This window comes from Corapipo altera, unplaced genomic scaffold (assembly GCF_003945725.1).
Source record: "Corapipo altera isolate COAL_440 unplaced genomic scaffold, ASM394572v1 343, whole genome shotgun sequence".
NCBI classification, from domain to species: Eukaryota; Metazoa; Chordata; class Aves; order Passeriformes; family Pipridae; genus Corapipo; species Corapipo altera.
In genome coordinates this window covers 5,921,204-6,060,364 of record NW_020884913.1, presented here as the reverse complement: position 1 = coordinate 6,060,364, position 139,161 = coordinate 5,921,204, and the positions used below count along the sequence as shown (strand labels likewise).

Here is a 139,161-nt window from a genome sequence, read left to right as displayed (position 1 = left end):
GAGAAGCTGCACAAGAGAGGGCTGCGAGTTGCTCTTACCTTTTCCCAGAATTGGGCTGTAACCTGGGGGAATAAAAAACCCAAATCAGAGTGACTAACATCTGGAGAGACAAAGTGCTGGGTGAATCACTGCCCTGTGCAGGTTTGAGCTGCAGCACTGCCCTGCGGGTGCCAACCCATCCCACAGAGCCCGTGGCCCCAGCACGTTCTCTCCTGCCTGGCTGCTCTCTCCCACCCTGGGTTTCCCAATGCAATGAGAAACATGCCTGCAGGGGAGATCACATCTTTATCAGGCCGTGGGGAGGGGATACCACTCCCTGCTCAGCAGTGGCATCCCCAGACTTCTCCCGACCTGCACTCCTAGCTTTGCACCAGGCTGAAACTTTCGAAGCCAATGGGAATTTTCCCATTAAGCACCATACAACCAGGATTTGTTCCTGCTGGTCCAAAGCCAGAGGTAGCTGACATCTCCTGCACGGCTGGGTGGGTTCTGCTCTGCAGCCCTGGGTGGGTGAAGCAGCACTCCAGGCTTGTGCCAGTGATGTCTCACAGACCACACTCCTTCCCAACATCCCAGATTTCACACCCCATCATCAGCAGGGCCCTGGAGGAACCCTGCCCTGAAGGAGGTCTCTCTCCCACTGACTCACCTGAACTTGGTCTGCTGGAGCTTGTGGCAGCCAGGGATGTGCTTGAAAACATCATTCAGCTGCAAGGAGCAACAGGGACTTTCACAACATATCCCTTGCTGAACAGGGATGTGCTCAGCGAGCAGACACTGCTGCCAGCAGATATGAGAACCCTTTGGCCACCCCAGGACCTCCCCCCTCACCCTCCCACACCAGGCAGAGACCATCACATGGTTTCTCCCCAGGACGTGGCAAGAGGCAGCAAACTGAATCCAAACAGGAGCTTCAGACCACACAGCCCAAAGCAAACCTCAAATCTTGTCACTACGACGAGATTTGAAATTTGCGCTTTCTATCAGAAAGAGGAAAAATTTCTCCTTCCCTTCAAGGGCTGTCTGGGTTCTCAGGGAAGGGGCACTCCCCCTTCCCAGTGTCACAGACATCCCCTCAGTGTGGCTGTCCCCCTGTGCCACCCCAAGCCCCCCTCGTGCCCAGGCTCGTACGTTCTCCTCCACTTCCTTGCGCAGCTGCTCGCACTCCCGGGTGTCTGGCTTCGTCAGGTTCTGCGTGAAAAGCCTTGCTAACCTCAGAGACAGCCCATAGGGAACTGGGAAGACAAATTCCCAAATCAGAAATTCCCACTCCTTCCTTCTTGCTCAGAGAAATAACCCACCCAAAAGCTGGAAGCACAGGGACACACAGGATGCTCGGTGTCCAGATGCGTCACCAGCATCCAAACCCTGTTGCCCCCAGCAGAGAAAACCCTCTGAGAACTGGAGGGATAACTGGGAAGCTCTCTGCCAGATCCAGCAAAGGAAACAGTGCCCAGTGGTGGCTTTGGACTGATGAGGTAGTGAAATCAAGGCTGGGTCACTGAGCTCATGAGACCAAGACACGTGCATTGTTCACCAGACTGTCAGAAGGTCTCCAGGGGTCCAGGGGTCCTGCTACAGGGCTGGACACTGGGCTGTGCTGCTCAGCTTCCCCCAGGATGGAAGCAGGTAAAGAAACAACCCCCCCTTGAAACTGGGCTTGGAGGTAACACTCTGGCTGCTGGAGCTGGGGGCCACCAACAAGGGTTTGGGTCCTTTAAGGCACCTGTGGCATCTCCTCTATGCCCTGTCCCTCAGACGTGGCACTCACTGAGGTCTTTGGGATTGGTGGCAGCAGGGGAGGCAAAGCCCTGCTTGTGGACATTGTTGTGGATCTTCCAGCGGACAGTATCCCGACCCTTGAGGGATCCACTGCGCACCATGGGCGTGTCCAGGTGGTCGGAGGACATGAGACTGTGCCGAAGCATGTAGTGGTCCTCCTTGAAGCCAACGGTGCGACCTGCAGAGCCAGGGGCAGGGTCAGAGCCTGGGCACACTGGGACAAGGCCAGCCATCAACATCCCAACACCAGAGACTTTGTTCTGGGGAATCTTCAGGGTTTCCACCACGCCAAAAGTGTTGGGATGTCAGGAGGGGAGTGGGGTGGAGAGGGCAAGGGGTGTCCATGAGTGGGGAGGACACACTTCACCAGCTGGGCATTACAAGGGACACTGGTCAGGGAGAGCCAGAAGTGGGATTCCCAGCAGGGCACCCCAGGGTGTGGGGAAGGGAGGGAAAGCAGAGCAGAAGCTCCAGGGCTTCTTGGCTCAGGCTCCCTGCTAGGAGCTTTCTCCCTGATCCACCTCCCCAGCTCAGAGAGGAGGAGGAGGGATGCTTATCCCACTCCCCTCCAACCCAGGAAGGCAGTGAACCCCACAGATCCCTCTCTCCCCCTGGTCACAGGGCAGGTACCTCGTGCACAGCAGGGAAGCAGGGCCAGGCAAGCCTAGAAAACAAATGGACAAATACACAATCACTTTGTGGCCAAGGGTAACCCCCCCCCCCCTCCATTTCCAGATGAGAGGATTCACATCAGCAGGGTTGGGTAGGCAGTGGGTGGATGGGGCTCTGGAAGCCAAAAATCCCAGAGCAACTCTCATGTCAGCAACACCAGAGGTGCTGGACACTACTGGGACTCAGCTCCTACCAGTCTGGCCATGCTGGAGGCTGGATGTCCAGGCTGGAGGTTGGGTAGATTCTAGGAATTTGTCATGTTTTTGGCTTTTATCTGGTCCTCTCCCCAGGCTGGGGCAGCCAGTTGAGGCACTCACCTTGCAGCAGGCACAGAACTTCCAGCAGAGCAGCAGCAGCAGCCCCAGGAGCAGGATGAGGAAGATGAGCAGTGGGATGAGCCAGAAGAAGCTCCTTGGTGGGCACTCTGCAAGTGACAGCAACGTCACTCCCGGGCATCAGCCCCTCTGTGGGGTGTGCAGGGAGGGAGTGGGGAGGCAGGGACAAAGGGGAAAGGCTGGACCACAGCTCTCTGGGGCATGGAACAGTCCAGTCAAGCTTGGGAACCCCTCTCTTGGCGTTCACAATAAGAATTGCTGCTCAGGGAGAACTATCACAGCCCTGCTCACATCCAGCCATCCCAAGGGGCTGTGCAGCACCTCGCATCAATCCCTGCCCACACTGGCAGTGGAAAGGCTCTGAGCTCTAAAGGTGCCACATTCCACTCCTTGCAGTTCACACTGGTGACAGCCAGTGTCACCCACCCCTGTCACACAGCAAGGTGGGCAGGAAAGTGCTGCCCGTAGCTGCCCCTGCCCAGGGGCACAGCAAAGGGACCAAGCAGGGACTGGAGGTGCTGTGGAGCTGGTCACTCTGCTCCAGAGCCCAGGCTGGACATCCCCCCTTTCGTCCTCCTGCTCACCTTTATTCTTCTGCACACGGACGGTGGTGTTGGGGAGGACACTGGGGTCTCCCTCCAGGGAGTAGTGGTAGGTGCAGTCATCATCCTCATCCTGGAAGGAGCAGTACTCACCAGCCTCCTCTGAGGAGAGAGGAGACAGGGTTGCAGAGTCACCAGGGTCAGGAAAGACTTGGGGAGCAGCCCTACATGTGCGCACACACACACACACGGGGCAGGGGGCACAGGAGACTCCACACATCTGCACCCAGATCTGCTTCTCACAGTACCTTTCTTCAGCTCTTCCACCATTTGGATCTGGAGGTGGCACGTGCTGCAGTTCCCTTTCAAGCTGCCCGTTCCCCAGGTCTGGCAGCGGACGCAGTCCCGGATGCTCTCGCACACAGCCTGGAAGCCCTGGGCACATGGGGGTGGGACAGTCAGGAGACAGCCCATGGGAAAGGGAGGGCATTGCCTACGAAATCCAGAGCTGGAGAGGCAGCGCTGTGTCCTCACCCCAGTGCCAGGGCAAGGTCAAAGAGAGGAATCACTTAGAACAAGCAGCTTAAAAAAAAGTATTTATAAGCCCAGGAGCCCAGCCCTTATGCCAACAGCCTGCATTTGGGCAGCAATTAGATCTCTTCCCACGGTTTTAGAGGCTTTTCCAAAACATGACAAAGCCAGCTTTCTCCACCCCCACTGTGGGATTAGCCTGTGTTTGTCAATGGGGAAACTGAGGCATGAGACTGTCATATGTGTTCAACGCCAAGTTGGATGTGGGCCTGAGCAACCTGGTCTAGTGCAAGGCATTCCTGCCCATGGGAACTTTATTGTCCCTTCCAGCCCAATCTTTCCTATGATTCTATGAAATGATTTTTTTCCCATGCTTGGGGCAAATCAGAACAAGCCAAGAACCAAGCTTAAACCTCTGCCCTTCACCAGGGTGCAGATAAACACATACAGACACTCAGCAGTTGCTGCTGGTGAACTGGAGGTTGAAGACAGCCCTTGGCTACAAAGCAGGATTTTGCTCCTGACTGAGATGTGCCTTCATCTCCACCTTGCCTTCCTTCCCTGAGGCTCCGTGTGGGAAGGAGAGCTGATAAACCCGCAGGGACTCACCAGGGAGTAGCTGATTTCGCAGGTGGAGCTGGTGTACAGTGAGGCCATGTCACAGATGCATCTGCCACATTCGCACCTCCCATGGTTGTTGCAAATGCCCTGGGAGGGAAGAGGTGTCAGTTGGCATCCGAGAGCAATCCCAGGGTGCTGGGAGTCAGCAAGGTGCCAGCCCCAGTGGCCCAGACCTTCCAGCATCGGGGCAACTCAACACAGCCCTGCCTGGACCTGTGGTGGGCCTGGCAGGGCAGGACCTACCCCTCTGCTGTCGATGCAGGTGTCGTTGCTGGTGGGACACTCACAGCCCGGGCCCTCCCAGCCGCTCTCACACGCACACGCGCCCCTGGAGCAGCGACCACGATCTGGGGGCAAGAGGATGAGTAACCCAGTGCCCAGCACTGTGCTGTTCCCACGCCCCTGCCTGCAGCTCCCCCACTTCCCTCGGGGTGCAAGCAGGCTCCACAGCATCCTCCCTCATGTTTGCAAGCGCAGAGTCCCCGCAGCCCATCACTGGTCACTCAGGCCCCTGTGCCAGTGCCACCAGTGCGGGAACATCCTGCTGTGGCACCAGGCCCAGCACGTGCCCCAGCTGGGGGACACTGGGGCCGGGGGGGGCTGCTCTCACCGTTGCAGAGGAAGCCGGAGGTGCGGGGGCACTGCAGGACGTCGTACTCGCAGAAGGCCCCGTCGAATCGCTGCACCAGGTCCTCGGAGTAGCACTGGCACTTCCCACACAGGCACTCGCCCCTTCCCGAGCACAGCTCCACGTCCCCGGGGCGGATGCAGGCCTCGTTGTTGGGGGATGATGCCGGGGAGCAGTCGCACGTGTCCCCTCGCCTGGCAGGGAGGAGATGATGCTGAGAGAGGCGGGAGCAGAGCAGAGGACAGCAGAGTCCTGGGCAGGATGCCCAGGGCATGAGCTTGTGTCACTGTGGGTCCCCAGACCCAGCAGGACCCCTGGGATGGGCATGGAGCTGGACATGGTCCTTACCAGCCTGGGTGGCAGATGCACTGCCCACAAACAAAGTTCCCATGGAAGCTGCACTTGGGCGAGTTCAGCTCTTGTTGCTGGAAGAGAAGAGAGAAGAGGCATTGGTGAATGGGCCCAGCTGTCCCCAGGACCATTTCAGGAATCAGAAGGGCAGATCCGGGGGCAAACTCTTTCCCTGAAGACCAAGCTCTGCTGTGAGACAGCACACCCAGCTTGGTACAGGCAGCGATGGAGATCCTTGGCCTGGCTGAGCCTCTGCTGGGCACTGCTGAGGGACCCCACATGTGCCAGCCAATGCACTCCCACCCCAGGGTGGCCAGGAGGAGGACTTCTCTCTGCAACACTCCCCCTGTACCTGTTCACAAGGACACACGTCGCAGACGACTGAGGCTGAGACTGTGAGGCTGTCGCTCAGGGATGTGGGTTTCACTTGGATAACTCCCTGCCGGTCCCTCTCAGAGAGGCTGCACACGTGCTGCCCACCCACGTACTCGAGTGCCTTCACATGCATCTTGAACTTGCCCTGAAGGAAGGGACACGTGGCAGGGATGAGCCAGCTCTGCTGGACCAGCCCTGCCAGACGTGGAGGGCTCAGCCCCTCACACACACCTTTCCCCCTCCACGGCCATCCAAGGACTTACCACTTGCCCACGGGTGATGTGGAAGGAGCCAGATTCTGTCTTTTCATACATCGTGGAGGTGAACTCTGTCTTCATGGCCCTGGGAGTGAAGTCAGCCCTGATGTCCATCTTGGAGCGAATGCGCTGGGCGGCAGAAGATAAACACAGTGTTGATTTTCAGCAGTACCCTGTGACCACCCCATGGCCTGCTCCAGAGGGGTCACGTCCTGCCTCCTGCTGCTCTCCTGGGTAGGAGGTGCCCACCCTCTGCCCTCCCTGGAGCCAGAGCAAAGCCCCAGAGAGCACCGTTACCTCAAAGGCTGTACGGATCAGCTCCACAATGTTGGAAGAGTCCTCCTGGAGCACCCCAATCTCAGAGATGGGAAAATACTTGTGCAGCTTCTGCAGAGAGACAGGACCTCCCTGAGCCAAGGCCTTGAGAACCCTTCTCTAGCACTGGAGTGGGCTCTACTTTGAACAGGACTTGGGCCAGAGACCTCCAAAAGTTCCTTCCAACCTAAATTACTCTCCAGCTCTGTGCTCTTTACAAGAAACAGAAACCAATACAGGGAGACCTCTAGAAGCCCCGATTCCTGCACCCAATAATACACCCTGAGACATCCCACAACCCAGAGCAGCCCCATAACACACCCTCCAAAACAAGGTGTTGGTTTAGCACTTGGGAACTAAGTGCTAAGAGATGGGAGAACACTTTTCTCCTCACAGCCAAGCTGAGGCAGAGGAGCAATGGCCCTGGAGGAAATGTAAGCCCACGTGGTATCACTGCCGTGGTCTCCTCACCTCATAGTAGCTGTAGGAGTGGTTGGTGACAGCAAAGATGGGGATGATGTTGTGTTGGCCCAACAGGCGCACCAAGGTGGGCACTGAAGGATAGTCCTGCTTGGTGTCATACACGTAGGTGCCACGGCTGTCTAGGTGACACTGCTCATCGTTTCTTGCCAGGATCCCTGCCAGGACGTTGGTACCATCAGCTTCGTAGTGAAAGGCAGATTCGGTGGAGAACACGAGCAGGTGAGTGCTGTCCTTTCTCCAGCCAATCTTATCCTACAGCCAGGGAGGGGGAGAAGCAACCTTTATCTTTGTGCCCCCCAAGCTCCTGCACAGCACTTACAGTCAGCACTGGCAGGAGCTGGAATACCCACGGGGCAAGGCACCACCTCCACCTGGCAGCAAACACAGCCAGCTACATGGTCCCAGGAATCCAGGCACCCCCAGTGCATAGGGTGTCTCCCACCCAGCAGCTCAATGCCAGGCACATGTATGTACAGGGGGCAAGCCCACACTTTTCTGGACATGTTTGGAGCTGTGCTCATCCCTCAGCCAAGAAGCCAAGCCCAAGTGGGCTGTTTTCCAGGGAGCAGAGTTTCACCACCGCAGGCACAGAGCGAGATGGAGCAAAGAGCACACGCAGAGTGCCCAGTAAGCAGCTCCTGTGCTGGGGATCAAACACCAGAACACACATGTTCTAAGGCTTAGGAAAAACTGGAAATGCAAAACAGCTTGGCATTTGGAGCATGTGGCTGGGAGGGCAAGAGCTGACTGTAGCTGAACATATAAGCTGGGGTCCAGTGTGTGGCCCTTCTGCTCATCACCCGGTATCAGCAAGCTCCACTCGTTAGAAACAGAGCCCACACGGCTCCTGCAAGCCTGGCCACCCTCACCTTGCAAACAGCTGTCTGCAGGATGGCATCAAAGCCGCCCTCAGGGGCATCCAGGTTGCCGGAGATGCGCTCCTTGCGGAGCTCCTGGCTGAAGTGGTTGATGTTGCTGGTCAGGCGGATGACGTTCTTGAAGGAGAAGGGGGAGTCGGCGTTGTTCCAGGGCTCACGCAGCCTAGGAGAGGAGGGGGACCGGGGTTTTTGCAAGGACAGGAGCAAAGGGATGGCTGGGTGCAAGGAGAAGAAGGGTGGAGAAAGCACCTAGGGGCCAGGGAGTCCCTCAGGAGAAGTCATGGAGTTGAGCTTGCAAGCCACAAGCACTGGGAGGTAGAAGGAATGAGGGAAAAGATGGAGGAGAAGACAAGGCATGCAGGGAAGGTCTGAAAGCAGAAGAGGACACTGCACAGGCATTGGCATGGTGCTACAGCAATCCTGAGGGATGGGGAGGCCATGAAGGGAGACAGGTGGACAAGGACCTTGCACTGCAGACCATGAATATTAGGAAAGCCACAGAGAAACAGAAGGCACCTGCCCTCCCCTTCTGCTCCCACCCCACGGACCCATTGGGCTCACTCACTTCTCAGGTCTCATGTCTGTCTGAGGGGAAGAGACTTTGTCCACAAACTTGCCGAATCCGATGGTGTAATTGGAGGTCAGTTCTTGCAGGAACTCAGCTGGGAGGAGGGGAAAGGAGGGAGGAGGAGAAACATAAATAAAGAGATGCCTATGAGCTTGCTGCTCCAGGGAATGAAGTCCTGTCCTGGGCATCTTCTCTGCTGGTCAGGCCTTAGGTAAGACTCAAACTGTCAGATTTTAAGATCTTTGGGCTTAGGGCTTGTCTTTTATGGGGTAGAAACCTACACCCTGTTTGGCAGCCCCCTTTGCAAAACTGGAGCTTCTGCAGCAGCAGAAGGGATTCAAGATGCCAACGCCCCTGCACAGACCAGCTTTGTGGGGCACCAGCCCCTGCTCTGGGCTGGGAGGAGAGAGCACACGTGATGATCCCTGCAGGGCCAGGAGCAGCATTCCCCCACAGGGCTGCACAGAGCAGTGGTAATAAGAAACTGTAATTAAAACAGACACCTCTCAGCCCACTGCCAGCTGCATCCCTCTCTCTGGTGCTGGCAGAGGACTCACAGCCGCAGGTAGGAGAGAGCTGCCTGCCTTCATCAAGCTGGCTCCCCTCCTCTCCCAGCTCTGGTCTCACCTAGGTTTTGGCCCATGCTTTTGAGGTTGTCCAGATCATCAGACATAGAGTAGGAGAAGTCCATGAGGATGTAGAGATCCACAGGGCTCTCCAAGGGCTGGAAGACATCCATGTCGAAGCTCATCTCCTCCCCAGCTCGCAGCCGCAGGTACATGCCTTGGGGGGACACCTGGGTCCTCTTCAGGGATATGTTGATACTGGAGTTCTGTGAAGAAGAGTGATGTGAAGGGGGTGGACTCCATCTCCTGAGCAGATGCAATGAGGAGGAGGCAAGGAACAGGGAGGTGCGTGGGAAGTGCAAAGGCAGGGATGATCCTGCTCCCCTCCCTTGTGTACTGTACAACAGCCTCCCATGTCCACACGTGTCCAGCCGGGCACCTCCTCCATATCTTGGCATTTTGCTTACATCTGTTTTGCCTGAAAAGCCACTCCAGCCCAGAGGAATCAGGGCCAGTGCCCAATGGGTCCGTCAGCCAGCAAAAGCAGAGCACTGGTTTTGAGTCAAGAGAGATCTAGACTTTTTTCCTGATGAAGGCCCTGGAGGGGGATGAAGGATGTGAAGGACCCCTCAGGAGAAGCTGAGCAGGGGCTGTGTCCCCAGCACCCACCTTCTGTGTCTGCATCTCGCCGCGGGTGCTCACGATGCTGCCCTCCCCGCAGCCGTAACGCTGCAGGTTCTCCCGCAAGTCACAGCGCGGCTCCTCAAAGCTCTGCCAAGGGAGCAAAACCAACGTCAGAGCCCCAGAAAGCACCAGGTCCACCAGGTTAAGGGGGAAATACACAGGTCAGGAAGCAGGGTCCTCTGCTGAGACCATTGTGAGCTTTTGGGAGCAGGAACAGGGCAGAGAGTTGGGGACATTCCCCAGCAGCAGCAGTATGTGACCACCAGGGAGTTATTGGGTTGTCTGGGATAAAAGTCTTCCTCCATCCCTTGCACACACTGTTTATGGCACACTGGCATTTTCCAATAAACCTCTGCACCCCTGCAAGTTTGCCCTGGACTCCCCTCCCTCCCTATTTGTCCTTACCAAAGGAAACACACATTTCAACACTTCCCACAGAAGAGGAGGGGGAGCTGACTCTGCTCACGTCCCTCTCCCATTGAAGGTGGTGGGATCCCTCCATCAGCAGGGTGGGAAGTGGAGCCCCAGGCTGCCCTGCTATGTCTCACCTCGTCGGTGCAGAAGGAGCAGTCCTTATCCACTCGGATGCACTCGGTGCAGCTCTTTGCCCGGGACAGCACACAGCGGTTATCTACCAGGAAAAACCAGGGCATCAGGAATGGGGAAAACAAAGTGAGCTGTGGGAGGGCATGAGAAAGGCAGATCCCACAGAGGGATGGAAGTTTTTCCTGGTTGGTTGGTGGAAACTGTCTACAAAGCAGCAGTGGGGTAGCAAAAGAGGGGCCCAAAACGCTGGGAAGTTGGAAACCGTGAGGAAAACCACACAACGGGTCTTCTCTGCATGAGGACTGGCATTTCTGGAGCCCAGGAAGGGTGCACACAGTCCTCATGGGGCAGCTCCAAGGGGAGATGGCAGACAGGGCTCCACTCACTTTTGTTCCATTGGCAGAGGCCGGTGGCACAGAGCAGGGACAGGAGGAGCAGCCTGGCACACACCAGCATCAGCACATCCATCCTCTTCCTCCTGAAACACATGGATTGCTATGTTGCAGAGAGCCAAGAGATGGAAAACAGAGTGACTGTCCACAACTCTCCCCAGAAACAAAACTGACCCCTCCCTTCAGCTATTTCCTATCACACTAAGAGTTTCCAGGATGGTCAAACCAACAATAAATAGAGAGTGAGGCCTTGGGAAATGCCAGACTTGGAGTTTTGAAGTTGCTGAAAGAATCCATGGTCTTGAGAGCCTTGCAGCTCCCCTTTGTGCTGTCCAGGGCAGCAGGACCCCTGGATGTGGATCCAGAGGTCAAATCCTGAACAGAGAGAACCATTCTCCCTGCACCCACATGTGACTTCAGTGCCATCCAGAAGTCAGTGTTTGGACATGGTAAACAAAAAGGACAAAGCTGGAACTCAAGCTCTGCTGCTGCTGTGCCAGAGGGTGGCTTTGGCACCTGGCAGGGTAAGTAAGAGCAGCCAAGAAGAAAAAAAAACAAAACAAATCAGTGTAAAGACATCTTTAAAGCATCTCCCTTCTGGAAGGTGCAAGTGTGAAATATAATGCAAATTAATTGTCTTATAGCTTCTTGCTGTGTCAGCCCTGACTGTGAAATAAATGAAAAGGATGTAAAACCCACTTAAAACAGGGGAAGAAAATGCATGCAGCAAAGATGTCCAAGTGCCCTGAGGAAGAAGCAGCACACAGAGCAGTCACTTGATGACTCACTTACTAACAGCCTGGAGTGCAGGGGAACCCCTGGAAAGACCCACTCTGGTCTCAACAGCACCAGGTCATACTTGGCTTCTGCACCCTGCATTGCCCACTGAAGCCAGTGGAAATGAATTGAATGCAGAAATTGTTGTGGCACAGGGCTCCAACCAACACAGCAGCGACGCCTGGGGACACCTCCCTTGGTGTTCTCACTTGGTTCTCTGTGGCAGTCACTGGATACATGGATAACAAATGACAGGACATTGGTATCTCATTCACCCTTGTCAGCTGTGCCCAGGGGGATTTATCACAGCAATTAATGCCCCATGTCTGAAACATGAGAAATGCAGAAGCCTCAGGGCAACATCTCTGGGGGGAAACCCAGGGAAGCTTTGCCGTTAGTCAGGACCTGTGGTCAATGTGCTGTTTTTCCAATGTGCTCCGTAGCCAATGTGCTTTTTTTCTTATGGGTAAGAAGGTATTATTTGACCAAGGCAATCCCTCTGCTTCCCTCCCTGCCACACTGACCATCCCCAGCTCAGGCCCTTTGCAGTGTTGGCTTTGGGTGGTCCCTGTCCCCCCTGGCCAAGCCCCAGCGCTGGCTCTGAAGCCAAGAGTTATGCTCATCCCTGGACATACCTGTGACCTCCTTCAGGGACAGTCCTCACACCAGCACTTGCTGGCAAACATCCTGTCCCCTGCTACCAAGACAGATGGGTTTTAAAGCCAGGAAAATCCCTTTTTCCCTTGCTCAACCCCATCGAGCCATGCCAGCCCTGGAGCTACGGAGACACGGGGAGGTGCCAATTAGAGGTGAGATGAAAGGGTAGGGAAGTCCTTTGAGCCCTTGAAGGGAAAACACGGTGAAAACATCCCCTGAGCACCCACCAAATCCTGTCTCTCAGCATGACAAGGGCCACGAGGAAAGGATTGAGTGTGGGACTGGATTGCTCAGCTCACAAGGACTTCATCCGTCTTCCTCTAATCACTAGTTAGGAAAATGTCACCGAGGAATGGACGGACACACCCTGGGCCTTGGACACACAAACTGCCGTCACCACTTTTCAAGTGCTGAGATAAAAGGCCATAAAACTCTGCTCAGTATTAACAGTCCTGTTGCCCTGTGAGCCACCAGCCTCCAGGGATTTTGCTGGGGAGGTGCCAGCGGGCAGGGCACTGGTGGCACAGAGCATCTGCTGCCACTTGGCCCTGCAGGAATGCAGCCTGCAATGTTTGTGCAAAAACATGGGAACAGCCATTCCTCGATATCAGAAGTGCCCTCTGGAAGGGAAAACATCGCTTTCACTTTGGGAAAGCTGCAGGATTTGGTTGGATTTGCGTGATGACAACAATGGGGGGAAAAAAAATCTGTTCATTTGTGCAAAACCAAGGAACAAGGTGGAGCAGCTCCTGGATGCACACAAACATCCTCCTCCATCCCAGACCACTGCTCCAGCATTTCTTCTGGTCTCCTCCCTCACCCCCAGCCTTTGCCTGCACCTTGGCACAGCCAACAGACCTGTCCCAGAAAGATGCCAGGAGCTTGGAAATGCTGGGGCTGGGTACCTCATCCCAAAAAAACAGGCAAGGCAAAACCACTGGTGCAAAGGGACAGAGGACAGGGTTGGAGTGTCAGATGGGGGAGAGGGACCAAGGAGCAGGTTATGATGAGTCAGGAGCCCACGGCAGGAGTCTGGTCCCAGTTTCCATGCAGGGGACACCAGATGGGTCAGGGACACAGAAGCAGGAAAGAGAGGGAGATGCCAGAGTTCCTGGTGCAGCCTTTCCTCCCTCTGGTGGGAATTGTCCTTTCCATGGCTACAACCCCCCTGTCCTGCTGAGGGGTGTGTGGGGGTTGTGCAGGGGTCTGACCCTGGTAGATGGGAGGAGGCATCTGGAGGAACATCTGTGTGTGCTGAGGATGGGCAGCACAGTGACAGCGGCTCATGCAGGCTCAGTTCTTATCCCAGGGCAGGGCTGTGGGTTCAGGGCTACAACTCATGCTCTCTCCCTCCCTGGCACATGTGGCGGCACAGAGCTGCCAGGGCTGTGCTCCAGAACTTGGAAATTATCAAGCCAGACCCTCAGAAAACTGTCAAAAACTTGACCTGCAAATCAAATAATCTCTTAAACACGAGATCATATTGATCTTTGGGTTTGTTTGCCTTCCCCATCCATTTCCCCTCCTTCCCCATGAGAGCTCCCGCAGCTGGAAGGCTCCATGTGGGTGTCTCCATTTGCTGTTTCCAGCAAGAAGGGAGATCTCAGCTCTCAGATTGAGCTCCAGACCCCAGACCTGGTCCCTGGCATCCTCCAGCGAGGGACAAAACACAGCAGGACGCAGCCTGGGACCCACCTGGAGCTGCTGGGAGCTGGTTTGTGGCCAACACCACCCTGTGCTGGCAAAGGGCTGGTGGCTGCAGTACCCTCTCCTCCTTCTGCCCCCCTGGGTTTGTGTAGGGGAAAACCCCGAGGGTCAGGCAGGAAGGTCAGGACCTTCCTTGGGGGGCTGCCTAAATGCCAGCACAGCCCCGGGACCATCCCGTTCCCTCCACGTGCTGCTCCTGGCACATTCTCTGCTCCTTTGGCCCCTCAAGACACTTTTCCTTTCCCTCCCCTCTATGGATGCTCCTCATCCCTCTTTTCCCCCACCTAACCCATGCCTGTCAACTCTCTCACACCAATCCTTCTGCCCATTTCCCTATTTCCTGGCCCTTTCAGATCCACCTGGACACCTGCGGTTCAGCAAAGCCGACCCTGAATCCCCACTCTCTCTTGGCTTTTCCCTCCAGGGACTTCCCTCTCCTTTCTCCCGCCTCGCAGGGGGTTTCAGGCAGCCACTCATCCTGGGAAACAACCTCCGAGGCTCCGCGGGTCGGAGGCACCCGCAGCCCGGCTGACCTTGCACATTGTCACCCGTGAGAGGCTCCCCTGGGTGCCGGCTCCGAGGCACAACCGCCTTTCTCCCTGGCAGTGGGCTGACAGAGGCAGGAGAAAGTGGGCAACCTTTGAAACCCGCAGCAACCTGTCCCCAAAGGGTTCTGCTCTGCCTTCTCACCTGGTACCCCCACTGCCACCCCCAGCCCCGCTCCCAAATACCTTCAGAGACTAAAGCTGCCCCGTGCAGCCCTCAAAGCCCTGCTGGGACACGAGCGTTGCCCTTCGCAGCCAGACAAGAGGCACGAGACGGCGTCCGACAGCCAAAACCAGAGGAAAACACAGGGAACGAGCAGGCAGGGGCTGACTGACCCCCGGGCTCCCTGTCCTGCCTACCTGCCCGTGCAAGGAGCCCCGCGCCTTATTCCACCCCCCAGTTAATCAACGCAGCAAAGTTCAAGCGAACTGGACACCACAGAGCACAGATGAATTAATTCCACAAACCTCATTAGCGCTGGGTCTGACTCAGTGTCCAAATCCTCTGCCGCAGCCCGAATAACAGGCACCCACACACCAAGCCAAGAAATTCTTCCAAAGGCAGAGGGGGAACGTGCTGGTTCACTGCTGCAACTTGATTTCCAGCTTTGGCCTTTTCTTTCTTTCTTTTTTCTTTTTTTTTTTTTCCCCCTCTCTCCTCTCTATTTTCTGTCCCTTTTCTCTTTCCGGTTAAACGTCAACTCCCGGTCCGGCGGGGAGGGCAGCGAGCCCGCGATCCCACATAACTCCCCGCCGATTTCTGTACCCTCCAGTCAAATATCGACTTTGTTCTCGCTTTCCTCGCTGTCCCAGGGCTGCCGCCTCTTCCTCCCGAGGGGCTGGCAGGGAGGAAAGGTGGGAGCTGCGATAAATGAGATTGGATCCCAGGTGAGGACGAGCTTTATGCCAGTTGGGAGGGAGGAGGGGGTGCCCGTGACGCAGGGTTGGCATTCATTCCTCCCTCGCACACCTGGACGGGCCGGCACAGCCCTCGCAGCCGCCCTGGACCCTCCCTCCGCACAAGCACCATCCCACAGGAAAAGGGCTGAGCAGGCAGTGGGAAGGTGCTGCCATGGGAAGGGTGTGTGGAAGGGGCTGCTTGGCCTCACCTGCCTGCTCAGGGCAGAGCTGAGGGAGCTCCCCAGCCCCTCCTTGCCAGGGGTTTCTCCTCCAAATTTCCCACTGGCACGAGTGGCAGTGTCACACCCAGTGCCCAGGTAACTCCTTGCTGAAACACCAGGTAAATTCCTGCAGTGACAACCACGCAACTGCCGACCCAGCCTTGCTTACAAAGAGGACAGAACTGCATCCCACTTTATCCAGGGCATGAGCACGGCAGCCCACTCCCCACCTGCAATAAATCTGGCTCGAGGGTCAATGCAGCCCCCTGTAGCCCGGTACATGAGACCCATCCATACCTGCTCCTAATACATCCGCCACCACCCACGGCTGCAACAAGCAGCGATCCCACCACTGCATCCAGTCCTTCTTGCTGGGCTGAATCCAAACCCCCTTTCCCAAGGAACAGCAGAGGAGGGTTTGGAGTTCGGGAGAGGTTATTTTTCTGCCCCACAGCACCCTTTTGCTTTAGAGTCGGGGGTTTGTCACAGGTCAGACCCGCTCACCCTTCCCACGGAGCAGATGCAAGGGCAGAGGCTGCATTTCAGCTCCTTGATAAATCCTCACAAGGAAAATTGCATCCCCTCAGCTTCAACACAAACAATAGCAACAGCCAGATGAAAAAATGGCAATATTTCCTGCCTGCCTTGGAGATTAAAAATACAAGCAGGGCACTTTTGTGCTCTTCATTGTCAATGTAGCATCACAGAGGCTGCTGATACACAGCACTGATCGAAACGCATGTGAGGAGCAGGATTTCTTTCACTACAAGAAACAGGGAGCTCAAGTAAATATGTGTAAACTGTCTTAGCCCCAGGAAAAAGGAGGATGTGCTTGTGCCATTAAAAGCTGCAGCACATGGGAAACCGGCAGGGGTGCAGCGGAAGATGGACCGGGCAGTTCAGGTCTGGTATTTCCTCGTTTCCCAACATTGGACTTGGCAACCTCAGCATCAGCCCAGCCCCTTTGGAGATGCTATTTCCTAGATTTGAACAAAAGTTCTGAAAATGAAGGAGGTTTGTTGCTGGGTTTTTAAAACCACAACAGACATTGGCTACAAGCTGAGAGCAGGGACAGGAGGTGCTGATGCTTGAGGTGCAGCAGTGGCTGCTGGTGAAGGGCAGGTTGTTACCGTGGAGGGGCTGAAGGCACAGGGTTCAGCTCTGCCTCAAGGGGTCACAGCTGCAGCAGATGTTGTTGAGCACTGAAGACAAAGAAAAACTGGGCTTCAGATTCCCAAGACAGGAGGGGAGCTTGTGCTGGTGCTTGCAGAGATGTCTGCTCACCTCCCCTGGTCCTCCCTCTGGTCCTGTCCAGCAGCAACGCCCACCTCCCCCTGCTGCAATTTTCCTCTTATCCCACTGAGGTAAGCAATGCTGCCAGGCACTGTAGTTGAAAAAGACAGTTCAGGCTACAAGCGAGAAGCATTTTACTAAAAAAAAAAACCCAGTTATTTTAGTGATGGTTCCCTAACAAGAATCCTGAAGCCAACCAGAAAATCTTGTGGTGGAAGCTGGCTGCTCCCAGTGTTTCGTGTCCTTGGTTTCTGGATGTCCTCCTTTCTCAACCTGAGATGGAGGATGTTTATCTTGGCTCCTGTAAAGGATCTCTGGTCTCACCTGACAGCCCCAAGGCTTCCTGACACCATCTCCCTCCCCTTCATCCTGGAGCAGCAAGGCAGGACCAGCTCCTTTTGAACATCTCTGGCTGTGAGGAGGAGCACAGTTAAACACCCCGGGTGCTGCCAGAAGAGCCTGAGATACTAATTTTGCACCTTTCTTTGAGACTTGTTCCCCCAGCCCCTAAGAGATCTCTGAGCCCACATAACATGAGTTTTCCCAAAGAGCTATAACTGGGCTGCATTTAAATAGATATTTGCAGGGTTTTCCAATATCAAGGTAATTCCACTACCAAAAAATAATAAAAACAGCCTTAATAATAAAAGAAGGTTGTTTTATGGGTTGCCTTTCAGGCAACTTCTCCAAGGTACTTCCACCAGGAAAGAACACCTGGTGAGCTCCAGTTCTTGCCTTGGTTCCATACCTTGCACTCCCTGCTTACTGGATCAGGTTTTTGCCACACAAACTTGCTGTTTTTAAGAACAGGGGCTGCAGAGGCAGGAGGAGCAGATTTTGCCTCAGATGGCTCTACCACAGCTCACAGCCGTGTACGTGGTGAACCTCACATTTATAAATCAGTGATTTTCTGCTGTGGCAACGTGGCCTATAAATTTTTGCCCAAGGAGGGAAAACAAGTAATTTTATAGCTCACACTAAATTATTGCTCCCTCTGCTGAGACTAGCAGTCCGAGTGCCAATTACTGATAATTACCAGTGATACCAGGGTTAATTATTTTCTTCTTGTTTTTTTTAATGCCTTGCCAATTCTCATAGAACCTTTCTTTTTTCTGTCCTGCCACCACAGTGTGCCTGGGGACAGCTTTGGGGCTTTTTCTAGGTCTTTGTTGATTAGTTACAGCCAAAATCCTGCTGCTGGAGCACATTCATCCCCTTTTTTAATTCTGTAACAACACACACTGCTAAAAGAAAAATAAATACTTGATCCCATTGCTGCCCCATACACCATAGTGGCAATATCCTGCTATATGGCATAAATTAAAGGAATGTGCAGTAATGTATTATTAATGTACATTAATGTGCACATAATTTATTGCACTAAATGATGCTTAATGGAATTAAAAGTGCAAGATGAAATCCTGTCACATTCTCTTCCTCAGCCTTTCCCCTGAGATAGTGTTAACTAAACACACCCACTGTTTTCCAATGGATATTCCTCGTCATGGCCATGTACCTAAAGGAAAATCTCCTTGCTGAACATCCCTGATGCAGGGAAAGACCTGCAGCAAGAGGTAAGCGGGACATTGAAACAACATGAGGGGAAAATGTTAGCAAAGGATCCAGGATAAAACTTCAGCCTGTGACAATCCTAACATCCATCCATCCATCCAGGGAAAGCAGGACCTTCCAGGGATACATCAGCTGCCAAAGGCTGAACCTTCTGTCATGCTCTCCAAGCACTTCAAGAGGCTACTCAAAGAGGAGAGAGGTTAAAAACACCAGTAGCTTCACCTTCTATGGCTGCAGCAAAAGTCAGCCTTGTTCTCTTCTAATGCTGGTTCCTACAGACAGACAGACAGACAGACAGACGCCTTCTATGTGAAAAGGCAAAACCTTTCCTTGTGAAATCCCAGTGCTTTGCTGTTTACTGGCAACAGAAAGCACGAGCCTGGCCCCAGCCAAAGACAAGTTCCAAATAAACAAGGACTAAATACTGGAAGTCATTGGTGTCCATGGTTCTCGCTCAGAACAAAAGGAAGGAAGTGGAATATAAACAGTCAGAGGAACAGCAGCGCACGGCGAGGCTCAGAGATGGAAAACTGCTCTGCAGAAATGTGCTGGTGCAAACGTTCTCCAAAAGCAAGAGGAGACTTTGGTGCAATCCCACTGCCCTTCCAGGGGGTCTTGAACTTCAACAGCAATTTAGTTATTTAAACATTTAACATTAGGCAGTCCTGGAGAACCCTGCTGAGAGGCATCTCACTCCCTTTCTGGAGATACTCAAGTATTATCAGGACACAATCCTGTGCACTGTGCTCTAGGAAGACCCCACCAGTGAACCCTTCCAACCATAAACAGTCTGTAACAACTCTGGGCTTCCCCAGGCTCACACCTCTCAACAGGAGTGAGCAGCCCCTACCCCCTGATAACTTTTCTGGGCACATTGCAAAGCCCATCTGGTTGAGGGGCTCCACAGGAGCTACAACTTCTCCCCTGCAGTGCTGCAGAGCTGGAAAGGAGCTCGTGCAGGTGTTGGCTGAAACAATCACCTCTGTGCCGCTGGAGCCGACCGTGTCATCGCCAAATCCCTGGCACAGCCCAAAGCCTTGGGAAGGAAGACTTCTTTTTTTTTTGTTAGTCTCAGTACATAACTCCCATAAACCAGACAGTACAGCAGCAGTCCAACTAAAACATAGCTTCAGGTGCTCTAATTCCACGGTTTGAGGTGGGGCTGGCAAGGGCTGCCCTCCCCACCTGCTCTCTGGGTTCGGCAGCACCCGGCCAGACACAAAATAAAAGCGATTCCTGAGCGCACAAAATCCCTTCCCACAGCACCATCAAAGGAGGGCAGACCTCTAAATCACAACAAGCAAATAGGAAAGAAAATCAACACCTCGGGGCATGGAGGTGGGAGAGAAGACTTCAGAAGGGTGAGTGAGAGCAGAACCAGCTCTGCCAAGGATGACTTCATTACAGCAGCTCTCCTTTCTCCTCCGAGGCAGAGACACTTGAGTGTGGAGTCTCAGCTAAGACAAACCTACTCAAGCTGGGAGACAGCCGTGCTCAGGAAGGTGATAAGCAGAGAGAAGCCCTGTGGTTTTCAAGGACCATGAGCTTGTAGTTCTCAGACTAAGGAATGATGAAAATGGGACTGGTTTTACTCTCGAGTATGGTTAGTCTTCCCTTGAGAGGGGAGGTAAGAATGAGTATCCACAGCTTTTAGGAGTCAGAAGAGCAGCCTGAAGAACAATCACTACTGCAGCAGCACAAAGAACCTTTAAACTGTTCTTCGGGGCTGTTTAACACACAGGCACTGACACCCTCAGTGGGTCCCCCCAGCCCTCAGCAGCTCCACAGAGCCCTGCAACGAGCACAGCCATAGAGTTCTAAAGCAAACTGGTCAAAATTTCCTCCTGAGGGCTTCAGGCCCTGGTTCACAGGCCAAGAAGGGATCCTTTTCCCTCAGGACAACACTCCTGTGCACCTGAAGCTCCCTCCACCTTCCTTGGGGCACTGACTGACCACACCCCAGCACAAGCCACCAACCTGTAAGATCATGTTTCTCAAGAAAAGAGGCTTTTTCCTTAGAACTGCAGTTTCCAACCTTCGTATCCACCTACTACTTCTGATAGCAACACTCAAGACAAACAAGAGCAGCGAGCTACTGGCTGCAAGTTTGTTACACAAGGGTTGCCATCTCCACTCCAACTTTTTGAAGAGAGAGAGAAAAAAACAAAAACCAAACTGTGCCCATTTCAAGTTGCAGACAGCAAACACCGAGTCCTGGGAGCTCAGGAGCTGCCAGACCCAGCGCAGTCCTGCAGGACTCTTGCATAAACCAGTTTGGAAACTGCTGCTCCAGGTGCCCCATGGCAACTCTGCTCAGCACACCTCAGCAAGAGCTCAGGAAGTTTTCTCTTCATCCAAGCTTGCAGGAGTCAAGTCAGCAGCCCAATGCAAATAAAAAATAAAATTAAACAGAGATGTTTCAATCTTACTATTTTCATGCCTTTGAATATTTTATTGCTTTAAAAGAGTGACTCCACCACCTCCCCAGCTCCCCACGCTATAGTTCCATCAGTCCCCTGGTTTATCTCCCATGAGCATTTCTGGATACACAGATGCTTTTTTTAAAGGTAAAATGATTGCCAGGACAAAGTGTTTAACATGTTTTAAAATTATATAAAAGCAGAATATCGACCTCTTATTTCTGCCTTAAGTCTCCATATATGCAAAGTCTTGATCAAGAGTGATATTAAGTTACATAAAAAAACTGCAAAAAAACCCCACTGAATTATCAGAAATTTACACTTCTACTGATCTGGCAAACATCTCTCCTATCACTGCTTGAGCACTAGAAAAAACAGGCTCTGGGCAGGAATTTACCTTAACAGAAATGCAGACACATGAATGACACCAGGGTTTTTTTATAGACTTTTAAATTTTTATACAATAACATTTTCAACTGAAAATACTTTATCACAACAGTGGAGCAAGCAGTAACTGCCATGTGTGCATTCACAGAACATCACGAGCTAGTACAAAGACTGACAACATCACAATTAGGATCAGACACTCTCCCCTGCTTATCTGCTGTCCCATCTCATTCCGTGGCAATGGAAATATTTTTTGCACAGGTCTTTGCAAATGAGTTCACAAATCAAACCTCTACAGCTTAAGGGTTCTGCATAGAAATCTTCATCCTTGAGAGACGATAACAGGACTGTTCCAGCACAGTTCCCTCAACAGTTCAACAACTTCACATGTGGTCACTAAGATCTACACAGAGGGCACACAGGTACAGATGGCAGTGCTGGGACAAAGGGTGAGCCTACATTCACAGATGTAGATTGCTTCAGGTCTCTGCTACACATCTGAACGTGGACACTGAGCAGTTGTCTCTGCTTTAACTCCCTCAGAATTGAGCTGGAGTACAGAGGGCAGCACCTATCACAGGCTGCAAGCCTGGAGCACGACCTGGAATACACAAGGATAACACGGATAGTCCTGTACTACTTGCCCTTTTTTTTATTTTCTTTTGTTTTGCCCCCTAAACCAAACTTGCAAGTAGGTAAGACCCTAATGCAGTAATTAATAAGCGAACTTTTACAAGCTGACTCCAGATACCACCTTCCTCCAGCACAACACACAGGCTGGTTCTTCCCACAGCAAGCAAAGGCAGAGGCATTGTGGGCAGAGGTCCATTCCTGTGGGCACACAGCTGGCATGCCTGCTCCTGCCCCCAGTCTTCCAAAGGGGAACTGTGGTCTGCTCCAAAGAATCTTGCCATCCTTTACCAAAGGCGAAAGCTACCCCTCCCTTCTGAGAACAATGGCTTCAATGATAAACAAGTCCAAAAATCCAGGCCCAGCACACCAGTCACTGCTTGGCCTTTTTCACAATGGTGCCCACAGCTGATATCACCGTGGTTTTGGATCCACTCGCGCTGGTTGTCACTGTGACAACCCCTGGCAGTGTGGCAGTGGTGGTGAGGATGGTGGGCTGAGCTATCGTTGTTACGGGGATGGCAGAGTCCCACTTGCTCTTCCTCTTCTGGGCATCTGTGAATTTGATTAAATCAAGCAAATGAGGATTAGCATTATGTTAAAGGTCAGCAGTCCCTTCCTAACACCCTGACTGGCCAACCCTTAATATCCTAGACAACTTTCCCTCACATTAATTTCAGGATACACTGGCAGTAAGTGGTGAGGAGGAAAGGCAACTTTGTACCTCGAGAGTCAAAGTGGAACTGTACACCTGAGCTCCAGCCAAATGGGAGCCAGGATCATCCCTGCCCCAGAGCATAGTTAATTTTAACAGAGCACACATATCCCAATTGCTCAGCTACAGGCACAGGACACACTCATCATCCTCCAGTGGTTTTTCTCCCTTCCCCTCAGTTTAAAATGCAGGCTGTAGGCAGGAGAGTGATTTTCAGTCTTTCCAAACCTCTTGAGGTATATCAGCCCCAAGAATACTCTACAACCACAGACAGTAGCAGGTTTCTTGACACACTAATAAATATCTTCACTATCCCACCTGGCCCTGGTCTTTCATTCCAGAAGGGAAGACCTGGAATACAGGGACTAGAGGAAAGCTAGTCCAACAACCCCTAGAAAAAACACACTCTTGCATTATATACACAATCAATAAGGAGCCTTCAGGTTTCCAGGAAGCACTAATCCCAGCATTACTGCAGCTTAACTGGTACAATCCCAACTGTTCTTTACCTCCCACAGTGGTACTGGCTGTTGTGGTGGTTGTAGAAGTGGCGCTTGTTGTTGTACCCTTTTTAGTGCCAGTCACAAATTCAATCTGGGAAGGGAGAGACACATAGGAAAAAGAGGAGAAGATAAAAAAAAAAAAAAAAGAAGTGTTAAGATACACAGCCTTTCTTTAACCCACAGTACCTATGTTTTTTAAAAACAGCTTTAATGTGATGTAAGACATTGGCCTCTGAGCTGCCCATCATGCAGAAAGACAGATACAGACCTCAGGCCAAAGGGTACTGAAGCCATGAGAATTAAGGATTTCTACAACCCAGCTCCTAAATCTGATGCAATAAAAATGTGTGTGTCAACTGGGATTTGGTACAGCTCAGAGAGGATACATCCTGGCCATTAAACACTGTATTTATACAGTCAGAAGTTCCTATCCTTTTTCCTTTAAGAAACATGCAAGACAAGCCCCTACTTGCACAATTTACTGCGACTGCATCATGGCAGGAAACCTGGCAACAAGAGCCACAACAGCACTGCAGCCTCAAAACTGCAGACATGGGCAAGGATGTAATGAGATGCCTGGGTTACTGTGCAAAAAACCAAAACAAGCAGCAAGACAGAGCATGCACTGCACAAAAAAACCCTCCACTGAATATGGAAGGAGCCTTCTGCAAGGTTAGATGGCAATCTCTAACATCAGACAGTTTTCTCATGCCAGCCACTGGCTTAAAGGCAATACAGGACAGGAATAAAATCTTTCAAAGCCTGTCTGTGTTCTTTTTGGGGCGTCTGTAAGATTAGCTGGGCTTGTCACAAAATGCACAAAGTTAAAATAGGTCCAATATTTCTGGAAATCAGATACAAGAAGGCAATATCAAGAACAGAAAGCAGATATTGTCTCACACTGAGATATGGTGAGAAAATTAAGCTGTAACTGGGCTATGCCACCAGGCAAAATGTCAGAGATTAAGAAAAAAGTTGTTCTTTATGCATTATCTTGCCTTTATCTGGCCTACTGAATACCATTTTTAGAGCTCTGGTTTAAAAATACTGACAAAACAGCAGGAAATCCAGTGGAATAAACAACCCAGAGGAATGGACCTATAAGGAAGGGCAAACAACTCGATCTGTGCAGCTCGGGAAAGGACATGCAAGGAGAAAGGAGAGAACCAGGGAAAAACAAGCAGTATTAGCACAGAGAGGGCAGAGCAACAAAATGAGCTTCAGCAGGCAAAGAAACAAAACCCCTGCACCTCCACCTCTTTTGGTTTTGAGGAGCTACCTTTGTGCGTTCCTTCTTGGCCTTCTCCAGTTTGTCCATTTCAATCTTCTGGGCTTTGGCTGAGAAAGATCAGAAGATGTGAAGCACTAAGAACAGTAAAAACCCACAGCTCTCTCTCACTCACTTCCCATCATAAACAATCCAAACCTTCAAATTCTGTATAGAAAATTAAACTGCCATGAAAGTAACTACTGCTCTTTAATCAAAATGTTGCAGCACTAAATTAATGATTTAAGAGATGAAAACACTGAAGAACCAATTTAAATGAAAAGGCTTTCTTTCCAAACTGATGAAGCATCAATAACATTCAGGCACATCCAACCAGAATGAAGTTGTTAAAGAGCAGCATGTGATGACTTCTCATTTATAAAGGAAGTGGGGACTCCAGTGCAGTTAATTAAGTACAAAACACAAAGACTTAAGCTAGGACAAAAAAGGACAGACTTCCTGGAATTACCTAGTGCCTCGTAATACGAATCCTCTGACCAGCCATGAGGGTCAAACATGTCCTAAAGAAAAAAAAATAAGTCAGATTAGGGCTATTTCCACAGAGACACAAAACCCAGTTAAAAAATGTTTAAGGCATTTCTGTTCTCTGATGATAATCATGACTGATTTCTTCTTGTATCCCAAAGATCACATCAGACCTTCTTTTATGGGACCACATTCTGTTGTGAATGAAGGAACAGCTTTGAAGCCACAAGTATGCTGGGATAAGTCATGCATTTTTCTGCTGCTCAGCTTCAGTCCCCCTTGAGGAGTTTCCTTTATACCTACACACTTCAGCAGTTTTTGTTCAGAACCATTATAGCAAAGTTGGAGGCACTGAGGCTCAGTGTCACAAAAACGTTCACTTCAATGCAGGGTCTCAAACTGAAGTTCCCTTAAAGGACCTCTAAGCAAGCAGGCTCAAGAAAGCCTCAGGTAAGACTTTACACCTCTCTATTATCTCTTACCCACTCCCTTTCCAGCCAAAAGCACTGCACCTCACCTTTGGATAATTTGTACCAAGTTCATCAATGGAACAAAACTGGATCAGCTTTTCATAGATGCTGCAAAGGAAAAACAGGAGTTCAAAACAGAAACAGAGAGGCAGAAGTAAACAGAAGCATTTCAGATGTGTCAGTAGAAAGAGAATTTGTCACCTCCTCACACTGCAAGAGTGAAATCAGAACCAGGGAAGGTATGCCTGCTATGATGGATGTGGCATCCCATTAACCACAGTATTTACCACTTCCCCCAAACATCTCCCAGCTCCCAGAACAGACGCATCTTCTAAAATCCTTCACTCATTCAAAGTGTTCACATTTAAAATCTAATCATCACACCAACACTTGCTGTTGTCTCCCAGAAGAGTTTTACTGTTTCAGTTACAAAAATGAGAGAGACATAATCTGTTTGTAAGCAGTAGTCCTTCTTGCTCAGGATCCTTTTTCTGCTACAACTCCAACAAAGAGGATATTCTTGGCATTTGCTCTGTGGTGCTTTGGTCACACAGGAAAAGATGGTGGCTCACCTGGGGTTGCGAAACTCCTTTTTCCTCTGGATGATGTAGTTCATATCCATGCCCTCTTTCATTTTCCTCTCATATAGCTTTTGAATTTTATCCTACAGGAGAAAGATTACAGGGTGAGCCAGTAAGAAAAGGAGCAGCCCAACAGCTGACTAACCAAAGTGTACATGTGGAAACAAGCCAACTGAACCAGTGACCTCCCTTGAGTGGAGCAAGGGTTCCACCTCTTCCCAAGGCTGGTTAACAGACACTTTCCCCTTTAAGGTCTGAAGGAGCTTCATGAACTGTCTGGATTGGTAAAGAAATTGATATTTGCACTTACTGAAGGCTTCAGTGATTAAAGATTTGCCTATAAGGCAGAAGCACAGGTTCCTCCTTCCCAGTCTGTTATTTCCCTTTATAGACATGACTGTAGAGCAGAAGCCAGTTCTGAAATCCACTGAGGTTCTCCCACAGATTGCAGAAACCACCACACCCACCTTCAGACTCAGGTGTGCTGGGCTACACTGCCCAGAAGGCAAAGCTCATGGCTCTGCCTGGGTAACAGATGAGCAGAGCCAAGTTCTGCTGGAGAACTAAACCCAGTGTGATCATCAGGGATTGCTGGTGGTGCCCACTGGCAGCCAAACACTCTTGGGAACAATGCACTTGTAAATCCCTGCTTTGGTACAAGTGACCAGCCAGATGGAATCAGCTCCTCTTTGCAGATCACTCACATAGTTACAAAGCCTGTGGATAACTTACTGAAGTCCCAAGCCCCTGCAAAAGGCAACTTTAAATTAAATTGGAAATGTCAAGCAGTCCACTCTCCAAAGAGACTAAAAGCTTTCAAATCAAACATGATTTTTTTCTTCCTCAGCAAGGTGGATAAAAGTACTTAAAAGTATTCCTACTTTATGTGATGCTGACAGCAAAGGCAGGAATTTTCAGATGGAACATGGAGTTAAGTGGTACTAGCAGGAGAATATCCTCAGTAATTTCTGTCATCTTTTCTTTAGAACAGAAATTTCTCATATTAAACAAGACCAGAGGCTGGGCCTTCACTCTTCAGGATGGGAGAGCTGAGTCAATTTGCCTTTGTTGCTTCTGGATAAGTCAGTTCATGTCTCCCTCCCTGGACAGTCAACTCAAACACAGAACTGACTATTGTCTGAGGGCTTGCTGAAGCCTGAATAAAGGAGGATTGTTAAGAGCTGATATGAAACTCCTATTTCAAGAACCTTAAAAAAAAAAACTTTGTAAGATAAATTTTCATCAGGTTGTCACAAAATCAGCAAGAGGAAATCACACAATCTCCACATCCAGCACACACATTGTGAGGCTTGAAGGAACAACCGCAAAGAGGTGAATCTGGGGAGTAGAAGTGAATGAATAGGTGTTCCTTTTTGGCCTCTCCCCATGGAGTAACAATATGGTTCACAAAGTCCACAGATGGGGAACTACTCAGTCAACTTTATAATAAGAAATACTCCCTTTGGCAGAGTTCAAGTTTATTAGAGGAAGAATTTGACAAAAGAGTAAGTCACCACTGAAAAGCCCAGAACATTTTGCATCTCTGAGGAACAATCCCATCTCCTTGCTCAAAGTGCTCTAAGATGTGGTTTGACCTGCTAACAGAGGACAAGTTCCCCTTTGATTTAACACAGTAAACTGCTGTGCAAGGGGGGAAATTCTGCTTTATTCTGTCTACTCTCTCAAGCTCTGTGCATTCTTCAGATCTAACGCACCCCAGTTCATTGATGTCAGAACAGTGAAATCCTCCTACAGCACCAGAGGAGGGATGGGTGTGCCCAGGTACACTGTGTGGAGAAGAAGAAAGCATCATCTGGATGGTGAGTCACTCTGAATCACCACTGCACATTAGGAGCTACTTTAAAGAGCATTCCAGAAGTGATTCTTTACTTGTATTTCTACTGGGTGGAAAACTGGACATAAAACTCAAATGGGTGGTAGGAAACAGCAGTCCCTGCTCTTTTCATTTACACTCCATGAGGAGGAGAACACAGCAGGTTACTGCAAAGTTGGCCACTGCAATTATCTGGGTGTGCACTGGAGAAGACATACATCTGTCTTGTTTTGTTGCCTCTAAGTTACCAGCCTTCCCTCTAAATGTTTATCATCTAGAGAGATGTAGGTGGAAAAGGAATCCAGTCACTGCTAACTCATCTATTCCAGTTTAGGGGATTCTTGGGCTTGTATGGAAAACAATGATTTGTTCTTTTCTACAGAGCTGGATTTGCTGAGGTAAGAGGAAAGCAGCCTTCACAGTAAACATTGCTTCTGTGGGACCAAGAGCTGTTTTAAAGAATAAATAACCCACAGAGACTGGAAAACAGCTCTAAGCTACTCTGGTATTCCTAAACTAGAACTGCTGTAAAGCCTAAAGCATTAACACAGTGCATTCATAAACTCAGTGTGGTAAAACCCAGCTTTAATACTGGAGTTTTGCCTTGTGCAAGAATACTGAGCAGAGATCCTAAACATCCCCTCTCCCTACTGAACTACAAGCCTTTAAAAAGAATGAAGTGGACTTATACCAACCTGCAACTGGTTAGAACATCTGCCAGGAGGCTCAGGAGGGATTTTGATCTCATCTGGAGACATGTTCCGCACTCTCTCTGAAAAAGAAGCTGGAGAGAGCAATGTGGGCATGAGTTCTGGCAGTACTGAAGGGAGTTTCAGCCATGCAAGTCATTAAATTGTTTTATGTCCCTGCTGGCACCACTCTGTCATTGGGAATCAACAGGCAAAGGTAATGGGAATGCTGCCAACTGGTAATCGTGGTGCTTTCAAGATGCTGAGCAAGAAGCAACTAATCTAAAGGTTACATCATTATAAGAGGGATGAGATGCTTGTTTTATTGATAACTACCTCCAACTGTGGCTCTGTGTCATACCCGTGCTTAAAGCTTCATTTTCAAGGTTCTCTTCATCCCCAAATGGAAATGTAAAAGCCAAGCTACTTCCACTCCAGCTGCAACTGTTGATAAGATCCTCAAAAGCAAAGAATCTTCAGAGGAATAAAGTTTGGGTCATGGCATGGATCCCTAAACCCCTGCACTGTGCACCACATACCCAACCCTGCACTACTCCAGGTCTCCCATACACACCTTCAGGTCCTGCTCTAAACAGTGCAGGTAACCTGGAGTCTCTGCCAAAGCCTGTGCCAGGGCACTCTTGGAGAGAAGATCAGACCATGCATGTGGAGGATCACAGGATCAACTCTGTGCAGCCTGGCTCTTTGCCATTTTGGGGGAGGTAATCACTTTGGGTCCTATTTAGATCAAGACATACCTAGATGAACCTAAATGGTTCAAGAAGGGAACAACCATCCCCAGGGCTGTCAGGAATTAACCACAAGAAATTACATTTCATCCCTAAGTTAACATTTCCTTAACAGGCACTTTGATCTCTGCTTACAGACTACTGGGAGAAGGAACAACTCGTTCTGCAGGACTGGGAACAGACCAGCACAGTCTGCCAGATTTCTATAGCTGTTTGTGTTGGGATATACTATTAAAGTACCTGATTGCCCTCTAAAGATTAGTTTACAGAGTTATCAGCAAAAGAAACTGCTGTGCTTCCCACTATTGCTTGCTACTTTCCCACTATTATGGGAAACCCAGGTAGTTTTCTGGCCAAGTCTTGGAGCAGAGATTTCTGCCACCTTTAAGCAGCTGGGACTGTTTTCAAGCATAGTTTGTACAGGGAACACATTCCAGAGTCGGTCTGCAGTGGATAAGAGACCTGACAGCAGCACAGAGGTCATATCAACCAAGTCAGTTCCTCAGCTATACACTGCTCAGTAGAAGCTGCCTGAACTGCAGCTCCAGCTCACTGAGCTCAGCAACTCTGAATAAAGGCCAGAAGGGCCCAAAGGACAGACACCGGTGTTGGAACTCAGGAGAGCTGAGGCTACAGATAAGCAACACTACACATGATCAGTGCTACTACAGTTTCCATGTCTTTTGTAAAAATGTGAAGCACTAAGGACAACATCCTTTGGAGATGCAAAGCTGGCAGGCGACCACTCATTCTGTTTGATCAAGATGTTGCTGAGGGTTAAATTCTTCAGCAGCTGCCAGTAACGAACAAAAAGTGTCCTTTGGCATTTACTAAGAGGGTGCCTCTAAGGAAGAAGGAAAGCTTGCCAGAGCCCCAACAGAAAGGCAGGCAAAGGGAGCTCCCTGACAACAAGGCAGACATTTGTTATAGGTTACAGATGCTGGTGGGATGGGGAAGCCTCTGGTTTAATTAGAGCTTCAGGAACTCAAAGACAGGAGCGTAATACACGGCACACTAGGCTTGCTGGGAAAGGTGAAAGCTGATTAATGGCTTAAGAGATTCACAGCATCAGCAGAAACATTAAAAAATAAAAACAACCACTAAATACAGACTTCTTAAGGCAAAGAAAGGACCTAAAAAAAAAAGAATTCAAAAAAATCAAGCCTAGCTCCAGACTAGACATCCCATAGGCTCCCTTGTCTTTGCAGATGACCAGAAGAGCCATGGAGAAACAAAACATTTGTGAGAACTGTGGGGTCATAAACTCAGGAACTCTGGGCAAGACCTCTGTCTAACCAGCAAAAAAGTTAAAGTCATAACTGAATGTTCAGTAACCCATTCAAAGCTCTCTTGAAACAGAAACAATACTGGAGGCAGAACAAGAGCTCCCAATGAGACAATATATTTTGATGAAGTTTCCTCCTTTGTTTGAGCCATCATTTATCATCATTTATCAGCATCATACTGATGGGGGAAAGCATCTCTTAACAGCTTACAAGGAACTAGAACTAATGCATCTTTGTCTCCTGCAATCCCACCATAGCTGTACGTAGCTGAACACTGAGTCAGCACAGAGGCTACGTGCACCTCACAAACCGAGCACAAATATTCAGCATTACTCAATTCTTTCATCACATTGCAGCCAGACTGAGATGCCACATCACTAAGAAAAGGATGAGTTTAAGGATGAGTTTAATGCCTTTGGGCTCATTTACAGTAAGGAAGTACAAATAATGCATGCCCTCCAGCAGCCCTCAAACTCCCTCCCCTAACAGCCAGCAGAATGGCTGATTCCCCAGCACCTTTCCACCAGTTCTTTCCATAGAGGAAAGGGCAACTGGGATGATCATTCAAAATAATCCTGGAACTTGCATATATGGCCACAGGCTCCTGTATAAAACATGTTGGTGTAAAGCTGCCCTTGGGACTTTGAAAACATATCTATACAGCAGTAACTGCAGATGAACAGCCAGCAAAAAGGTGTGTCCTCACCGGATACATCCAACTGCTTTGTGCATCCTGTTATTCCTGCCAAGATCAAAGTTTTAAATTTACATGAGTCACAGGTGACACTGGTTGCAGCCTCTAATTGGTCTGTGATTTGCAGGCTCCCAGCCTAGAGGATCTCCAAGTGGAGACGTCAGGAAGTTGGCTGTTGGCACAATTAATCAGCCCGGGCACACCCAGATTCTGGCTCACAGTAAGTAAATATCTTCCCCGAATCAGATTTATAGTCCAGACAAAGAACTAAGGTCATGAAGCAGATCCCAAAATTCAGATGAGGGTTCAAGAAAGTAGGAGCCAATGCCTCTCAAAGCATCCTGCTGCTGGACACCACCACTTAGGGTGCACCTAGCAAAGATTCAGCCTCTCAGTTGTCAACGAAGGATAATTGCGTGACAGATTTTGGTGAGGCAGATAATTAAATGGAAATGCTACATTAAATCTGCTTCAGTTTGAGATAGATGGGTTATCTGACCTATGTCCAACAGTACAGAGACAATCTGCATAGCAGGAGAGAAAGTGTCACAGCACAAACCATGCCCTTCCTTCCAGAAGGAAATGACTGCTCTCAGTCCAAGGGCTGTGCTGGAGACAGGGATGGAGGGCACACAGGAGCTTTGTTTCCTACAGATGGATAAGAATGTTTTCCTGGTGCAGAGAAAACCAGAAGAATAGAGAGTATAATGGGTGTACAGGACAGACTGAGGTGTGGATCATCTGAGGTCTGGTAAAGCATCTTGCTTCAGTGCTCTTTGAATAACGCTGCTCCCCAGGTAGGATAAAGAACTCCCATCCCTTTCAAGGTTCACTTATATGCTGTGTTTTATGCAGTCACAAGGGATTAGAGGCAGTTCAGGTGCCAGTTTGTTTCTAAAGGTCACACTAGGCAAAAAAAAAACCAAGGAAAGACCTGGAAAGGGTGATCAGAGGGACGTGGGTTTCCCCTGGAGACATGCAAACCGGTGGTGCCTGGTCTCTAAAACTGCATTCTCTGGCACTCTGTCTGCTTGGCATAAACCAGGGTGTGTGGGTTTCTGATTTCCTGGCACCAGAACAGCCAAATCAGAGGGAAAAACTGGAGGCAACAACATGCCAGTGAGTCACCCATCCATGGAAGGACACTAGTTCCCTTTCTGCTCCGTGGGCTGAGAAATGTAGAAAGAGACCTGCAACTCAGCCATCCTTTCTGCTCTCATGAACACTGAGCTTGTGCTTAGACATCCTGAGGGCTGCAGAGAACTTTTCTTACAGTCCAAAAGGTAAATAACCATGCTGCAAAGAACTTCAGGGCAAAAATACCTGCATCCTAAAAGTATTATTTTGCAAGGCTGCAGGAAACAGCACTTGCAATGTCCTGCCAGCACCATGAACTGTTCAGAGCAGTACAAAAACCCCAAAAGGACAATGCTGAGGTAGAAATCTATCAAAATAAGCTTCATATGTACTTCCCTTCTCAAACATGGGGCAGTTAAGGCTAAAACTTTCCCTCCCATTCTTTTCAGGCATTGATTATGTGATCATTACTTCAGCATAAGGCAGGACAACCATGCCCTTCCCAGCTGCTCATCCCTACTGTTTTCTTTGTGCCAGCTCCAGTGCTCACCTAGCATGCACTAAGCAGATCAGGGAGGGGATCCAGCTGGAAGCCTCACAGGGGAAAAAAAAACAAAAAGAAGAAAAAAGAAAGAAACAACAACAAAAAAAAAGAGCAGTGAAGATGGATCTCAGCTGGCTCCCACTCTCAGAGCAGCTCAGAGCACACAGACTTTAAAATGCATCTGGGGGAGGCAAAACAGAAACAGGATTTTTGGCAGGAGCCTACATTTCTTCTGTACTTAAGCAACTGCACAACCATGACTTTAATAAAGGTGACACTGAAAAATGCAAGGTTACCTTCTGAGAAGGGCAGGCCCATAAGTTTTTAATGCAAAAAAAATCAGTCGTGGAAAACTGTCTGAGGATGATTTTGACTTCCATATACTGATAGACAAAACTTTAGATGTCCTCCAGATGGGGGAAGTTACTTGCTTTGTGTCAGAAAATTCTGCACTTTTTCCATTAAAGAAGTCTAATTCTGAAAGGCCAAGTTTTCAGAAAGGGAGTGGTTGTCAGCTTACACCAACCATGAGGCTCTTGCAACAGTTCCTTTTCAGCCAGATAAGATATGGTCTAATGCAACAGACCTCCAGAATCCAGCATGGCAAGTATCTGACCTCTCATAACCTGGTTCTGCACAAAGCCAGCCTACCCACTGCTCTGTGTGTGCTGCTGTTGGGAAAGGATATTAAAGGTAAGAGTGCAAAGAGACCTCAGTCCAGGTCTCAGACTCACCAACACTGTTCACTCATGAGTTGTGACACTAATCAGTGCCCTCTGTGCAGATTTTAAGCCTGTGTGCAAACCTGGGCTGTCATGAGACAAACTGAGATTCTCTTCTGATCTCCTGTGGATGGGACACTCATTGGGGGAAGAGACTAAGGAAATTATAACCTGAGCCTAACACCTTCACTAAGAAAGGACTTCCCACTGCATTGCTTTACAACTGCAGATCTTCACCCATATGTGAAGCAGAGACTAAAAGGGCAGTGGGCTTTCAGACATTCCTATTTACTTTTTACCCCAAATTCTGTTGCCTCACCCATGTTTCTAGTGTGCATTTTGAGGCAGATCAGCAGATTGGAGAAACATTTCTGTTGCATTTTATGATGAGACTGATTAAAGCAGTTTTGCCCTCTAAAGGTTGAAAATCCAGTATAACAGTTGGGCTGGTGCAAAGTCTGGGCAGGCCAACTGAAAAGGACTTAACTCCAAAGCTTCAGAGTGATGGCTGCTGTAGGAGCCACAGCTTAGCATGTGAGTATTTGCTGTTTTAATTTACATTTATCACACTTCATAGGTGAAATACCATGCTTGAGCCTTGACAAGCTGATTTGAGAGATGAAGCAACTTCCAAACTCATTAATTTTTAATTATATTATTACATGATACCACACAACTGTACTAGTAACCTCAGGAACAGAGGGTTAGTTCAAGATAGTCACAGATGAAACATAAAATACAGTTTCTGTACAGCTCCACGGAGACCAAGAGAGGATTCTGTATTTCAAGCTGACAATCCTGGGCTTTCCAAATCTAATAATGGTGCAACAAATAAGTGAAATGCCACAAAAATCAAGTAAGTTTTAGTAACCATTAGAACACATGCAGTACACTGTCAGCACAGCAGCTATAAATCATTAAGTGGACCATATCTAAATATGGATACTTTTGATAAGTTTTTGAAGCCACAGAACAAATGTCATCATTGCTGGTTCCACTGGCTCTCACAGAGGTGTCTAGACAAAGCTATTCTATTGTGTTTAAGCTCATTTCAAAAAAACACCAACGCTGCCCTTTACATAGATGTTTTAAACATATAATACATGAAACTATTTTCATATTTTAAAGCATGGTGCCTTTCTCCTGAAACAAGAATTGACTGAAAGCATCCAGTGAGATAAAACATTGCAGGCAATAATTTGAAACTACAGCATTGCCAGGACAGAGGGAAGGTGCTTTTTACAAACCAGGGTTTAGAAAGTCTAGTTTGAAAAGACTATGTGAATATTCACTTCTGAGTGAACTTACCAACTAGCTCCTGAGGATCTCTTTTCTCCACTTCTGAGAATTCCTGGGAGAAAGGAGGAAGAAACATATTTCAGTCAAGGTATTCATCCAACCTAAAAAGTTACGTTGTTCATTTCTTTAGAAATTTACACATTAAATCTGAGACAAAAGAACAACAATTAAGAATGAAACATAATTTATTAGATAAGAAGGCAATGTCTGTACCATGGAGAGTCAAAGCCTAATAGGATGCTCCATGTCCTTTCCAAGCTAGAGTCTAAATTTAATGAAGGAATTAAGGCTTTGTTTCACTGAATCCTGGACACTCAGCTCCTTTTGAATTTTGCAGAAACTGTTGTACTTGAAGCCTTTCCTCAAAACAGATTCTTCATTTTGGGTGACAGGTCCTTGGCACTGGGCAAGAGCCAATGTTTTAGAGCACAGTTAAGTAAATACAGTTAAGCAAGCTGGTCCCAACACACAGAAAACTACTCTAGTCCTGGGAATGCCAACCACAGGCCGGTGCAGGGTCAGCCCGATGTATTCCCTAGAGGAACATGGAAATAGCTGAGATTCTTCCAGAGCCAGAGCACCACGACTTCAGAGCAGCACCTGATCAGCCTCTCCAGGGTCCTGGGGTGCAGAGGTTTGCCAGATGTGTGTGTGTGGTGCCAGAATTCGTTTCTGCAATTGCTCCACTCAGGGCTTTGGCCGACAAACCCCCCCCAAACCAAAATGCCAGGGAGTGTGTGGTGGTGATGCAGATCCTGTATTCCCATTTCCCACTGTCAGTTCTCTTGGCTGCTACCTTCCAGGAGGGATATAACCAACCTGCTCTACCAGAAACTCAAGGACAACCTCCACTGACTTGTAGTGCTCTGCTTGGAGATCTTCCCAACACAGCTAATCCCCACTTCAGTTGCAGATGTTTGCACCAGACTGTGCTGAGCAGGAGGCTTTATGTAGGATGAGACACTCTTCAATATGTTTTCCCCATACTGAGACCAGTGTCCAAATATTTTGGTGTTTCTGGGAGACCCCAGGAGAGTCACAAGCAATATCAAGTTCAGCACAAACAAAGTTTCTGAAACAGTACCAGCTGTATCCCAACATTGCCCTCTCCCCCCTGCCTCCCTCCCAAAGACCTTTTGTGACTCACTGGACTGTGTGTCCAAAATTCCTCAGTGCCTCCAAACACTGAAGCTATTCATTCAACCTGACACACACATAATGCTGCCTCCTTGCTGCTTAGTAACCGCTCTCTCACCCCCTCCTTTACTCCATTTCCAGTCAGGTGAGAGATGCATCAGGTGAGGGGAGAGCAGCAAGGTCACCAAGCCAGATGTGGGAACAGCCTGTGCCAAATTCACTGTGAAAATCCACCTATTTTCAGAGAAGCCAAAGCCCTCTGGAAGCAGAAAAACAAATTCTTTGTGTGGCACTAACTGCTACAAGGCACTTTTTATAGCCATTCATGGTAGAAAAAAAAAAAAAAAAGGCACTATTTCTCCATTAGTACACTTGGATCACAGAAATACAAGGCTAAAGCTATTTTAGAAAAAGAAAGAAGTACACAAAGGAACATGCATCTTCTCCCTGGCCAGCTGGCGAGGCCCCAGGCCCCTCTGAGATGGACTGTAGTGTTACAGCTCCAACCCTTTGATAGTGCACTTGGTGTGTGCATCAACATCTCTTCCGCAGCACAGGTAGAGAAAAATCTAAACAGAAGCATGACATTTCAAAGCAGAAAATTTATGCCAAAAGAAGTAGCTCTCTTTGGGGAGAGCACTGGACAGGAATCCAGGGAATGTAGGCTGTGTTCTCCACAAACCTACACGGACATGGTGTAGGATATAACGTGGGCAGCCTCAATCACATCGAGGTGGCATTAGCACAGTGAGCTGCAGGTCACCACTGGAAAAGTGGGGACAATTCTGTGGTAACTAATGGGCTGTGAGGACAAACTCAGATGAACATGCAGGCTGGAGAAGTTCACAGAACCACAGATGCAAGGTAACATATGTCCAGGCACATACAATGACTCAGGAGCAGTAAACACACGTGGTCAGAAGGCTGCTTTATTGCCTTTAGGGGAAGAATTTGCTGGATGGGTAATTACAAGTATTTCTCGCCTTGGTTTGAGATGACAAGCAAATGTTTATTGAGGGAAAGGAGGGAACTGCTTGTGTTCCAACCTTGACTAAATTACATCCTGTGCTCTTATCTCTTGAAAGTTTTAAGTGGACTGAGAGGGAAGAGGAAGAGACAGGCTATATCCCTGAGCACCTCCTGATCCTTTCTCGTACCCAGCACTGTATTTATTATTCCATTATCCTTCCCATCTCCTTCTACCCACTTGTTCTCTTACCATCCAAGAACACAAAGGCAAGAGAAAAAATCCCCCAAATCACCAATATTTCTGCCAAGCAGGAACTTAAGCAACCCAGTGGCAAGCCAAATTCAGCTGCATTAGATATGTGCCAAGCACCCCCAAGAATGCTGTGCTCTTATCTGGGACACTGACAGGTTTGCAAGGGTCTGTGCTGCCTTTCTGACATTTTCAGAAGCCCATTTTCAAGTCTCCTGTAGATGTCTGGACTTAGTACCAAGCATAAGCACACAACCCTCAGGAAACATGAATGAGTATGCTGAGAGATTCTTTGATGGCCCAAACCTCTCCTGTTATGTACATCAGACAAAAATGCCCAAAAATGTCAGAAGTGTTAAATAGTACGTTTTAAGAATTTGCAGAATCATCAGTGAGTTTGCTTTCACCAGAAGCAAGTTTGTTCTTTAATTTGCATCCTTTAAGCCTGCCCCACTTGCAAGAGGCTAAATCAAGCCAGTCCTATCAGGCCCCACTGTGTTTTCCCCTGGCTCCCATCGCCCACACTCGTTCCACCACAGCCGCTCCAGCAAGTCTGGTCCCCACATCCCCAGGCCACAGCCAAGACATCAGAAAGCCCAGAGCTACACCAAGCAAAAGCAAACACGTTCACCAACACATCAGAGCCACACCTCACTGCCCAGGGGATATGAATTCTGCTTACTGATGAGTTACTGTGCACCTACACCCCCTGCTCCATCATTAACAAGCTGAAGACATCAACACAGCTTTTCATTAACTCAAACTCCTTTCAACCCTTCAGAAAACAAAGGGATGACCGACTCCTCCTACAGTGCTTGTTCATATTTGCTCAGTTTGCTGTTGAAAACCGAGGCAAGCAGCAACAACTTGACCAAAGTTTGGCAGGTGTGAGATTTAAGAAGTCCTGTTCAAACCTCTGAGTATCTACTGAAGATCCAGAATGCAGGACAGCCTAAAAAACCCAATCACCCAAAAAGAACTGCTCTGCACTCCCTTAGGCTAAATTAAGCCTGAGACACACGTTGAATACAATGAACCAATTAAAAAGACAGCATCTAAAAAAAAAATAAAATCTAGAGATCTAATCTTATACACTATGTTGAATGAAATGGAGAATCACCAAGTGGAAAAATAAGGTACAATAAATACTGCACAGTTTGGTTATAAAAGCGAAGAAATATTTACGTGTGGATGAAAGATTTGCAAAGGAATTCCAAAGCATTTAAACAATGGAAAATTTGGAAGGTAACTGAATTTCAAATAGGGAAGTTGCCTAAATTTGCCATATTTAGGCAAAGGTGATCTTTTTAGATTTTTGATCTTTTATAGATTATATCACCAATACCCATCACATCATGTATCAGTATCTCACACGAAGAGCACAAAATCAAGCAGGTAAATGGTTCCAAGCAGGGGGAAATCTCTCTATCAGAGTAAATATACAAAATTAGTAGAGATTTCAAGTATCCCAGAGCTAAAGGCAAAATTTAATGGGTTCATTTCCATATGAATTCTGAAAACCTTGTTATTTTTTTCAATAAATTAAGACTTCACTAGCAGCACCTATACTGTAAAATTTTCACAAGCACAACCTCTGAAAATCTGTGTGGAAGCACCTCTGAATTTACTTTTGCAGCCAGCCCCTTGCTACTTGCACAAAGTCAGCTTGGACACATTATTTATGCTGGAAATTCTCTCTACCATCATGGAAATACAACACTCAGGGCAAATCCCACAATGTTCTGTGTTATTTTTTTTTCTCCAGTCATTTTACCCCATCTAGCATTACATGATGATCTCTAAGAATAGCTTGACTGAGTTTAAAAAAAAAAAAAAAAGGCAGCACTGTACTTTATCATGCACTCAGCAAGTTGATTTTCTGGCTGCCATCTCTTTTGCAGCCTTGATCTCACAAGATCAACTGTTTAAGGGCCTAAAGCCAGAGGGCCTTGCTCCAGCAGACCCACTGAGAGGAGTCAAGGGATGCCGTGGTGGTTCAGAGCCAAGCTGGAAGAAGACTGAAAGACAAAGACAAGCAGGAGGCAGACTCCTTTCCCCTGATCTGGAGACTAATAAAGAGCACACTCTGAAGAGTGTGCTATGGGCAAAGTCAAATTAATTAAAAAAAAAATAAAATATCAAAAACCAACGAGAACCCCACCACCACCTTTTTAAGCTTCTAACTGACCACTAACATAAATCACAATTTCTGTGCCTCTAAGAACAATTGTGCACATCAGCTCACTGATAGCCAATAACAGTTATGATATTACTATTCCTGTGTGAGTTCAGGAAAAGGTTTTTCATTGTTTCCACTTTCCCAAGACAAATGCATTTTTCAAGCCCTGGACAAGGTGACGCTGCCTGCAAGAGCCTGACTGATAAGCACCCAGACTGCTGGTTTTCATGTATCATAATCAGTTAAAGAAGAACAAGCTGAAGGGGAGTGTGTGTGTACATGAATAAGGAAGATGCTGCATTCTGGCCTAAGCTTTCACCTCACTGAGGTGAAATTCAGACCATCTTTCCAGTCCTAGAGTGTTTCCATACAGTTCATAAAAACCAGTGCCTGCTCAGGTTCCATGGAAAATAAAAACAACCAAACACAATCCTCACAGCATGGAACAGAGACTAAAGGAAGGAAGCAAAACAATATGAATCTGAGACTGATGAATTCCAGTTTGGAAAGGCTTGCCCAGAACAGCTTTATTTAATGGAAAGAATGGACTGACTTATAACAATGCTCGCTAAGTCCTTCCTGAAACGAGATCCATAAATCCAGTGCAACGCTCACATCCAATGTAACTGTTGGCATTAACTGTCACCACAAGGCACAAATTCAACCATCAAATTCTGGTTGCATATGTCAGTGCAGGTGCACTTCAAACTGCAACAGGAAGGCAGAAAAGATACGAAACCAGCCCCTGATGCTTTAACTAAGATGCAAATTGTAGGAAGTGGGGAAGTTGATGCCAGATTTGCCATTGCTTAATTGCCTTCCCAGACTTGCAGCCAACTGAGACCTCCAAAATGAAAAACTTCATTTTTCACTGACTTCCAGTTAATATTAAAAAAAAAAAAAACACCCTAGCCCAGAAGCTTCCACAGTACCAACCCCTCAACATTTTCTCTTTTTTTCAGAGAACTCTCTCGTGTTGCAGAAATTCTTCTCTCTCCCAACTACTTCACCTGATTGCTTGCACATAAAGTAATTTAACATCAATTTAAACTGCCACCCACAAAATTTATAGATCAGTCACACTGTTGTCAAGCAGTGGATTAGTTTGAAGATATTATTGCAGGGAAATTTCCAGTACAGTCCTTCCACCAGTAGCCAGTGGACCTGCTGCTGCAACAGCTGTTACAGTGGATTTCTCTCATCTGAGCAAGCACCAGCAATAAGCTTTTGTAATTTCCCCCCCTCTCTACAATTCAGAATATCTCTTGTAGTCCCAACACATCAACAGCCTCATTTGGCTGAGCATGATGGAAAAAAACTATAACTTAGCATAAAGTGTTAGAAGCTGACAGAGAAGATGGTCTTGCCAGAGCAAGCAGGTGGAATGTCTACACACAGGCAGCAAGAGAAAGACAACTCCAAACCCTGGATCATGTGGTTTTTTATTATCCTTTCTTTTCCTTTTTAAAGGAACATGATATCAATTATGTTCTTGCTTTTTCTACAAAGATCAGAAGTGCTAATGGGAAGAGAACACCAAGAACTTCTCATTTAATATTAAAAGTGCATGACAACCACAGTTTCATTTCTTGCTCACCAGATCTGCCTGATGTTGGTGTGCAACCAGGCTGAAGGCAAACAGGGTGCATGTCAAGTGCATTTAGAGTCTGGGGAAGAGAAGGCAAGGGAACAGGAGTACAGTGCTTTTATTTCTCCTCCCCTCATTTTTTTCTTGTATTGTGAGAGAGAAGAATCCCAAGAGAAAGCTTGAAACAAGCACATTTCCTACAGCCATATCCTGTTTGCCAGCTCTGATACATAGCTCCAGGCAAAGTGCCCAGTACAGGGTAAGAAATTTAACTCAGAAAAACCTGTAGAGACCATGATCTAGATACCAATAAAAGCACAGGACCTCAGAAATAAGCCACCATCAGAAAAAAATTATACATCCGACCCCTAGTGACACTTTGTACAGGCTTTACAAATCTACCTACTTTGAGATTCCATTGCCACAGACAAATAGGGAAGGAAGAACAAGTCATGAAAGAGTCAACTCCTGAGACATTCCTCAAGCATCTTATCAAAATAAAGAACTTGTGTAGCTGGCACTGCCTTTTACTTTTCCAGCTAAATGAAGTCAAAAAATCCACATTCATTAATGAAATGAAAAAACCACTGAAAAATCCCAACCTGGCAAAACATTTCAGTGAGAAAATGCTTTAGAAGGGAAGCATTCATAGAATAAAGCCTTTAAATAGCTTCTTTGAAACTTGACTCCATTCACCTGACATATGCTATCTCAATATTTGACAAAGATTATTTGTTAGGAGTAATTTCCAGTCAAGGAACTGCGTGCCAGAGCTTTTGCTTTCCATGTGGAGGTGGAGTCAATAACATCTGCCTTATGATGGACCCTGCTCCCAAATCCACCTGCACAGCCCACGGGAGCACAAGAGCTGCAGCCCAGAGCACAGCTCTCAGCAGGCTCCCCTGAAGCCACCATGGTAGAGGTGCCTCGCCCTGCAGAGCCTACAAATTCTGCTTCCAAGTCACTTTTGCTTCCTACAGGGAAACAGGAATTCAGGGGTGAAGTATCAGCACCACCACCATGTGACAGGGCGGAGGTGTCAAGCTACTTGGATGATTTTATTTTTTTACAGCTTGCTGCAGTGCAGGATCGAGCAGAAGGGAAAGCTGGGCTGGGAAAAATCTGAAGCCTCACAGCAGCAAAGGAAGGGCTCAGGAGAGCTGACAAAATTAACTTCTTGCACAAGCTTTCTTCCCTAGTACATAGTACTAAAAATTCTTCACGCTTTGGAAGCAAGGAGTAAGAGCAAGTAACCTCACTGGGACATGCTCTCGTCTGTGAATGGATCCCACAGAGTTTTTACAGATTTTGCTCCTTCTGTACCCAGAACAGGGCAGCTGGAAGAAGCTATTTTCAGATATTCGTTGGTATTTGAGGCAATCCTCCATCTGTGCTGACTGCTCAGACTCTCACTGTGACATGCACCGACAGGCACACTCAGAACAGCCCCTTTCAGCACAGCAGACAGAAATCATTGCAACCACACAACTGCACTTGGAGAACTCAGACCTTTATCAGGTGAAATGTGTGAGGGGAAGCAGCTCCAGAAAGGACTTTTCTTCAAGTCTAAAGACAAACAGAAAAAGCCTGGCTCTTCCTCTGGAGAGAGGCAAGCCACACCTGTGTCAGTAATCCCTGGTATTTAGCACTGCAGGGAGTGAAGACTCTGCCACAACATGTATGCCCGGCGGGGAGGAAGGAACAAGCATGTCCACGGACATGTCTCATCTTCCAAACAGCTCCAGAGCTGGATGGAAGCCAGGAGCTCTACATTAGGTATTCCAGCTTCAGAGACCAACAATGCTGGGATCTGTCTCCCTCTCAGACAGAGCTGGAGACAGCAGTACATGTGGCAAGGGGGCAAAATCATTCAAGATGCCAAATGCTATTTTTTTTATCATGCATGCAAAACAACCTTAACTGCCCCTGATATTCTCTGGCAATAACTGAAGTTTACCTAGTTAAAAATGGTAACCAGGTATCAGCTGGTTTCATGCCTGGGCACTCACTGTAGCACTGCAGAGAACAGCACTTACAGCTGAGTTACCTCTACTACACTGCCAAACTCCCTGGTTCTCTCCACAGAGCTCTGAAAATCCATGTGTGAAGCCTAAAACGAGGGGAAAATACAAAGAGTTGGAAGCACAGTTGGCATTTTACACAATTATATTAAAAGGAATTTAAAACACAGCAAAAGATGAATCTGAGACTGCAGTGCTTATCATTGGCACCTTCAGGCTGTGCTCCCAGGCAAAGGAATGAGTGAGGAAACAAACCACTGGAGATCTAACCTTGGCCCCAGCCCTGGAACCTGCACAGTTCATGCTTTCAAAGTGTTTACAAAAAGGTATGCTCACAGCTATGCATAATAAAGGCCATTTTAATGATACAACCTTTCCCAAGCATACTTTTCCCCTTCTTTGGAGCAAAATAATTATACCTGAGATGAAAGTTAATGAGTAGGCTCAAGCATTTTTTGAGAACCTGGCTTGACAAATGTATGTTGAATTCAGAAAAAATTAATATGCCTTATCAAAATAGGACTTAATTTCATGGATTACATTACTGCACACACACCCATTTACGGGTTCTTAGCACTTACCACTTTTATTTAAAATCAAGATAATTTTGGTATTTAAACAAACGGGCTAATGGGCAGGCAAGATAAAATAAAACCACTGCAGTCAGAAGCCTCTAAGTATTAGCACACACCTACGCATCATAACACAGTAAAATTACCTTACAGGTATGCTGGATCAATAAAAGCCAAGCATAATAAAGAGTTGATGCTTATCAAGAGGTGGTACTCAGACATGCTTAGAAAATTTGACAGCCTTCTGCTAGATCCCAGTTTGGTTGCCTCAAGGATGCAGAGGGGACCCTTAAAACAAAACCAGAAATGGAAAACATTGAAGTAGCCACCTGCTTTGAAAAACTGCTGCCATGTGTCAGGCATTCACTTGCCAAGGGAGTGGCAAATTTCTTAGCCTTCCTGCACTGGCTGGTCCTGATACCACAATCAAGGCTCAAGAGTTAATGATTTCCCTCTGTGGAAGCTCCAGGAGCCAAAGCTGCAGGGCTGGGCTCTGGCCTTGATCAACACTTGCAACCTGCTATTCATCCAGCCCTACAATGTGAAGCACAGAACCCCTCAGGTGACGCTTGGAGCACAAGGTCAGTGTTTTGTTTAAGGTTGATTTTCCTTCTTCCTGCAGGGCTGGTCCACTTAGGGAGCTCTGAAGGCTTGTATCTTGTTACTGCATCAGGGCTGTAACCAGAGCCAGCTGCTGGCCACAGCCCAAACAACCTGCACTGGCTGCACACTCTGTTAACCCTCCTCATTCCAAACCAGCACTGCCAGCAGAACACCAAACTTCAGATCCACTTCCACAACATCCTTCATTCTGTACCCACAGCTCCATCATCTGGGGAAAGGACACAAAACTCATCCAGGCTGTGGGATTCCATCTTTTGAACACCATGCCTTTGCCAACAGCTTCCGTTGACAGGTTTTTATCTCTTCTAAGCAGAAGGCTTTGTTTCTAAAGTGCTTTTAAGGCACATGCTTATTTACAATTGGTGACTGCTCAGGTAAAAGCAGGGAACCCTAAAGGGATCCTGGTCATTAACAAACACATCCTGTCCCAGAGCCTGAGCACATCCATCCAGAGTGAATTTTGGAAGAGCAATTAAGTTCTACCTAGATTTGAATCTCTAGTCTTCCATGAGTGCCTGCAGCACTTCAAAATGCAGGTACAGGATGCAATATATCTGAATTTGCTGCTTAAAGGGGAGAATTCTGCTTTTTGCTGCAAGCACACAGTGTTTGGGAATAATTCACAGATGCTCAGTAACAGTGAATTGTGAATTCCAGAAGTCTGCTCTGGAAGAATGCTTTCAGATGGCTGATGAAGCTCAAATATTCTCCTATTCCTGGCACACACCTTCCCCCAAACAGGTGCATAGAAAGTTCTCCACCATCTCACCGAGAGCAGACAGAAAACAGCAGTCTGACATCACAACGCTGGAACTTAAAAGGCTTATAGTGACTTGCTCCTTGGCAAAAAAATAACCCACAGGAAAGCTGCAGCCCCAAGAAGCCCTTTTTATTGGCTTTCCCTCTGGTGAGGAACAAGGGCTGTACAGACAGACAGGTGCACCTTCACCGAGGCCAATAAGGGCAAACACCCTGGAATCAAGATAAAAAACTGAGATAAACTCCACAGGAGGGGTAAAAGTATCTTCCCAGTGGGGTTTTTTGAGACAGGCTACAAATTCCACTCTTCCCATCATCACTTTACCAAACAGTTTTTATATCATTCCCCACTTTCTGTGTCCTCAGTCTATACCCACAACTGACACCAACTGGACCTTCTGGAGGTTTTGTGTCTGGTACCATCCAAGTGCAGGATGAGGCCAAATCAGAGGATGCACCAGCAACAAGGGAACTCCTCCACACAACCTGGATCAGGTGTCCTGGTCAATTATTCCACATATAATCTCAAAGTTGCTCATTCACAATATGTACAGTACGTTCAAAGAAGCAAAACACCAGCAAAAAAAAAAAAAGCTGAATGTGTATTCAGGGCTTGAAATGACTACAATTAACTGATGAATTGCAAAATTTTTTTCTCATTCATGCATTTTAAAGGATTCAGACCCTGGAAAAGCCCTAACCACATATTAAGGGCCTGGGATATCTATTTGAACATGTTTCCAGATCTCTGGTGTCTCCACGAAACTGATAAGAGCAACCACAACTACAGCACTCTGCTGGGACAAAATAAAGTTACCCAAAAGTGTCAGCAAGTTATAACCAAGGGCCTCACTTTTTGCTGCACTTTGGATTTACAGTAACTACAACACTTGCAAGTTGTCATAGATATTGCAAGCTCAAAGACACAAGGAAGACCGAGGAGAACACTGCCACTTGGTGGAAAAAGGGGATAGGAAACATTTGCAACTGCTCCAAGTAAAACTGATTTTACAAAGATGTTCCATCTCCCCCCCCATCCCAAGTGAATTTCTTAACAGCATGGCTGGTACAACTCCACCAGTGTCCCTGGAATGCCTCACACACCCACACCTGCTCTGCTACAGCCACCTCTCCCCAAGTGCCAGCTGCCTGTTTAGCTAGAATTCAAAAAAAAATACCCCAAAAGGGTACCCCAGAGGAGACAATTCCCTTTTTTACTTATGTATAAAGACATCTATTAAGGATGATATGGAAGTCTGAAACTGCTGAGTTTCAAACTCAGTTCAGATTTGCCTCCCTGCTACTCTTCTCAAATCCTCACCTTTCACACCACGCTGGGATGGCAGAAATGACATTATACCTTTCTTTTTATTTATTTTTACTTATTTATTAAATTAAATATACATTTTCAGTTCTTGCAGAGTCTACCCAACACATCAAATGCCTTTTTTTTTCCCCCAGTGTTTCTTTGCTTGCCCACTGAAGCTGAAATGCTGCTCTGTGGCCACGTGGAGCTCTTCTCCAGAAGCACAAAATGCACCTGGACAGCAGCACATACAACTCACTGAAACCAAGAGGCTTTTTTAAAAAGCCAACATGAAATGACAGCAAGATATTAAAGCAGCAGCCACCCAATTCAGTGGTAAGATTTCTGAAATGCATCATCACTCAGACAAGAGCTACTACAGTCCCAATTTCATTATTTCTCCCTCTGCCAGATCTATTCTCCATTGCCCTGAAGTCCTACAGCACTTCTCTAAAAGTGAAATGAGACTCTTTCTACAGGGCCCTACAATAGAGGTTGTGGTGATGTACAGCAAATTTATCTTTTAAGGAAAACCTGTATTTTTCTTTCACAGCACACATCTGAATCCAGCAGTTTTTACAGAAACATCTTGCTAGCATGTTTACAAGGGCCAAAAATGTTGAAGCAGAAAAAGGATAAAAGTGGGAGATTACCTTTTCCTGTTTTCCAAAAAAAAAAAAAAAATATTTTTCTTGCCACAGAAAGGGAAACAGTGTATTCCATTTCCAATGGATGCCAAAGGCACTGGTGATATTTCACACACTGAGACTTTACCAGCTGCAGTGCAGCTGCCAAGATTTTCAACTGCAGAAACCTGGAAGAAGGTGCTGCTATAAAACTAACTCAAGTAGAACAGCTAAACATATTCATTTGCCTTGATTTTATCCTATCAAAGCTCTGTGGTAAATCAAATGCTCTACAGAATTTCACTTTACAGCACAGTCCTCTGGCTTTTGTAGCAGAGTTTAGAGACTGTCTGCATCCTTGAGGAAGCTGCTGGATAAAATAAATGCCCTTGCAATTGTTAATCACTCAGTATCCCACAAGACTGCTTGTATTGAGCTCACATAAAAATTTAAGCACTCTATAAAGTTTCATATGGATTTGGTCTTTTGTCTTCCAGCTTTTAGCCTGACCTATGTTCCTGTGTGCTGTTAAACACCTGCTGCTCAGCAGAAATAAGGTGTAAACCCAAGGCAAAGATGATTTCAACTATTTTTGATAGCTATCACCTGGGGATCTTATTTCATTTCTTAAAATTTTAAATACAACCTTTACAAAACTGCTTCATTGAGAAGAACAGAGTTAAGGACAGAGACAACTGAATTGATTTTGATATATTTTATGACTTTTAAGAGCATAAGATTAATTATTCATTAAGTTGTTCTAAATGAAACATTCCAACTAAAACTGCTCATAACAGAATTCTGTAAGCTCTGTACTGAATGCTACATCTCCCAGATCACTGCAAGACAGCTGAGCTGCTGTGAGACAACCTACCTCAGATCTAGAGCACGAGAGGACTAAATTCGTGAATGCAGAACTCGCTTATGATCAGTCTGTTAACTACCTTTGGCAGAAGCCAGAACTAAAATTAAAAAATCATGTTAAAGCTACAAAAGCAAAGTGTGGAACTATCTGCAGGACACAAACAAACACCAAGCCATGCTGTTAAGACTTATTCCTCTTGTACTGAACTTCCCCCCCCACCACACCACCACACTTTCAAATACCTTTAGGTCACCAGCCTCAGGTTTTTCAGTCTCTGAATCGTCATCTTCCTACAAGACAAGAATTTACAGGATTAAGCTTAAAGAGCAGGCCTGGCAAGTAACTGCACTTACAGCAAAGGGCTCATGTTCAGCAGCCCAGCAGAAGTCCAAGCCCCTTTCCAGGGAAGGTAGTTTTACCCCACCCACTCGTGACCAGCGAACAAGTCCTACAGTCAAAGGAAGAAGTGTTTGTTTGGTTTGAGGGGAGTTTGTAGGAAAAAACATCACTGAGAAGCAGATGTCCCCTGCAAAACTCATGCAGCTCCAGAATGCTCAGAACCAGACAATAGGAAGCAACAGAACTGGGGAAAAAAAAGCATTTGTCATTTGGTAACTCTGGTCCCTTCCAGTGGCAGACTCAGGTGGTGTTCCAGTTCAGCAGTACCCACAGAAAAAGCAGCATTTGCAAGACCTGTGATACTCTCAAGCATCAGCAACACACACAGGACACACGGCTGGCCTGCCACCAAACCACACGTGCAGGCTTGGAGAGCACCAAGTTCCAAGGATCTGGTGATCCAGCAGACACCACATCTTCCCTGTGAGCGTGGAGCTCCCGTGGCCTCGCTTGCTGATGACATGAACCTCCACAGAAGGGAACTACTGACAAACTGCAGTGTTTTAGGGAACAGACTCCATTTTTTTTTTTTCTAGCCAGAAATAAAACAAAGAACTGGGCAAATTTCTGCCCTGTGAGAGCTTAAAACACTGAACACAGCCTCGTGTGAAAATCTACACCATGTGAGAAATAAGCTCCAGGTTTGGTCCCCTTGCTGTCCCACTGCTCTGGGAGCTCCCTCACTGGGGATCCTACAGGCACCTGCCTTTCCAGACAAATACATAGTCTGGGTTCAAAAGAAGTTTGAGGAGCAGAAATTGTTTCTCACGTTCAAACAACTCAGCAGAATGTTTTTTTCCTTGAAACTTTGCCACAAATTTCAACCTTGGCCCTAAAACAAGAACTTGGTGTTTCAGCTTCAAAAGGAAAACAAAGAAATGCAAGTGAAAGGAAGAGTTTACAAGAAACCACCTTAGAGTGTTAGTACACAAGAAAGTTCTCCCAAGGCAGGCTAGAGACTGACCACACAATAATGTCAATAAGTTTTAATTGCCTGAGTTAAGATGCCTCTGCCACAAAAGTGAGACATCAAACTCCTTCACTTCAGTTACTCTTCAGCTTCTTTCTGAAAGATGCACATTGGACAATAATTCAGTCTTAACTGTCAAAGTTTAATTACAGTGAGTCTGTAACTAGAAAAGAACTGTAGTACTAAGTAACTTGGTGTTTATCACAAGTGAGGTTTCACTTCCCTCCACAGTCCCACCTATATTACACTGATAAAAGTAATTTTCATCAAAGTAATACTGAGTTGAATGATTCGTGTTGTGGACAGGTAACTGAAACAGCTCTCCTAACCTAGCAGGGGGTATCACTAAAACAACATTAACAAACAAAGCAGAAGCACTGAGAACTGCTTTTGGAAAAAAAAAAGGCTTTTCAGTCACTATTAAGGTTGATAAAATAAGCACTGAGTTTAGATCAAAGCCCAACCTGAGTCCAACTCATCCTGCTTTCTAAAGACAACTCATAACCAATATGAGCCACTGGCACAGCAATGGCAAGGAAGTTTTCAACTCTGCTCAGAGAATATTTAATGCAAAAAAACCCAGGCATTGCTCTTCTGCAACAAAGCTGGACAGAAAGCACCCCGTGTAACCTGCAGTGTAACCACAATTCCATGGCTGACACCAGAGTAACTAATGGATTGTCATCACTTGAACAGCAACCTACACCTCCCAGATGATGGCACAGCTGCAACCTGCACTAAAAACTGTGTGTGCAACAAAGCTGCTCCACGTACAAGCCATTTACAGTGCTCACTAAACACAGCTCATCACACCCAGGGCTTTCTCTGAACTAAAGAGACCTCAGTGAAGGAGGCTCTATGAGCGCTGGATATAAAAAGAAGAATCCCTAAAGCAGTAAAGAAGCTTCACTGCTTTGCTAAGCCAGATGCCAGGGGCAACAGAACAAAACTAAAAGCAAGAACGAGACACTGACAAATTTCTTGGCTGCTCCTTGGGCAAACAGATGGCAGGAACAGTGAGTGTCTCCTCAGAGTCTGATCTAACACACACAGAGTAGAGCTCGGTGAGGAAAGGTTGTAGAAACACCCCTGAGCTTTTTTGCTATGGGTAGAAGAAAGAACTAGAACAGGAACAAGATAACACTTGTAGCGGTAAGAAAAAGTCTGGTGAGAAAGAAAGCAGACAAATTCCCCCTTTTCCCCCCAAACTTCTTGTTTCTCTCCCATAGACAGAGGACAGAACTACAGATCCTTTCGTGTGTTACAGCTGCACCCCCAGGCTGTGAGTCCACGCCCTGTCTCACCACACATCAGTTATCCCAGTGTTCAGGTGAGGCCAGACACGTGCCATGCACCTGAGACAGACAAAAGCCACTCACATGGACACAGGACACTCACACCAAGGTAACCTGATGCAGTGAATGGACTGAGTTATGCACAAAATAATAACTTAAGACATCGCAGAACTTTATTCTTTTTAATCCACCAGCTGACAGTGTGGTCCTCTTGAAAGGTTTTCATACATGCCAACTATGCTTAAGGAATAATTTCGATTTGGTGTGGCTGTAACAGCCTTTTTCCCACAAAAGAGTCAAATGACACCAACACAGTCACGAGCAACACGAGCTGTGCCAAGCTGCAGAGGGGCTCCAAGGCAAATGCTTTGCACTTGAAAACAACGTGAACAGGAGCATTTGGAAAGCGCTGAAACCCACACCAGGAGTCACATATTCTGGGTTCCATCACAGGTCACTACTCGGGGGCTTTTTTTTTTTTTTTTTTTTGGAGAGAGAGTAAAGCCTCTGCAACGTGTGCGAGGGGTCACGGGAGGTACTTACTGACTGCCTGCTGTTCTCATCGTCCTCCTCTTCGTACCCTTCCTCGTCCCCATCCACGCGGGTGAAGTCATCTTCTCCGTACCCAACTGAGACCAGGCCTCCTTTCTCACCTGAAGAAGAAAAAAGGTAAATCACGAGGCAAAAGAGGAGGTGGCAGCGAACGGCGGCGAGTGGCGCCTTCCCCCCACAATGGGGAGGGCGCCGGGCCGGGGTGGGCCGCGCGCGGGGGGAACCCTGGCGCCCTGGCCCGCCAGCTGCCCTGGGCCCCCTGCCCGCCCTCACCCGCAGGCGCTCCCCCGTCGCTCCCCGCCGTGCCGGCCTCACTGTCCGACTCCGGGTCCGAGTCCTCGGCGTAAACCGCCAGCGAGGACAGGACGCTGCGCTTCGCCGCCGCCATCTTCCGCCCCACCCGCGGGGGCGCTTCCGGCGCGCCGCGATGACGCGAGGGGCGGTCGCCATGGCAACACCGCCCTTCTTCCGCCCGCACCCGTCTCCGGGGGCACCGGGCAGGCTCCGCGCTCACGGGCAGGGGGAGAAACCGCTCATCCAGGCGGAGTGGGGGCTTTAGGGGAGGGGGGAGGGGGGGTGGAATAAAAGGGGCACGGGCTGGTTGTTGTGGGTGCGGGCCTTTTAAGAGAAGCTCGTGACGTCATCTCGTGGCGCCGCGACAGCACCTGCCGGGTTGTGAGCGAGTGTGAGCGTGCGGAGCGGGGCTGGGACGGGGCGGGGGCGGGACACGGGGGAAGGGCACAGCCCCTGTGAAGGGGGTGGGTGGGAAAGACCCGCCTTGCCCCCCGTGTCAGGTGCAGGCGGGTTTGAGGGGCAGCGAATCACCCCCGCTCTGCTGTGCCCGACCCGTGCCCCGTGGGGACCCAGAGCAAACCATATTGGGGTACCCTTCAGTGAGGGGCCTGGGTGAGCACCCCGGGAGGCCCCAGAGAAGGGGGGAGCGTGGCGGGGCAGCCCCGGGGGAGGCGGTGCAGGCGGCGGTGGGACGGGGCAGGGAAAGGTGGCAGCGCTCGGACGAGCTCTGGTTCCTCTCGCAGCGTCCCCAGGATGAGCAGGGAGGCTCCCCCGGGCCTGGAGGGCAGGGTGAGGAAAACACTGCGGAAGGTCTTCGGGTTCGAGTCCTTCAAGACTCCCCTGCAGGAAAGCGCGACCATGACTGTGGCGAGAGGTGAGGCCCGGCATCGGAGAGGTGTGGAGCACGGCTGCTTGTCCTTCTTCCCGTGGAGGTGACAGTGCAGGAGCTGGGATTGTGCCTGTTGTGAGGAGACTAATCTAAGCAGGATCACCTGGCTCTCCAAGCTCTCCTCTGCTCTGATGTGGTTTTGGTGGCACAGGAACACGAGCATGTGCTGTGCACAAGCTCTGCCTCTTCTCCTTTCACTGGTTTCTTAACACCACTGTTGCATCAACCAGGAAATAGGAAACTTAAGGTGCACCTGCCAGCACGTTCACGGTCAGATGAGGTCAAAACTCTTCACATTTATACCTTTTCAGAGTAAAAGTACCCTCATGTTAGAGACAATACCAGTAGAAGACTTGATGTCCTGACATGGTTGATCTCTGTTCTCTGAACCACGAGGCCGTTGTCAGAAATGTGGGTTTGCTGGTGTTAATGTACCTCCCGACACCCTGCTGGGGGTGGGACAGGCAGCTCACACAGACAAACTGCCAGCTCCCCCAGCAGCTCTTACAGTGTGAGTCACAACAGTGCCCAATTCAGGGTATAATCACAGTTTTCACTGATCACCATTCGCTGTTGACAACAGAGCAGCCAACAGCAGAGTTCTGTGTGCAGGGTGTCCCTGCCTGTTAACATGGTGTCACTAGCACCTCCCTGCCTTCAGGTGGATGCTGGTCAGTGCAGTGACAGTCACTCAGTGTGTGAGATTATCTGTGTGGTTGAGATTTCCAAACCCTTTGTATGAGGGACCTTTCTGGGAAGAGGATTTATAAAGGTCTGTCACGGGGCTGGTAATCTGGTAATTGAAAGTCTGTAAAAATGAATTGAAGCAGCTCCTCTGGAAGAGATTCAGCACGAATAACTTGTTTAACTTCTCTTTATCTTGGTTTCTGTGTAACTTCTGGCACTTTTGTACAGCTGTTTCTAAATGTTTGCAAAGCAATCAGAGATTCTTTGAAGGAAAGCGCTGCAGGTGTGCAAAGTATTGCTGTGCTTTTAGAACCTAAAATGGAGTGTCTTTTGTTGATTATGCCACACACTACATGCACACACATTCTGTTCTCACACACTACAAGCCCTTCTGTCCAAGCCCTCCACTCTGAGCCCTGGGAACTCCCCACCACTCAGTGGCCTTGAGCTTTCTCCTGTTGTTTTTGCAGGTGAGAAGGATGTCTTTGTGTGCATGCCCACAGGGGCAGGGAAATCCCTGTGCTACCAGCTTCCTGCAGTTCTGGCAGTGGGCATCACCATTGTCATTTCACCTCTGATTGCACTGATTCAGGTAACTGTCTCCTGTTAGCTGTGGAAAAGCAGCCAGGGAAGGGGGTCGGGAAACTGGAAGCACGGCTGCCTCTTGTCTTCCTGCTCATGAGTCTGCAATTCACCTACCTCTGGATGCTCTTGATGTCTCAGTGTTTTCCTTACCCTGGTGATAGATGAGGAGAGCAGAGTATCTCTGGTATGATGCTTTACAGTTCTCTAAAAGGATGGGTTTTTCCTTTAATAATAACATGATGGCTTTTATAACTCAGCCTTCCTCCCTTTTCTCCACTTGTCTGTCACCTCCTGGGTGTTAGAGAGGAGCAGCATAGCAGAGTAACGCAAATGGACCAAAAGATGGATCTTTCTTGGTGCTGGTGTCTTTCTTTATTTCCACTTGCTTTTCATTTAGTTTTAGTTTTGTATTTGCTCTAGGATCAAGTGGATCACCTGCTGGCTCTGAAGATCAAAGCCTGCTCTCTGAACTCCAAGCTGTCTGCCCAGGAGAAGAAGACCATCCTAGCTGACTTAGCAAGTGAGAAGCCCCAAGTAAAGCTCCTGTACATCACCCCAGAGATGGCAGCTGCCTCTTCCTTCCAGCCAACACTGAACTCTCTGGTGTCCAGGAACCTCCTGTCCTACCTGATCATAGATGAGGCTCATTGTGTGTCCCAGTGGGGACACGATTTCCGACCCGACTACCTGCGCCTGGGCGCTCTGCGCACCCGCATCCCCGGCACACCGTGTGTTGCCCTGACTGCCACTGCCACCAGGCAGGTCCAGGAGGACATCGTGGCAGCTCTCAAGCTAAAGCAGCCACTTTCCACGTTTAAGACTCCTTGCTTCAGATCCAACTTGTTCTATGATGTGCAGTTCAAAGAGCTCTTGGCTGATCCTTACGCCAACTTGAAGGATTTCTGTCTGAAGGCGCTCGAAGTAAAGGACACCACTGGGGTAGGTTTTACCTTTAGGGAAGGAGGCTAAACTGGACAAAATCTGTCTGAATGGTCACTGATATTCCAGTGGTTGGTATGGCCCTGCCAGGTCTGTGGCAGGGAAAGAGGAGGTCCCAAGAAGGAAAGTGATAATGTATATTTTCTAAGTCCTCTAAAAGTGCTCATGTATGTTTTTTAGTTCCTCTAAAACAGGTAGAATGTGAAGGTTGTGATCCTTTCTGAGGTGAGAAACCATGTTCTACAAAGTAACATCCAGAAAACAGTCCACTGAGCACCCTCCAGGTAGCCTGGAGAGGACAGCAGACACAGGGCAGCCAAAGAGAAGATCAGCACTAAGAGGGATGTGGTGTCACATTTGCAGACAGCATTAATGTGATAAAATTAAATAAATTAATTAATTTTAAAAATTAACCAGGAAGAATTTCTTCACAGAAGAGGTTGTCAGGCATTGGAGCAGACTGTCTGGGGATGTGGTGGAGTCACCATCCCTGGAGGTACCCAAGAAAGGACTGGACATGGCACTCAGTGCTCTAGTCTAGTTGACAAGGTGGTGACCAGTCAAAGGTTGGACTTGAGGATCTTGGTCTTCTCCAACCTAAATGATTCTGTGATTCTGTGTCCTCAGGGGTTGCTCTAAGTGAACATAAATTAGGAACATGGAACGAGCATTTCCGCCTTGGTTTGTCACACCCTGGGTGATCATTGTATGTTTGCTTGTGCTCTGCTCTTCCAGTGTGGTGAGGGTGAACAGAAGCATTTGAAATGTGTTTAATTTCCTGCTCTAACATTAATTCCCAGAATAACTCAGCAGCTCAGCTGTAACCTCTGCACCTGAGTGCATTTGTACAGCAGAGTGAGATGCTTCTTGCCTGGGACTGTATATACAGCTTTGTTGATTGGCTTCAGTGTCATGGACTTTGTTTCCAGGTGTACTCAGGCTGTGGGATCGTGTACTGCAGGATGAGGGATGTGTGTGACCAGCTGGCCATTGAACTGAGCTGCCGAGGGGTGAAAGCCAAGGCCTATCATGCAGGTACTGCTGCATCTCTCAGGAGCTGGAACAACTGAACTGTGTCACCTCTCAGGCCTGGGTTGGGGCTGCCTAGAAAAAAGCTTTCTAGGCATGGTCCTGCACTGTGTCTGATGCTCACATGTCAGGTCTGTGAGATAAGTGCAGGGCCTTCACCAGAATGGCATTCCCCTCTCTCCAGAACTTTTGGATCTTGCATGGCCTAAATATAACAACTGCTTTTATCCCAGGGGAGAGGAACTAAGTATTCCTTTTTGGAATAGAAACAGCTGCTGCTGACTTCTGCTTGGTCACAGGCCAGGCCAGTTTAAACATGTGCAGGAAGGAGTGTGTACATCAGTTTTAGTGAGGCTTGCAGTGAGGGAATGGAGGAGGAGAAAATCCTCGTTTCTTTCTGTTTGTTTGTTTCTTTTTGTTTTGGGGGGTTTGTTTGTTTAGGGTTTTTGTTTTATTTTGGGGGCTTTGTGTTGTTGATTCCTTCCCTCTCTTTCCCTTCCCAGGACTCAAGCCAGCTGACAGGACTTCCATCCAGAATGAATGGATGGAGGAGAAGATCCCTGTTATTGTTGCAACCATCAGCTTTGGAATGGGAGTAGACAAAGCAAACGTCAGGTGTGTGAGGCTGAGTGTTGGGCACCACCAGAGACTGAAACCTGAGCAGCGGGAAGGAAAAGTCTCAGTCTCTCTGTTACCTGATACACCTGACTCAAATGCCTGAGGAACACTTGCTAAAACCCACAAAACCAGAGCTGGGAGGTTTTAGCTTAGAAGCAGCAACAACAAACCTGGAAGGGCTTTGTAAAGAAGTCAAACACAAGGCAGCAGAGCTCCTCTTTGCCAGTCATCCCCAAAATTAAGAAAATTGGAGGAATGCTTGTTTTCTGCCACACCCCCCCAGGGTTTCAGAGAGAGCCATCTCAAGGCACTCACAGCTGCCTCTTTCACTTCCCTTAGTGAAACAGTTGCCGTTAAAAAGCAGTGGGAAGAAAATCTGCACTTAAAATAATTCATGCACCCTCTACTAAAGTAGCCAGAGCCAGCCTTTTTTTGGAGATCTCTCTCCTCTTGCAATGCAAGGGGAAAAAATAGCAGTTCACAAATGGCAATAACCATATAAAAATACAGCTCTAGTCCAAGGCCAGAACTTTGCACATGGTTTCAATTCCTGCTCCTCTGGGATTTCTGTCACCATAAGGGCTCTGTGTTAGAATTCCTGCCCTGCAGTATAGCTGTGCTGAGTGAGTATTGGGATCACTTCATGGAGGGATCGTTCAGGTGCAGCTCAGACAACACCCACAACAGACTTGATCTTTACTCTAAAATCCACATAAAGCAGTTTCTGTGAACACTCTGGGAGAGGGGCAGGACATCACTGAGACAATCCCATCAGTTCACAACTGTGCCATCCCTCTGTCTGTGTTACTGCTGCTGAAAACAGTGACAGACCACTTTACTCCTTGATGTATATCACCCAACAGAGAAATGAGAAGTCTCCTAGGACAGCAGCATGAGTTAAGGACCTGCTGAAGCCACTCTCCCCTGTTCAGTTGTCATTAAAAAAAGCAAAGAGTAACTGAAATGTTAGAGATTGATCAATGGCTGATTGAGAGTGAAATACAGCTGAAACACACTTGTAATCTGGTTGGTTTCCAAGGAATGGAGTTAAAATGACTATAGTAATTTATGTTTTTAAAATAGTTTAAAGGACATTATACCAAAGTTAACAAGGCACTGCTGCCTGGCCTCTGCTCTGTGCTGGCAGATTTATGAGTATTTGTGCATATGTTATCAAGTAAGATCAGGTCTGACAACTTTTGGAGGTGACTCTTTTGGGCAAAAGGGAAAACAGAGGTGGTGTCTCTTTCGGATGGAATCTGCTTCTCTCTCTTCACTGTTAATTCGGTTTTGCTTAAGATTATTTATCAATTTCTTCAGTAAACTTCCTGATGGGCATTAAATATGTGGGGCTCTGATGGTTCCTGCTTGGCCTGTTCCTGGAGTGTTTGTGTTTGAAGAAACATGTTTGCTTGCTTTTGTCATTTAATCTTCAGCTACACCCATATGCATCATACCTGCCCTTGGGACATGCTGGCTTTGAGGCAGACTGGTATTTAAAAAATTGGCAGTGTTACTGTTCTGTAAAATCCTCTCAAAGCAGGTATAAGCTGAATTGCTGAATAGTCAGGTACTGGCAGGTTTAAAGCAGTCTTGCAGTGGTGTGTTGAAAACCTTCCTTCAGAGATTACATAAAATGTAGTAATGATTCTATAGTCATATTTGCTGGCTAGGAAGGGTGCCTTCATCTGCAAGTGAGCACAGTGAGACAGAGTTTCCCATGCAGACTTTGGCAAAGAAATGTCTTTTGAAAATCAAGTATTTAAAAATGTGTTTTGTAATGGTGAAATTGTGTTCCACAAAAAAACCCCTTTTTAATTAATGCTGTGTTTTATGGTAAAATCTCCCAAACTCCTTAATCCAATGTCTTTATTCTCTGTCTTCATAGCTGTACAGTTGTTTGCATGTTTGAGATATTCATGTGCTCATTCTTTTCCATCCATTTGGCATGTCATCCTGCTCACCTGTTGTCCAGATGCATTTTTTTTCCCTGTGTGTTAAGAGGACTTAAACTTCTGTGTGCAAAATCCCTTGCTGTGCTCAGTTCTCTCTGTCTTTTATGCTTTTGTTGCCCTACTTTTTACTGCTGTTGGTGCCCACAAACACTACAAACATGAGAAATGCTCTTGAGAAACCTGCAGCCTCGTGTTTCCTGTTTTATCCTGTGCAGGTTTGTTGCCCACTGGAATATTGCCAAGTCAATGGCTGGATATTACCAAGAGTCTGGCAGAGCTGGGAGGGATGGGAAGCCATCCTGCTGCCGCCTCTATTACTCAAGGAATGACCGGGATCAAGTCAGCTTCCTGATTAAGAAGGAGCTCTCCAACATCCAGGTGAGAGCTGCAGAAGAGTACCCACCTGCCCAGATATTCAGCCTTTGCTCTAGTCTGGTTTCCCTGCAGTAAACTCTGAATAATCAAAGAGGAAATGAGGTTTTCTGGGTCTAGAACTTCTGGAGCCCTGTTTCAAGGGACAGCAGAAGGGAGTGAAGCAGGAAGGGAAAGGGCTGCCAGACCCAGCTCTGTATGAGAGATGTGGGTGAGCAGAAATCTGGAGCAGAGACAGGGAGGTGTCTGTACCTGTTTGCCATATTGATCAGAAGGGTTGGATTTGGTCATTGCTAGAGTTACTTTACCTGTTTATATTTAAATTGAAGACTATAGTTCCTGTTCCCATCTATTTTCAGGAAAAAAAAGGCACCTTAAAAGAATCTGACAAAGCTGTGATGAAAGCTTTTGATGCCATTGTGAACTTCTGCGAGGAGCTGGGGTGAGTGCACTTCTTTCAAACACTGATGTTAATGTTAGGGAAACCATGCCCTGTCCCTTCCAGGGAACTGTTATGGTTGAGATTGATCCTGCATGTCCAGGAAAAAAAAAAAACTGAATTAATTGCTTGATATTTTGCTGTCTGGGCTGAGGAAGGTGTCCCTGAGAGTTCTCTCATCACTCCCACCTCTGAGTTAAGTGAGATGTTGGTCTTGGAGCCTCACCAAGTGACATGGGGATGTTAAACTATAACTCCTCTGGTGATGTATTTTACAATGTTCTATCTTTGATGATGGGTTGACTTAGTTGCAATTGCTTTTGTTTTGACTCTCTCCTCCTTCACTACATCACCTCTCTCCTAAGGGGACACACAGACAGCCTAATCAGCATGGGATGGAAGTATTTAGATTTAATGTTTCTGTAAATCTCAGGGGCTCTCCCCTGCAAAGTACTGGGTATCTGTGATTCTCATTGACCTTACAGGTGCTTAGAATGTTTTAGAAACAGGCTTAAATTATGGATGTGCCCAACCTAAATGGAGACTAGCAACCACAACGTGCATTGTTCAGGTTTAGTGCATGCCTTGTAAGCTGTAATTGTACTAATTGCTGTTTTATGCTGGATAAGACATCAAAGCTGTAATTTTGTCAGGAAGAGAGCAGTGTGTGTTCACTAACTGGAAATGGTCTTCATGTGTCTTGCTTACAAGTTCTGCATTTCATTTCACTTTTCACACCTGAGTCTAGGACAACTTTTTCAGCATGAATGTAATGTGCTTTTTTTCTGATGCCTTGGTGAGCGTGTTGTCACATTTGTCCTTGTTGTCATGCTTGGTAAAGAAATCCTGTTTTTTATGGGATAGTCCTTTTTGTACTGAAATATGACATGACACTTGGGCACTTGAAGGAGCATGTCTTTACCTAAAGTTGAGGTGATGCTATGAAGTAGCTTCTAGGAGGCTTCTTGCTCTAAGAATTTGATCCACTTGGCTGAGTAGGTCTCCTCCTTCTGCTGTGTGTTACCAGCTCAGTGATCAGAGGGCTGTTTGTGTCTGGGGTTTGTAATCATGGAATGGTTTGGGTTGGAAGGACCTTAAAGACCACTCAGTTCCACCCACCTGCCATAGGCAGGGACACCTTCCACTACACCAGGTTGCTCCAAGCCTCATCCAACCTGGCCTTGAACACTTCCAGGGACTGGGCAGCCACAGCTTCTGTGGGCAACCTGTGCCAGGGCCTCAGAATAATAATCTGAGTATCACTGATCTAATTAGAAATCACGTCTCCCATACTTTTTCTTCCCACCCCTAGCTTGGTCCATTCTTCCTGCTGTATAACATGCCATGTGCATCCCCATGACACATATTGCAGCACCACTGACTGACCTCCCTGCTCATAACTGTGCAGGGCAGTGAGGTGATATGGAAAGAAATGCCACATTGCATTTCTTTTTTACATATTGAATTAATACAGTTCTATTTACCATCCAAACAGTGAAAGCAAACCTTAAACTCTGACCTTGCAAGGTTATAAATAAGAACAAATGAAGACAGATTGTGTACTGGCAAGCAAGTTTTTTGCATAGTATATTTAGGCTATTGTCCGGGTATGACAGGAGAACAATGGTATAAGCTGCTTTTCCAGAGTGGGTTTAGACAAAGCTTTCAGTGCTCAGAGTTTCCTATTGCTCTTTTGCAAGGTGAAAAAACAAACAAACAAACAAACAAACCACGTAGCTGCAGCAGCAGAAGACATCTTAATCAGTTTTAGGGGGTAGCCACCTCTAACTGGTGAGTTTGCTTGAAAGATGAAGGTCAGACAGAGGTGAGTTGACTTTGGTATTTGGTGAATCACGCAGTTCCAGAGCACAGACAGCCCGATGTACTGAGTTTGCTGTGGACCTGCAGAACAACTTGTAGGCATTGGGGCATTGCTTTTGATGCAGGAAAGTTGCATGAGGAGAAATAATCACCCAGGGAGAGAGGATGAGGAAGCTTTCTGTGAACAACACAGTCAGGTTGTAGCTGGGCTGACTTGCTCCAAGTACCGTGTTGTTGCGTCACTGTCTATGTGCCACTCTCTTTGTGCCTTGAAGATGTGCAGCACCCAAAGATAGCAGCAAATAAAATGAGAGCAATAAAAACAAGACAGAAGATGCCAATCACCACCAGCCCTCCAAGACTCCAGTCACTTGCTGTAATCAGTGTCTTTAGGTCTTCCAGAACTGAGGATGCCTCTTGCACTGATGACATGCTGGTTTTCCACCCTGCTGGGGGTAGACAAGAACAGTGTCAGGTGTTGGTGTATCCTCTCTATGCTCTGAACACAGTCCCAAAACCAGTTACAGGTATGAATGCTGTCTGTGCCTACAGGCATCCCCCTTCCAAAAGGAGAAACAGAAATGGGAGCATAAACCAGAAGAAATACAGCTGAGGCCTGTTTCACAATCAGATCTACCAAGATGTAAAGAGGAAAAGCTTCTGGCTCTACAAGATTTTGGCAGTTGAGGTTTATTTTAATCATAGTTAATCAATATTTTAAATAATATAGTGTCTCCAGCATGTTCAGTATGAACCCTTCACCTCTGTTAGCTGCATAGCCTATACATGAAAACTAAGTATTCAGTGGGAGACTTCCTTGATACCATTAGAAAGATCTCTAAAATAGAGTTGGGGACTGAAACTCTGAGAATACACTGGAGATTAAATGAAGACTTATTTAAAAACAAACAAGCAATAAGCAAAGATCATGTACAACTTGTTGCTTTTATAAGGCTTAGAGTAGTCTAATTATGTTAAAAAGGGAGTCCTGCTAATGGAGTTTGCTTTAGCAATGCTTTCTGTTACTCTGCAATAGAAGCACAAGTTTTCCTTTCATGAAGTACTTAGGTCCAGTAATAATTTAAACTGGGATCTCAGTGGGTTCTACACACTTGCTCTTTCACTGATACTTTGCATAATGACTCAGCTGTCAGCCCTCTAAAGAACATCCAGCATCTCTTTGTGAGCATCTTGTGGTTTTACTGAAGGTTCCTTGTTTCTCAAGGGAAAGGGTGGAATATTTCTCACACTTTCTTGCAAATACAACTATGCAGATGTAATACAGGAAGAGATCTTTGTTATTTTTGAAAATTTGCTTGACTTGCTGCCCCTTAGGTATCCTGAGTACATAAGGAAAAGGATTAGTCCTGTAAAGCGTGTTTCATCCTCAGCAGCTCAGATTTGACTAGAAGCACAAGCTTGCACTTGCTGAAGGTTTTGTTTCTTTTTCAGCAGCCAAATATATTCAGTTCATGGTTTGTTTTCTGGACTGATGGCAGATCACCATGCTCAGTCTCTAACCAACAGGCACACAGGACAGGAAAGCTGTTCTGGATGGCTTCCTTTGCCTTCAGAAAGGAGGCAGCCTAGATACTGGTTCTGTAGACCCAAAGGCAGGAACCCTGTGGGACTGCACACCCCAGGAAGTTCCTCTCTCTTTTACTAAGCACAGTTAACCTCCTGAAATAGGAGAGCTTTATGAAGATTTTATAAATACCTGAAGCTGTTGTGTTTGTAGAAGGTATTTCTTCCGTTGCCTCCTCTGCACCCCTCCAAGAGATCCTGGCCTGTGATGAGGGACCCCTTACTGTGCCTTGAGACTTTCAGAGGTAGCCTGGAAATTACCTTGGTGCTGCAGTAAATGATTAACAGCTGATTTTCCTGCAAAGGTGTGGCTAATATAATCAAATCAAAGACCTTGAGCCTAAATAAAAAGTCCTAATTCAGCTGTTGCTCAGACATTTCTTCCTCTCCGTGGCTTTATCCCCTCCTACACCTGCTGCGGTGATTGTAAAGGCCCACTATGTCCTGTCTGGACAGGATGTGGTGGAGAGGAAGGCTGTGTTTCCTGGACCCTGACTGGATCTGTATTGGAAGCTCCTTTAGGAGACTCTCATACCTTAAGTGAGACCATGAACAAGATTGCCCTGCAGTCCAAAATCCGTTGTGACAGTTCACGGAAATAAATCCGTTACAGAGCATTGCACTGCTGTTAACTGCAATAAAACTGCCTCCCTATTGCTTTCCTGACTGGAGAAGACCCGAGGGATGGTTCTGTGGAGAGGTGGGAGGGGAGAAGGAGGAGTGTGGTGCGCGAGACTGCGTGTGTGTAAAAGGAAACTTATTTTTCACAAGCCAAGCAAATCGCTTTGAAACCAGAGGGATAATGTTAGAGAACAGAAGCTATTCCATCGAGTCATCAATAGACCTTCAACCACTTCTGCTGGAGGGGCTGGCCTTGCTGGCTTTTTGAGGTTCCTCAGGGAAAGAATCGACTTCAACACTTTTATCATCAGGACTGAAGCAACGGTATTCCCTTGCAGTTCCTTCGAGCTCACTCAGTTTTCACAACGTGTGCAGGAGTTGGTGTGTTTGAAGCTGTCTCTCCTTAGTCTGTGCTTTTCTAAATCTCACTCTGCATTTTGAAACAGAGGATCCATCCTCACTAGTGCTCCCTACAGGTCCCTATATATGAGTATGGATTGAAGCCAAAACCACAAAAGCTCTTTTGGGTGGTGAGGAGGGACTCAGGGACTGGCACGTTTGTAGTTGGCAGAAGCTGAAGGGCTGCAGTAAACTGGTGACTTGCTGGGCATCTTTCAGGCCACCCTGATAAGTTGCATGTAAGAAAGCAGCAGACCCCACCCAGTCCAGGCAAGCAATTGGCATGTCTAAATCTCAGCTATAGGAATAGCTGTGGTACAAAATGGTTCAAGGCAGAACATTAGGCCTGTGAGGTCCAGACAAGTGTGTAGAAATTGGTCCAGGGACCCCTCTAAATGGTGCCTACTCCTCTGCTCCAGAAAGCCACCTGAATCCTCTAAATAATTGCTTAATTTTCTGTCCTTCTCTTTGTTTAACAGTGCTGTGTTTATTCGGTTTCTAATTCAGGAACTAAGGCGGCAGCGATAAGAGAGGAGCCATTTCTCTTGTCCCCCTGCCTGGTATCTGTCAGTGGTTTAACTTGTACCACCACTGGGAAACATGCATTTGTAGCTTTTCCTGTTGAGATAAGGCCTGGCAGCTTGTTCCCAGTGACAGCAACCTGTCAGTTGTTGGTATGTGTCCAGCCTGCTGAGCTTCCTCCTGACTTAGCACAGACTGGCTCCATGCTGCTCCAACAGTTCTCAATGGGATTCTGTTCATGTCTGTAGCTGGCACTGTCTAGCACCAGCTAGGAAAGAAAGTGAGCTCTGTTCATTCCCGGGTCTTGTGACTTAATTTAGATACAGAAACATCTGTTGAGTCTGTCTCCTGCAAAAGAGGTTCTGAGGCTGCTGATGCCACCTTGATTGCCACTTGTTTGTGAGTGAAATGAGCAATGACATATCTGAGAGGTTGGTGTGATGCACCTCTGAATGTTGATTAGACTAAACTGATGCTGTGCTTGAGCTTATTTTACCCTAACATGCTGGTTGGCAGTGAAAGCTTTGGGACAGCCTAATAAAGCCCAGTGCTTTGTTAGTCTGAGTGTAACTGTGCATGCAGTGGCTCATCCTAGTGTAGTCTGCTGTTGGCACTTGCCAAGTTGGGGCTCAGCTATTTACTTTCTGAGGAACATCCTCATCTTCTGCTGGAAGGTTTTTCCTTTTTATTAATTTAAAAGTAACAGCGGTAGTTTGAGGAATTTTATTTTTCTTTTAATTCTTAGAATATTTTCTGTGTCACTGGCTGCAGATATATTCCAATGTGCAGCAGCACAAAAATGCCAAATACCCACATCTGGTTTGTTGACAAAAAATAAAGTTCTTAAACATAAGAAACTACTGACGTAATGTGCTTTTTACCAATCTGGGCACAGGCATCAGAGAAAAGACATTTCTTTACAAAATTTTCTTTATTTTTTCTCCCTTTTGAAGTGTAAAGGATATTTAAAAGCCCACTGTTAAAAACTTGATGATTCTGTTCTCCCTAGCTCGATGTTGCCTCTGGTACATACATGTGTAACCCCTTTGCCTCCTCTGCACTTGGGATACAGGGGCTGAAGGTGACTTCTCTATGTGCATGTAACTTTTTATAAAAGGTAACTTCTCAAAAAGGTGTTTGGTCCCACATTTGGTGCTGAAAGACCAGTGGCTTTGAGTTGTGCAGTGTTTCAGCCTTCCATTGGGCTGTCCCAGCTGTGAAAGTCGTGGCCTGTGCCACAGCCTTGTACGTACATAAATCCCTTTCGGAAGTTCGCCGGAGTGCAAACCAAACACACACAGTGGCTGCAGCATGGAAAAGGGATTTATTTGCACTTGTTAACTCCAGCAGCACAGCCCATTCTTGGCTCTGCTCTGTCACTGTGCCCGCTGTCAGCTGCTGCTCACATACCCTGAAGTGACGGTTACCACGGTGCGTGTCACTCCTCCAAAATGCCTTTGTGCCTGCTCATAAACATACCCTTGGCATAGTGTTTATGTCCACTAAAATAAACTGCACGCAGTGCAGGGAGTCAGGCCACAGATCCCTCAAGTAAGGGCAGGGATTTGTTCACCTCCTGTAGCTCCCATGCTCTACAAGAACCATTCATCTGCAACAAGCAGTAGAACCACACAGGGGGGTGGGGAGGGAGCACGTTTAGCAGCAGTATGATCAAAATAAGCTGTGGTGTTGGTGAGTTTTTCCCTTTTGCCTTCGTCTTTCTGTTTACAAAGAATATTCCACATGATCTGAATTTTTTCTTCGGCAGTTTCACCTCATTGTAACACCAATGAAATGACACCAGGAGCATTTGTTACCAGCTGTTCTCAGAGCCTCAGCTGGCACGTCTGGATCAGAAGGTCCATGATTTGTGGTTTTCAGCAGATAACTCAGCTAAACGTGTCTCCTGCAGCTGGTTTCTGAGAGAGCAGGTTTAGGCTTGATCCATGATCACCTGAGCATGTGGTGATGTCAGTGAGTTTTGCTAACGCCCAGCACCATCCTTCTGGGTTAGCCACCTGTGAGGAGAGCAGGCACTGCCTGGCATGTGATCCTGGACGTGTTCTCTGCTTTGGTCTGTGGCCCTGTGCTCACAGAGGGGATCCTTGGCTGGCCCAGCTGCAGGGCTGTCTTTGGGAAAGCTGTCTCTTTTCTCAGCAACTTGTGTCCATGCCCTCCCACCCCATCCCACCCCAGAAGAGGGAGACAGTGATGGTAAAGGAGCTTTACCTTTCTGGTCACAGTGGTGGCTGTCACAGAGAGAAGGAACTCTACGCTGTGGTTTCTGGTCCTTTGAGTCATGTTAATTAATATTGTTATTGCCATTTTCAGTGAGCTAGTGTGGAAAGTCATTCCCATAGGACTGAATCATGATGTCCATGCATGTCCTTGATAGTGGGTTGTGTCACCTCGTTGCACTTCACGAGCGGGCAGTTGGGCGGACTTGGCTCTTCCTACCTCTGGTGTCATCACAGCCACAGCAGCTGTAGCAGCAGCAACTGCAGGCAATGATCATGAGCACCAGAACAGTGACTGGAAAGAGAAGCAAAGGATATTGTTTCATGGTGTTGGAGCAATCCCTGTGCCTCCTGCAAGTTGTTTGTTGAGCAGCAAAATGAACAAAGCCTGATTTCTTGTGAATTTTTTTTTGCTTTATATCCCCAACTCCCCCCTCCTAAGTTCCTGCTCACTTGTATTGGTTATCCATTTAATCTGAACAGTCATTACCTGGTATTTTGAGATCTTAAGAGCTACATACCACACCATGTGGGGGTTTATCTTCACCTGCCTCATGGGCTGTTGCTTAGGAGCTGACATGCAGTTACTGAGCAGAGCTTTGTGCCTGGAAAGGATGAAAATCCAACTCTGCCCATAGTTGTGTCAGAAGCAACTCAAGAGGGTTTGGTTGCTCAAACTGTCAGTTATATTTCTGAAGAGAGCATGCAGTGTAGCCTTTAAGGATAGATATTTGTGACTGGGTTGGCTTCACTCTTTCCTCTGTATTTAGCTTGAAAAAATATATACTTCAAATGCAGAGTTTTGTTTCACAAAGCAGTGGGCCAACTCCCTGATATTCTCCTCTAGCCATGATGGTTGGTGTTGGGAGGGATATATTAGTTTATCTGGAGTAGAAAAGGATGACATGTTTCATCCTGCAAAACACATAACAGTGTGTGAACGTGCATGTGTGTGTGTGCATGTGTTCCTTCAAAGCCTGGAGCTGGGCTGCCAGGTATCTGAACCTGTGGGGAACCAGCTGTAGGTATGAACAAAATAAAGCAGCAGGTGTGACTTTCTGAATTCCAGCCCAGGGAGGAGTGTCCAGTTGGATACACACCCTTCCTTTTGTCTGGGAGCAAACTGTGTTTTTGAGGAGGAGGGCCTGTCTTCCTTCCTGCTTGTTTTTCCCATCGTATAAACAAACTTCATCCCCCTTGATCAAGCAGTTCTTTGTTATTCCTTCCATGCCATCCCCACACAGAGCAGCAGAAGGGATCTTGCCATTACCAGAGGGGAATAAATAGGCTCATCTGAAGCATACTGGCTTCCACTGAGCCAGGAACAGGAATGACACTCAGAATCTCACTTAAGTGTCTTTTGTGGCAGGAAGATGTCCTAATACCATTTGTCATAAACTATCTCCTATGCATCAAAACATTACAGCAGCTCTGGTTTGGTTAAAATACTGCTGTTTAAACCAATGTTTAAATATGAGAGCTTTGGGTAAAGCTGTACTGTTGGCCTGTCATGCTCTGCATCCATGTAGAGATATGTGCTGAGTATTAAAAAAATGACCTAGAAATTAACCTGGGCCTCAGAGCACAGCCTGAAAAACAATTGCCAACACCACCAACCCACCAACCAAGAGTGTGGCACAAGCTGCCCCCATAGAAGAGAAATTCTGACACCCCTTGGCCTCCACCAGTAAACTCACCAATGAACAGAAGAACCACACAAAAGCAGATAATCTCCACTGGCTCAGCCTTGGGCAGTTTCTGGAGCTTAAGGAGAAACTTCTCACCAATGCCTTGAATTTCCTTCAGAAAGGTTTCAGTAGACATTCTGTCACAAGCTCTCCAGGCTTTATGCTGTAGAAGAACCAAACAGAGAATAAACCTCTTCACTGACTAATGCTAGGGAGCTGCCAGCCTTCTTATACAGCTGGTGATCACAAGGAAAACAAGTTTATCTGGTCTCAGTCCTTGCTCCCAGTAGCTAAGGTGGAGGACTATTAACTGTCTACGTGTTCTAGCACTGTTTTAATTTCAAAATCCAGCTTCGAGGGTGTTTTGTCAACTGCACTGTTAAGCAAAGGCAAAGCGGTGTTTCTTCTGCAAGGACACTTATTTCAGCAGGCACAGAGTTAGAACTGGACAGTGCCTGCCCTTGGCTTTCAGCCAATGAAAATAATTTTTTTCTAGTTGTGCTAACTTGTCCTTCCAGAAAGAAATGCAGTTCTAACTCAACTTGAATTCCAAATGCTAAACTCCAGTGGTACATAGTTTTCAGTTGTTTTTTACTGAGTAACACAAAGCAGACTCCCTTGAAGGCTTCTTGCACTTTGAGCTACAGAAAGCCCCTTCAAAAACTAAGGCACTTATTTCAACACCTCAGTACAATACCTTTAATAATGTTTTATCAACCAGTTTTACTGTATGGTGATATTAAGATTTAAAGTCTGCATTCCCTGGGGACAGATGGGTGCTTTTCAAGTTCTTACAGATGAATGCAAGGTAAGGGTTTTATTTTAAGCCACATTCTAACAGAGCAATATATGAATTGAACAATGGATGTCCACCCATCAGTGCTGGTGATGAGCAAATAAAAGCCCCTGCATCTGTTGGGGAGATGCTCCACAAGGGAGGTTAATCCTACTCGTTAATCTTAGACCTTCTTTATTCTCAGAGTGATCATCAGGAGCTACTGTTACTGAAAATATTAGTGTAATCAAAGTTATGTGCCTCAGTTTTGCCACCAATATTTGCTGATCTTTTGCCCCATGAGCAGGATTTTGGAAGGCATTGCAACAAACTAGTGGGCAGGAGACCTATGGATGCTAAATTCTTTCTTCAGTCAGGAACTAGAATTGGATATTGTTGAGAAACATCCATAGTTTCACCTAAAACAAGTGTTTGGACAGGTCAACACTTGAATGGATTATAACTTTCATGTCGTTGTTATATCAAAATGTGTGTTTTGTAATAGTCATCACTGGGTTATGGGACTTGAACATTGCAGTTTAATGTCCTGGTCTTAGTGATAACACAAAGCCAAGTGACCAAGACAGCACTTCCAGAACAAGCCAACTAATTCCTTCCTGCACATCTGGATCGGTTACTCAAACAAATGGAGGCTTGGAGTTCAGTTTCTTCTAAACACACTGAGGACAGAGAGACCTTGGCTGTTTCTTTGCATGCTGGGCTTAAATATTACAGTGCCAAGTTAAATTAAGTTTTGTATGTTTATGCAATTCAAAAAGGCTTTTCTTTGTTCTTTTAAACCCAAGCTAAGGAATAAAAATCGGAACCAGCTGGGATGGGGGTGGATGGAAAATCTACATCTACAGAAAGATCTCTGTGCAACTTAGCAGGGAGGCAGAGCTGTGGCCTTTTGACCCGAAAAGGTCACTTTTGAGACTAGGGCTAAATAGTTCTTTCCAGATGACTGCATACCCCAAGTGAGCTGCTCCAGAAACGGCTGCCTTATCCTTTACACCGTGCTGTGGGATTCTGCGTCAGCAGGTTTTCAGTTTTGTTTCCATTCCAAGAGATGGTGGAGGAAGCAGAGGTGATTTGTGTTTTCTGTTCTTGGCTCTAGAAGAAAAATGTAAAAAAAAAAAAGAAAAAAAAAAGAAAAAAATTCTGGCTCTAAGATCCTGAAAATGTTTGTTCCCTTCGGAGGTGTTTCTGCCTGTCCAGAAGCTCTCCTAGTAAGGAATCTGCTGTAATAACCTTCCATGCCATGCTTTGGACTGCACCAGAAGGAACAAATATAAGAGCCAGGCTTGTGAAGTTTGGGTACACAGTGTAAAATTACTGATTAGGATTGTAGAACTCTGGATTAGCAAAGTGCTTAGTCTGAAATGAAAAAGCGTGTCTCAGTAACGGCCATTCCCCTGCCCATGGAACCTGGTCTGGAGCTACATGAAGGAGTTTTTATTCTAAAACTTGCAAGGAATGTTGCTTGTTTACCTTGGTCTGAACTACATCAGGGGCAAAGTTTGATGCTGGTGGTGCAGTCTCCAATCTACCCGTGAGGAAGCAAATGTTTTTCTGCTCGACTGCACTTCTGACTTGCACTCTGGTTCCAAGGGCTCTCACTGCTTTGGGATTTCTGCTTGTGCAGCGTAGCAAAAGGGTGAATAATAAAATAATTCTTAAAAAAAAAAAAAGTGAAACTCTCCCAAGAAAGCCAGTTATATTCACAGACTTCTGTATATTCCATTCTACTTGTATGTTCCATTCTAGTTGTGATTTAAAGTCTTTGTTCAGGACTGGTTTTGATTCTGACCTTTTCCCACTTGATTTCAGTGAAACCAAGAGCTCACCCTTGAGATTAGCATAAGGGTAAGAATAGTGCTGTGTTACTTATCCATCTTCCTCTTGTACAACACAACAGTGATGACATGACTTACAAATTTCAGAGTCGAGTTGTAAGAATTAATTCCTTTTTTTCTGTTATACTGTGTTCAAGGAAGCTCCCAGTTCTGTTACTACTGTCACCAACAGTAGTAACAGAAAGGTGGTGCAGCATATTCATTACTGAAGCAGTAATTGTAATGATTATTACTAAAACAGGCAACTCTTGAGAGATTTAAAACTTAAGGTCGTAGGTCTGTAGGTTGTAGGTTAACTGACAGTTTACTTTCTAGTGTTAGAGTGCTGTCTTAGAGCCTAGAAGAGCCACCCAAGTTACTACCTCACAGATTCTGTGGAGCTTGGAGCAAACCTAATTGTCTGCTGGTGTTTTTCTCCTTGCTCATCATTTTCCTTCCTTAAGACCTCACCCACTGAGGATGAGACCCCTCCAGAGCAGAGGAGACATGGCTGTAGGGCAGCAAAGCTGATGGAACTTGTTACAGAAGAAACAGTGAATGACCACAGTGAAGTGTGGTCTTCATAACACATTGTTAGACCAATGTCAGGAACTTCTGCTCCACAGCTGTAGCCAGAGCTCACATGAAGTGAGAATAAGGGGAAGAGAGGCAAGATGAGAAACTCAGGTGGAAAAGAAAGTAAACTCAATACTGGTGTCTTGCGACAGGCAGGTTTAGAATTTCCTGCTGGGGTGGGGTGGCAGCTTGAAATCCATGATTTCAGCTGTATCCTGTTCTGGCTGTTATTTTAAGAAAGAATTCATCTATCCAGTGTTGCCAGTTGAACTAGATCATCAAATCTTTCTGCCCTTCCCTATGTTACAAGGCACAGCAGAGGAGGGAATACAATAAATCATTTAATTTGGGTTTATTTCTTTCTGAGGAAAAAAAGGCCCAGTCTGCCATGTGTCATGAGTTGTTAGGCTTGGTCAAAAAGAGAGAGCACAGTAATGATGCAGGGGAATGGTAACAGCTGCAGGTGTGCTGCTCAGCTGCAAGGATTACATGACCCTGTAAAACCAAAGAGCATGGCCTGTGTTCAGGGCTTATAGAGATTCAGATTCCCAGAAAGTGCTAATGCAGATTCATCTTGCTGTGCCCACTGAATAAAGCTGTGAAAATTGCCATAATAGCACTGAAATTATCTTTCTGAGTTGTTTTAATGGACTCATGCCATACTGAAGCACTCAAAGAAGTTGGCTGCTCAGTCCTTTTGAGAATAAAGCCATTAAAAAGCCTCAATCTAGACATTTGAGAGAAAAGCCTCAGTCAAGGTTCCTTTGTGCTGTGAACTGGCTGTGTGGGAGGGTTTCCAGGCTTCAAGCAACAAAAGGAGCTTTGGGATGACCATGTGTGATGGGGTCCCACATGCCACTGCTTAAAGCTAGTCAGGTTGCTGTAAATCTTTTGGAATTGATGCAAATTGATAGGGGTTTTTTGGTGTGTCTTTGGTTTGGAAAGCTGCATCCGATCTGTGTGTGCACACAGGTGCATCCAGAGTTGAACTGGAGGGAGTGGGTGAGCTGAACTTTACTGCTGAGGAATGAGACACTTGTTTACTCATAACCCTGGTGGTATTTGAGCAGCCTATTTAAGTGCAAAGGACATGCATTTGAGTTTGTGGTTTAGCCCCAGGACTGGAAGTTAGTAAATAGAAGCAGTTTTCCTGGCCTGCCAGTGATGTTTTACTGGTGGCGTGACTTTGGATAAATCATCCCATCCCTCTGTTGGGTGACTTCATCTCTGCAAAGAGTTGGAACATGTAAGCATCATCAGAGGTTTGCTTGTTAATTGTTGTGTGTCCAAGTCTCCAACATGCTCGGAAATCTTTAGATAGGAGACAATAAGTCCCTGGTTTTGTTGCAGTTACAAACTGAACTGGCCTTTACTTGCTCACTGCCTGTTACACTTTGGTCACTGAGCCCATTTAGGTTGGAAGTAGATGAAAGCGTCTTGTTTGTTCCTAAGCCAGCCATGCTCCACAGGGGGTCTACTGCTCTTGCCATGATCCTCATCCATTGCTTTTACTGTGCTTTGTGTGGATTTGTTGCTCAGGTAATCTGAAAATGGAGACCAACGGAGGGGGGAATTTGTTGGGAACAAGAAGCTGTCAGTGCCTCTAGTCCTAATGCAGCAGGTCCCAGTGGAGTCAGATCTCCTCCACTGTGCCCACTGTCCACAGCCCCAAAGCTCCAGAGACCTTACAAAGGAGAACCTCCCTGATGTGCCCATCAAGCAGAATGCCAGGGCAACATTCCCATTGCAACCTTGTCTTTTTCCCAAGACTGACTGTGGAGAAGCAAATGCTTTGTGTTGTTCTTACTCAGGCAAGTCAAATTGGTTGAAATTGGATCCGTAAAGGGATGGGAAGCCTGTATGGATCGTGGTAGCTTATTTTGTGGGAAGTCTTAGAAGGCAAGCCCAGCCTCATGGAAGGAGGGTGTTGAGCAGCCAAAGGGGAGGCGATGCTTTTTATTCTGATCTAAAACTCCAAAATAAACTCTGACTGTGTTTGGCCACTTTCTAAAGAACATGAAGCTTTGACCAGTTTCAGAACCTACCAGCTTTGTTCTTGAAATGTGCTTCTGATTTCATCTGGATAAGGTCTGCAGTGCTTCCTGTTCCAGAACAATGTGGGTTGCTAGGTGTGACTACAGTCTGGATGCAGTTTGGCATAACGTGTCATAATTCCTGCACGATTGTTTATTGTTCCAAGCTTTTAGTGTACTGCTGAGATGAAAAGGGCCATAGAAATGTAGTTGTATTATCAGTGCATGGTTTTCCCTCATCATTGTTAATGCAATGTTTGCTGCCACGGTTGTAGTTGACCAGCCACGTGAATCTTAACTATAGTTCAGACAAGCCCTTTTTTTCCTAAAACAGGAGTGAACAGTGCCAGACAGACCTATAATTCATTCCCAAGCAGATGAAAATAGTTTCCAGTATCAAGAGAATTCAGCCCTTTAACAGCACACACCCAAACTGGTAAATTGCAGCTCAGTGTCATGGGAGAAAAGCTTTGACTTTGTCAGTTGGTCTGGAAAAGAAGGCCACACATTCCTTCAGATTATAAAGCTGCCCTGACTGGGCAGCCCTTTGGCTGGAATACCCTGTCATCACCACTACCCACTATTTGGAGGTGGGTTTTGAGGCAGCACTCTAAATGTCCCTTCTCTCCCCTACAACCAAATATTAGATTAATATAAAAAGGCACTGAATTCCCTGCAATAGCATTTTCAGTAGCTGAGGTACCCATTGGGGCACTGAGCTGAGAGTCTTTACACCTCTACTGAGCACCCTGGTTTTCTCCAGTCCATCCCACAAAACCCCATGAGATAATTCCTCACTACTAGGAATTTTTTAAGTGGGGAGACCAAAGCACTGAGCCATCCAGTGAAAGGAAAAGGTCAATTTTAAAAATAAACCTGTAGCTCTTCTACAAGAGAACTTTTTTTAGGGTTGGTGATGCTTGAATCTAGCCTGAAAGTCTATTCTAATATTAGCAAAATAACCATTCCCCAGGAAGCTGACAGAGAGGTAGCTGTGTGCCTGTGAAAGCCTTGTAGTTACTTCACATAGTGGGATCTGTCAGTAGTTTGGTGGTTGAGGTCTGGCAGCTGGAGCTCACAGGGAGTGCTGGAAGCTCCTCCACCTTTCAACAGCCCCCTCTGTGCCCTGTCCTTGACTGATCTCAGACTTCCAGGTTTCACAAGTTACATGCATTTTTGAGTTTTTTGAAATAAGATGGACTGATCCTAGTAAAGATGACACCTGGGTGTAGGAACTCAAAACTAAAGGCTACAACAGCTGCTTCCCCAGAGGAAGCTGTTTGGAACCACATCAGCTGTGGCTGTGTGTGGGAAAGCAGTGAGAGCCCCAGTGGAGGTGAGGGCTGGGTGCTGCTCTCCTCACCCAGCTCTCTCACAGTCCCTGCTGTCCATGTGTGACTGCTCTGGCCCACTGCAGGCTGTGTGATCAGAGGGTTGTCTCACAGAAAGGATCTGCTCTATCAAAACCGGGTTTATTTTGTTCCTCTGCTCCCATAACCGCCCTTAGGTTGTAATGAGGCTGAGGCCTGTGCACTGTGACAGCTGTAACACAAGCCATGTCCTGCTGCTTTTATCCAGACATGTGTTTCATATTGCTGTTCCTCTCCCCCACACACATGTACAGCGCGGCTGCGGCTGGACAACCCCCCAGCCAAAGCCTTTAACATTTTCTTTTGGCGAGGAAAACTTGGCATGTTTCTCTACCTCCTTCCCTCCCCTGCCCTTCTCCCCTCACTCCTCCCTCCTTCCTTTTTTTTTTTTTGTTTCCCTAAACTTTGTTTTTTCACATGCTTTATTTGAGAATCCATCTTAACTGCAGCAACCAACCTACACAGACCCTTCATTAGCAGGGTGGAAACTTCCCTCCATCCCCTTGAGCCCAGGGCTAGGCTGGAGGCGTGTGGGTCTTAACTACTACATCCCCTCACTCAGGCAGTTCCAATTCCATGTTTGTACAACACTTAGGTCAGAAAGACCTGCCCTCCCTTCCACGTTAATGGATATGGAGAGAAGTGGAAATACCTGATCCTTAACATTCCTCCCTACAGGCATGTGTAGGATCGGGAAGACATCTTTCTATGAGAACTGGCTTTCTGGCTCTCTGTTTGTAAACAGCTGAGTGCCCATGCTCCTCCTGGAAGAGGCTGAGGGGGTCCCAGCTCAGTGCTAGGAGCTGCAAGAGCTTCAACACAGAGAAATCAGCTTCATATGGCAGAAAAAGGGGGTTTATATGATGGGTCTCCTTTGCCAGCGCCCCTTCAGCTGCCCCAGCAGCAAAATGGAGATGGGACAGCAAGGTTGTGGGACACCTCTGTAAAACCAAGGCTTTGGACTTAATGATCTTAAAGGTCTTTTCCAAACTAAAGGATTCTATGATTCTATAATTTTATGTATTTAGGGGATCCTTCGCCTCTCCCTTCCCTTTTCACGGCATGCAAACTTGACAGCTTGTTACTGTAAACCATCGACCGTGTGTGTGCATCTATGTGTCTCTCAGAGCAGCGGGTTCCCATGCTGCTTTGAATAGTAAACCAGCATACACCACAGCTGAATTCTTTTTTTTTTAAATGTCCTTGTTAGAAGCCGAGTAAAATCTTTCCATTTATTTCTATTGGACACAGATGCTTAACTTGCACAATATGTTAGTTCCCCGACCAGGGCTTGTTTTCTAAGCTCTCTGTTTGCTCCAGGATTTGGGGGATAAAACTTAGCTGCAGCTGGGAGGAGCTCTGGAGAAATGCTGTGGCTGGCACCCGCTTGGTTTCTTTCACACACGCCTGCCTGCGCTGGCAGCTCCTCGCTACAGGCACGAACAGCCCTCGCTCACAGGGGCAGCCCAGCTCTCTTGTCCACGCTATTGCTATATCAGGTCACCGCTGTGGACAGTACCCCGTGCTAGACCTGCTTATCAGCGAAGGTCACGTTCTGTAGCAGCACGGAAAAATGAGCAGCCAGGCTTTCTAACCAACAAAAGTTGCTCGGTCCCGCTCGGACCCGAAGCACTGCGGGCAGCTCCTTTTGTTGCAGGGCGGCCTCAGCTTGGCTCTCTGCAATCCGCTTAAAAGCTTCTCCCCTGCCGCCTTTGCTCCTCAGTGCCCCTCGCACACAAACTGAGGCTCGCAAGCTCTGCTCCATGGCTCATTCCGCAGTGAGAGCTCCACCAGCTCCTCGCTAACCAGCGGAAGGTTAAGGTGCCCGAACACCAGCGATAGCTCAGCCCTTACCCCAGCGCGCCGCCAGCTCTTCTTCTCCTCCTGTTTTTCTTTCCGTCGTCTTAAACTTTCACGTCATCTCTCCCCTCATCCTGGCGTGTGTCTCGCTCCTCGCTCGGCTCCTCTGTGCTCTGCCGCTGACAGCCAGCTGTTGTCTCTGCCTTTTTTTTTTTTTTTTTTTTTGTTACTGGTTGTCCTGGAGATCCGAAGTTTCGTGTTACATGTGTGCCAGGGAGGGAGGGAGGGCGTGCGGCGGGGAGCCACCGCGGGCTGGGGCTGAGCCAGCGCTGTGCCAGCTCCGCTCCCCGGGGCGCCCAGGGGCCCGCACTTGTTGCTGTTTTCCTCTGTGCATCTCCCCCCAGAGAAGTCTTTTCTTTTTTACCTTTTAATTTCAGCTTTTTCCGGAGTGAGACTTGATTCTTGCCTTGCGATAGTTCGGGGGTGTGTTAAAGCAACTAACTTTTCTTTATGCTGCCCGGTTTCCTTCCGACTCCTGGGGGAAGGAGTTTTTCTCCTGTGTTCATTGAAGGGGCAGAGCAAGAAGTGGTGAGGACAGTGCAGCACTGTAAGAGAGACCTGCCAAGGACAGGGGAGCAGGGGTGATGCTGGGGCAGTGAATTTGCTCCATGCCCTTGGCCAAGTCATTTACTCTCTTGATGCAGTGGTTTTTCCTTCTTGTGTTCTGGGGACAGCTGACAACCATTGTCTTGTCTGAGGTGAAATTCAGGTGATGTTAAAAGGATACAGTCATTCGGAGAGGTGCAACATTAGAATTTCGCATCAACCTCATGATTTGTTCTTCTATCTGATAAAGCTTATTAAGTGGCTTTCGCTCAACAAATGGCATCTGCGTAACTGTTTTGTCCTCACATGATTTTTATCTTTTTTAATGCTTTCACTTCTTGGCTGTATTCCAAGACTTGATGTCTCATTGAGGTGCTTTTTTCAGGAAGCATTTCTGATGTACCCTTGGCCTCATATGAAGGAATGCTTTTTTTCTGGTAAATTTTGGGAATGCTTTTTTTCTGGTAAATTTTGGGAGAGGCAAAGCTTCTCTCAGGATATGTAACTTTGCTTCTCTCTGACTGTCTGTCTGCTTCTACTAATTGCAGGAATGGTGCTCCTGTTTTACTTGGTGTGCAAAACCAAGGATTACCAAACCCACACAGGTGCAGCTGTGGTCAGTTTAGCACTTTCCTGAAATGTATTGCCACAGACAAAAACGTGTTAATAAACTTGGTTGTTATTTGCTCTTCATCCTATTCCATAATGTCAAATCAGGGTAGGATGCCTCAAATGAAATAATTTTGTTTAGACATGAAGATCAGTGATCAGCTGTTGAAGGGTGAGGGGAGACAAATAATACAGTTGCATATTTAAAAGATGAAATAATTTTAGGACATGTATACAGACTACCATTAGTTTATGTAAATCATCTCCATCTTGTGGGTATTAGTCAGGTGCCCACATGACTTGGAGAGCTTTCCCCTCTGATGATAATGCACAAGTGACTATGTTTCAGGACCTCTCATGTTCTGTTAAAATGTAATCCAGTGATGTAATCCAGTGATTACCCCCAGCATCCTTGTTACTAACTCTGGGGTTTGCCTTTTGACTTTAATTATAGGGTTGCAATCTTAGTTCTGCAAATGAATTTCCGTTATGATCCAAGTCCTGAGCACCGCTGGCTAAAGTGGGGCTGTGGAAGTGGCTGTGTGAAATGGGGTAATTCTTCAGGAAGATACAGGCAGTTACAGGAACCTGGGTGGAAGGAGCTTGGCTTTGCAGGGCTGATGGGTTAGAAACTAGAACTCTTTAAGTTCCAGTGAGTTTAGAGCTGGTCTCTGCTTCTACCAAAGCCCTCCCCTGGGGCATCTCACTTGTTCGCTTTTAGGGACAGAGGTGTGTGTGGATGTCCCTCCCCAGCATAAGCCTGGTGATTAAGCTGTAGGAGTGAGGAGAGGGCTTGACCGTTACTGTATGCCTCGCTTAACTCTCATACAGATCAGTGCGTGCGAGAGAAAGAGCCATGGGCTAATGAGAATGCCTGCCTGTTTTCTTTTGGGGAAACAAAAAGCTGACTTGCAGCTCGCTGACATTTCTATAGTCACGTTGCATTGGCAGGGCAGGCAGCACCAGTAGCTCTTTTGGAAAGGCAGGACAAGGGGATCGAATGTGTTGCCCCCATCCCAGTCCCCCCACCCTTCCCCACCATGTGAAAGGAGCTCTTTGAGTGCAAGAGGAGAGTGAGTCAGTGTGGCTCTGCAGGGGGATATAAAGCCAGCTTTGTCGTAGCCCTCTCCAGCCTTCAGCTCCCTACACCGTGCAGAGCAAGGTCACACTGCTGCAGCCTGCTCACCTGAGCAGTGCCGGGTCCTTTGTGCTTCAGCACTGCTGTGGAGTCGGGAATCTGTAACCTGTGCCCCTTGGCACATCAACCTGCCGGGCTGTGGGAAAGAGCAGCCTCTGCAGACCCTTGCAGGGTTTGTTTGTGGTGCTTTGGTAGACGTGCAGTTGTGTGTCCCCCCCCCCAAACACACACGCGAGCTAAGAAGAAAACTGCATTTGTTGGATCTCTGGCAAGTTCAGACGTGCCTTAAAGGGTTTATAATAAGAATAAATGAAGTGCTCACTCTCTTACTTTTCCCCTCTGTGACCCACTTTTTGCAGATGAAGTTGGTAAGCCAACTAGGGCACTCCTTGGCAGAGAAGAAAAATCTCCACTTTGTTCTTCTTTGTAGTAAAATAATTCCCTTCTAAAATAACTCTTGTTCCCTCTTGGCTGCAGGATTTGATCTCTAAATGCGTAATGAAGTAGATGTTTTTGTGTATTTAGTATCAGCATTTTGACTGAGAGACAACTGGCCACCTCTGCTGTGCAACTCAAGTTTTAAAAAGCTCCTCTAAATTCTTCTTTCTTAAAAAAACCCAAAAAAAGTAGCTTCCTGGTTCTTCTATAGTGAAATCAGTGTATTCACTGGTTTAAATTAAGGAGTGTTCTAGAAGAGAAATTACTTCCTGCCTGTATTGCTAATGAGCATATTTCTGTCACCAAACTCTATTTTACATACCCAAAACCAATGCCAAAAATCTTTTGAAGATTTCTAGAAGAATCTAATCATTTTCACATGGCTGGTTTGCTGAGTCTGGTAAACTGGTTGTGCAATACTCTATGAGTAAATGGACTGGTTTTCATGGATGTAGGACCCCAGTTTTGACTGCTGATCTGGAGCATGTGGGAGCAGATCAAGACCCAGGCATGTGTTACCTGAATGGTGCTCCCTTGTGACCTCAGTCTGGACTCTAATTCTGGGATTTAATTTGCATTCCTGTGTCTTCAGATATAGATTTCTTCACCTTCAAACCACAAACAGTAAAATGAGAAGCTCTTCAATGTGGAATATACAGATACACTCTGAGGTGTAGGGATCAACAGGGCCTCTTCACATATTTATCTTACAGCCATGCTGATAGGACATGGAATATATTTGGCCAATGACACAGAATTAATAACTGCATATTTCATAAACTTCCTTTTGCAGGTCTCAAAGATCTAAAAGGGTTTAGCAGAAGAGATTAACGTCAATGTTTTTTCATGTGTGGGGAAGTGGAGGCAGAGAGACCTTAAGCAATGTGCCAGGAACAGAACTCCACTTAGCCCTGTGATTCCTGCTGGAACAGGCATTCTCTGGGGGAAAAAAAAGACTCAAATCTGTATCAAAAAACACCCTGCATTGGAGGGTGGAGTTCTCATGAATAAAAATAACGACCAGATCATTTCCCTTGTGTTTAGATGTCGCCACGCTGCCATAGCCAAGTACTTCGGTGATGTCACCCCACCTTGTAACAAGTGCTGTGATTTCTGCAAGAACCCAGGGGCAGTGAAAAGGCAACTGGAGTCACTGGAACGCTGCACCAACAACTGGAGCAAAACCTGCATCGGGCCCACTGGTTCCTCCTGGGATGCCTACGACCCAGAGCTGTATGAAGGCGGGAGGAGAGGCTGCAGAGGTTTTAGCAGGTCTGTGCTGGAGAGATAAAACTCGGCTCATAGGAACTATCAGAGAAAAGAGCATCTCCCAGCTGCAGGCCCAGCCACTCCTATTTTCAGCACATGTTTCTGTGTGGATGGTATTTTCCTGTAACTTCCTGGCAGCAGGAGCTGGAATTCCATTTTCCACACACTTTGGCAGCCTTGTTCACATTCGTGTCCCAGAGAGCCAAAAGCTGTTTTGACAGACCTAAGAATTGCCCCGCAGAATGTAATTGGCTCAAGAAACTGGCCTGAAATTTTTTGAAGGCAGCAAGTGGGCTCAGGCTGCTCACAGTCACAAGGATCAAAAACGTTTAAATTGAGACCAAGATGACGTGGTCCAGATTTCATTCCCAACTCAGTACAGCTGCCTGTGGGCCAGCAGGCTGGGGGCCACTGGCAGAACTTTAGTCACCACAGAGGGTGCAATGGAGTACCAGTGTGAAATTCTTCTGCAGATTGTGAAATTTTAGTGTTTTCCTGTCAGGCTGACAGCAAAAGGAATATGTGCAGTGGAAAACATGATTAGTTCTGTAAAATGCTTGGCAGTGTGGAGGTGACAACTTCTCCTTCTCCTTGTTCTCTGGCTGAGCTGCAGTGATTGTGCAGCTTTGTCAGGATGAAGTTTCGCTGCTGGCACTGCCCGTGAAGCTCTGCCAGGATAAACAGTGCTGTTGGACTGGCCTGGCCCTGCTTTACCTTAAACAGCTTGAAACTGGTGGCTTTTTTCTTCAGGCTGAGTCAGAGGAAACTGGTACTTGTGACCTAAGACTGTGTTTGGTCTCACAGCCAGTGCTGTTGTACAGCACCGTGTTTGCCACTTGATTTATTGAACCTCTCCATGACTTGATTGTAGTTTCCTATGATTGTTTGATTGGAAGTTGTAATAGTCAACAGCCCTAAAGCTCTGATTTGTGATACCTGTAAGTTTTGGCAGTGGCAGCTGTGGGAGGCAGCAAACTCCTGGGCTACATGTGGTGAGGATCAGCTGCTGCATTTCAGTACATTAGTGATGGGGATTTCATTTACTACAACAGGCTGTGAACAGCTGAGGCTGAGGAATGGATGCTGTGCCCTTTCTGCCATCTCTGCAGTAGTGACTGATTAGGTATATGGCAGGAGTCAGTGACTCCTCAACCCCATGGGACAATCTGGAAGAACTTAAATGGAGCCCTCCATTCTCAGAGCATTAGTTAAGTGCTACCAGTTCGTGCCACCACTAACTAAAGTTCATGGAATGAACAAATCCCATGAATTTTTGGAGGACACTCTCAGCCGTCCAGGTTGAGGGATGGCAGTGAAACTAAAAGCTAAGACTTGTTCAGAAAGGATGTGGGAAACATCACTGGGGTGACCTAGGCTTTCCAAACCTGTCCCCCAGGTAATGCTGCAGCTACAGAAATGCTTGCTCCTCTTGTTTTCCTGACTTATCCAGGTATGATGAAGAAAGCAGTGGGAACTGGGATGAAGAAAATGAAGAGCGTCGGAAGCGGGAGTGGGACAACTTCTACAAAAAGCAGATGAGTCTGCGCAAGGTGAGTCGGTGTCAGTTCTTAAGAGATGCCCGGGGTTGTTTGCTGTGAGCTTGTCTTACAGCCATAAAGGCTTCCTGCCACTAGTGGAAGTAAATTATTGCATCTTGCTGTTGCTTGTTGTCTTTTGCTTTTTGTACCTCTGCTTTTTCCATGTTCTCCATATTCTGGGCCAGTCCCATAATAGGAAGAAATGCAGCTGATTCATGTACTGGTTTCTCTGCAGTGCTATCAAGAGGATTCTGTTGTCTTTAATACCCCTGGTAGTAGTAAAAACAAATTTCCCCTGTCAGCTTCTCTTATATATTCCTATAGCAAAGGTGAAATTTTGGCTCTGATTCTCATTCTTTGTCTTCTTTCCCCTATTTTGGTGCCTGTTCAGTGCTTTTGTAACTTCAGCTTCAATTTTCCCTGGAGAAGGGGTATAAAATACGTCTCTTGTGCTTCTAGACCTGCATGTGCATTGCAGAAATGGAAATGTTTGACTGATCTTTGTTTTCTTCCAGGGCAAAGAACCAGAAAAGGAAGATTTTGTTCCTCCGAGTAAATACCTTCTTTGATTTATAGTGGATTTTCTTTGGGAGAAGAAAGTCTTGTATTTTGCAGCTGTGTGTAATTTATATGGCATCACCACTGGAGGTATCAGTCCCCAGGCACAGAGGTTAAGCTTTTGGCTGTGAAAGCTTGGCTGGAGGAGATGGATCACAGCTTAGCTTTGGTTGGCGTGAAGATATGGAATGCATCTTTCTGAACAACTTGTTCAAATAAGCAAGAGAGAAGAAAAACTTTCTAACCTGACTTTGTAGGCTGTTTCTGCAGTAATTATGCAGCAGTAATAATAATAATAATAATAAGTGGGCTATAGGGAAACTGCTAAAAAACTTTACTATTTGTAGTTGTGCTGCATGGGACCTTGTCTAGCAGTGTAGTTCTTACACTGTGGCAAAAGAATACCTGGTAGGTCAGGATACTCTATTCAGGCTTTTTGGGAACTTTTGGGGTTGATATTGTGGGGAACAGGATAGATTTGGGTTTCCTAAGAGCTGCAATTCTTTGAAAAACAGTTTCCTAAGACTGGAAAATTTTGGAAAGCTGTTGCTCATAACCTCCAAAGTAGATGTTCTCAGTCAGAGAGAACAATATTACTTTGGCTTCTGCCTCCTCTTTTGGAGTGTGTAGCTTTTCCAGGTAAAAAGGGTGACTGTCATGGCCCTTGGGGTGACAGTGCAGGGAGGAGAATGCTGGGAAGTACTGGACTGGCACCTCTCCATGACAGCTGAGATGTTCTGATCAGCCACAGCCCAGCTGTAACTATTTTCCAAATGCCTCTCCTGTGGCAGGTGCAGACTGTCCCCTTAAGGATGCTGGCAGCAGGAGGATCCCAAAGCTCACAGTGAAGGTAAATCATGACTGACCAGTAAAGAGCAACAAAGATTCTGCCTGCCCCGTTCTTACTCCTTCAGGGATGGAAGTCCAAGGGGCACTGTGACTTCTGTAGAGCGTGTCTGAGTATCCCATGTTTCCTAGGGACGGGAACACTGCTTGAAGATGCTGGAAGAAGCTTTGAGCAACAACCAGAAGAATCCAGCAGCAGGAGGAAAAGGGTATGAGATGAAGAAAAGGGGTACATACTGAGTCTCTTAACACAGGGCCTACTCTCCCTGAGCAGAATTAACATTCTCAAAGAATGCTTTTTTAAGAATTTTTTGTCCAAGGATGTAGTTTCACTTAACAGCATCTTTCTGTTAGTGATGTTCAGGATCGGATATGAGGATTCCTGTGGCCGATTGGTAAATCAGCTTGATTCCAGGAGCCGCAATTCTTCCCTGTCCCACAAGGTGGGGATAGTGTACTTTTCAAACTGAGCCTCTGGGCAAAAGGACTTTGATTGAAAAGTGTTTTCATCACCCTTTCCATTCTCAGCAATTCACCACTGCATCCCTTAGGGTATAACTGGAAGCTATCACTTATTCTTGCACCGGAGGGAGTGAATTTTGTACTTTCTGGGAGATACTTAAGCCTTAGTGCTCCCTTTGCAGACATAGAGGTGTGTCTTGCCAGAAATCACCCCAGCCTGTGTTACAGGTCAGACCCTCATGCCTGTGCAGTGGAAATGGAGTATGAAGCTTTCAAGACCAGCAAAATGGCAAATTCATACAAGGCAACTGTGCTAAAGAAGGTAGGGACATACACCTGCTGTATGAACGTGGTGTGGCCTCAGCTCAAGGGGAAATAGGGCAGAGTTTGTGTGGGAAGGACAAAGGAGAAGCTCTGCTTTGCCTTGGATGTCTTCCAAATCTTTCTTCTTGACTTTGTTTCCAAGAGGGCCCAGAATCACCTGGGTTCCACATCTTTGTTGGCTTTACAGGCCCTGGAAATCTACATTCCAGTGCAAGCTTATCTAGATTTGTTGTAGCAGTAAAGGGAATGGGGAATTCCCCAGGCTGCTGCTGACACTAGAGAAGCCTTGGTTTAGGTTACCTGGTTGCCATCAGTCTCTCTGAAGATATTTCTGTTCTTGAAGCAGGCACCTCTCCAGGGGAGATGTTTGTTTTGCCACTGTGGCTCTTAGTATGTAAAAAGGCAGGAATGCATAAAGATTTCTGGCCATTGGAGGATATTTCCATTCTCTTTTCAGGTAGCAGAAATCAACAAAGCCTCCAAACAAGGAGAGTTGTTCTCAGTTTATGGGTCTGGAACTGGTGGCAACAGCAGCTTGGAAACAAAATCTGGGTCTCCAACAGAACAGGACTTCCTCCCTGCATCCCAGGTTTACTCAGTGAGTACTGATGGGATAGACAGGAGGGAATGGTGTGTTTTGTCCTTCTGCTTTTTTATTAATTTATCTTACATCCTTTCTGTGGCCATATATTTCTGTTGTAATTGCTTTTCCTTGTCTATCTGTCATACTGGGAATTTAACCTAATGCATTTCCCTCATTTCTCAGTTGATGGGTGTGATGATGTCAGATTTAGAGCCTCCCTCACCTTACAGCTGTCCACAGTGGTGTATTGTGTGCAGAAACCTGGCTCCTTTCAGGGTTCTGCACATAGGGATATCACCTCCAAACTTTCTTCTTCCTCCTTTCTCCCTAGTTCAAACCCAAGCGTGTGGGAGCAGGATTTCCAAAGAAATCCAACTTGTTCCAGACAGCCTCAGAACTGCTGAAGATCCAGGAGGAGAGTGATGCAAAGCCTGTCAAAAAAGAAGTAGATTGTCCAAATGGGCAAGACAACAGCAGCTGCAGTCTGGAACTGGACACCAGAAACACTGTTGTCCAGAGGGAAGAAACAGCAACCCAAGCAATGTGTGAGAGTGCTGGGGTAGAAATACACCCTGAAAAGAAGGGACAGCAACCCAGTCCAGACACAAAGGCTGCACTTTGGGAGAGCCCCACTAAGAAGTCCAAACGTAGCAAGAAGCAGCAAATGCTCGCAGAAGCAGCTAAAAAAGAATCACAAGATATTTCCAAATTCTTCTCCCTCTCCAAAGGTGGCTCTAAAGCCAAAAGTTGCAGCTCAGCAAAGGAAGAGGGCTGTTCTGCAAGCACACTACCTCAGGTTTCTTCTCAAAGCACGTGTCAAGAGAAACCAACACCTCAGGAAGGCAGAGATGTCTCTGGAGATCTGACTGGACAGTCCCAGGCAGAGAATAAAGAACTGAGAGAAACAGAAGTAACACAGACTGATAAGGGGGAGGATTTTAAGACCCAGCAGACTGCTGAATCTGAACTCCTTCAGGGAGAAATTGATGTGAAGTCCAGGTAAAATCTCTCTCTCTCTGCTCCCCTTGTTGCCCTGTTAAGCTGCAGAGTCCCACCAGACTTGTCCTGGAAACTGGGAATCTGTATGAGGTCTCTGGGTGGGTGAGGGAGGCTCTTGCTTTACCATGGAGGGTCTCATAGCCACTAACAGTGAATGCAGGGATGTTTTCTTTGTGGAATAATTACAGTTGGCCTTCTCTCCACTCTTCCCACTAGTGTTGCTGAAAACGTCTCAGAAACTGAGTTACCTGTTGTTGGGGAGGGTGAGAGTGGGAAGCGGGCAGGATCAGTTGAGGTAAGGCTTCAATGAATACTAATTTCCTCTATTTCTTCTGCTTGTCTCATGCCAAATTTCTCTCTGAGAGTGATGCTCCTGCTCTGAACCTCACCTGAGAGTGTTATTTATCTGGGGAGGGCCCAGCTGCAGTTGCACCAGAGAGGAGAACCCCAGTTGTGTTGCATTCCTGGTGTCCATTCCAGTGGAGAGCTTCCCTTCCACTGCATTGTTTCCTCCTGTGTGCAACACATGTGACTGTGCCCTTGCTGGTGACTTGCCTGGAATGAGTCTCTCGACCCCTTCTAGATCTGTAATGAACTATAATTAGCAGCTGCTTTCTCAAGTTCAGGGAACAACCACAGGCCAGTGACACCCAGGACCATTTGGAAGTGACCTGTACTCACAGCCTGCCTTGCCATTCAGTCTCTGCTTCTGCATTTGGCATCTGAGACTGCCTGCCAGCTGTCTCTGCAACAGTGCAATCTTCTTTTCTTTCAAACTGAACAGACATGTGGCACTCCTGACATGGCTGATTCTTCCTGAGGGGTGTATTCCCAGCAGGGATCCTGAAAAATCATTCCCAGTCAGTTTTTCTTGTATACAAGAGGGTCTAGCAATCAATTGCCCTGATAAGAGCACGGGGTAATTCTAAATGTGGTGTTCTTAAAGGGCTTTTCTCAAAGTCCCTTTGTGTGGCAAATAGTGTATTATGTCTGCACAGCAAAATGGGTTACAGAGATTCCTATGTGGTATTCACTGTAGGGAGAGTCTGCAGGATGCTGCAAAGATTTGTTGTCCTGGAAGGTAGTGGGTGCTTGGAAGTGGAATGCTGCTCCAGGAAGTGGTGGGTTTGATTCTCTTCTGTCTCCTTTCCAGGATATGGAAAGTCCCGCAACAAAGCGGCTGCGGACAGCGGCAAAACCTTCTATTCTGTCCCAGCCAGAATGCAAAAGTGCTGGTCCAACAAAGAAGAAGGTGACTTTTGATTCAAACTTAGAACAGTGTGATAAAGAAGGAACCAGCAAGACCATACAGCCAGTGACAAAAGGCGTGTCCCTCAAAGACACTGCAGACATCGTTGTCAAATATTTGACCCCGTTCTACAAGGGTGGCAAATTTGCTTCCAAGGTAGGGCACAGCTCATGACCCTCTTTAGCAGAAGGAGACTACAGCTCATAGTGATCTGGGGCTCTAAGAAGGGGGGAGATGATCTGGATACCACATTTCATTTCCAACTTGTATCTTGGTACGTGCTGTTTCAGTGACTCCAGGTGCAGGAACTCACCTCTCCCACAAAAAGCTTTGTGTATGTTTGGAGTGGTATCATGTTAGTTCCACACTTATTTATGGTTGTTCATGTTTTCACATTAAGCTTTGGCACACTTTTAACTCCCACCTGTGGAGCAGCAACAGCTCAGGTTCAATTCTGGTGTAGTTTCCTTGATGTGTCCTGCAAGGCAGGTTGTGTGTGCCAGCACTGCAGGGTCGGGTGTGTTTGCAGGTGTGCAACACCCCTGTAGTCTCAGTCTAGGAATGGTGTGTGCTGCAGCCAGCCCATGCTGAGGGCAAGACAAACATGGGAACAGTCTGGTAACTGATGTCTGCTTTCTGCTCTTTGTCTTCCCTGATTCTGCAGGAGCTGTTTAAGGGCTTTGCCCGGCACCTGTCTCACTTACTGACCCAGGAGCAGAACCCTGCCCGCAAGACAGGTGAGAGCACTGAGAGCCTGGGGTTCTTTCAGTGCCAAGTGGATGGATGTCTTTAGGGGTGGCAGATGTCTTAAATTTCGACTCAGAGGTGGTGTTTCCTCTCTTGCAGTGAAGGAGGAAGCACAGAGACTCATCAAGGAGTTTTTCAAAACAAGGGTCAGGTGTGAGAGTGAGGCGGACTGGCAGGAGCTGCAGAGCTGGGAGAGCTGATCTGTGCATCCTGTTGGTTGTCTTCCTTCCTCCAGCAGCATGACCAGGGGATCTTGAAGAACTCTGCCATGGAGAGTTTTGTGAGAATGCAGAAGTGAGATTTTTTTTTTTTTCCCCTACTGCATTTTTGCTCACTTCTGTCCTTAGTGACAAACAGTTCCAGAAAACCAGTTTCTGTGAACTTACAGAGAGTTTCTCCAATAACTGGGGTGCTGAAGCCCTCGAGGACCAAGAGGTGTGAAGTTGCACCTGCTGTGTTTATTAGGGGCTGCTGCCTGAGATGTTCTGCACTGCCTCCAACCTCTACTCCCTGCAGCAGTCTGGGAAGGGCTCAGACTTTCCAGCTGGGACTCTGCTTTGGGATAGCATCTTGTTCCTAGATGGCTCCTCCCCTCACTCCCTGTCTTAGTTCTTATTTCAGTGTTACCACTAGAAGCCTTATGCTACATGTTCTTATGCTTTGCTCAGGGCTGCCAATGACAAACTCCATGGTTGAGTTCCTGCATGGAATGTTTTCCTTTGAAGGGCAGGAGGGAAGTGTTTTGTTCTTACCGTGCAGGCAATGCCTACTTTCTGAGGGTGAAGAAACTGGAATTCTTTTTCTTTTAATGTGAACTTTTTTTAAACTTTGTCTAGTTTTGTCTGCCCTTTAACTTAAGTGGTGATGCTCTTTCAGTGTTAACCTCAATAGCACTTTCCAGCATTTTCTTATAACCCCTAAAGCCATATTTGCCCCCTGTGCCTCACCAAAAGTCTGCAATACAGGGGGCAATGCTGCTGTTAGAACTGGTTCAGGTACTGCTGTGACCCTCAAATTGACACTGCGGTGTCTCTGCTGCTATGTTTATATGGGACCTAACCTGATTCCCTGGCACAAGTCCCTCCTGTTGGATTTTTATTGGGTTCTGCCTTTGTTCCATGCCCACAGAGGCTGGTGGCCTCAGGCACTAGTGCTGCTGAGGGATCTGCAGCTGAGAGGCCATCGGTCAGGCTTTTGGAGCACTGTACTCCACAGATGTATTTTTTTAGATGTACTAAAGTATATGCAGAACTGACAATAAAATAATGTTATAGCTGCTGTGGACTGTTCCTGGAAGCTTTTTCTTACCACTCACTCATACAGACTGGTGTAAGATCCATTAAGCAGCACTTGAAGGGAAGTACCTGACAGGGAAGATGCTGCAGTTCCTGCTGGAATCACCTCACCAACAAGAATCCAGCTGTGCCTCATGGCTTGCACTTAGCACCCTCAGATCTATCCCCTCCCCTGCCAACAGTGACAGCCTTTTTTCATCAAGCTTTGCCTGTTACTTGCAGGTCAGTTTTCCCGGGTTAAGATGCAAGATCTGTCACGCCACACCTTCAAAACATATCTGTGATTACTTTATTGCAATTTCCTAAAGGGCAATAAAAATAAATTAGGCATTTTTGTACAACCCAAAACACTCTACTACAATATAAGTGCTGTTTGAATATGCTTCCTCTGTGGGCATGGAGCCATCATTGAAGCCTGACAGCTGCATGGACATGACTGACTTCTTTATAGTAGAGGGAAGCAGATGCATATAATTATGTCAGTGAGAAATTAATTAACAATAAACTTTCGTACCATTGCAGCTCAATCTGTGCCCCAGCATATGTGCTAATTGTATTATTAACACTGATCTGCTTTTCAATTAAGGTGCTTTCTGTAAACTCCTGCTTCACCAGTCCTGTTCCAGGGCCTTATGCATATCAATGTAGAGACAAAACTGGCCTCTGGAAAACACCAGCAGCCAGTGCAGGCATTGCATAGCCTCAGCTGGGCATTGGGATACACAAATCTCTAGCAAGCACCAGGCTTTGCTAATGTTAATTAATTCAAAAAAGAAAAGAGGACTTCCACACTGCATTGCTTGAAGGCAAGTGCTTGCATCAGTTCAGCTGCTCTTTGTTGGAACTGTGGTGTGGAAAGGGCCTTGTGGTTTGTTTATCCACAGCGTGGATTGCTTCAAGGAAGTACTTGGGTACTGAATGGCAGGTCACCAGGGGTGAGATTGTGGTACAGTCCATCAACAAACACTGTGGTGGCAGCCCTAGAAAGCAGCTGTCTCAGGTCATGGCTGTCTTTTGGAAGTGTTCTCTGCCAAAGGCAGGTCAGGGAGCACTGATCAAGTACAAAGGAAGAGAGACACAGCTGTTTTCCTTGGTCATTCTCCTTTCAGGCTCTAGGAGTGGAGCTCTGTTTTGTCCAGGATGACAACAAGCGTGTGGTACAGTTCTTTAGCCTGTCAAAACACAAATCAGCATCAGTCATTCTTTGCCCCAGAAACAGCTGCTGCTTATAATTAAATATTCCCATAAACCACTTTCCATAATTAAATATCAGGTATGTGCTGTAACAAAGCTGCACTTTGGAGCCTGGGAAATGCAGTGACCCCCTCCCTCCTTCTGTGGAGCAGGAGAGAGCAGAAGCACTGTCTCAGCAGAGGCTCAGCCGGGCAGTGGAGGGCAATTCCTGAGTTGCCAAGAGGAAGCTGCAGGCCCAGGCTGATCTCACCTGTTTCAGTTCAATCCACATGGTCTTGGGGGTGGCAGGTGATCCGTAGTTCAGCTCCAAGCCGGGAAGTCCATCTTTGAACGTGGGCTTCAGGGTGCGCATCTTCTGCACCTCCTTCAGGGGAATGACCCGGGACACGGCCTGGGGAGGAGAAAAGCCACAGACCACTCTCTGGTGCAGTCCTTACAAATTAAACCATCAGATTCTCCACGAGAAGGAGTCACCTCAAGAGCCCAGTGAAAGCTGAGCAAGGTCAGGGGCACAGGGTGGTGTGTGCAGAACACAGGGCAGGCTCCTGCTGACAGCACAGCCCTGGAACTGCCACAGCACTGGGACAAACAGGAATGTGACGCACAGGTTTACTGTGGACTGTGCTTGTTAGCATGAACATTGGACTTGCAAAAGAGCACATGGCACTAATGACTGTTCTACCACTCTTCTCTCTTGCTTTCCTGTTAGAGTGGCTGCAATATAGAGAAGTACAGCCTCTTCCTGCACAGGTTCTTCTAAAAGTCAAAGTTAATACCTGACAGACACTGGGTGTAATTGTCTGGCATACCTTAGTGATGCCATTCACCACAATGATCTCCTCTTTATTCACACCAAAGAAACAGGGCGCAGGGATCGTCTCATCGCTGACTCTCTCCACGATGAACATGGTGTAGCCAAAGAAAGGCAATTTCATCACATGTTCTGTAAGAAAGCAAAAGGTGGCCTGAAGGGAGCAGCTTCCAGCCAGCAATCCACTACACCAGCCTAAGGTGGTCAAAACTGCCAGTGTTCCCAAGCTTTTCTACATTAAAAAGTAAGACTGACAACTTCTCCCTCCCCACCAGGCTGCTGATACTCAATTCTCAGCAGCCTGAAAGGATGTGCCATTCTTTTCCTACCAGAAAACAGATGTGCAGCCAGGTTGTCAATTAAAACACAACTTATAGAGAGCTTTGAAAATCTACTGCAGAATTCTACAAGAGGTAGAATTCTTCTACCCTGATCCTGTGCTTGGGAACAAGTTCCAATCCACAGTGAGAGGCTGTCAGGGAATTCTGTTGCCATGGCCCATTCCAGGCTCCAAGAATCCTCAACAATCTCATGAATTGTCCCAAAAGCACATTCAGAACAGCTTCCATCATGCTCAGGATGGACAATTGAAGCAGATCTGGATGTCTTCTCACCTATGAACTGGATTTTTGCATCCAATGGCTGGAGGGGATGCCTTGTCCTCAGCAATGTGTCAACCTGGTTCTCCAGAGCCGTGGTACTGATGAAGTGCTGCAGGGTCTTTGGTGTGTATTTCTTCAGCTCCTCCCTGTGTCAACAAGAAGATTCTAATTCACCCCCTGCCCAGCTAGAATCAAACATCAGCTAGGAGATTAAGGGAAAAGAGGATGAGGCAGCAATTTTCAATTGTGTGTCTGAGGGGAGGGGTGAAGGGGGAGAGGAAAAGCACAGCAGGTTGTATCTGCGCTGGATCAGGTGGAAGGAGACACCAGAGACAGTGAGACCACCCTTTTCCATAGAGAAATCAGCTGTGCACATCACTTAGCAGTGCACAGAGAAATCCCTCCTTTCTGGAGACAGCAGGAGCTCTTTAATGCCCAGCAGGGTTATGCCATTTTCCCTACTGCTGGTGCTTTAAGGGAATCTGATGGAGACATTGACCTCAACTCTGAGACAAAGTGCAAAGGATACAGGAAGCAAAGAGTGTGAATATACACCTTGGGACTGCAGGACAGAAGCTTTCCGGTATCCAGGGACAATTTCATTCCCATTTCATTCCAATGAGACATCTCATTAAAGATTTCAGGTGCCCAGGGTTGAAACCTCTGGCACTTGTGAGGGGAATGAGTCTCTCCACCCCCTCCTTTGTCACCCAAAGGAGCAGTCACCCAAACTATAAGCTCATGCACTTCCTTCTGGGTATTACAAACCCATGGCAGTCAAATCAAATGCCCATGGCACTCTCATGACCCTCAGCTCAGGAGGAGTCACAAAAGGAAATGTGGAGCAGAGATTGCCAGCATTAAGGGTGTGAATAGGGGGTAAATTTCTTGATTGGGGGCAGGAGTCAGTCGCTACATGACATTAATTAATAGCTTATGTTCTCCAGAACTGTCCATTCCTTAATTATCCAGAAGTACTTCCAGGCACCTGCTCCTGACTCCTGTGGTGCCAGCATCAGAGAAGCAGAGACCCACCCTGACCCCAACATACCCAGAAGGAGCAGAGTTCTGCTGCTCTGGTTTGGCCCAGTGCTGGAGCATTGCCAAAAGGCCCACTTGCATCTCTGTTTCTTTACTCTGGGTCAGCAGGATCCTCCCATTCAGGTAATCCCACAGCACCTGAGAGACAGCACAGCAAAGAGGCCTTTGTTAAACCTGCCAGAAGGTACAGGCAGGTCTGGGCAGTGCCAGGCTGCAGAGACCCACATCCTGCCTTCCTGATGATAACACATCCCACTCGGGCTGATAATGCAAAAGCAAAGGCAGGCTGGGCTCAGGAAGAGCCTGTGGAGCTGCACAAACCATGTGTGGAACAGCCCAGCTCCCAGGCTGGGCCCACAGGCACACTGCCTTCTGTGCATCCACAGCTTCAGTGTTCTGTCATTCCCAGAAACAGCACACAAAGCTGATCAGCCAAAGACCTCCTGCTTTTTCAGCCCCCTTGGGACATTCCCACTGGCCTGAACACAACCTCTGCCCCTGTCAGGGAGCCTTGGGGAGGCCCCTGCTGTTCTTACCTGTCCATAGTGGACGTCTGTATAGATTTGGTTCTCGAAGTGCAGAGGTGTCCTCCAGGTGAGCCTGCGCAAAGTCACAGTGACCATCTTGTCCTCCAGCAGGTAATCATGGAGATACTCCTCTGGTTTTATTGGCTTCACTGTTTTACCTGCATGTTACACAGAGAGAGGGTCATCCACCCCTCTTGGTGCTGAGGCAGTGGGCTGAGCACCACGGCCTGGGACAGTTCCTGCACACCTCTGTTCCCCCCTGCCCTTACAACTCCAAGCATCAGCCATTCCAAAGGGACACAGACCCACACACCTCTTTCAGGAACAAGCAACACAGACCCTGAGAAGGGTCAATCCTTAACCCTAATACAGAGGGAAACCGCTTAAGAGGAACCTCCTGTGAGCCAGGAAGGGTCAGGGAACTATTGAAAGCCAGAGCCATGGTGCTCCCTGTTGCAGGGACTGCTTTAGGAAGAAACTTGATGCTGATCTCTACTTGCCAAGATTTTTGTTGTCAGTCCTGATAGCAAAAAGAAAAAAGTCCTGTATCTCTTCCTGTTCACCTACTCCCATCTGCTCACAGATCTCCTGCAAGAGCTCCTTGGCCACCTGAAGCAAGGAAAGAAGAAAATGAATACCATGACCAAGCCCAAAGCAGCCCCAGAGCAGGTAGACATATTACCCCTTGGCAGGTGAGGGATTTCCCTGGTGTGGCTCAGAGTCCAGACCAAAGAAGAAAGCCACAGATGAAAACTCACCGTGAATGTCCTGATCCTGGTGAGGTATTCCATGCCTCCAGGCATCAGTATCACCAGCCGGCGGGCACCGTGCCCCTTCTGCAAGGGACAGTCTTTAGGCAGCAAGACATGCAAGATCCCACCAGCCCCACAATTGTTTCTCCCTCTTCTTCCTCATCTGTGCCTTCCACTGCTTCTCCATAGTACCTGCCCCTTCCCTGCCCATATTCCCGTTCACTCCGTGGCATTGCACTTGCCAAACCCCCTTACATCCACATGATTCATTTCCTCTCATGGAGCACTAACTGCCCCTGTCATACTCGCATGGCACCTCCTGGCAACCCTCTGCCCTCCCCCTGTTCCCAGCATCCCCCCTTCCCTGCCCCTCAGTACCAGCAGTGCCTCCATCTCCACAGGGAAAGGAAGGTTTCGGCGGCCCCCGTACATGAAGTTCTTCCGTAGGTTGCTCTGGCAGATCTTGGCTATATCTGCAGGAACAGGGAAAAGCTCCATGTGCTGAGCCAAAGAGAGAACTGAACATTGTGTCCTGTGCTGTTGGGTCACCCTGGCTGTGTCAAATTTAACCCTTGGGCACTGCTAGGAGAGCAAAGAGACTTGACCTCAACTCCCACTCTGCCAGGACACATCTAAATCATGAGGAGCCAGGCACAGGCAGCATCCAGGACAGCAGGAGAACAGAGGAATGACAGGATGGGAAGATTAGAAGTAGAATGTTTGTTTTATAGGACACAGACAGTCGTACCATGGTGGGTGCTGGATGGATCACTGCTGGCTAGCTGCAGGAACTTGGTGGCATAGGGCATCAGGGTTTTAGTAGGAAGGAAGTATCCAGTTAGCAGATTCAGGACCAACCAGCCACGCAGCACGCTCTCCCTGAGGAACAGAAGGGACTGTGGGCACCTTGGGACAAGACAATTCCTGCTCCTAGCAGCTCAAACTGAGCCTCTGCCCTTCTGAACACCTGTGGCAGGCAGCAGAAAATGGGGTGGCAGCCCTTGGTCAGAGGTTTCTTATGCTGAGCAAGGGATTGATTCAGTCTTTCTAACAGCAAACAAAGGGAACAGTCAAGGCCACTCTGATGCCACTGCTGCCATTTCACAGGGCAGTGTGGGGTCAAGCCAGTCCCTGACTGTTGTATCAATTCCCCAGGGCTGTGAGGAGGAAATCAGGGCTCTGAGCAGCACCACTACCAGGAGCTACCAGGGATGTTTACCCAGGCCCAGATATATTAGCAGCCAGAAGAACAAGGACAAATGTCCACTGAAATGAAAATGTCAGACCCAGTGACTGGCTAAATTTCCTGAGTGCTCAGCAAAAGCCCCAGCATTGGAGCACTGGGGACAGCACAGCATCAGGGAACACCCTCTCCCCTGGCTCTGGTGTCCCTGAAGCAGATGGTTCCTCTCCAGCTGTGCATGCAGAGGAGCTGCCAGTTCTGGTACTCACTGGTTAGGGTTGTGGGTGACCTGTTTGATGACCTGGCAGTAGATCTCATCATGCAAATGCTCCTTCTCCTTGCATAGCTGCATTCAGAGAGGAGAAAACCACATCAGAGAGGAGAGGAGAGGAGAGCACCAGAGTGGCCCCCAGGTCACCTCTGTGCTCTTCCTCTTCCAGCACTGGAGCTCTGCCCATTTGGCTTAAAGCTTGGGCTTTTCAGCCTATGGTCCCCAATACTATCTAGACCCAAAGAAGGAGAGAGGAGAAGAAGGTTGTGCTCTCATCCAGACAATGATATCCAGGGAAACCATTTACATGCAGCCCCTCCCCTCCATGTGTTTTAATCAGTCTGTTTCAGCTCCCTTTCTCATGCAGTAGTTGCATTGTGGCTCTCCCTGCTCTCTCCCTTCCCAGCGAGGCCTTGGCCCTCTGTTCCTGTTGGTGCTTCAGCACTTTGCCCGAGGGAAGGTCACAAACCTTAAGGATTTCATAGATGCATTCAACCTCAGTCTGGTCCTTGTGCTTGGGCTGATCTCCCATGAGCTGCATCAGCGCTGCAAGGCAAAGGCTGATATTGAGGTCTAAGCAGGGGTGGTCCTGCCATGGGGCTGGCAGAGGGCTAAAAACTGTCCTGAAAACTTTCCTGCTCCAAGGTTTGCATTGGATAGGTGTAGTCTGTCCACAGCCCAGGCAAGGGTGTGTTCTTGGACACTTTGCACTCCAAGCAAAGTACATTTTGCTGGACACTTTCAACAAGGACACAGATGGTTATTAATTGCAGAAGTGCCTTAGGAGGGGCCCCCCGACACAGGTTTCATTCCCTACTCAGCCCCACGATGCCTGTGTGTGCCCACCACAGCATCCCACTCGTCCCTCCCACCCTCTGCACTGTTGTGTCCTAGGGAGGTACTTACTCTGGAAGTTCTTTGTAGCCAGCTCATTCAGTTCACTGTCAGAGTACCAGAGCAAAGAATTCTGGATTGGGACCTACGGGGCCAGAGTACAAGGATAAACTGGGGAGGTGGATCTCACAGAGCTGTGCTGCAGGTTTCACCAAAGACTCAAGCTCTCAGAATCTTGCAGGCAGCACTGAAAAGTAGGGGACACCTACACTTCTCCAGAGACTGCAAGCCAAGGATCTGTCCTCTGTGCTTTTGCCGTGTGGGGACAAAGCTAGAGGCAATGCTGGAGCTGGGATTCTGGCTGTATCCACGGGGAGAGATTGGGCTCACCTTGGTGTGCCGGACCAGGCCAGCTATACTCTTCTTTTCAGCAGAAATCCCCTGCAGTCCCTGCCTAGACAGAGGAGAGGGAACATGTAGTCCAAGAAATACCCCCAGAAACAGCCTGGTGTGGGTCAGGCTACACAGGTCCTGTGTATGCCTGTTGGGGAAGGAGCACAGCCTACTCACATGGACTGAGCCTCCCGGAAATAGGCTGTGGCAAAGTCAATCATGGTATAACGATCACCAGCAGGGACTAACATGGTGCTGTCAAGTTCTGATGTCAGGCTGAGAACAGAACTCTGCAGGGACATCACCAAAAAAGTCAGCTGAGGAATTGCAGTGTGTGTTCTCACCTGCCAGACTCCATCTATGTGTGGTACCTCCCCTCCCACTATGATAGTATTTGAGTGTCTCTGTCTCCAAGGATTAAACAATCATCATCTTCCCTCTTGGAGGCCTTCCTGGCCTTGGAGGTCAGACCAGGGGTATGGACCCATCCTGGCAGCTCTCACAGAATCCAGCCATAACCCCTAGATGTTCCCCAAGGACAGCTCACCTCCCTGCTGGTGTTTCTGCTCTCTGGGGAAGATTTCCTTCTCTTCCGTAGCTCTGCACGTCTGTCCATGTTGGTGCTGAGGTAATCAGGGGCTGCAGTCAACTGCACCAGGTCGGTGGGGAAGAGACCACAGCGGCCACCAGTGCAGCCAAACTGCCAGCCTGCAGAAACAGGAGCCAGAGAGTCAGGAACCATGGCAGCTGCCAAGAGGAATGGGCACTGAGGCTTTCTACTGGCAAAGGAGATTGTCAGACTCGCCAGGGTTTCCTGCATCCTAAGGTAACACATGTACCCATATAGCTAAGGCAGCTGGAACAAGGTGGGCTGCAGGCAGAGGCTCATTATGCCAGCCTGCCCTTAAGAGTCCATACTCTCTGGTTGTGGGCACTACAGATCCAGCAGGCCCTTGATCCTGCCAATCTCAGCCCCCTCACCTGGCTCCACGCCTTGCATGGGCAGCAGCTCAATGAGGTCACCCTTCTTGAAGCTGAGGAGGCTCTTGTCGTCCACAACGTAGCTGCGCAGAGCAACGACGTAGTTGGTGTCCTGGGGGAAAACAATGGGGAGGTCAGGTCTTGTCCCAAGGATGGGAAGGACTCATGTCATCCCTTGGATGCTCTCAGGTCCATGTGGGAAACTGCCTTCATTCCCTGCTGCACTACAGCTGCTCCCTCACCTGCCTCAGCTCCTGCATGAAGAGTTCCACCATGGCCTTGATGCACGGAGCCTTCAGAGAGTGCAGGAGGAGCTGCTCTGTCTTCAGAGAGAACTCCAGGGCACTGCTGCCCTTCAGCTCCACTGAGAGCACATCTGCAAAGCTGAGAACACAAGTCAGTGTGCTCAGGCTCCTCCTGCCAGGGCCAGGGATGCAGAAAGTGGGGATGGGAGCTCATTCCAGGGACTGAGAATGGAGACATGTCTCAACATGCCCCATGGTGGCCTTTCACCAGCAGTGTGTTCCAACATTAATAGCACCACAGGCTGCTCATGGCTTTCACCATAGCACCCTGAGGAGCAACCTGTGATGACACACATGGAGCTGACTCACCCCCAGCACTTGCTTGTAAGCAAAGCACGAGGTAGGAAGGAAAAGGAAAAGCCAAACTCATTAGAAGGAGGGTCAGTGAGTCACAGCTGGCCTAGGACAGTCCTAGAGAGCACAGCGCAACTTGGAATTTTCAGCTCAGCCATTCAGTTTGCCTCCCAACACCCTGCAAGTGCCAAACTATCACCCTGCAGCAACCAGTGCCCTTCTGTGCTCACCAGTAGCTGCGAAGAATCTTGAGGTGCTCAGGATTATACGCGGCTGCTTTCTCCACCTTCAGCAGCCGAATGCCCCGGTGAGAAACACCCAGGACCTGCACATCACTTCCCTCTTCACCCTGTAAGGGAAGTGCAGCAGAGAGAATCAAAAGGCTGTGTCCCACCTGGACAGGTGGCAGCAGGGGAAGGAGGTGCCACACAAGGAGGCCCTGGGCTGACAGAGGTGTCAAACCCTGCAAAGTATGGCAGGCACAGAAGAAGGAGTGATGTGTGGCCAGGCAGGGAGACAGAAAGAGATCCCAGGTGAACTGGAGCCACAGCTAAAGCAAGCCCAGGGTCTGGTGAGAAAATGAAGACTCACATAAACTGGGAAGAGGCGGGAGAAATAGTTGGCCCAGTTGTCCCGAGCAGCCAGTACAATCCTCTTCTTTATTCCATCCTCCTTGATGGACTGGACATCGTTGCCAACCTGGAACTCCGCTAGCAGGGTTACAAAGCAGATATTTGATCAGCACGGTAAAGATGGCTGAGACTCCCTCTGCCCAGGGGCTCATTCCCACCAGCCCCCCTCTGTTCACAGCACAGAAGATGACATTCAGAGATGTAAGGACACCACATTACTTGCACACATCAGTCTACCACTGGTTTCCTTCCCCTTCTTCATGAAGCTGCAGTCAAAGATGACAGTTGGATTTTGAGACAACTGAAAATCTCATCCTTAGGTTTCAGTTTCCTCTCCCCACAAAAAACCATTTCAGAACTAAGTTTTTCTGGCTCAGAGAAATGTCAGGGCCCTTTTCTGGCCATTTGGCCAAACAAACATTCCTACACTTCACTCCACAGCACACAAAAACGTGCTTTCCCGCTGCAGTGACAAATATTACTCCTCTGTCTGAGAAGTCCTGTCTGAAAGGGCTTGGAGGCCAGTTTCTCATTTCAAACCAAAAGCTGAGATGGGCACAGGGAGGAAGGGATGATGGGGGTGTTAATTACTCAGCAGGTCTTTCATCTTGCGCTTCTCCTCCTTGGAGATCCGAAAGCAGGAGTTGGAGAAAGTGTCACGGATGATCTGCAGAGGAAGGGAACAGAGAGGCTTCCATTGCAAAGGCCACATCTGACTGTGTTGGAGCATCTGAGGCTGTTAAACAGACTGAGACTCAGAGAGGAGTGAACAGGGGCTTGACTGGATGGACCTGGAGAAGAGACTAACACTGCTTGGGATGGAGAAGTGAAGGCAACTTATGCAACATAATTAGGGAATGTTTTGTTCCCAGAGAGACAACAGGCCTTGAGCCAAACCTGTTCACACAGGTACATACCTGTTCACACAGCAAGTTCAGGCAATAAGGATGGCTGAAATTTTCTTTGGGGTAAAACACCTGCAAGAGGAGGATAAAAACAACAGTGGTGTTACAGACGCTGCAGAAATAGCTCCCCAGGATGTTCTGCAATCCATATGCCCTGATGCCAGAGAGAGGTGAGGACAGGCAAGGGAAGAGACACCGTGAACGTGAAAAGAAGGACCAGGAGCAGAGGACCAAAACCTGAGTGGGGAGACCAAGGGATGAACCCTGGTCAGTTCAGTGCATTCTTCAATACTTGATTTTAAACACATTTGTACTATTTTAACAGGAAAACACCAGTTTAGTTTTGGATTTCTCAGTGCTTTGGAGAGGAGGAAAGGACAGGTAGGGAAACTGAGACACAAGTGTCAGTAAGGCAGGGCAGGACCCAGATCCCCCATGACATGATCCCCTGCCCCCATATCCTGTGTCTGTCACCTCCTCACAGAACTATCTTTGTGCTTTTATCTTACATTGGGTGCCTACAAAAAACATATTCTAACCAAAGGTGTGACAAGTTCCCTCCCCCCACAGCCAGCCCTCAGCTGTTGAACTGCACCTCTTTGCGCAGGAAGATTTTCCAGGCAGGGTCCGCATAGGAGAAGCTGACGCTGGTGGTGAGCTTGTACAGCTGGGTCTTGATGCCATCATCATCATCTACTGTTACAGCAGAGTCTGTGTGAGGAGAAAGAGCAGTGAAAATGGGCCTTGAGGGCTGCAGGGTAACCTTCCCACCTGCCAAGGACCTGCCAGGAGAAAGGGGACAGTGCCTGGTGCCTGATTGAATATTACTGTCAGGGACCCTCCTGGAGGTCAGTGACCAGCTGGTGTGAGCACAGACCAGTCACTTTCAGCATTTCTGATAACATTTACACTTCCTGTATTAGCCACAAAGTTCAGTGTTCATAACATAAGCACTCCAGGGATAGGGAGCACTCAGCTTCCCAGGAAAAACAGTACCCCTGTGCTTGAGGTTGAAGGCACAGGTTTCACTTTATGTTACTACAAAAAAGCTGCTGAAGGTTTCAAAGGGACATAAAAGTTCTGCCCTGAGCTTGGAGGCTGCAAGGTTCTGGTACAAGGCACCTGGTGCTTGCACTGGGTTGTCTCTCTGCAGATCTATCAAAGACAGGCTCAGTCTGAAGGCAACAGTTCAAAGTTGTTGCTTTATGAGGTAGGAATGTCTTCATTTAAGCACTTCAAACTTTCGAAACTTCAGAGCTCTTAGACAAGAAATGTAGTAAATCCCCTAGTTCAACTGTTTCTATGTCCCTATGCAAAAGCATGTAGGGATTTTTCAGGCTAATCCAGTTACTTCAATTTACTTTCAAAGGACTTGCTAAAGAAACGTTCTTTTAAAGAGAGGGGGAGCAGAAAGGGAAATTCTTTAATATCAGAGAAGCTGCTGCAAGATGGAGTACTTCAGTGATGTGTTTGGCTGACTGTTCCTTGAATGTTATAAAAAGGAATGTTGATGAGAGTTTTAAACAGCTTGAAATACATTGCTACAGGTATTCAAGTATAAAATGAATTGTGGCTCCAGGCTCCCACTGAAATTCAGAGGCAAAACTAAGACTGAATAACACTTCAAAACTCCTGCTGGGAAGCTTTAACTGTGCTTTTTTTAAGAGGGCAACATCCAAATACTCTTCATGTGGCCGAGTCCAAGGTCTCTCAGGCTCATTCTCCCTCTGAGAAACATTCCTCATTCCTCAGCCTCTCTAAGGTCCCTCCACAGGCTTTGTCAGATGAAACACCTGGCTTCCCATTCCTCCCTGGTCTAAAGTCCACCTGTCAATTGCTACTTTGATAAAGTAGTTACGCTTCAGGTAGGCAATAAAAAGTATTGTGGACTGGACCGTGATAAAGCCCAAAGGATCTTTCTATTTTTAGCTGTGTTTTTCAGAAGGGAAGAGTTAGAGCAGGGAAGTGCCAAGTTGATTCCTGGGCCGGACTGGAACTGTGACATCTCTGATTCCACACAGATCTGATTGCACAGTCCCCCTGGATTCTCACAGCTGACTGAAGACAGAACATGTGCCAAGACTCTCCAGGGCCACTGGGCTGATTCCAAACCCATCCCCTCTCTGCCCCACTACCCACTCCCACGTGGGTGAAGTCAATACTCACCCCTCTCTGTGGATTCCTGCCTGCCTTGGTCCTCAAGCTTTAGAGGTGAAGGCAGTGGTGGGAGAGGAGGGGGAGCAGGAGGACCCTCAGATGCTGGTGGGGTAGAATCTGGCCTGAAGATGGACAGGAGAGGCAACTGCTTCTCCTTGATAGAGCTGGAAGCTGAGCCTGGCTTGGGCTTGATAGGTGGAGGTACTTTCTTCTCTTGTGGCACAGGAGATGGCTGCAAGACAGCAAAACCATTTGACCCAGTCTGTTTCTGCATTCCTCTGCTCTGTCCTGACACTGCTGTTATAAATCATCCCTAGGGCAGCACACCATCCCTGGAAGCAAGATCTATGTGAACAGGGACATCAGGACCTTTAAATCAACACACAGTCTACAAAGAGATGAAGACCAGCCAAACCCAGAGAACCAAGTATTTGAGATTGAAGCCTCCAGTTCCCTTCCCCAGGAAAGGGAAAAAGGACGTTAACGGGCCAAGGCCTTGGTGTCAAATGTGGAGAACATGAATTGCTTGCTTCCAGATCAGCCTTAAACATAGTCCACAACAGGACTTGCTGCTCCTGAGCCTTTTCTTCAGGATCTCAGATGGTTCTTCAGGAACCCAGTTTAGGATAGGCAGCACCATGGTATGAGCTCCCAGCTATCTGTTAACCCAACAAGAAATCACCTGGCTGTGACTGCGCGACCAGGGAGCTCCCAGCCTGTTGGAGCTTGGATACAGAGGCTCTCTCTGCTGAACTCTTAAGGTGACCAGAAAGCAAAGAACTCACTGATGGGCAAGATGAGGAGTTCATCATTCCCAGCTTGGCCAGAGCCTCATTTTTGGGGTCATTCCTCCTTATAAACGGCTTGTTTACTCTCCTACGAGGAAACGGGGAACAGAGTTACAGAGGCTGCAGAGGGGTTGTGGCCACGATGGAGTACATGGCAGTGCTGAGACACAGTCCCACTCATCCCCTCCCAGCCCACGTGGTGGGTCCCTCTCACCTTACAGGCTCGATGGGCTGGGGCTCAGGGGCTGGTCGGCTCTGGTACATTTTGATGATGTTGCCAATCTCGCGGCTCGGTGCAGGACGCGACTCGGGGCCTGAAGGCTTCACTACAGGTGCCTCCTTCTTCACTTTTGGTGTCTGCTTTATTGGCTTTGGCTCAGGATACGGCACAGGGGAAGCAGGAGCTATTGGGGTGACAGCTTTAACCAAAAGACCAGCAAAGGCACAGGAGAAATCCCTTTGTCTCGTTTGAAGTTCCCTCTCTTTCACCCCAAGGCTGACTAGCCATGGCCTTCCACTGCCTTGCTTTGGGATCCCACTTCCCAAAGCTCAGAAATTCCTCTCTCTCCTGTCCTGCCAAGATACGGACTCTCAGAAAAGTCAGATCTTTTCCTCTGCCTGTATCCTGGCTTGATGTTCCCAGAAAGTTCCTGCTTGTCAGCCTGCCTGAGTCTCCACTTACCTGCCTCTGGTTTGGGGACGGGCTTCACTTCTTTCCTCTGCTGCTCCTGTTTTTTCTCCTCCTCCTGCTCTGGCTGGGGATTTGCTGGTGGAGTCCAGGTTTTGGTAGGAGGCCTGACTTTCTTCACTCGGATATGTTGCTCTCCTGCATAGAAAGGGGAACTTGAACTTACTTAATACCACACTCAAAATCTAGAACTGATAGCACAGTTCCCACTCTTGCCTCAGTCAGCACAAACCTATGTTTCTAGAGGTGAAGGAGAGTGTGGCAGTCAAAAGCCCAAAGATTTCCAGCAAACTGTCCCCACACCACCTCACAATGTAGCCAGCTGAACAAGCACCCAAACCTCCTGTTAAACACAGTGCCAGCAGCTCCTGCTGGGCATGGCTGGTTCCAGACAGGGAGCCAAGAACACCTTGTTATGCCAGGGAGGCTGCAGAGCAAGGTGTTATCATGAGTGAAATTCCCAAAGTGGTAGATGCTCACCCATCTTCTGAAAATATTGTCTCTTCTGCTGGAAGGTTTCCCGAGGAAAGTCATCATCTCCACTGCTGGAAAACTCATCTCCTGTGTAGTCATAACCCTGCAGGTAGTGCACAACATGGTTAGTTGGCACTAACCAGCAGGAAGGAACCTCCACAGTGCCCTTCAGTTCAGAGGTGATCCTCTCTCCAAATTCTGACCTAGAACTCCCCATCTGGGAGTGTCCCAAGGAACTAGTTTTTTACACAAGCAATCATCAACCAAACCCGGAGAAGAGTGATTATGTTAGAGGACCAAAGCAGCTTGTTGGAAGATAAAGATCTCAGAGTAATTAATTTTCCTATGGAAAAACTCTGCCCAGCTGGAAATTAATTGTACAACACTGCAGCCCAACCTCCACAGAGCAAATGCCACCAAGGTTTGACCCCGTGCCTTAAAGACTCAGCAAGCAGAGTTTGAAAGGCCTCAGAATCATTGGTAAGCACAGCTCTCTGCTCTCCTCTCTGCCAAACCATGGCCACAGTGGGAGGGAAGCAAAGCAAACACCAAACAAGAAATTCGAACCAACTTCACCACCACTGTTTGTTTCTCATGCCTTAGCTGGTGGTTCTGAAGACTCTGGTGGTGTTGCAGCATCCTGGCTTGTGGGAGGCTTCTTGGGTTTTGGGGCAGTGTCTGGGGCTTGGGCTTGTGGTAGACTTGAGACTCTCGGTCTTGACTTCTCAAGAGACTTTTGCAGCTGCTGCTGCTGTTGCTGGGAAATGCTCATGGCTTGAAGGGTCATCTGCTGGGCCTGGAGGAAGGAATTGCAATGTCCATGAGCTCCAGGCTGCCCAAAACCACCATCCATCAGTCAGACTGCCCCACTCTTTCACTTGGTAACCACAGAACATTTACATATTCCATTGCAAATTTCCCATGTAATGGACAGGGAGTCTGCTCCCACCTAGCCAAGGATGCACAGCTCCTGACACCATCCCAAGATTCAGCTACCAGATAACCTGGGGCCATCAGGCACTTAAGAACTTTGTACAGAAAGCAGAACGTTGCAGATCTGCATCTGTAGTAAATCCCACGGGAATTACCACTGAATCTTCTCAGGGCCTGTCCTTGTCCCTGTGACTCACTCACCGTTGGTGCCTCAGTGGCCCCATGTAAACAAAGGGGCAAAAAGGGAGTTCCCAGTTTTGCAGCCTTAGGTAATCCCAGCTTTACAGAGCTCGCCCCCAGCACACAGGCACAGAGTGTCACAGGGCAGGCCTAAGGCAGGAGGGGAGCAGGGCTCCCCCTCCATGGCACATACACCAGTGTGTTGTTCTGCCCCAGTTCCTGGGCCCCTCCCAGCCAGTCCCTCCCACTCACCATGAGCATGGCTTGCTGGTTGATAAAGGCTTGCTGCTGTGCTGCCAACTGGTTGGGATCCACACCTGGAACCATGGGCTGGGGCAGAACCATGGCTGTGGAAGACACACACACACATCTGCAAGAGCCCACAGGGGATTGTTCCCCACAGTGTTTGAGCATCAGCCAGGAGGAGAGTGTTCACTGAGCCTCCTACCTGACACTGAAATGCACAGGCCCCACTGACACCTCCTTTCCATCCCTCCCCTCTGTAGCTACACTGCTATTACCTGGCATAGGTGGGATCCCACCAGCCCCTGGTACCATGGGCATGGCTGCTGGCACCCCCATCATGGAAGGCATGGGCTGGTAAACTGGTGCTTGAGCCATTCCAGGGAAGCCTAGAGACAAAAGACCATGTGCACAGAGCTTTTGGGAAATCAGGCCCTGAGCAATCCCACAGAACACAGTCGCATCTGGGGCTCTCCACATGCACCAACCACAGCAGGACACACCAAAACTTAGGTAGGGAAAAAAACCCTAAGAACAATGTGTGGCCTGACAGACTTTAAACAGAAGTATCCAGATCCTGCTTCTGCAGTTTAGGACACCACCATTCTTCATAATGAAATATATTAATAACTCCTGCCTATGTACAAATACAGAGGAGGGGTTTTATTGAGGGATGAGCAAAGATCTCTGGGAGTGGGACTGTCACATCCATATTGGTCTCTTTGCAGCAGGCAGCAAGGGTGGGTGAACAACAAGCCCTGGCCTGGATGACTTTCCGTGAAGGAGCTGTGGGGAGAAAGGAATTCCTCTTCTCTCAGCAGGCAAGTCCCATATGGGGCCACAAAACAAATCCCACTGAGGGAAAAGGCAGCAGAGTAAGGGGCAGCCAGGAGGGAGTCAGCACACAGCACAGGTCTGCTGAATCATGTCCTCACCAATGAGAATGGCCCTGGGATGCCATGGGAAGATCATCGCATCCCTCACTCATCTAAGTAGCCACACAAATGGCAAAGTGACCTCGGGCCAGTGATCTGTAATAGTCCTTGTCATGCCCCAGAGCCTCTTCAATAGCCAAAAATAGTCCCAGTCTCAGTAATGACTGAACTGGATGTTCCCCACCTGTCTGAAACTGCTGGGTGTGTTCCTACCCATGCAGATTTCTCAGTGCCATTAATATACTGGTGTTTGACTCCACCCTGCTGAAAATGCCTGAGTCTTAGCTCCACAGAACAAGGAAAAGTAAAGAAACCAAACACACAAATCAGAACCTCTGCAGGGTTCAGACTTACTAACCCAAGGAATAGCTACAGATGATGGGAAATTCTGTAAGGAAGCAATAAGAAACATTAAAACCCTCCCCTTACAAAGGCACCAACTGTTTTGTGAAAGCACAAGGTGAATAGAAGGTGAATACACAACTTACAAGAATTTGCCTGGGGAAGAGGTGGGCTGGCTCAGAAACAAGCTACCTACTGCCTTGACCCCCAGACCAACTCAAGAGAGAAATTAAAAGCAGAACAAAGGTGGTTCCCTTGCCTAACACCTTCCCCAAAGCATCTGGCTCCCAGCACCTGCAAGTGAGGAGTACAACTTCTGATGACCTGTACCACAGACCAGTGCTCTTCATGAACCAGCTGGGTTCATGCAATAATTAGCATTTAAGGGGCTCCCTGACTTGTCCTCACTGAAGCTCCTGTAGCTCCACAGGTGTTGCCAGCTGTCCCCATCCCCTTACAGACCTGTAGAAGGAAGGATTCCTCTCCTTGTGGGTCCAATCTTCCCACCTCCTTTCATGCGTCCAGTGAGACTGTCCCTGTTCTCCAAATCCTGCATCAAGAAAAAACAGAGTTACCTGAGCTCAGAGAGGGAGAGACATCCAGAGGAAAGTCTGAGCTGAGCAGAGGAAGTGAATAGGCAGAGAAATGCTTGAGGGAGTCACAGGGACAGGAGAGCTGCAGAGGAAAAGTGGGAATGGGCATCAGGGGACTTACTGATAGTCTGGAGCCCTGATGCAGCACAGGGCTGAAGAGATCATCCACATAGTGATCCAGGCCTACAGGGTTCCTCAGGTCATCTCTAATCCTTGGATCTGGGAGCAGAGAGAAGTCTGGTGAACAAGGCAGGTAAGGAACATTCCCCTGCCTCCAGTCCCTGTTAGACAGTCACATTTTGGAGAGTAGCCCTTCCCTGCTCTACATCAACAAGAATCACCTGACTCCCCCTCTGCTTTGATTCCCTTGCTGGGGCCCACCTGGCCCTTCCCAGAGTCATCTGAAGGTTACCTGGATGGAGATCCATGAATTCTGGAGGCAGGCTAGGGGGTGGGAAGGAAGGGGCCTGGATGCCTGGAGCAGGAGGGATCCTGTTGAAGAGGAAAATGACACGAGGACCAGAAAGATGAACCACTGGGTGACAGGGCCACAAGTGGTGGGGCAGGAGGAAGAGGTGACTTACGAATCCAGGTCAGAGAACTGGTAGGTGCTCCTGTCCCTTTCTGGAGTGATGGGGAACTCAGCTGGGGACTGGGAAGCACTGCTGAAGTTGCTGGTCTCCTCCATCTCTCCAATGAGGTCCAGCACAAAGTCACAGCCCAGCAGGTCCTGCCATGTGTTGCCAGTTAACATGGAGACAGACCACCCTCGAGTCTTCTTATCACAGCCTCTGGTAACAGGGAAAGGAAGGAGAGGAAAGACGTCCAGGTAGGCACAGGAAAGGGAGAAGAAGGAAAAGATTGCTTTCAGTCTCTTCTTGCTTTGTCTATCCTGTCTCGAGTCCTTTAGATTTATGTTGTGAATCAACCACTAAGTGCCCAGGGTCAGGAAAAAAAAAACAAACCACAACTAGAATAATTCAAGATTTGTTCTCTTTAGATTTTTTTTTTATTTTATTTTTTAAAGAAGCTGCTCTAAGAGATCACAACAGTGATTCCTCTGTTCCTAAAGAAGCCCACAGTGTATGCACACAGATGGAGGGTGAAGGAGAGAGCACAAGGTGGAGTGGGTAAGGAGTGACTATTCCACATAAATCCCAGCCTGCAGCCCCAACCAGTCTGAACTTTAGAACTAGTGACAGCCTCTTTCACACCCCCAGACCTTCTCCCATCCTCTGGCAGTACCTTGCATTTAGGATCCAGGCTGCAAACTGCTCCCCAGTCATCCAGGACTCCACCTCAGCTGAGAACACCTCCTCTGGCACAGAGAAGAGAGTCAGTCCCCACAGCCTCCCTGACAGGACCCAAAGCAACCCCTGCACTCCACGGAGCTGGAAAGTCTCACACACTCCTGAGCAAGGGCTGTATAAGGCAATATTTGAGAAGGGAGAAAGGCAGAAAGTCCCTGAAATAAATTGCTGCTGCTGGGCTGGGCTGTAATGGGGAACAGGAAAACCAAACCCACGGAGATGCACAACCAGAACAGCCTGCTGTGAGATGGGCCAAACCTAGGAGAATCTCATCCCTCAGCCTCAGTAGAAGGTCCCAGCAGGCCCAGACTTCACAAGCTTTGGGTCTAGATTCAGATGCTTTTATCCCCCATGGTTGCACCAACCAGTAGCAATCAGCGTTCTGATCCCTCCTTACTAAGCTGAGGGAAGTATTTTCCAAATGCTGATTTCCGCACTGGAAACGTCCTTAGGGACTGGAAGACAGCAGGAGGGCAGAAGCATGAGTTACCATTAAAGGTATGAACATCCAGCACAATCTTCCCTCTCCTCTGGTTTGCTGTCCACTCCAGCCGAGTGGGAGGGTAGGCCCGAGAGGATGCAGAGCCTGTCTGTGTGTGATGTGCTGCTGTCAGGATCTTGCGCTGGCAGACAGCGTTGTAGCCCTCCATGCCATGGTCTGACACAAATCTAGGGAAAGGCAACTGCATTTAGCACTCTGCTCATCCCTTTAACTGTAGTGCAGGCGTGGATTGCTCTTTTCTCCCCCTTACTTCAGCAAGGGCTTCTCCAGTGCTGGTGAAGGCACAAAGCAGCTCAGCACAGTCGCCATCAGGACCCAGGCTCGCTGGCTGTGCTCCACGTCTGGGTTCTTCCATGCCTGGGCAACCACCTGGCTGAGGATTTCGTCACGCAGAGCCGTGTTACTCAAACCTCTGCCAGCAATGTAGTTGCCCAGGAGCACCTCCTGCCAGCCATAGAGGCTCTTGTCACCAATGAACCGCAAGATCTAGAGGCATCCAGGGGGAAAAAAGAGAGCTCAGGCTGTAATCTAATCCTCTGTCCCAAACTGTGTTGTAAGGTGACAACCTGGGTTGTGGATGTCACGGTGCTGGTGAGCCTAAGAGTAGGCAAAACTCAGATCAGAGTCTGTTCTCATGTTTTTGTGCACCACCCAAGTCTGGGGAATTTGGGAGGCAACATTTGTAGAGACTGAACTCTGACTTTTAGTCAGGATGACTTCAAGTCTCTTCTTATTTATGACTCAGAATTTGGTCTTGGGCAAAATACTTCCCCTTCTTTGGGCAGGGCTTAGATACACACCTGGATTACCACAGGACATTTGTTACTGAGCCCACTGACTGCTGAAAAGACTTTGGTACAGTTAATATTATACCAAGTAGTATGAGAGGTGATGTCTCAACAAACTCATTGAAGCAATGATTCAGCTTCTTGGCTATGCATATCAATATCTTCAATGCATATCAATATCTCCAATGCTTTTGTATTTTCTATTTCTCACCTTTAGGTGCAGAATAATTTCTTTCATCCTCTACACTTCAATATATCATTAATTAAAATATTTCTAAAATATTTTGGAAAGAACATTTAAGAGTGACAACACTTCTAGAAACAGTTAATGGTACTAAGGGTGTCAGAGATTCAATGAGAAAAACAGGGGATGGTGGTTGTTTAGTTCTCATGGAAATCTTTGTAGTAAATCCCTGCTTTATTAGCAGTGGAGAAAAATTGCCTTTGATCTCCAGGAAAAAGAGTAGTATTCTGCTTAAACACAATCCTATTCACAAGATTTTATTGAATCTTACACTCTTCTATAATTGGGATCATGAGGACAAAGCAAGAGACTGGGTTTAGGTATTAACTTTCTTAATGGGTTTATTTTAATTCTATGTAATCCTCAAAAGGATTACCAGATTTACTTAGAAATTATCTGGAGTTTCATTCTATTTTCAAATATTTCAACTGTTAAGAAAAATGTCAAGAAAGATCTGTTTCACGTCCACAGAGTTGTAATAACACCATCCCCTTCACGCAAACACTACAGTTGGGGTGTGGTTCCAGTTTTCCTGATGACAAAGTCCTGCCCTTTTCCAACCTTTATACGACACTTCACTGTCCCCTGTTGAGTGACACAACCGTGAGCCTGAGATGCAATTGATGTATTTACTATAAACCACATCATGGAAAAAGATGTGGGTTAAATCAAATTTTTTATGACTGACAGGTGAGTAAGCAGTTGAGGAGAGAGACCTCCCTTACACTGTCATTGTTACTGAATCTGGAATAGCAGGAAAATAAGGCTTAGCAGTCTGATTCCTATGTGTTCTGCCAAATTCTGAGGCTACATCACCAGGCAATTCACTCTGATCCCAGTGGTCTGTGGTTGGTCTGTGCCTCACCAAGAACACAGCAACCCTAAGGGGCTGCATGTGGTCTCTGCCAGGCTGCTGCAGGGCCTAGGAGGGGAAATTTATTCTGTTTTTCCACATTTGTATCATAAGAACAGTATCCACCATCAGCAACTTGTTGTATAAAGGCACCACAATATTGTCAGTGCCTGCCTGTTCTTCAACAAGATCAAGAACGACGTCTCTTACCAGTTTGTTGGTCTCAAGTGCACTCTCGTGGTGTTCAGTGCCCAGCTGGGTTAAGGGGTGATGCAGAGGCTGACCAAGGGCAGGAAAATCTGGCTTCTACAAAGAAACAGCAGGATGGAAACAGAGTTTGCTCCTGGTGCTGCTAGAACTAGTGTGTCTGCCCAGTGGGGAAGCAATGATGAGACAGAAAAGGAGTTCCCACCTGGAAGTGTGACTTAACGAAGGAGGAGAAGGGATAGCTGTTGATGGTGGGTGGGAGGGAAAGGTCATCTTTGACCTTGATTTCTGGAGGCAATGCCTCAGTTATCTGGTTGGTCTGTGCTTGGTGTCGACCTGCAAGAGAAGGAGGTCTGGTGTTGTGGCAGGTGGGAGACAGAACACACACAGCTCACCCAGCCACATGTGGCATCTCACCCTGCCTCTGTGCCAGCCCCTGGCTCCAGGGACACCCAGCCCACCCCTGCTGCCTCAGACCCCCAAGCAGGTACAACCTCACACCTTTGACACCACAGGGCCTCACTTTAGGAGAGAGATTTTACAGCTCTGATCTTTCAGACCTCTTTCTCCAGGGAACACTGAGAGGGCAGGGAGCACGTGGAGATTCAATTCTGTTCTGCAGCATTTACAAGGCAGGAAACACTGAGCTCACATTGAGATCCTGCTGTTAACTGTTCAGTCAACAAGTAAATGAGAGGTCTTCAAGATGAGGGGGTTATCATGGGTAAGAGAAGAGCAAACATCTTCGTAAGTGAAGGGATTTCTCAGTGCAGCACAACTCCTGTGCATTCCTCTGTTTCCAAACAAACGTGTCCCTGGATGCTCTCCTCATCCTCTCTGTTTACACCCCAGCAGCTTTCATTTCCAGCAGTTTCAGTGTTCCCTGAGCTCCTCTGGGTTACATTGCTCACTAGACCAGCTGATAGTCCCTAGAGGGCTGTGCCATGAAGTGTGAGTTATTTGGGAATCCAGCACAGTCTGCTCCAGCTCACAACTCTTCTGCCTGATTGTATCCCCCCTTGTACCTCACAGAGGGCCAGAGGCACCACTGGTATTTTGTTTGACACTACACTGACACAAAGAGGCAAATCCTGCCTCAACCTATTTGCAACTTGAATATTCACACTGCACAAAGAGCTACAGAGGAAACACAACTGCAAATAACTTAATGCTCAAGGTCAGGTGAACAATTTGGGAAAATTTTTCTGCAAGAAGTATTTTGGTGATTTGAAAACAGAGCAAAAAACTTTCCGAACCAAGCAAAATGGAGATCATTGAGTTGATACTTTATATCACCCTTAAGTTAAAAATTATCATGTACTCAACTTGTTACATTGTCACATCTTTAGGTTGATGCATTTTTACATCCCAACTTGTCACATTGTTGCATCACTAAGTTGTTATGCTGTTTCCCCTTCCTTCTATTTTAAAAGAAGTAACTACTTTTGAGGAAAAATTTTTAATTAAGCCCCAAAATATTTATTTGAAATTGCCAAAATTGTGGTTTTGTCTTCTTCACCTTCAACTTCCCTAAATATTTTTGAGTAGATAAAAGATGGGTTTGAGTTCTCCCACCCCAGATATTCAGCTCTGCTAGAGACTCGAGTTCATTGAGCAATTTGCTGTCACGTAACTTTGACCAGAGTTCTGCACCATCATGTCATCAGTTCTATCAGCCTAGCTCGTAAGAAGAGCTGAAAAATGAACAAATGTACTGATTTTTAATCTGGTGTTCTGCCCCCTGGCCCAAATTACTTTCCCGCTCTGTCGTGTTGGGAAACAATATTCACAGTGCCATTTGCCTTTATCATATTTACACTGCAGTGATCATAAATCAAATCCAACCTGGGTGACAGGCAGCAGGTAGAACAAACACACACTGACACTGCTATAAACGAGGAAATACACAGTGAAGTGAAACAGTTCAGGGAAGGGAGGGAAGGAGGGGGGGTTTCTCACCTTCAACGAACTGCAGAAGGGCTGCAAGCTCTGCAGGGATCTCCAGCAGCCCCACGTCCTGCAAGAGAGAGGCAAATCAGTCACTGGGCTGCCAGCAAAGGAACCACAGAGAAACCCTGAACTGTGCTGCTGGGACTGGGTGAAGCTGCCTGGGCTGAGCATCTGAGCCAAACCAGCAATTTCTGCAACATTCACGACTAGGGAAGTGTCACAGTAACACAGGTGTGTGTTGTGGGCCATCAGAGAAGGGAAAGAGCAACTCCTTAATAAAAAAAAAAATAAAAATAAAAAAATTCAACTGACACAAGAAGAATGACAGTAAAGTTGACTTTCTCTGACTCATCTCTCATTACTAATAAATCTGGCATCTTGCACAGAAGAGGTTGCAGCTGAAGGGTAAGGGCTGTTTCTTGCTGTGCCTCTTTCTGGCATTCTTAGTTCTATTTTTCAATATCCAGAAGTGGTACAGCATAAATAGAGACCTGATTCTGATTTTTTTTATGCACAACACTATTTTGGAGTTTCCAAAGGAAACTCAGATCTGTGCCTGGGTAATTCAGATGAGAATCTGGCAAATAAGCCTTGATTTTTCACTGGTTTGCACCTTGCATGATGGTTGCATTGGTAGGAATAAATGAGCCAATGCAGCAGAGTGTATCAGCATCACTGTCTGCATATCATGTCAGTTCAGGGCATTTCAGACAGAACTACTCAGATTAAGGCATAATGAAACCAAGCCAAAGACACAAAGCATGAGCTTTGGAGGGTTTTTGTGGGTTTTTTTGAAGATCTGCATAGTAAAGTCTTTTGTCACCATCACACTATTCTGACATCTCTCTCCACATAATCTCTAGCTTAAGCTTTAAGCAGCGATGCTTAAAGACACATTCACAGCTTTTTTGATCAGTTTGATTTTGCTGACAAGAAGATACTTAACTTTAAGTCTTGTTTTTCAATGGTGTATTCAGGAAGCGGACTGTGAAATTCCACAGTCCTGGATCCACACCTGAGGAAGCAGGTGATATTACAAGAGCACCCACCCAGTGCTAAGTATTCCTGTTGTTACTGACAAATCTGTCCAAACTTATGGATGATATCAGGTCAGATTCTCTCATTACACACCTCACAGCAAATGTGTGCCTGGTCTAAACATACAAATAATGACATTAGTTAGCAGTGTAAATACAGGCTAATCTTCTTATGAAGCCTTTAATACATCCCTTCCTCTACAACATCTTCTGTAAATACATTTATGCAAAACAGTCTCATTCCCGCCTTTCATAATAGAATATGATCATCAAAAATAATCTTTCTCCCAGCTCCAAAGAACAGGTCCAGTGCTCTGAACAAAGACAGTGCTCTGCCTCAGGACCGCTTCATGATGCCTAGTGATGCCCAGGGTCTGGGGAACACTGAACTAATGAGATATTTGTGTGTTAGAAGGCTCTTTAACCAATCTAACCTGCATTCTTGCTGCAAGGTTTCCAGCACACATGTGTACACCCTCCAGACCTGCAGCAGATCTGGGCTGAGGAGGCACAAGGCAGGTAGAACACCTGGATAACCTGGCTTGTTATCTCAGAGTCTCCCAGATCCTTTGACAACTTACCATTCCTTGGTTGGGACTGTTCTCTGTATCACCACTGGCCAGGGATCTCTGTCTTCGTTTCCTTTCCTCTAACTCCTGCTGTTAGGAGAGGAAAAGGAGATGGGGGGTGGGAAAATATGTGTATGAAGTCACTTTCAGCTACTTCTGAGGGCAAACGCTGTGGGTGGAAAGGAGGTGGTGTCCTGCTCCAGCAGACAAAATGACAGAACAGCTACAGAGCCTTCCTGGGACCCCACGCAGGCAAAGCCCTGAGCTTTGCTGAAGAACCACCTGCCCTGCACAACACAATCCAACAGCAAGAGCCTTCACCACCTGCCCAGCATCCTGGCACACCTTCCTCCCTTGCTGAGAATTTGATGTGTCCCAGGACAGGAGCTGTCAGAAACATTCACCTGCCTCCTCCAGCATCAGAGAACACGATAGCACAGCCTGAACACGGGTGGGTGGACTTATCCACGGAGAGGAAACCCTTCAGAAGAGGCAGGAGGGATACCAAAAGCCAAAATCCCTTGCAGCTCTGCCCTTTCCCATCCATTCTATTGTTCCCCAGCTTCATCACTCACCTGACTCCTGCTCCAAGATGGAAAAGGAGGGTCTCTGTTTCTGCCTTTCTCTCTCTCCTGCTTGTCAGTGTTGCAGATCAGTGTGAGTGGATGGGAGGTTATGAGGGTTGGGCTGAGAAAGACAGTGACATGCTAAAGTCCAAAGGGCAGGGCTGAGGGGTGGAGGGAAAGGAGGAACTTTGCAGCAGGTGAACTTTGAGACCTTTGTTGTTGCTCCTGTGTGTACAGAGACCTCAGCAAGCAAACACTGAAGTAACAGAAATGCATTCAAAGGAGCTGTGCTGTTGAGGTTTCCTGGGAGAAAGAAGCCTGGATCCTGTCCAAGTAGGAGGGCAGAAAACGGAATAGAAACTCACGCTGTTCTGGGAATGGCATGACAGAAGGCACCTGTGCAGGCTCCCATGACTGTCCTCTACCCTCTTCCCCATCCTTTGTTAGCCATGCCAGTAGTGCTGGTAGTTATGGGGATAGTGATGGGGGTGTTAGTGGTTGCTCTAAGCATGAATGGTCTGATTTCATATTTTTAATTTTCTTTTTAATAACTTCTGCTGCAAAATACATTCTACACTTTTGACACAGCCATGGCTCTCTCCTGCACACAACTTTCTGTCTTCTCAATAAGCTGCCATCCTGTTCTCACCCCACTTGATTTCCAAAAGGCCAAGGGCTTGAGCAGTCTGAGGTAGCTGTTAAGGGATCAGGGGAGGATCACTGTGGACTGAAAAAATCTTGCATTTCAGTCACCATCTGGGAAAATACCAGAAACTGAACTGGGCAACTGAAAGAGCAAGGTGAGTGACTCCTCATAGCTTGAGCAGAACAGCAGCCCTGAAGACCTCAGATGGAATCAGCTGTAGTCTGGTGTAGGGCGGCCCAGAGAAGGTCACACAGCCAGACACACAACTAGGCTGTGTTTGTACTAACTTTGCCAATTCTGAATGCTGTCTAGGAAGAGAAGGCTCCAGTCTCTGTGTGTCCTTCATTTGACTACATTTATGTCAGTCAGAGAGTGAGGGACATCTCACTGAATTGTTTCCAATAAACTTTCTAAAGCCATCCCTGCCCTGGCCTCTCTGTTTAGTCACCAGCTCTCTCTGCTTAGTGCAGAAATAGCTCCTTTTGTACACCTTGTCCTGAGGAGAGTGTTGTTACCTGGCAGCGCTTCCTCCTTTGAATCAAAGGTCTGGAGATTAAAATCATGGTATTAAATTGCACCAAAGTCTTCTTCAGCCTCCTGTAACGCTTCCTAGAGGGATGAGAAAAGAGAAGAATTGGCTAACGAGGGAAGCATCAGCAACACACACACACACATAAAGCAGGCCAGGAGCCAACATGAGGAGGGGCCTGGTCAGGCACATCCCCACCTGGCTGTTCTGGGCAGGGCCAAAGGGCTGTTCCTGGCCTGGCCTTTGACTCCTGACCTTGCCTGGTAGCCTCGGAAGTGAGCCTGAATGACTGTGACTTTCTCCTGGAGGACACGGAGGCGTCTGCGGTGAAGGAGGCACCGGAATTTCCTCTGCAGAGTAACAACAGCCCAGCTCTGCCTCTGGATCCATCGCCGCTCCAGCAGCTGCCTGGCCTTCTCCTTCAGAAAGACCTGGGCAAAGGCAGCAGCTGCTGACCCACGAGGGAAGCGGCAGCTTCTCTAAGAGCTGGGCAGTAATAAAAGCTGCTGGTTTCTCTCTTTGCAGCCTTTAAGGGTTCCTGCTACAGAGACTGGGGAGAGCAGGAGGCACAGTTGCAGAGACAGAGATGGATGCATTTGGGGAGGACAAGGAATCAAGGAGTGATGAAGGTTAGTAGGCAGCAAAGGGAGAAACCCAGATCTCCATTAAGGAATGCTGGGTGTACAAAGGAGTTGGCCACGCTACTACAACAATGTGGAGCCAGATTCTCCTGTTTATCCAAAACGCTAAAAATGCCTCCTTGAGATGAGAGGCAAAGCATGAGAGGGGAAGGCATGAAACATCCTCTCCCTGGGATCTCCATGCCTTGCCAGCCAGTGGATTGGTGGCTGGGCCTGTGGATTAAGATGGGGTTCTGGGTAGGCATCACCTTTGTTACTCCAATCTGATAGAGATCCGAGGGGTTCCCCAGCACACGAGCCAGCACTGCTGCACAGCCTTCTCTCTCCTCCAGGCAGCTGAGCCCTCGCCCAGCCAGGAGCCCATACCTGGGAGATGAGGTGTCCATGTGACAGAAGCCAGGGCTGTAACTGGAGCCCACAGAGAAACCACAAGTGTGCTGACAAGTTCATCCAGGGCCGAGTGGCTGGGGAATCCCAATCCTGTACCTGGCCAGGAAGTTCTGGAATGGAAGACGGATGGGATATCCCTCCTTTCTGATGTGGATAGCCTCCAGTATCCCAGAATGTCGCAGCTGACAAGTGACATATTCCACATCAAAGATATTTGACAGCTGTGAAGATAAGGCAGAAGAAAAATTAAAAACAAGAAATAAAAAAAAAAAAATAAAGGAGGCCAAAGGCAGAGAGTTTAGAAAGGGTCTCTCCTGAGTTTAGATCTTGCCATGATCTCTGAGCAATGGAATGCAAAATCCAATGCATTGTTTGGTGTCCAAACAACAGTGGCTTCTGTTCCTCCAGCACAGGGTTAACTCACATGGCCACAGGGGAGGGTGGGAGACAGAAAAAGGGGAAGAAAAGTCCCAAGCTACCAAATGAAGCAAAGAAGTTCAAATCCCGGCTGTGAAAGGAGAGCTGTTGGAGAAGAATAGACTTCAAGGAACTGGAGTACTCCATAAGGAGCTCAGGGTGCTGCCCTACCTTTTTGGGATTAGGGGTGATGCACCGAATGAAGAAGGCATGGCTCCTGGAAAACAGAAGGAAGAACCTTTGATCACCCTCCTCTCTGAGCTGACCCTAGAGGACTTCACACATTTCTGGGTGCAACAGCATCTCTCACCTTCTCAGCTTGGCTGTGAGGTCCTGCAAAGACTGCTGGAATTTGGACACCAGTGTGGAGGCCTGAGGCTTGAGCCCTTTTCCCCTTGGCCCCAGCTTCCTTTGCTGACTATAGGAAGCTTTAGCCTTCTGGAAAATGTGAGACACCACCTGCAAAAACAAAGAAATGAACAAAATTCCCTGAACTACAAGGAAAGAGTGACCTCTTCTCCCCGAAACTACCCTCAGGCAGTCTGTGCGTTTTATATAGAATGCATCAAATACGGGCAAAGACAACTTGCTCAATTCCCAAGTGTCCTTCAGTAAAACAGAACTCTTCATGGTTTCTCCAGATTCTCCTGACATCTGATCAGGACCTTTCTGCTTCTCATGTGAAAGCAATGAGTGGCTCATTAGGTGTCTGCAACACGTGTGGCTCATTAGGTGTCTGAAGCACTGCAGTACCTTGAGGCGGCTCTGAGAGAAGATGTCCAGCACCTCTGGACGTAGCTGGTCACGGTTTTTATTAAGGAACTTGTGGACCTGCAGAGGCAAAGTGTGGTTTAATGCACCAGGCAGACAGGCAAACACCCCTCTTACACACACCTTGACTGGGGCCATGGAGCTGGAAAGGGGGAACAAGGGGAAAGCCCTGGAGAATGAAGCTGGCTCTTCCTGCTGCCACCAAGAGTGAAGGGGACAATGACTTCTGCTTTTAGGAGGGATTGCTCCTCTTCCCTTCACATTGCCCAGCAGGCTTTGACCTCTCACTTCTTTTCAGCAGCAATAGCTTTCCTGGACTTCCAGGACCCTGGGACACGCAGTGCAGGCTATTGTGTCACTGAGGTCAATAACTATCTTACTTCTGCCCAGAGGCAGCTAAGTTGCTTCTCCTGATAAGAATCTCCTAATTTGTGATAAACTGATGCTCTAGAGGGATGTGGAGTTACTAAGGGAGTGTTTTGGTCACAGGACTGGGAGCTGGTCCATCAGGACACCCACAGCTTGTCTCCAAGCTGGGCTATTGCTCCAGCTGCTCCGAGCCCCTGCCAGCTCACCTGGTAGGTGACAGGGCCTGCATAGTGCTTCACAGTGAACACTGGCAAGGGCAGCTTGGGCTTGGTGTACCAGGGGCTGTTTCCATGATGGTAGTGACACTTTTGGAGGAAAGTGTGGTCTGTGGCCTGTAAAGGAGATGACAAATATTCCCTGCTGCTGCAACGTATTCAACAGACTGAAAAGCTGCTGTTAAACCAAAGGAAAAACCATCTAATATTGGTGCAGACACAGCAGCTGTTCAGTCTGGATAACAACTTCACCATAATCATCCTGTGAAAGGGATTACACGAGGGGCCAAGAGCTTCTCACCTGAGTCAGTGATGTCTGGTCATCCAGGATACACAAGATGCCATGAGGTTTTGCAGTGAGGAAATCGAGGCACGACTCGCTGTACATCTTGGAAATAGGAATCCAAGCTAACTGCTCTTGGCTGTATTCCTCCTGCATGTTAAAGACCAAATCCAGCCATGTTAACAAGAGGGATTTGGTTCGTTCATCAGGAAGTTGGTGTTCCACTGCTCTTGGGAACTTGCCTAGAATTATCTGGTTCTGTCTTATGAAACTTCTTCTAAGGCCACTAATGATTGTCCTAATTTAAGAGAGGAAGGCTGCTAAGCAGAGTGGTAAAGTGAACTGTAAAAAGCAACAAACCTGATAAATACACTTTCATCCCCAGTATATAAGTGGTACATAAAATGCTCCAAAGAAGCCAAACAGGCTTTAAAAGTAGTGGCTGAGGTCCTGGATCCTTCACCCTGACCAACTCACTTCTAAAACCTGCAAAAGGGAGCAATGCACTAACAAACTCTCATTCTCTTAATTTTACCTTAATTTACCACAGAACTAGTAAAAGATATTAAATAGGCTCTTTGGACTGGAATTCCATGGATACTGCTTAAGAGGACCAGGTCCATTCAGCTTCCTATTCACTGCTAAAGGACCCTCTCCAGCTGAGAACACCTCAGCTCATTCCGTCTGTGCTACCTTAACATGTTGTGGGGGTTCCACTGAGTTCCATTTACCTCTTCCTGGGCAATGACAGTCTGACTGAAAAACTGCTGGAGGTGCTCGTTGGCAAAGTTGATGCAGAGCTGCTCCAAGCTGTTCAACCCGAGATCCTGCAAAGATGAAAAAGGATAATCCTTTCCAACACCCAGCCCAGCCACGGACCTGTGGCTTCCTGTAAATGCTGCACAGCCTCAGCTGGTGCTGAGCTGAGCTGCTGGTTCAGGCAGCTGGTTCTGATCAGTGTGAATGAACCCCAAAAGTTCAAATCATCTTCTGTCTGGTCTGCAAGCTCTCAGCCTGATTTATTGACTAGGCTGAACAGCAAGAGGCAAGACAAGATGTGAAGGAGCATGAAGAAGAAGAGATCTCTTGGCTGCACAGCCCCACCTACATATTGCATTGTTCTCATCATTCCTTGAGACACAGATTTTAACAGGAGTCCTAAGTAAAAAAGTCAGAGGCGTTGATGAGCACTCACAGCCCAGACCACAGCAAAAGAACAGGCAAAGTAACCTCAAAACCATGTATGTCCACAATTCCCACGGCACAGTCTGATTCCCAGGGAGCCAACCACTCGTTGATCCTCAGCAGCAGCCACTCAAAAAGCAGGTAGTACAGAGTCTTGGCAATGGAGTCCCTGAGAGGGAGAGGGCAGTAAAACCAATTACTGCAAAGACTCTTGGGAGCATCTCACCAACCCAGGCAACAGCAGAAGTCACCTGGCATCGATGGCTCCTTCTACAGACAGAGGGGTGAAGATCCGATCATAAGATGTCACCTGGATACATAAAGAGCCAGAATTTACTGTTATTAACTCACAAATACACCTTTTTTTTTCTTTCTTTCTTTTTTTTTTTTTTTTTAAATCCACAGGGAAAACAACCCAACTAATAAATTGATTGTTTGGTTTTTTTTCCTATTTGGCCTGAGAATTTACCCAGGTATCAAAGGCAAAAGTAAGCCAAAAATTTTGCTGCCACATTTCTGGGGGTGACTCAGCTGGCCAAACTGATAAGCTTGAAGCCACCTCATGTCAGCAAAGAGACTTCCTGGATGTGAGTTCTGGCATCTTTACAGAGCTGCTTTGAGGGATTCAGCTCATTCTAACCATTTTACTTGTCCTGTTCCCTCCCAGATTTTGGGCCTTCTAAGGTGGTGGTCCTTCTGTTGACAGAGCATTGGACATCCTGTGCTTCAGGATGAATAAGAAATCACCAAGAAAGTACTCACAGTGACACGGTGAGTGACAGCACTTTGCAGGAAATCTGCTGAGACACACAACAAATTGGCCACAATCTGGATCTCAGTGTCACTGGCAACAGCAGCGTGTTCATAAGATTCTTTCTGAATAAAAGAGAACAACAGATTCATCTGTGGATGGGATACAAGTCCCACTGTATCAATATTCTCAACAGCACCTCAGCTGCACAGAGCTGGTCACAACAAAAAACAACCCGGGTAAGACATCGGGTTTATTTTGGCTCCTCAAAGAGCCACTTAAGCTCTAATGACCTTCGCTTGCCTCCCATTTCTGTCCCTGTCTAGGTCAGTCCAGAGCCCAACATAAAAAGAACAGAATAGTCTTCAAAAGATGTCATCTTCAGTCAGGAATAATGTCCCAGGTCCCATCACGTGGGATAACAGCAACGTTCAGCACACATAACCCACTCCCAAGCTGCCGAGGGTGAAGTACCTCGCAGGAGGTAAAGCAGATGTTCCCCAGCTGCAGAATGGCAGCCAGGACAGCCCAGGTGGAGTTCAGCTGGTCCTCAGAGAGGCAGATCCCCTCCAGAGCTTGCACCAAGACCAGAAAGTCCTGACTGTCCTCCTTCCCCAGGATGTCACATGCTCTGCCCTGAGAGGAAAGGGACAGATAATCCTGATCAGCCCCTTTTGCCCCAGGCTGGAGCTGAGCCACCAGTAGCAAACTTCAGAGTAGTTCAGTGTCTTAAGAACTGGAGGAATCTGAAATAAAAAGACCAAAGGCACCACTAGTAGGAGCTCAGCATTTGTGATGGACCAGTTTCTCTTCTCTCTGGAGTTCTTGAGAGTGAGATCTCTCTTGCCCTCACATGCCAAGTTTCTGTTATGGTTCCAGCACAAGCACCCCAGCTCCCCCTTGCCCACTGTTGGGGTGCAGCTTGAGAGAAGAAGGGATGCCAGAATCAACTCCAAATAAGTCATGGCAGAATCACCACCCCAGATTGTACCAGGGCCTAATGTGTCAAGGCAAATGGGGATCTGTGCACCCAGAGAGCCACCCTGTGTTACAGCCTGTCTCATCTCTGCCTCAGAGCTTCACTACAACACGGCCTTATCATGTTTCTGCTTCTTGAGCTTATCTCTACAGGACACTCCCAACAACAGCCCTAAAGCTCACAGAAATCCTGGGTCGGGCTGGGGGGGACTGTGGAACCTGTTTGTGTACAAGGGCATTCCTTGATCAAAGTTTCAAGCTACTCTCAGATTTTAATGAGACAAGGATGAGGTCCAGGCAGCCCCTGGGCCAAGACCAAGATCCAGGAGAGATTTTGTCAGTCTCTGCAAACTTCTTTGTGCATAATCTGATCTTTTTTCCTTTCTTTCTCTGTAGCCGACCGAGACATTCCTGTTAACTATCACCTTGAAGCGTTTGGTTTGCAACGCTTTGCCAGTTAGGAACGTCACCCGTCAAGGGATGGGCCCCTAATTGCCCTCCATCCTTGAGTCATTATTGGTACTTGTCCATTCCTTGCCTGAAGGCAAGATGATAGCAATCAGCATCGAGGATTCCTCACAGGACCACAGCTGCTGTGAAGAGCTGCTGCTCCCACCTGGGAAAGCTGACTCACAGGGCTGAAATAGGAAAGATTTCTTGCTACCTCTGTGAACTCCTTGAGTGTGGAAAACAAAACAAAAAAAACCCCCAACAAACAAGCAAATGAAACAAACAACCTCCCAAAACGCGATCAGACAAAACCAAAACTTGTTCCAAGATATAAGCAAACATAAACTTGAAATAAGCAAACATAAACTTGACATAAGCAAACATAAACTTGACATAAGCAAACAATTTTCCAACTTAAATAACTGTACATTTCAGAGGTTCAAAATTTGCACCCGTTGACTCAGGCAACGAAGCAAGTTTTTTGCAGTAGGTAGAAAGAAATACCCCCTGTTCTTTGCAGTCCCACAATAAACTGTAAATGCAAGGAAAGGAAACGAGGAAAGGATTTTTTCACCACACGATGGAGCCATGGGTTTACACAATGACTCCTTTTTAAAATGTTTTGCTTAGGAGCAGAAGGGCCCTGAAAGGTGAGAAAAGAATCACGGAAAAGGTATTGCTTCTTTGGTCATGTATGGGAAGGAACAGAGCAGACTTTAGCATGTCCTTTGAAGCACACATTAGCAGGGAAGCAAAGTTAGTAAGTGTCTCACTACCCAAACAGAAGTGATGTCTGGGCCATTTCACTGCATCAGCTGCTGCAGAGCATCCTCAGCTCACTCACCTGATTCAGGTAAAAGTAAGACTCTGCCTCTTGCAAGTACATCTCCTCCTTCTGCTCCACGGGCAGCCCAGCCAGCAGCTCATAAAACACGTGGTAGTTCCTCTCACCATGGGCCTGACAGGGGACACATTCATAGAGTTGACTCATGTCCAGCTCCAAACCCCTACAGAATACACTCAAAGAGCAGGACACAGACTCTGAAGTCAGCAAGACAAGGCCAGAACCATTTAATTTGAAAAGTTTTCAGGTTTTCTCGTTGACACCTTAGGAACATTCTATCTAAGAGCAGTCCTTTTCACACAGCTACAATATTTGACCTTTTCCACACTCCAGAGATAAAGAAAAATGAGTTGAGGAAAGATTTAACTCTCAGTAATCCCTAATAAATGGCTTCATTCAAGCTGTTTGAGACAGAGAGACCTTCTATTTTATCCAAATAAAATAAGTGATCACCCTGTGCTACACAGAGGGGACATATTTCTTGTTCTCTTGAAATGGGAGTTTAAGATTAAATACCAATAAGGGAGAGAGGGAGTCACTGGTCCTCACCTGAAATACCACTCGGGACTTCTCCAGCAGGTACTGGGAGATGGATGTTCCCACCACGACACTACTGAGCATAAGACAACAACAGCTTCTGTCAGAGGCAGGAACAGGTTTTCTGCAGATCACTGTCTCTGTAGATAAGAATGATCTAAGGGGTGTAGTCTACATGAATTTCCAAAATATTTTGACAAAGGTGTGGGACTTTCAGGGAAACCAAGCAACCACAGCATGAGGGAAGGTCCTGACATAGGAGTAAAGGAGAATCCTGTTAACAGTGTGAGGCAACCATTAGAATTCCACAAAGTGTCTGTGCCTGACCAGTGAGTGTAACTGAGGGTTTGATAAATGACCCAAAAGAGCAGCTGAACAACAAGGTGACAAAGCTTCCTGTTTGTATGAAATGATTCAAGGCAGTGAAGATAAAAGCCAACTGTCAATAAATGCGGACAGACCTTAGAGTACAGAGTGAGTGGGCAAGAAAATGACACATGAAATCCACTGTAGATAAATGTAAAGTGATGGATGCAGGCCCAGCTTCACACATAAACACACAGCCTCCAAATTAACCACTGCTCCCTAGGACTGAGACCTGAGGGTTATGGCAGACAGTTACATGGGAGAGTCAGCTCAGTGCTTGGCAACAGCCAGAAAACAACCCGAGCAAACAAACCAAACACAGAGGTTAGAAAGGAGGCAGGTTCAAAACAGAAAGGTGTTTTTCACAGAACTGGTTAGACCTGTGGAACACTTGTCAAAGGCTGTTGCAGATGCCTGAAGTTTGTATGAGTCCAAGAGGAAACTGGAAAACCTCAAGAGACTCGGCAAAACTCCTGGGCTGCTGCAAATGGTCAAGAGCTCACAGAGTGTTAGAGAAAAGTGTTGTATGTATTTGGCCTGTTCTTGTCTCAGTCAGAGCTTGTGGCCCATGTTGGGGACACCACACTGTATTAGGTGGCTTCTTGGTATAACCAGTTCAGCCATCCTTGTGTTCTTAATTTAACACTCATCTTGAGAAGCAAGATCTGTTCTTTTGTGGAGGAAACCTGAGGGCAAAATAGGGGTGTAAACTCACCCTCTTCCTACCCTGATGATAACAGGAGTGAAGGGGAGGGAGGGTTATTGCCTGAGCCCCAAGCACTGCTCAACCTTTCCTCACCCAGGCACCCCTCAGCAGTGGAAGGAAACACCCACAGTGTTTCTTCAACTCACTGTCGCAGGTGGACATTCAGAAGCTTTCCAAACCGGCTTGAGTTGTCGTTGAGGATGGTTCTGGCATTTCCAAAACTCTCCAGGATGGGTAGGACATGGCAGGGCTTGAAAAAAAGAGGGAGACGACACTTCAGTAGCAACCACAGGTTTTTAAAATGAACGGGGCTTAAGTAACTATTAGTTTATAAATCTAAGAAAAATGGGACTTCAGTGATATAATTCTTGTCTGGATAAAAAGTCTCTTTTTAAATGTATCTTGGGATCATTATCTCTAGCCAGCGGCAAATTGCTCTGTGAGCTCTTTATGATCTTTCACTTTCCTTCTGCTCTGTGTTTGTTCAGATTCACCTCCCAGACTCTGATATAAGCTCTGTAGGGCAGGTATCATCTCTCTGTTCAAACAGATACACCACTCTAGACAGCACCAGACCTCAAGGATATTAATATACAAAACTACAAATACACCAGCTCTCCTCATGTCTTTATGGGAGCTTCACCTTGAACCACAAGCCATCCAAAGTCCAGCTCAGCTGAACAGGAATAAAGAAATAACATCAGCCTGGTCTCTCTCCTCTCTTTGGTTTCTTTTCCTTGCCCAACCACCACAGCATCCAGCCAACCTCTGCTATCTCTTACCTGTCTGATCCTGTGGCTATCTGATCTCTGGTACAGCAGGGTCAGGTATTGCACAATTGCTTTGGCAGCTTCTGTTTTACCTGATCCACTGTGTCCACTGGAGGAACAAGAGGTAAGGAAGCTGGTATCAAAATAGAGTTACTTAATCTAGACACATCAGAGCTCAGTTACAGCAAACCAGTGGGGTTGTACTGATTTACAACTGAAGATCTATCACCTATTGCTTGAAACACTGAGACAACTTGACAAAGTGGTCCCAGATAAGATTCCACTGTGGAATGCCAAATGCCTTCTCTTCCACTCCTCTGAACTGATGTGAAACAAAAATCCACCTTATTCGGGTTCTCTACTGAAAGCCCTCACACAAGAGCCAGAATGATCAACTTAAAAAGATGAAAGTTTTACATAAAGAAATTAGCAGGCCTTTGGGAAAGTACCTAATTTCCTACCTGATGATGACACACTGCTCCTGCCCTGACGACTGGGACAGTGTGTAGGCCATTTCTGCTATGGCAAAGACGTGTCTGCATGGACAGAAAGAAAACCTCCATTAACTGACCTCACATTTCTACCTCACAAACACAGCACCAAAAGGTTACTCATCAGGGGTCTACATTAGACACAGGTCCAAGCAACTACAGCTTTGCCAAATGGGTTGTTTGCTTCCTGTGACATTCATCCTGCTCTATCACACAACTGGAGGAACATAAAATACGCTCTGGAGCGCAAATGGAACAGGGTTTAGGGAGTTATTCGAGAAAGAGGAACATACGGGGCATTTTTTGAGAGAGTCCCCTGATGGTACTGGGTAGCCACATCTTCAGAATAGATACTGAGGTCTTTGAAAGGATTCACAGAAACCAAAATTTGCCCAATGTAAGTCTAGGACAAAAAAAAGAAAGGGGAAAAAAGTCTGGTGGCTTCTTCAAATTTTCTGAATGAGGAATGCAACTGAACACATATATTAGTACAAAGATTTAAATGCCCTTTAAAAGAATACTGTCTATTCTGACTATACTGCCATCTTATCCAGGGCACAGTTTTTCAGTGTCATTTTCAAAGCTCTGTCATTAATAATTTGGGATAAGTGAGCACTCACTGGTCTGTGGTCATCTTCTCTGGCCACTGTCTATTCTCCCAGCTCCACATGAAATTACAGGCACAGGTTTGAACATCTGAGCCAGTAAGTGAAAAAAAGAGAATACTTAGCCATCCAGAACTAGATCTGGACTGCAACACTGTGAAATGTTTGCAGAAACTTCTCAAGATCCGCAAGTTTTTACTCAGAACTGCTTTGCTAAAGTAGGAGAGCCTCACCAGGAGCAGCTGAGGCTAAAATGGAACCCAAGTATACTCACAGGATGCCAGTGAATAGCAAAATTACAGAAAGCTCTTAAACTTCCCAATTTTACCCCCAATATTTCATGTTATCTGCTTTCTGAGCAAAAGCTGTGTATCCTTTTTATCACTTTAATGAATGAGCTCTTGAGCTACTTGGTGCACTATTAAAGCTTGATGGAATAATATCAATAATTTTCTCTTACAGCTCATTGTTCAGAATGAAAAAGTACTGAAGAAAACCAAACCAAACCCCACCACCCACAGTTTATCTCATACATAAATGAGATTGCGGTGGAACCTCTTCTTCAGGCACAGCAGGACTGAGCTCTCAGAGACTTCCCTACAAATAGAAGAAAGGACTGGTCAGATATAAGCTTCACTTGCATGTGTTAATAGTAGCCTTACTCAGCTATGATATGCATCAAATTAATTCTGTTTCCTCCCATGGTAGCCCAAGATCTATAATGTGCTTTCTGTTGTTGAGCCAGCTTTGAAGGATAACAATCAATCCCCCGTGACCTGAACTAGTGCAGAATGGTACTGAGGACACATACTCCAGTCTGGTTAGATCTTCAATCTCCTCAACTTCTGCACGGGGGTCTTCACACCTGTACACCTGAAATGCACAGACACATTACTGACAATCAGGAGAAGTTCAGTTTCGTTCTAGTACCGGAGACAGCACCTGTACCTGTTTCTGCATGAACTCCAGCTCTAGCACGTCGTCAGTGACATCTTCTGCCTCCCACTGCTCCTCGCAGACCTTCCTCACGCGGCTGCTGGCCAGCTGTGGGTCCCTGTAGGTGGCCCACTTGCTCAGGTTCTCGATGGTCAGGCGTGGCAGCAGCAACTCCGAGTTCAGCCACGCTGCAGGGTCACAGCCCTGGGCCTGCTGCTGAGACCAGTGAACACCGGGCGTGACCACGGACCCTGCAGTCTGGAGGACACCCGAGCCTACTTTGACATCCACCTCACTGGAATAATCTGATGTCCATGTTGGATCCTCTTCATGCAGAAGGAAGCCCTGTTTGCTGTTTCTCTGGCTTTGACCCACCAAAGATCTGGGAAGGTCACATTTGAATCTGCTACCCTGTTGCACAGGTGTGACAGATCTTCTGTCTGATAGAGATCTCAGTTTTTCTAGGGAACAACGCTTCCCAGAGCCCCTGGATAAGGACTTTTTAGCCTTAACCAAGCTGTGGACTCTGGGGAATACTACAGCAAATTTGGCATCAGTAGCATTGCTCTTCTCCTCATCCAAGCATGGAGAGGAACTGCTTCCATGAAGAGGGGAATCACTAGAAGGCAAATCAACGTGTCCCACTTCCTCTGCCATTTTAGGACTGCTTTTGCCCTCCAATAATGGAGGAGAAGATTCCTTGTCCCTCGGCTCAGCCCTCCCCAGCTGTCCAGCTGCACCAGGGAAGGCTTTGCCCGACCGACCAACCCACCCAGCAGTGCTTAGAAGCCGGATTGCCATTTTACTTCTGAATCCAAAAGGCTTGCTGCTCTTCTTCCTCTTCCCAAACTTCTTCAAGAGCCATCTTGAAATACCAATTGCACGTGACACGCTCAGCAGACGAGCTTTCAGCCTTGATTTCTTGGCAGGTTTTTGCCCAAGCCAGCTGGTGACTTTTCTAAAAGTAGAATGAGTGTGCAAGTGCTTGGATCCTTTCCAATCATGCCCATGTTCTGTTTCAGAAGGTGCCTCTGCAAGCACTTCTTCTGCTTTCTCTTCTTTTGCCTCTGAAGTCTGGCCCGAACTCAGTTTAACTTTTCCAGTAACTTTTCCAGCTTTCTTCTTCTTTCCAAGGAGCTGCTTATCAGATGATTTTTTAACAATCATGGAGCAGCTTGAAGTATTTAATCTTTTCTCTCCAAAACTTCGAGTTATGTCAGGTTCTTTTTGTTTACTGAGGGTTTCTAGAGTCATGGATTTTGAACAGATGCTTTCAACATTTTTCAGGTCTGAGTTGGTTCCCAAAGCCATCTGGACAGGATTCGGTTTACAGCTTGGTAATAGTTTGGTCTCAGCATTTTTATGCTTCTTTTTCAGACTAAGAGGGATTTGGGATTGAGAACTTTTCTTCGTGAGCATCGTTGCTGCGAGTTCCTGCTTGCTGCAGTCTGGTGAACTGTCCCTCTGTCCATGTGCTACCTCTTCACCTTGTTCTGCAATCTCACACCTCCCAGACTTCTCCCTCAGAGTCCTCTGCTGTTTGGAGAGCAAAGGGCTGTCTTCCAGCACACTGCCTTCATTGTTCACCATCTCCTCCTGTTCAGATCCTTGATGTACTTTGCTAAGTCCAACATGGAGTTTTGCTTTCACAGCACTTGGCAGGGTTTTTGTTGCATTTTCCTTTCCTTCATCAGTGGTCTCTTCAGTTCTGTTCTCCCCAGCGCTACCAGAATTTATATGTCCCTCTTTGGATATATCTTGAACTCTGTCATTTTCTAGTATATTTTCCTTGTCTACTTCATTATTTTCTCTGTTCTTAAGACTCTTAACTTGGAATTCTGAAATGTTTACCTCATCATCTGCCCCACTGTCCTCAGCTAGAACACATTTTGGTTGTGTCAGCATGTCGTCTTGCTTCTTCATCTTCTCCTCTGCTTCCAATCCTGCACATTCAGTGCCTTCATCCTCAGATTCAATTTTTCCATCTGTGGTTTCCTGCTCCCTTTCAGGTTCAATAGATGCTTCATTGCTTTCATCAACCAATTCCTTGTAGCCTTTGCCTTCAGTCACAGGAGGACCTTCGAGCACAGCTTCTTTCTCACTGTTGCCATCTTCCTCTTCTGAACTGCTCCTCTCTTCTGAACTACCCTTCTCTTCTGAAGAACTACTCTTCTCTTCTGAACTGCTCTTCTCTTCTGAAGAGCTGCCCTTCTCTTCTGAACTGCTCTTCTCTGAAGAGCTGCTCTTCTCTTCACTGCTGGAACTGCTGCCCACTACAGTCTCTTTTGTACCCATTTCTTGGGTCCCATGGCCTTCACTGCTGGAGTCAGAGCAGGAGTTACCTGAGGTTTCCAGGAAATTTTCTTCTTCACTTTCAGTGATGACAATCCTGGCATATTTTTCAACTTTCTTTTTCCCAGTCCTCTCACCTTTTCCCTGTGCTGTACTGCCTTGGGGTTGAGGACTTGACTTCTGCCCAGAAGCCTCCTTAAAGCCATGTTTCCCTCTGTGCTTTCCCCTGGGGTTCTGCGCCTTCTCTGGTGGGTTCTGCTTCCGAAAAGAGCCTTCAGCACTTTGCTCTGCAATTGCCTTTATAGACTCCAACTCAGTGACTTTCCCCCTGACACCAACACGCTTACCACACTTCTTTTTAGAACTGTGTTTCTTGCTGTTTGTGGTGGATTTACCCTCCTTGTCACCGCTCTCCTCACTTTCCTGCCCTGATGTCCTTTCCTGTTGCTTGCAGACCTTTTGTTTTTTCCCCTCCAACCTGGACATGACCCGTTCTCCATGTTTTCTTCCCAGACCAGATTCACTTTTATCATTTCTCTTGTAGGCTCTTTTTCCCTGGAATAACTTTTTTTGGCCATTTTCTTTGCTTCCCTGAAGCCTCTCCAGACTCTGGATTTTTAAGGGCTCTTCTTCAAGGGTGTCACCTTGTCCAGGCAGTGACTCTTTGCCCTTCAGTTGCCCTCTACTCTCCCCTTCCCTCTGCCTCCCACAGGGGATCTTTGAGTCTCCTGGGGAGCTCATGTTTTTCTCACAATTCAACACTTTCTCTTTTCCAGCCCTTTTCTGCCGAGTCTTGGATCGGGAAGGAGGCATTTCTCCAGCGTTCAGGAGTGTGTGAGGGCTTATCTCAATTCACCTATGAAAGGAAACATTGTGCATTTTGCTGTGAAATCAGCTACAAAGGGAGGCCAGATCTTCCTAAGCGCTAATTTACCTTGTTTCTATAGAGCCAAATGTCTGCAGAACCTCACCTGTGCCAAACTGACTGTTCTATTCCAGGTTAAGCTCTGGTTTATTTTGTCATGAATCACCCTGATTTTCTTTTTTTTTTTGTTAAGACTCTTGCCACAGGCAACTGTCCATGATTTTCTACAGTTGACAAAAATTTGGCCACACTGCAGTTTAAGAAATAATGATTATTTTGTTTCAGGTTTTGCTTCACTTTTGCTTTTACAGTACACAGGCTACAAGCCCAAAAGAGTTCTGGACAAGGTTTGTTGAAACTTGCTTCCATCCACAGGCATCTCCCCGCCCTAAAGGGGATGGGGAAAGAGCACACAGTCAAGATTGCTATTCAGCAAGCTTTAAAGCTTTAAATCTTTGCAGGTGCTATGAAGTCTGACAAGGACTGAGAATTTTTAGCATTTAGTACCTCAGGAAGGCAGCCTACTCTGCTGGAAGGAAATGCAACCATTCTCCAGAACATCTAATGACCTGCTTGCAGACTGAAACTTGTCCAAGCATCCTTAAAAGTCATTGAAATAAATTTTTTGAAAAGGCCATTGAAAAATACATTCCATTACTCTGAGAGCAAACCAGCAAGAAACAACTGTGTGAATCAAAGTTTGCCTCACCTCAGTCACTCCAAGGAGGGCAGCAAAACCCCATTTCAGATTTACACAGTCCAGGAAGGCTGATGCTCCAAAAAAAAAAAAGCCCACTTGGTGTGTGTAAGCCACATGGTCTTATTGCAAATGTTGGGAGGGGGGTTTCTGTACTACCCATTTTGTACTCTTCTGTACGACAGAACAATCTGCAGTGGGGAACACACAGCATCTCCCTTTTCCCCACCTGCAACTCTGACACTGAAGCAAAAAGCTGCTGCCCTGAAAGCAGTTACATACAGTTGAGAGTTCCTCAACAGTGTCTTTAGGGTTCCCTCTAAACTTACTTTTTTACTCTGGTCTAGAGTTAAAACATCTCAGACACGTATGTTGCACAGTGCAGAGTTCATCTCTTAACACCAAATCCTCTTCCATCCCTCTCTTTGAACAGAACTCTCTGAAATACGTAGGTGTCTGGTCACCTTATTTCAGCCCTCCTCCTCCCCCCCACTTAATACCCCAATATTAGTGGCCTAGATCTCTAAATCCTGCAAAAAGACTTTTGTTGCTGAGATTAATGGCAGCTGAATTAGGCCCTAAATCCTCAGTACAGAATAGTTGTTAATATTCTGTTCTCTTGGGGGCTTAAAGTTGATACAGCTTCTCTACAGTGCCAAAAGCAGGAGAAAATAATAAAAGTCTGCTTTTATGTGCTGTTGCTAGATAGTCATGTGTCTGGAGAGCTAAAGCCTTCCACAAAACAAAAATGCTGCAATTCTTGGATGATGGGGAAGGTCAGGAACACAGCCCAAATTTGTAGGGAGCTTGGACTGAGGACTTTGGTTTGACTCGCTGTAAAGACAGGACCCCAGACTGAACCTAGGTTAGAAAGTGAAAAACTAGAGTTCACAATTCTTCTGAGACAGGGTTTTAGAGCAGATTGGTTTGTAACACCACTGTTATTACTGGGAATGGGAAGATGAATCACTGCTTATATAAACAATTCCTTTGACATCAGACCTGCTCTGATTAACTGCCCTGGACCATCTGGAGCAGGTGAAAGATCCTGCTCATCAGTTTTTCAGCACCCCTCACTAACACCAACTTCATCTAAATCACCACAGGAAAAAGAACAATATGATTTCATTCTTCCTTTTCAGAAGAAATAACTTACATCAGAGAAAAAGAGAACCTCAGTGCTGTTAAGAAACAGAGCATGAATCTATAGATAAAAAGAGCAAAAAGCTCATGCTGCTATTTTCAGATCAGTAGGGAATTGTCCCGTCTTCCCTAAACACAGTGGTTTCTCCCAACTCACACAGAGGAAAAGTACAATGATGAATCTTAAAGGGACATACTTGGAACTTAATTCTTAGGTTTCTATTTTCATTCACCTGTAGAAATTGCTCAAAGTCCTTCTTTTATCACTCTGCAAACAGTAATTTTTGCAACGTACCTACATTGTCCGCCCTGATTCCGTTGAATCCCCAGTATTATAGGTCACATCCATGTAATGGTAACATATTCCTTCTCCTGTGCCTTGTTTCCATGCAGCCCAGAGTCTGTTCCAGCCTCCTTGCAAGCCTTCCCAGCTGTGGAGTCTGACATGGATTCTGGCTGGGCTGCGTCCCAACAGCAGATGATTACAGGTATATGGAAGGAAAGTGGCATTAATTATTCAAGCTTTCTCGTGGTACCTTTGAACTTTTCAACCAGCAACATCACCAGCTGGTTGGCAGAGTTTGGGATAAAAGAAGAGGTGGGATTTCACCTAGGCAAGAGGCAGGTTCAGATGTGGTATGATGAGGTGCATCCCCAAAGACAGACTGACAAGGAGAGGTCAATTCCAATACCAAAACACATCTGCTATAATATAGGCAAGAGACTCCCAGACAAGGCACAGTGAATACTACCTTGAAACAAGCTTAGGCCAGTAAAAGGGATTAAATCATAGGCCCCTTTCTTCTGTATCCCTGGAGTTTTATTCTAGGGAGCCAAGCACGGATAGCTCAGCCCCTGCTCCCTTCTCCTTGCCAATACCAAGCTCTCTGCTGACAACAGGAAAGTAGTTTCCAGCTCGGCACTGAAAAGACAGCAAAACTGGCACCATTTTTGCCCTCATTATGCCTAAATCTCAGTCCAAATCAAGCAGAATGACTAAATCTCCTTTCAGCTCGAGTTTCCAAATAAAGCTGTTCTCCCCTTGCTTGCAGACAGGTCGGGGTTACTCACAGCAGGTGATGGTGTCCCTGCAGTGCTGCTGGCTAAGTCAGTGGTGGGTTTCCCCTGCCTAGGTTGCTCTCAAGAAACCAGATAAGAGAGCAAACACAAATGCACAGTCTGGTCTGTACATGCAGCCTCCCCCTGCGCTCACCAGGCTGCAAAGGGACAACACAGCCAGTGCAGATTTAACTACTCCGAGGATGTCCCTTGTTCTTTAAGGTTTCCCTCTCCCAAAAAGCCTTTCCAGAGACGGTGGAGATTAAACAAGACAAACTCAGGTGTGGCCGGCCAGCAGAACAAGTGACCCAAACATAAAATGTGATGAGTGCTGTTAAGATAAGATTTCAGACGTTCAGCAGCTTTAGTTTGGGTGGGACCTGTTTGTCTATCTCCTTCCAAGAGCCCGTGGCTGCTACGTACTGTACCTTGAGGGCTCCTTCACCAAGAAGCCAAGATAAAACCCGGGGGTTGAGCTGGAGAACTTAAACACTGCACCTAAGCTTTTCCTCACTGGATGGTTCACTTCTCTTAGTTAACTCTTTCATCCTGTTCTTTTATGAACTGTTTACGAAAAACTCTCTGCAGAGAGGAGACCTCTCCTGTAAAGCCCAGAATTACTGATGCCATCTGGATCATTAATTCCTTAAGGACTCTTGGGAAAAAGCCCCTGGGGTTTTTAGCTCTAAGCTTTTAATGTGGGTATGGCAGGGAGGAGAAGCTGCTCTGAAAAATCCAACTCCTCACAGCTCCTGAGGAGAAAGTGGCTCTAACAAATGCCATTATCAGCTGGAGCCTCTTCAAGGCTCTGCATAGCCCAGGCAGAACCAGAGCCCTCTGCTTCTTTGATTTCTTTGATTTGTCAGAAGTCTCAGATGTCAGATTGGGTTTTGCCCAGGGATGGCCAAGATGAAGCCACTGATCATGTTCACTTTCTTATCAGACTCCTGTCTGCTCTGAGCTACAGTGAGATGAGGAAGGCTGAATCTCTGCTGTGCAGACAATCCCTCCCCACCTCAATCTCAAGCCTGAGCCTCAGCACCCCTAACCTGAATTCTCTGCACACACTGAACACTACATTTGTTTGCCTTTTAAATTGATCCTGGCATGATGCTGTCAGGGAAAGGGAGATAATCACCAGGAAAGATGAAACCCTTCCAGATTTCAGCAGACTGGACAGTGGAGTTTCCCGAAGATTCCTTCATTTATGCAAAATATCAGTTCCTTTCATCTAGTATTGAGCCACTACGATTTTAAAATGTTATTTGAGAGTGATAACACATCAGACCCAGCTTTTCACCGTAAATTCCTCTGAAGTCAATCACATAAAATAAAAGCACTTGATGCTATTGCAGAAAAGAGATACGAAAAGATAACTCAATTTTTTTAAATTACTAAATCACATGAATAAAAGAGCAGAAACTGGTTGTGATTGATCAGAAAAAAAAAAGACACTTTGCATAAATTCACAACCACCTTGTTTGTTTGGTAGTGGTTCGGATAAGGAGACTGGTCAAAGTTGTTCTTAGGAACATCTGTCTTTACGATTAAACTTGCATAAATGTATAAATGGGGTCTCCTCTTGGTTTCATTCTATTCAAGTAGAATTGACACTCCAGTCAGGACCCTGCAGCCTGTAAGACTGGTTTAAAAATATCTTCCTCTTTTTTGCATTTTCTCCCCACCCCAGTTGTCTTGCATTAATATAAAATATCTCCACTGTTGTTTCCATATCATATCATATGCTGCCTCATTTTGACAGAAAACATTCTCCCTTGAGCCTGTACCCCAGGCTACTGAGAGAGAATTCCTGACCTCTCATTCCTGACCTCTCACTGTTTCAAACTGGTGAGGCCTCTGCTCTTTTCCTCCAGCTATTTTAAGATGAGCTAGAAGGTCTCCAAGGGCCTCTTCCCCGGCAATAACCTGAGGAAGCCAAATAAAGTATTTATGATTGCAAGGGGAAACCAAAACAATTACGTTACACAGGTTTGAAAACAGCCTCCTTAAATATTTCAGGAGCACTTTGTTGCCCGATTGTCTGCCGTTCAGCGGGGCTGGATGATCCTGTTACACTGGGAGGCAGCGCCCCACGGCCCCAGCCTAGGGGTCAGCCAGAGCCACAGCCCAGCTGTGCAGACGGTGTCACACCCCTCTGAAGGGATGGACTCGGTCCGAGTCTGAGCCCAAGGACTCTTCACTGTGCTAAGACACGGCTCAGACTTCCCCCTAATCCCCTGACTGACCTCTGTGGTGAGTGTCTAGAAAGAGCAAACTGAGGAGGCAAGGCCAGGCAAGGCTGTACTAACCTCAGTCCTGCTGGCTTGGTAACTGCAGCAGGTAACAACAGGAATACCTGGGAGAGTAATGCCAGCAGCAGGAGCTCTGGTATGGTTAGGGGCCAGGAAACAGGCCCATGTGCCATCCTCCTGCACCTTCACTGCTGTTGTGCCCTGGGAGAGTGTAACAGGATTTGATGTTTCTGCTTCCATCAGACTTTCTCTTTACTGAGTGCACTGAAGAACCTGGGTGGCCTCAAATGAGGAGCTGCCCTTCTCCCCCTTCCCCTTGTCTGCATAGCTGATGGGTTTGATACAGAGCTCCTCCGAGCCAGTGAAATCCCCTGGATTTGAACTGGGTTTCAAACCAATTATAGGTGAAAGCAAAGAGCCCTCCAGTCTTGGGGGGTGGCCACAGCCCCCAGAGCTGTACTCCCCTGGGAAATGACTGCTCTGCAGAAAGCAGCTGAGCCCCTGAAGTATAAATCAAAGGCTCAAAGTGGAATGCTAGACTGTCCAGACTGAAGTGATTACACCCAGGTATTTGAAAATCCCCAGCAGATGCTAATGAGCTTGCAGAGATAAAGGTAGGAGTCCTGCAGCTAAGAGTGAGTTCTCATGTTACAGCTAAACTGATTTTATGGGGCCACTCCTTCCTTCCACTGTCTTCTGTATTCCCCAGCTTCTTCCTTTGCACCAGTTCTGGTGGTCACCTCAGTGCCATTTGACCTTCCAGGTGACCTAATGGTGAACTTCCTCTTAAATGAGTGGCTTGCTTGCCTGGAACTGCTCCTGCTGGCTATTCCCTTCCAAGACTTTATTATAGTTAGTTAAAAAATAAATTAAAAAAGCACAGATGTACACTAAGAGAAGAAAGGGAGCAGGAACAAGAGATACAGAAAGGCAGAAACAGGTCTTGGCAGTGACACCACAAACAAAACTCTTTTGGATGTCACAGTGCCTGGACTGACACTGCTTTCAGTAAAGGGCTTCATGAGCCTTCACTGGGTATTGGCACCTGCTGTGGAGTCCACAAGCAAGTTAAGTATAAAAATTAAACCAGCCTTTTTAAAAAATTAATTCCATAGTGACTGCCACTTAGTTTTATTATTTCCTGGGCCTCATGGACCTAACTTGACAGAACTGAATTTCCTTCAGATGGATTTTTTTTTTCAAAGTCCTCATTACTGTTCATTTACATTCAAAACATCCACCTATAATGAAAGTACAGTCAACTATCAAGAGGTCTGAACTGTGTGAGCAAACTGTCACAGAACTGAGAAGATCACAGGTCATCAAACTGATTAAGGACTGTGATACCTCCTTTGGTCACAGCCTGTGTTTCATCTGCTCTTATCTGTGTCAGAACGAAGTTGGGAGGATGTGCTTGTCTGTAGAACAATCATATCCTTTAAGAATACCTCTCCCAAATTCCATTTTTGTGGCTAACTTACAGTCTGGAATAAAGGTCCCTCAGCAATAGCTTAAACCACTTTCAACTCAATACACTAAGAAATAACACCTTTATTTGAACCTGCTTCCTTCAACTCTTACCCCCACCAGGACCTGAGCTGTAACATCTGACTTCGGGATGGCAGTCAGCAGCTCAGAGATGTCCTCATGTAGCACGTTTGGGTTTTTTAGGAGCTCAGCCTGATCTTCAAGGGCTCAGCTCAGCAATCTGATAAAGCCACATTCCCTTTAAGGAATCAGAGTGTGAGTAGAATCCAAGCTTCATATTTTGAAGTCCCTGCCCTGAGCATAAGTAGGGAACAGGAGATTGACTTTAAACAAATGAACAACATTCAGAGTCTGTAGGAATAAGCACATAGTACACAGACTCATTTGCCAGAGGAGCAAACAGGAGGAAGAGATCCATATCTTTTGAAGGGGAAGATTCAGGGACAGGCTGGGCTATGCCCATGGAGATACAGGTCCTTCCTACCTTGGGTGACTCTCCCTGACTGCTCTCAGCATGTGTTAAGGACCATCCATCTTAAACAGAGAGCTCTCTTGCCAAAAAGCCATTTTAAAACATAACTTAGCTCTAAATACAACAGCTGTGCCACAAGAGCTGGAGAGCATCAGGTTCTTGTAGCTGGGGAAGAGGTGAGCAGTGGTAACAGCCTCAAAGCACATTTTTAGCTACTCTCCTCTCTACTGAAACAGGCCACAAGTACAAAGAGCCATTAAGTTCTCCTATCTCTGTGTTCCCAGCAAACCTGCCCCTCCCATCCCCATGGATCAGCCAACACTTACCTTCATGATATTCACATCTTCATGAGATGCAAGATGAAACACAACAGTTTCATTACAAGAAAATCATGCTTAGGAGAGAGCATTTCTACCCAAGCAGACAGCTGGGACTAATTACCAACAGCAGGATGATCTCAAAAGCCATCCTACTGCTACAGCAGCCTTTTCACACAGGGATTTGTAGGTCCTCTTGGAAGCTGCACCTAACCTGGAAGGCTTGTCAAACACCCCATCATCATCATGTCAGGGGAAGAGGTTGATGTGCTGCATGGAAATAATCCAAGCACCTGGGACTTGAGGCTGTGAGTGAAGGCACTGAGTTTCCTGTGACCAAGGGCTTGTGGCAGCTATTGGAGGAACTTTTCCACCTGGATTAACTCAGGGAATCAGCTTCAGCTGCAACACAACCTTGGCCTTTGCTCTAGAGATCACGAAGTCAAATAATGTGGCTTAGCAAGGACTGCTGGGTTTTAGACTTCAGTGCAAATTTGCTTCTGTCTCATCCTTCAGCTGTGCCAACCCAACACCAGATCCCAGTCCTGCTCTTATTAAACACATCCCAATTCATGAGGCCACATAGGCAATGCCATTCTTTGGGGGCTGAATTCAGGACTACAGTCCAGGCATGCATTTGTTCAAGCTGCAATAGATACAACCATATTATGAGAAACAGACCAATTAAGCTGAAAAAAAATAATTCATTTTCTCGCTAACCAGACATGCCTCAGGCTTTATGACTAAGATGAAAAGTACTTTTCCTTCCAACATTATGTTCTTCTAATGGAAGTGTTAGACAAATTCAGCAAATATTCAGTTGCTAAACATCTGAGGAAAGCTTGCATTACTATTGAAAAGGGAAAAAAAAAAAAAGAGCTCCAGGCCAAGCTTTTCTAAGACTAGAGAATTTTGGCACCAAATATGCAACCCTATAAAAGAGCTCACGTTACCAGAAAGCATTTGACCTAAAACTCAGGCCACTATAAAACAGCATCCCATATTAGGTACCCAATATGTGTATTCAGATGTGGAAAATTTGTTCTTTAGTTGTGATCCAAGACTTTCCCCTCAGCAGAGAAACAGGTCTGTGAGGGTTAGGGAACACACTGCCAGCACTGCTGTAAGGGAGGATTTTTTCAAGTCAGTGTTAACAGCAGCTCAGGTCCTGCAGCCAAGGGGCACTTCCCAGTGCCAGAGCCCAGTGAGGCTGCACAAAG

The 139,161-nt window shown here is 47.2% G+C and overlaps 5 protein-coding genes across 12 annotated transcripts in view; 1 reads left to right on the top strand and 4 right to left on the bottom strand.

Moving 5' to 3' along the window:
• The window catches only part of ITGB4 (integrin subunit beta 4), a 29,281-nt gene extending 14,000 nt beyond the window's left edge, over window positions 1–15,281 (bottom strand). For all 3 annotated transcript variants that reach the window (XM_027654598.1, XM_027654599.1, XM_027654600.1), the window contains exons 1-23: window positions 14,681–15,281; window positions 10,521–10,612; window positions 10,137–10,219; window positions 9,574–9,675; window positions 8,966–9,170; window positions 8,336–8,432; window positions 7,762–7,933; window positions 6,881–7,144; window positions 6,392–6,481; window positions 6,101–6,223; window positions 5,815–5,982; window positions 5,460–5,536; window positions 5,094–5,305; window positions 4,727–4,830; window positions 4,472–4,570; window positions 3,640–3,766; window positions 3,374–3,493; window positions 2,772–2,878; window positions 2,413–2,446; window positions 1,772–1,960; window positions 1,132–1,235; window positions 650–708; window positions 39–62 (exon numbers count right to left, since the gene is read on the bottom strand). In XM_027654598.1, coding sequence (XP_027510399.1) covers window positions 39–62; window positions 650–708; window positions 1,132–1,235; window positions 1,772–1,960; window positions 2,413–2,446; window positions 2,772–2,878; window positions 3,374–3,493; window positions 3,640–3,766; window positions 4,472–4,570; window positions 4,727–4,830; window positions 5,094–5,305; window positions 5,460–5,536; window positions 5,815–5,982; window positions 6,101–6,223; window positions 6,392–6,481; window positions 6,881–7,144; window positions 7,762–7,933; window positions 8,336–8,432; window positions 8,966–9,170; window positions 9,574–9,675; window positions 10,137–10,219; window positions 10,521–10,612; window positions 14,681–14,685 — 2,657 coding nt within the window. In that variant the 5' untranslated portion in view covers window positions 14,686–15,281. The remainder of the gene's footprint in view (window positions 1–38; window positions 63–649; window positions 709–1,131; window positions 1,236–1,771; window positions 1,961–2,412; window positions 2,447–2,771; window positions 2,879–3,373; window positions 3,494–3,639; window positions 3,767–4,471; window positions 4,571–4,726; window positions 4,831–5,093; window positions 5,306–5,459; window positions 5,537–5,814; window positions 5,983–6,100; window positions 6,224–6,391; window positions 6,482–6,880; window positions 7,145–7,761; window positions 7,934–8,335; window positions 8,433–8,965; window positions 9,171–9,573; window positions 9,676–10,136; window positions 10,220–10,520; window positions 10,613–14,680) is intronic.
• A 5,769-nt stretch (window positions 15,282–21,050) lies between these two features.
• SAP30BP (SAP30 binding protein) lies at window positions 21,051–51,088 on the bottom strand. 2 transcript variants are annotated; one of them, XM_027654271.1, is made up of 11 exons: window positions 50,937–51,088; window positions 50,655–50,764; window positions 47,690–47,737; window positions 34,561–34,603; window positions 28,187–28,275; window positions 25,649–25,740; window positions 25,124–25,184; window positions 24,590–24,641; window positions 24,133–24,191; window positions 22,860–22,944; window positions 21,051–22,190 (listed from the first exon to the last, which is right to left on the bottom strand). In XM_027654271.1, exons 1-11 carry the CDS (start codon window positions 51,049–51,051, stop codon window positions 22,009–22,011), a joined length of 936 nt encoding a protein of 311 aa, XP_027510072.1. In that variant the 5' UTR covers window positions 51,052–51,088; the 3' UTR covers window positions 21,051–22,008. The 2 variants fall into 2 exon arrangements, with proteins under 2 accessions (XP_027510072.1, XP_027510071.1); XM_027654270.1 differs by lacking the exon at window positions 47,690–47,737 and having other exon boundaries at window positions 50,937–51,077.
• A 157-nt stretch (window positions 51,089–51,245) lies between these two features.
• RECQL5 (RecQ like helicase 5) lies at window positions 51,246–88,376 on the top strand. Of its 3 annotated transcripts, none has more exons than XM_027654263.1 (20): window positions 51,246–51,348; window positions 51,701–51,831; window positions 53,004–53,125; window positions 53,539–54,057; window positions 54,987–55,092; window positions 55,590–55,701; window positions 57,875–58,037; window positions 58,391–58,473; window positions 79,567–79,794; window positions 81,242–81,341; window positions 81,845–81,881; window positions 82,679–82,737; window positions 82,866–82,942; window positions 83,424–83,517; window positions 83,977–84,117; window positions 84,434–85,101; window positions 85,318–85,396; window positions 86,255–86,506; window positions 87,015–87,087; window positions 87,197–88,376. In XM_027654263.1, exons 2-20 carry the CDS (start codon window positions 51,711–51,713, stop codon window positions 87,295–87,297), a joined length of 3,135 nt encoding a protein of 1,044 aa, XP_027510064.1. In that variant the 5' UTR covers window positions 51,246–51,348; window positions 51,701–51,710; the 3' UTR covers window positions 87,298–88,376. The 3 variants fall into 3 exon arrangements, with proteins under 3 accessions (XP_027510064.1, XP_027510066.1, XP_027510065.1); XM_027654264.1 differs by lacking the exon at window positions 51,246–51,348 and adding an exon at window positions 51,430–51,569; XM_027654265.1 differs by lacking the exons at window positions 79,567–79,794; window positions 81,242–81,341; window positions 81,845–81,881; ... (7 more) ...; window positions 87,015–87,087; window positions 87,197–88,376 and adding an exon at window positions 59,783–59,981.
• SMIM5 (small integral membrane protein 5) lies at window positions 60,041–75,911 on the bottom strand. Of its 3 annotated transcripts, XM_027654267.1 has the most exons (6): window positions 72,574–72,646; window positions 69,609–69,750; window positions 69,090–69,230; window positions 67,352–67,505; window positions 65,647–65,949; window positions 60,041–60,740 (listed from the first exon to the last, which is right to left on the bottom strand). In XM_027654267.1, the coding sequence occupies exons 4-5, from the start codon at window positions 67,476–67,478 to the stop codon at window positions 65,837–65,839; spliced, it is 240 nt and encodes a 79-aa protein (XP_027510068.1). In that variant the 5' UTR covers window positions 67,479–67,505; window positions 69,090–69,230; window positions 69,609–69,750; window positions 72,574–72,646; the 3' UTR covers window positions 60,041–60,740; window positions 65,647–65,836. The 3 variants fall into 3 exon arrangements, with proteins under 3 accessions (XP_027510068.1, XP_027510070.1, XP_027510069.1); XM_027654269.1 differs by lacking the exons at window positions 69,609–69,750; window positions 72,574–72,646 and adding an exon at window positions 75,786–75,911; XM_027654268.1 differs by lacking the exon at window positions 69,609–69,750 and having other exon boundaries at window positions 72,574–72,650.
• A 480-nt stretch (window positions 88,377–88,856) lies between the features above and the next one.
• Window positions 88,857–130,134, bottom strand: MYO15B (myosin XVB). The gene is made up of 65 exons (XM_027654233.1): window positions 127,369–130,134; window positions 127,232–127,293; window positions 126,954–127,017; window positions 126,109–126,218; window positions 125,786–125,860; window positions 125,337–125,457; window positions 124,701–124,804; window positions 123,495–123,558; window positions 121,148–121,309; window positions 120,685–120,798; window positions 120,174–120,232; window positions 119,968–120,091; window positions 119,469–119,564; window positions 118,756–118,887; window positions 118,446–118,571; window positions 117,853–117,930; window positions 117,410–117,558; window positions 117,271–117,316; window positions 116,779–116,903; window positions 116,541–116,658; window positions 115,907–116,082; window positions 115,638–115,731; window positions 114,486–114,617; window positions 113,923–114,000; window positions 112,314–112,371; window positions 110,560–110,690; window positions 110,358–110,453; window positions 108,513–108,748; window positions 108,251–108,429; window positions 107,696–107,768; window positions 107,035–107,241; window positions 106,863–106,942; window positions 106,572–106,669; window positions 106,320–106,407; window positions 104,859–104,969; window positions 104,590–104,684; window positions 103,823–104,020; window positions 103,231–103,327; window positions 102,745–102,888; window positions 102,277–102,466; window positions 102,060–102,147; window positions 101,284–101,506; window positions 99,713–99,828; window positions 99,130–99,189; window positions 98,804–98,879; window positions 98,172–98,290; window positions 97,811–97,929; window positions 97,224–97,365; window positions 96,982–97,093; window positions 96,548–96,708; window positions 96,178–96,290; window positions 95,998–96,061; window positions 95,680–95,752; window positions 95,243–95,319; window positions 94,772–94,848; window positions 94,068–94,198; window positions 93,698–93,792; window positions 93,326–93,403; window positions 93,068–93,176; window positions 92,577–92,725; window positions 92,051–92,178; window positions 91,012–91,145; window positions 90,396–90,529; window positions 89,837–89,977; window positions 88,857–89,564 (listed from the first exon to the last, which is right to left on the bottom strand). The coding sequence occupies exons 1-65, from the start codon at window positions 130,132–130,134 to the stop codon at window positions 89,505–89,507; spliced, it is 10,035 nt and encodes a 3,344-aa protein (XP_027510034.1). The 3' UTR covers window positions 88,857–89,504.
• Between the last annotated feature and the right edge of the window lie 9,027 nt (window positions 130,135–139,161).

Excerpts from the sequence above, each read along its gene's own strand:
- SAP30BP (XM_027654271.1), bottom strand. The coding sequence starts at position 51,051 with ATGGCGGCGGCGAAGCGCAGCGTCCTGTCCTCGCTGGCGGTTTACGCC. Across the intron at positions 34,604-47,689 it reads CTGAGGCTGGTGACCTAAAG|GAATTCTCAGAAGTGGAGAA; the intron begins GTATTTGAAAGT and ends CCTTTCTCCCAG. Across the intron at positions 25,185-25,648 it reads AAGGAGTTTCGCAACCCCAG|CATCTATGAAAAGCTGATCC; the intron begins GTGAGCCACCAT and ends TTTCCTTTGCAG.
- RECQL5 (XM_027654263.1), top strand. The coding sequence starts at position 51,711 with ATGAGCAGGGAGGCTCCCCCGGGCCTGGAGGGCAGGGTGAGGAAAACA. Across the intron at positions 81,342-81,844 it reads AGCAGATGAGTCTGCGCAAG|GGCAAAGAACCAGAAAAGGA; the intron begins GTGAGTCGGTGT and ends GTTTTCTTCCAG. Across the intron at positions 82,943-83,423 it reads CCAGCAGCAGGAGGAAAAGG|GTCAGACCCTCATGCCTGTG; the intron begins GTATGAGATGAA and ends CCTGTGTTACAG.
- SMIM5 (XM_027654269.1), bottom strand. The coding sequence starts at position 67,478 with ATGTCTACTGAAACCTTTCTGAAGGAAATTCAAGGCATTGGTGAGAAG. Across the intron at positions 65,950-67,351 it reads TGTGGTTCTTCTGTTCATTG|TCACTGTTCTGGTGCTCATG; the intron begins GTGAGTTTACTG and ends TTCTCTTTCCAG.
- MYO15B (XM_027654233.1), bottom strand. The coding sequence starts at position 130,134 with ATGTCCAGGTTGGAGGGGAAAAAACAAAAGGTCTGCAAGCAACAGGAA. Across the intron at positions 123,559-124,700 it reads CTGAATGTCCACCTGCGACA|TAGTGTCGTGGTGGGAACAT; the intron begins GTGAGTTGAAGA and ends TCTTATGCTCAG. Across the intron at positions 96,291-96,547 it reads GCAGAAACACCAGCAGGGAG|AGTTCTGTTCTCAGCCTGAC; the intron begins GTGAGCTGTCCT and ends ATGTCCCTGCAG.